At 30.6% G+C, this 124,423-nt stretch overlaps 12 protein-coding genes, 1 long non-coding RNA gene and 2 pseudogenes across 13 annotated transcripts; 14 read left to right on the top strand and 1 right to left on the bottom strand.

The window, feature by feature from the left end:
* The first annotated feature begins 6,487 nt into the window (after nucleotides 1-6,487).
* Nucleotides 6,488-7,348, top strand: LOC124936260 (high-affinity nitrate transporter 3.1-like). The gene is made up of 2 exons (XM_047476744.1): nucleotides 6,488-6,751; nucleotides 6,849-7,348. The coding sequence occupies exons 1-2, from the start codon at nucleotides 6,628-6,630 to the stop codon at nucleotides 7,316-7,318; spliced, it is 594 nt and encodes a 197-aa protein (XP_047332700.1). The 5' UTR covers nucleotides 6,488-6,627; the 3' UTR covers nucleotides 7,319-7,348.
* A 141-nt stretch (nucleotides 7,349-7,489) lies between these two features.
* On the bottom strand, nucleotides 7,490-8,386 carry LOC124936259 (sufE-like protein 2, chloroplastic). The gene has a single exon (XM_047476743.1). It carries the CDS (start codon nucleotides 8,235-8,237, stop codon nucleotides 7,509-7,511), a length of 729 nt encoding a protein of 242 aa, XP_047332699.1. The 5' UTR covers nucleotides 8,238-8,386; the 3' UTR covers nucleotides 7,490-7,508.
* Nucleotides 8,387-23,634: 15,248 nt separating this feature from the next.
* LOC124935561 (cytochrome P450 736A117-like) lies at nucleotides 23,635-25,209 on the top strand. Its single transcript, XM_047475987.1, has 2 exons — nucleotides 23,635-24,534; nucleotides 24,610-25,209. The coding sequence occupies exons 1-2, from the start codon at nucleotides 23,635-23,637 to the stop codon at nucleotides 25,207-25,209; spliced, it is 1,500 nt and encodes a 499-aa protein (XP_047331943.1).
* Nucleotides 25,210-40,014: 14,805 nt separating this feature from the next.
* LOC124935560 lies at nucleotides 40,015-41,595 on the top strand (annotated as a pseudogene).
* A 14,227-nt stretch (nucleotides 41,596-55,822) lies between these two features.
* Nucleotides 55,823-56,728, top strand: LOC124935559 (cytochrome P450 71A8-like). The gene is made up of 4 exons (XM_047475986.1): nucleotides 55,823-55,935; nucleotides 56,071-56,304; nucleotides 56,369-56,423; nucleotides 56,498-56,728. Exons 1-4 carry the CDS (start codon nucleotides 55,823-55,825, stop codon nucleotides 56,726-56,728), a joined length of 633 nt encoding a protein of 210 aa, XP_047331942.1.
* A 12,957-nt stretch (nucleotides 56,729-69,685) lies between these two features.
* On the top strand, nucleotides 69,686-71,331 carry LOC124936544. Its single transcript, XR_007099135.1, has 2 exons — nucleotides 69,686-70,579; nucleotides 70,649-71,331. It is a non-coding gene; the product is annotated as an uncharacterized LOC124936544 (long non-coding RNA).
* Nucleotides 71,332-81,646: 10,315 nt separating this feature from the next.
* Nucleotides 81,647-84,305, top strand: LOC124935765 (cytochrome P450 736A117-like). Its single transcript, XM_047476188.1, has 2 exons — nucleotides 81,647-82,663; nucleotides 83,644-84,305. Exons 1-2 carry the CDS (start codon nucleotides 81,737-81,739, stop codon nucleotides 84,241-84,243), a joined length of 1,527 nt encoding a protein of 508 aa, XP_047332144.1. The 5' UTR covers nucleotides 81,647-81,736; the 3' UTR covers nucleotides 84,244-84,305.
* Nucleotides 84,306-87,023: 2,718 nt separating this feature from the next.
* Nucleotides 87,024-88,607, top strand: LOC124935557 (cytochrome P450 736A117-like). The gene is made up of 2 exons (XM_047475985.1): nucleotides 87,024-87,935; nucleotides 88,008-88,607. Exons 1-2 carry the CDS (start codon nucleotides 87,024-87,026, stop codon nucleotides 88,605-88,607), a joined length of 1,512 nt encoding a protein of 503 aa, XP_047331941.1.
* Nucleotides 88,608-93,635: 5,028 nt separating this feature from the next.
* Nucleotides 93,636-96,208, top strand: LOC124934496 (cytochrome P450 736A117-like). Its single transcript, XM_047475033.1, has 2 exons — nucleotides 93,636-94,568; nucleotides 95,548-96,208. Exons 1-2 carry the CDS (start codon nucleotides 93,642-93,644, stop codon nucleotides 96,145-96,147), a joined length of 1,527 nt encoding a protein of 508 aa, XP_047330989.1. The 5' UTR covers nucleotides 93,636-93,641; the 3' UTR covers nucleotides 96,148-96,208.
* A 1,426-nt stretch (nucleotides 96,209-97,634) lies between these two features.
* LOC124935556 (cytochrome P450 736A117-like) lies at nucleotides 97,635-99,215 on the top strand. Its single transcript, XM_047475984.1, has 2 exons — nucleotides 97,635-98,560; nucleotides 98,637-99,215. Exons 1-2 carry the CDS (start codon nucleotides 97,649-97,651, stop codon nucleotides 99,213-99,215), a joined length of 1,491 nt encoding a protein of 496 aa, XP_047331940.1. The 5' UTR covers nucleotides 97,635-97,648.
* Nucleotides 99,216-105,176: 5,961 nt separating this feature from the next.
* Nucleotides 105,177-107,616, top strand: LOC124936901 (cytochrome P450 736A117-like). The gene is made up of 2 exons (XM_047477431.1): nucleotides 105,177-106,114; nucleotides 106,939-107,616. The coding sequence occupies exons 1-2, from the start codon at nucleotides 105,188-105,190 to the stop codon at nucleotides 107,536-107,538; spliced, it is 1,527 nt and encodes a 508-aa protein (XP_047333387.1). The 5' UTR covers nucleotides 105,177-105,187; the 3' UTR covers nucleotides 107,539-107,616.
* Nucleotides 107,617-109,716: 2,100 nt separating this feature from the next.
* On the top strand, nucleotides 109,717-111,354 carry LOC124935555 (annotated as a pseudogene).
* Nucleotides 111,355-111,380: 26 nt separating this feature from the next.
* On the top strand, nucleotides 111,381-112,489 carry LOC124936932 (3-oxoacyl-[acyl-carrier-protein] reductase FabG-like). Its single transcript, XM_047477461.1, has 2 exons — nucleotides 111,381-111,753; nucleotides 111,820-112,489. The coding sequence occupies exons 1-2, from the start codon at nucleotides 111,432-111,434 to the stop codon at nucleotides 112,326-112,328; spliced, it is 831 nt and encodes a 276-aa protein (XP_047333417.1). The 5' UTR covers nucleotides 111,381-111,431; the 3' UTR covers nucleotides 112,329-112,489.
* Nucleotides 112,490-113,501: 1,012 nt separating this feature from the next.
* Nucleotides 113,502-115,131, top strand: LOC124935808 (heme chaperone HemW). Its single transcript, XM_047476234.1, has 2 exons — nucleotides 113,502-114,387; nucleotides 114,451-115,131. Exons 1-2 carry the CDS (start codon nucleotides 113,591-113,593, stop codon nucleotides 115,064-115,066), a joined length of 1,413 nt encoding a protein of 470 aa, XP_047332190.1. The 5' UTR covers nucleotides 113,502-113,590; the 3' UTR covers nucleotides 115,067-115,131.
* Nucleotides 115,132-118,106: 2,975 nt separating this feature from the next.
* LOC124934374 (nucleoside diphosphate kinase 2, chloroplastic) lies at nucleotides 118,107-119,416 on the top strand. Its single transcript, XM_047474898.1, has 6 exons — nucleotides 118,107-118,385; nucleotides 118,467-118,523; nucleotides 118,606-118,692; nucleotides 118,772-118,852; nucleotides 118,943-119,105; nucleotides 119,178-119,416. Exons 1-6 carry the CDS (start codon nucleotides 118,140-118,142, stop codon nucleotides 119,243-119,245), a joined length of 702 nt encoding a protein of 233 aa, XP_047330854.1. The 5' UTR covers nucleotides 118,107-118,139; the 3' UTR covers nucleotides 119,246-119,416.
* Nucleotides 119,417-124,423: the final 5,007 nt, after the last annotated feature.

Below are 124,423 nucleotides of genomic sequence, written 5' to 3'. Positions count from 1 at the left end.
CCTGTGTCATCCCTTCCAGAACTGAAATCAAACTCGAGCAAAACCCATCTCTGAATTGCTATCAGCAGAAAACATCATCCTTCCATAGTTGTTTAATGCCTCCTTGTGTGCTCTGCACATTCATGGATATCCTAGACTTGTACCGTTTCCTCCTCAAGATGTTTGCTGATCCAGGACACAATTGACAGTCATAATGCCAGTGCAGTATGTTATACTCCAACAGATTCGGAGATATTGCCCCCATTGCAGGCAAGACTGAGCTCCAACACTTTATGGGCTCATTCAAGTTCATCCAAAATTTCTCATTGTGCATCCAAAATTTCAAAACATAAATGGTTAAGGAATGAGAATTGAATCCCACATTGGTCTAATAGTTTTTGGTTCTCCCATCTTACCAACTAGCTTTTAAGGTGTGGATCTCTTAAGAGATGTTACATGAGAATTAAAGCTGGAATCTGTCTAAGGATTACAATGGATAGTTCGGTACGATGAATGCATTTCATATTCCTATCAAAATTTTATTTTAGGGATTTTCTTAATACCAACCCGGTCTCGTTCGGTTTCGGTGAATTTCTGCGGGTCACTGTTTATAATATGTTTTTTAAAGTTTTAATTTTTTTTAACTTTTTAATATAATATATATTATAATATATTAAAAATTAATATTATTATAATAATTAAATTTAAAACTCTTATAAAATATAATGAATAAATAAATATATTTGTCATTTTATAATTTTATTGTGTTTATAATATTCGGGGTGAGATCGGAGGACAGGGGACACAAATACCATTCCCGTCCCATCCCCAATCAACTACCGATCAAACCGTTCTAAACGAGGCAATTTGGTTCCGTTACCGCGGGGCGGTTTCAATTGTCATTCTTAGACCTGTTTTGTGAACGTCGGGCGACTAAACGCAGGGAAGTTAACGCGTGAACTAGGACAACTAAATGTAAAAGATTGTAAAAATCTAATGGTTAAGGAATGAAACTTAAACTACACAATAAAATGATGAGGTTTTTGGAATGTTATAAAATAACTCTTGGGTTCTCCCAAATAACAACTAAGATGTAAGAGTGACTCTCCAAAGAGTTTGGTACACATTTTTAACCTGAAATATATCTATACATACATCCAAATATATATATAAATAAATAATATACATATAATACAAATAGTATGTTAAAATAAAAGTCAACTAAAATCGCAAATACATACCCTACCAAAACCAAGTTTTAAACTTTATTTATCCAAACAAAAACTCATATATGTCCCTACCCTTTGGCCATGATTAGGAGACTCTTTTTTACCGCTTTGTCATTCAAATATTGAAGAAAACTATATATTATTATTTTTTAAATATCTAAATGCAATTGATCCCTATTGATAACAAATGGTTATCAGAGCCTAGTTGAGGCTGTTTGATGAGATTTAAAAATTATTAACAATTTAGAAACTTTTTTATTTTTTATTTTATTTTTTCTATTTGAAATAATAGATATTTTAAGCTGAATTTTAGATTAAATATATATACCTAATTTTAGGATATTTATGCATAACTCCTAGAATCAAATGATGTATTATTCATAATTCAATACTTTTGGAAACGTGAATTGTGTAAGACGTGGCGATATCATCCTTACTAGATATCTCCATGTCCCTAAAGCACAGGAAAATTGTTTTATCTATTGTAATTTATAAAATCATTTATATGATCTTCTTTAACATAGAGAAAAAAATGTGAATTTTCTTAACCTTCGTGACACTATTAATGTTTGAGTTAATTAGGAGAAAAGTTTTGTTCACTTAGTTAAATTGGTTGAGTGTTTTTTAAGTATGTGTTTAACTCGCGATATAATTAATCACACCCTTAAAGAAAAACGAAATCGAGCATAATGCAATTTTTTTTATCAATGTTCATTTGATTTTATCGGACTATAAATTTATAATAATTTAAAGTTCTAATTCACTTAATGTTGTTTCATTCACGAGAATACTTAAGTTATCCAATTTGTTAATAATGAATTATTTGGACATTATAGACACTCGTTTTTAACTCTCCAAATTTATAAAATTTCAAATAATTTTGAGCCATCAAAATGATTTTCTAAAAACTTTTATACTGAATCATTGCACATGATAAAAATATATAATTATTTTGGAAACAATGTGATTGAGACTCTTATCCCCATCGTGACTCTCATTTTTTGCCCTAGGCATAAGCTTGGTCGACTCTCATTTTTTTCCCTAGGCATAAGCTTGATCAATGAATCTGCAATGTTTTCATCAATATGTATCTTACACCATCATCTCACCCCATGTCGTCCAAAGAATTAGGTTGTCCCAGCCCGATGAAAACAAATGTGAAAAAATTGACTTTCCTAACTCCAACTTTAAAAAATGGTTAAAAAAAGTTTTTGATTAGATTTGAATCTATAAATAATTTTTTTTTCATCATAAACCATAATTCTACACACTTTTATGTTAAAGAAAGTCAATAAATTTAACTAAATATCTTAATTTTTTTATTAAATGGGCTGCTCTAGGGGATGAGCTAATCTAGCCCATGAACTTGTTGGGCTTAACTCAAGGACGACCCTGATCTCACCCAATACCGGCTCCGAGAATTGGACTGCCAAAGCCCAATGTAGAAATACATGAACTTTTTTGGCTCTCATAATTTTAGTTTATAAAAATGGTTAAAATTTGTTTTTGGTAATATTTGAATCCATAATAAAATATTTTTTTTTTTATTTTAATCCATTATGTTACACACTTTTATGTTTACAAAATCAATAAATTTAATTAAATATTTAATTATTTTTATTAAATGGGCTTTCCTAGAGAATGGAATGTCATAGACCCTAGGCTTACTAGGGCTGACCCTAATCTCACCTACTGGCCCTGAAAATTGGGTTACCTTAACTCTATGTAAAAATGTGAAAAAAATTGACTACTCTAATTTTAGTTAAAAAAATATTATTTTAGTAAAATTTGAACCCTTAACCAAATAAAATTCATACTTTCATCATAAATCATTATACTACACATTTTATATTAATAAATATTTATTAATGGGTTGCCCTATGGGCTTGTTGAGTTTACCTAAGTAGACCCTAATTTTATCCAAAACCGACCCTGAGAATTGGGCTACCTCAACCCTATGTAGAAAAATGTGAAATAAAATTTGATTGCCCTAATTTTAGTTAAAAAAATTGTTATTCTTTTTTTTTTTTTTAGATTTGAACTTATATCTAAATAAAAAATATTTTTCATCATAGATCATTATGCTTAGGGGTGAAAAAAATTACCGATATTATATGTATATCAAAAATACTATATCATAATATATCAAAAATATCATTTTTTTATCGAAAATATCAATTTTTAAGGTATACCAAAAAAATATAAGGTATAACACTAATACTAATACTGAAATTATTTATACGGTAAATGTATGCGATTTTTTAAATTTTAGTATTTCAGGATATACCGAAATAATATTTATAAATTAATATATATATATATATATAATACTTATAAGAAAATAAAAATATTAATATTAATTATAAAATATAACTTTTAAAAATCAAATCAAAATATAATAATATTGTAATATTATTTAATATACACACTTTTATATTAAAATGAATAAATTTAACTAAATAATATTTTTTGGTAAATAATTAATACCATTTCATTAAAAATCTCAAATATGTGAGGGTTAAGAATCATAGCTAGAAAAACCATAATTATGATTAAAGGATAACAATCCACAAACTCTAAAGTATCTGATTAGTAATATTCACACAACCATACAATAAACTAAAAGATTATAATCAAGAGCATCTCCTAATTATCCCAATCAGGGTATTTATTTCCATATAAGTCTAGTGCGTCCTTAACTAAATATCTTATTTATTATTAAATGGGATGCACTGGGGATAGACTTCCATAAATCGTGAGCTTGTTGGGCTTACCTCAGGGCCGACCTTACTCACCCATAGTGACGATGTGTCGAATAAGGTGATACTTCCTTATAAAATGTTTAGATTTGAAGCTCAAACTTAGTTTATTTGCATGAGCTATAGCACCATTGTTATCACAATAAATGTCGATGTGCACTAAATGCTAGGAATAATATTGAGTTCATTTAGGAACTTCCTCCTTTGTCGCTTCATTAGTAGCAATGTACTTAACTCTGTTGTAAAATATGCTACTTGGAGCTCTCAACTCACACATCTTCCATTAAGGATAAAGACATAACTCGATTGAGACTCAAAGTCATATTGGTCAGTCAAAATCTTGCATCAATATAGCCTTGTACAATCACTTTTTTATCTCCCCATATACTAAAAATCGTCATTTGTCCTTCTCAAATACTTAAGGATATTCTTAGTTGCTCTCTAATGTGTTTCTTTAAGACTTGACTACCACAAATGCATTCATACGTGTACATACAATGACATATGTTAGATTATGGTGACCCAGATGGGTTTAGATCGGGGTCTGAACCCAAACCCGCGATATAATAAAATAATATAAAATCATAACGGTCTGATATTTGACTCATTAGGCCCAATTATATGACTATAAATATATGGTCTTACTCAAAATTTTATTCACATCATTCCCACATATAATATTTTTTATAATTATTATTTTCTCTTTCTAAGTTGTAATCTTAGGTTTCCACGTAAATCCTGTATTATTTTTTTTCGTACTTTTTTTAGTTTATATTCCTCTCTTCTTTATCTTACTAGTCTCTTATGTTTTTAAACATCATACATGTTACATCATATAATACAGAATACATGATCTAATTCATCTTCTGGGTGTTTGATCTTAAAAGACATCCCTATATATATTTTTATTAAATATATAAAAGGAAGTGATCAACCATTGATAGAAAATGGTTAGTGAGCCTGATTCAATTCAGGTGGTTTAATTAAGAGTTAAATATTATTATAACAATTTAGAACTTTTTATTTTCATTTTCATTTTCTCATTTTTATTGGTTGGAATATTATTATAACAATTTAGATCCAATATATGTATCTAATTTTAGAATCTATATGCATGATTAATAGATTTAAAGAGTTCTAAATTGGTGGTATCGATAGAGATGAGATCCCCGATCTATATATATAATGATGCTTAATTTTAAAAGTGTTCGGATTGCCGGGTCGAGAGTTGTGGTTAATTTGGATATATATGTGAGAGTAAATGGATACTTGGGTCGGATTCTGGGTTGACCCGCTTATAAACTTAAAACGTTTAAAAATAAAATTAAAAATGTTATAGGTATGTTTCGAACTCACAACTTAATAAAACAAATATAACTCATTAACCAACTAGGCTAATAACACTTTATATTTTTAATTCAACACCAAATTTGATGAACCCGAGACGTTGTAACAATATATTTTTATCCGTGTATATCGCACGGGGATCTTTCTAGTTTAATTAATTAGTATACACAAGCCTATTTAAATCCAAATTCTCTTATCTTCAACCACTGAGACGTATAAATAAGAGTGTGAATCAATTTTGTTTGGTTAGAAATATAATACCCGACCATATTTTAAAGTAAAGTAATTATTCATGTATCTCTCAATCATTTTAAAAAGTAATAGTTCTCTTCTTTTCTGTCATATCAAAATGTTTTGACCTCTATATCATATAAATAGTTTGTAAAATATGCAAGGAGATTAAATTTTTTTAACTTCCTTAATTAACTTTTTAATTATATATTATTTTATTTTATAAATAAATAATATATTTGTTTATATCTTAACTCCATAATTAACACATTTAATTATATATTATTATTTTTGTAAAATGGTCCATTATATTAAAACTGATATAAATAGTTTAAGCACAACGAAAATTGTAATATAAGAAAAAAAGGAAAAAAAATAGAGAAAAAAATATAATAGTTACCCAATAAGTTATAGAGCTCGTAGGCAGGAAATCAGTGACAAATCTCGAAAATAGAGTAAAGATGGGTTTGAAAACCGATTTGTTTTTAATATGTAACTAGAAGGAATCGAACAAGAGTGTAGTTTAAACACAACGATAAATTGTAATATAAGAAAATACAAAAGAAAAAAATAGAGAAAAAATAATAATAATTACCCAATAAGTTATCGAGTTCGTAAGCACGGAGCTAGTGACATATCCTGAAAATAGAATAAGGTGGACTTGAAAACCGATTTGTTTTTAAAATGTAGCTAGAAGGAAATCAAACAAGAGTGTGATTTATTTTATTTTTTGTCACACCATGCCACTAGACAATTAATATCTAAAAATAAAAATCACAAATATCAAATGGCCAACCAGACCAGTTTTTCTTTTAACAATTTGAGGCAATTTTTGATTCGAATGAAAGAGAATGTCAACGGTCGAGTATTGACAAGCATCTCTTGTGAAGATTCAAAAGACATGGGGATATTAGTTTGACTTGTTCATTAAATATTTTATAATTCTAAGGAAGAAGACGACTCTTCTATATATAGTTATGAATCTTAAAGTAGTCTCATCCAAGAATCAATCTTACCAATTACAGCTATATTTGTGATTCCTCCCTCTGTTTTTAACCTGAAAAATTATTTCTTTGACGAAAATGGCTAGTTCTCTTCTGGTTAGTTCAATCCTTCTCGGTTTCTTAGCTATGGCATGCTATGCTACGGAATTTAGTACACTTCCTCAGACCCTTGTCGTTACAGCTTCACCCACATCAGGAGAAGGTATGTTTCTTTCTCTGTTTTTAATGAAGATCGGAAAAAATAAGGAACTTCTTGATTATGTTTGGTTGACTTTGTTTCACCCTGTTTCTGAATTTAGTATTGAAAGCCGGGGAGCAATCAATCACGGTGACATGGTTTTTGAATCAAACTGGAGTCGATTCGTCTTACAAAACTGTTAAAGCCAAGCTCTGTTATGCCCCAGAGAGCCAAACAGACCGACCATGGAGAAAAACAGTGAACGAAATCGCAAAGGACAAGACTTGTCAACACGCGATCGCTTCCAAACCATACGCCGCCACCAACAATTCTGTCACATGGTTGATTCAGAAAGATGTTCCAACTGCAACTTACTTTGTCAGGGTATATGTTTATGATTCGAACGACACCCCGTTGGGATATGGGCAGTCAACCGACGACAAGAAGACGAAGAATCTGTTCAGTGTTGCCGGGATCAGTGGACGTCATGCCTCGCTTGAGATCGCATCTGCTTGTTTCTCTGCATTTTCAATTGTGTCTCTTTTTGGGTTCTTCTATTTGGAGAAGAGGAAAGCTAAATCTGCCAAGTAATAGAATGAATATCCCTTTCTTGAATTGTTGTGTGAGCTTTGAAGGAAAGGAATCCCTTTCTTGATTTTCAAATAATCTACCATTTCATGTAATGTTTGAACTTTTAATTTCACAATTTGCTAAAGTCTCTCCATTAAAGCACAATGAAGAACTAACTAAACTACCCAGAATTCTTTGAAGTTTGAACAATCTATGGTAATACAGATACAGACAAAGAAGAAGAAGAAAACCCATTTTTTATTTCAATGATTGATCTAGTTTTCTTTTTCATTGTAACCAAAACATTATGCCAAGTATTAACCCTAGAACTACTATTTCCATGTAAACCAACAATATTCAAACCTCTCAAATCTTCAAGTTCAATTCTCATAACCTCCTCCGGTGTCATCCCATCCAGAACTGAAATCAAACACGAACAAAACCCTTTTGCAATCTCTGAATCACTATCAGCACAAAACATCATCTTTCCATCTTCATCCAACTTCACATCTACCCAAACCCTAGCAGTACAACCATTTACTCTATTCGATTCAGTTTTCAATGAATCGTCAGAAGGTTGAAGAAGGTTAGCGTAATGTAATAGTCGCTTCACTCGATCTATCGGTTCGGAAAGAGATTCGAATTCTGAGATTAGTCGTCGGAGCGTTGATGTTGGAAAGTCGACGGTAAAGGTGGATTTTTTGATAGCGAAACACAAAGAAGAACATGGTGAAGACGATGCAAATTCATTTCTAGGAATTGGGTTTTGAAAGCGGATTGCAGATCTGGATTTGACGATAGATGGACTGGAATGGATAGGGTTCCAGTGTTTAGAGAAGAATGGGGGAGAAGATGAAGAAAAAGCTGTCACCATGCCGATTGCAGTATTATCCATTGCTCTGAAAACTGAAGATGGTGGAATCTTATCTACAGTATTCATCAAGCTTTCAATACATACATATATATACAGAGAGAGAGAGAGATGGGCAAATGCAGAAGAGTCAGAACCAGAGGGCGCCGCCGGGAAGAAGACGCTATTCTATCAGACTAGGCGCGAAAGTCAGGAGTCAGGACAAAGAAGAAAAGAATTTTACCCTTGAAGTCTTTATCCTTATTTGTTTTGATCCTAAGCTTTATTTAATAATTAAAACCAAACAACCCTTAAAGAAACAAAATGAGACACTTCTTCTTCTTCAACCAACCACCTAGAATAAATATAAAATTAAACATAATACTCACTTCAACCAACAAAAGTCTCAAATTGATCTGATTCATTGAATTATCAATCTTGTAACAACATAAATGTTTTTGTATCTTAGATGCACATCACAAAATGAAACAACTCTAAACGTAAAATTTATTGAACAACATACAATCACAAATTAAAACTACCCGTCAAGAATATGAGATGTTGGTAGAGATGACAATGAGACATATTTGACAGAGAATGTGTTTACCATTTTTACCCATAATATTTCAGAATTTTTTTTACTAACATCTGTTGAGATAATGTATTAATTAAAGTAGAACATTTTTCCAATTAATTGAGTATAAGAAATGAGCAAAACATAATCAAATTAAAACGACAATGTAACACAAATCTTTACATGAAAAAACTGTACAAACGAGACTAAAACCACGAGACTTGTATTGATCACTTAATAGTCCATTATCATCAACAATGTTACAAGTAAATATTTACTCTAATTATTATTGAGAAAATCTAACAGAATAAAAGAAGAAATGTAAAAAGAGCACACTAACAAAATTTGATAATAAAGTTAGGTCAAAAATTGTCTACGTCTCCGAACACTAAAACTATCAATTAATAAGAAAGAATAGATACAAGTATTGGTTGACATAAACTAAAGGGGTGATAGTTTCTTTTATTGACTAAGAAACTTCTCCCACTCTCATCATCTTTCGCTGTGGGATTTTATTTTAATTGTAAAAAAAGTTTCTTTTATATACTAAGAAAACTTCTCTCACTCCCATCATCTTTTGATGTGAATTTTAATTGTGCCAAAAAAACAACAAATCTTCACATTGACACAATATCCAATACAAATCTTCATTATTAAAAAATAGTTCTTAAGTGATTCCAATTGACGTTCTTCAGCGCCGACTCAAACGCGCAAGATATTTACCAAATCTAAACAATGTTTAAATTTGGCTCTTTTGTCACCATCTTAGTCATCATATCTGTAGGATTCTCTGTAGTACAAATTTTATGAGAAGTACTACATCTTCTTTAAGAATTTCCCGCACAAAGTGATAGCGAATGTCAATATGCTTTATTCTTGCATTAAAGACCTGATTTCTTGCTAAGTAAATAACACTCTGACCGTTAGAATATACCACAATATGTTCTTGACCAACTCACAAGTCTTTTAGCAATTCTTGTAGCCAAATTGCCTCATTCACATCATCTGTAATAGCCATATACTCTACCTTTGTTGTAGACAAAGTAACTATTGAATGCAAAGTAAATTTCCAATTGACTGGCGTTTTAGCTAGCGTGAATAAGTTGTTGATCATCGCTTATCAGAGTCACATGCATAGTTAGAATCACAATATCCAACTACACGTTGACTAAATAATTTATCTTACTCAAATATTAAACCAATATCTACAGTATCTTGGATATACCGTATAATACATTTTACCGCTTTCCAGTGATCCTTACCTTGATCTTGCATGTACCGACTCACAAAACCAATTGGCTATGAAATATCAAGTCTCGTACATACCATCACATGCATCAAACTTCCAACTACATTTGCATATGAGACTTTTTCCATGTATTCCCGTTCTACATTTTTCTCTAAAGATAACTGTCTACTAACTTTCAAATGAGGAGGAAGTGGAGTACTTGCAGGTTTTTCATCTTTAGTAATGCCAAACTGTTGTAGCACCTTCATCAAATATTGTTTTCGTGTTAGATAAAACTTTCCTCTTTTTCTATCCATGCTTATCTCCATGCTAAGAATTTTCTTGGCTTCTCCCAAATCTTCATTTCAAACTCTTACCCAATTGAGCCTTCAATTTGTCAATTTCATCTTGGCTCTCTTTGATGCTATCAACATATCATCAACCCACATTGGTAGATAGATGTAAGACTCAAATTCGACATCGGGATCCTCGTCCAGGATGAAGAAGAAGTTGATTCCCCTTTTAAAGACTTAGCCTTCATGCCAAAGACAAACCTTCAGCTCTGATACCACTTGTTGGGAAAAAGTGACAGAATAAAAGGAAGAAACATAAAAAATAACACACTAACAGAATTTGATAACGGAGTTTGACCAATAATTGCTTACGCCTCTAAGCACTAAGACTATCAATTAATAAGGAAGAAGAGAAACAAATATTGAGTGACATAAACCAAAGGGGAGGAGAGTTTCTTTTATAGACTAAGAAACTTCTCTCACTCCCATCATCTTCCGATGTGAGATTTTATTCTAATTGTAAAGAGAGTTTCTTTTATATACTAAGAAACTTGTCTCACTCCCATCATTTTTCGATGTCGAATTCTAATTTTGTCAAAAACAACAATTATAACTTAACTAGAGTCACTATCAATTGCACCAATATCACACAACAATCTTAGTGAATAATAACAAAGAACATAAAATAGTAGGATGAACCAAAAATACAAATTCTACAATTCTGGTTTTTGTCAGACTAACTTAGAAGCTTTAGAAAATATAATTTCACCGTTCAGAACGTAGCTCCAGAAATAATCAATAAGCTAGATTTCAAAATTTAAAGTCGATCAAACAGTGCAAACTCCGACAAATGATTTTTTTTTTGTTTGCAAACCTGAATTTGTTCTTTGTTTTCTATCTCATTTCTTGTTGTCCACAAAATTCAAAAATGTAGATGAAAATAATGTCCCTTCACATTATATTATGTGGACATAAATAAACGTCACACCAAGTTGGGTCTCTCCAACTATAAAAATAAACAAAACTTCATTTTCGTAATATTTTATTTTGAAAAATTCCTGCGAGACACCGTTGTATCATATTTAAAGAAAATTGATAAAATTATATAAACGAAGTTTTTAATATTATATATATATACTTTTATAAAATATGAAAAATAAATATATTTGTGATATTATATTTGTGTGTGATTATTAGTATTCAGAGCAGAATCAGGATGACGTTAGAGCTAGGAACATAAATACCATACCTAACTTCTTCTCGGTTAACTACCCGTAAAACGAAAAAAATAGTTTCTAGAGATGCATTCGAATTGGAAAGCATTGGACGAATTATAATTGTCATCGTTAGATTTGGAGATTTGTGTCAAATAGTCCAATGTTTATTTGTTTCCTAATCTGGATAATTGTTTTCTTTTGTGATGTGTATTTTTTTTCATTTGTTTTGAGTTTTACTTGGTTTTGGCTCCTCTTCGATAATTGTTTCAATGTCTTACTAACTTATGATAATTTGTGTTATAGTTTATGCCAAATACCTTTTTTGGGGTTATTTTCGTTATAGCATTCAAATATAGGTAAATGTGAATTAGTGAAAAGATAGTATCATTTCAAACAAAATATTGTCTTAGTTTTTTTCTAATAAAGTTTATATTATAAAAAAAATTAGTTAAATACATGAAAAAATTATATAGTAAAAATATTTAAAAAATTACTTTTAGAATTATAAGTATAAACTAATTATTATAATTTTGAATAATAAGAAATTTACATTTTTCTTAGAGAGTTAGACATCTTATAAATCTTATAAATTGACATGAAAAACAAAGGAAACCACAAATAACAAGTTCATTTTATTTGCTAAACATTCATATACATTTTGATAATACTTAACTTAATAAGTAATGCTAAATGTGTTTATTATAATGTTTTAGCTTATTTCCTGATTATTATAATGTTTTAGCTTATTTTCTAATTATTTACTTTATATCATTATTCAGTTTACGAGGATGCGTACATTTTATTTTATTTGTTAAAATATATATATATATATATATTTAAAAAGGTTCATATATATTAAAAATGAAAAAAAAAATAGTTTAAGTAAAACGATAAATAATGACATGTAAATAACAATAAAAAATAAATAAAAAATAAAAAAAACAATACTTAATAAGTTATCGAGAACTCATAGAACTCCAAGATGAACGAATAACTCCCCGAAAAACTCTATTGATCGTACTTTCTTGAATTAATATTAGAAAACATAATAATAATTAATAATAGTATTATAAATGATATGAATCAGACGACTTTAATCATTGAAAGTTCGGCGATTTCTCTTTAACCAGATAATCCACCAAAGAATAATTGAGATGATAACGTAAATATGTAGATCTGCCATATCAGTCGCATCCACCAAAACAATAAATCTCAGTAATACTCAATTACTCAGTAAACATTTTACATCATCACAACTTATTTACACATAAAATAATTACTCTAAAAATCTCAAAAATTAGCTACTTAATTAGATTTTCATATTTTATAATATATATAATAACAATAATAATTATTATTATTATTTTGCTTTTTTTTTTTGTTCTTTCTTGGATCACATGTTAAATAGTTAGCTTACCAGACTTGTCTTCTAGAAGAAAAAATAAGCTTCCAAACAGATATGGAATATTGTAATCCTCTTGATTTCCAATACTTGAACTTCCAAAAGAATTAGGTTTAATTGGCCTCAAAAAACCAAATCAAATTATTGAAGACCACAATTATATATAAGGTTGTATTCGGTGGGATCATTGTCTTTTTAAAATGAGGTATAAAAGTAAAAATGACTAATTTCTGATATTAAAAACATCAAAAAAAAAAAAAAAAAACTATTTCCAATAACTATTATAAAAAACAAATTAAACACAATAATCTCTTTTCAAATAATAGAAATATGTCTAAACAAGTAGAATAAAATTATTAAGCAAATTTAAAAGAGATTAAAACTCATAGTAAAACAATTAGATTGTAAAGCTTCCTACTTGATTAATTTTCTTATTATTGTTGTTGTGCGGAATGCAAGAAAATGGTGAACAATGAAGTGTGGAAATAAACAGATGAAGCGAGATTTTTAATTGTCAAAAGATAAAGATAAAAACAGATTACAGCAAAAGAAATAAACTACGCCTATAAAAATGCTGAAAACAAGAAACGTAAATACTAACTTAATTTTGCATAACTGTAGAATTAAATGTGATATTAATTTATATACTAAAGACAGATCGTTACAAATCTCCACCTTGCCTTAGTATCACCCAACAAGAAGAGCCTGATCAAACTACTTCCAACTGTCAACATTTAGCAGGTCCAAACAATGGGTGAATTTGTTAAGTGGAACCGGCTTCGTGAACATGTCAGCAGGATTATGATGTGTGCTGATCTTCTTCACTTTGATTCTCTTCTCAGTACGAAGAAAATGATAACGAACATCAATATGTTTGGTTCTATCATGATGCACTTGATCTTTGGCCAAACAAATAGCACTTAAGCTATCACAAAAAACAATTGCCTGATCATGATGGATACCAAGGTCACTGATTAATCCTTTCAACCATATACCTTCCTTGGCTGCTTCAGTTAGCGCCATATACTCAGCCTCGGTAGTGGACAACGTCGCCGTTGACTGTAATGTTGCCTTCCAACTAACCACAGAGTCACCAAGGGTGTAAACATAATCAGGTCATTGATCTTCTACCATCGATATCTGAAGCATAATCTGAGTCAGAATAACCAGTTATGAGACACTGGTTATTACTCCCATAAATGAGACCAACATCGGATGTGTCTCTCAGATAGCGAAATATTCGCTTTACCGCTTGCCAGTGTTCCTTACCAGGTCGAGACATAAACCTGCTAACAACACTAACTGAATACGCAATATCAGGTCTAGTGCATACCATGGCATACATTAAACTACCTACCGCACTAGCATACGGTACATTAGACATGTATAACTTCTCAGCTTCAGACTGGGGTGTGAATGCAGACAAATGATCAGTAACAGCAGCAGGAGTATTGAGAGCCTTTGATGTACTCATCCCAAAACGAGACAACATTTTCAAAATATAACTCTTCTGTGAAAGAAATAGCTTCTTTTGAACTCGATCTCTTACTATTTCCATGCCCAGAATTTTTCGTGCTCCACCTAGATCTTTCATATCAAACTCAGAACTAAGAAGGTTTTTCAGCTTTTGAATCTCCGACATCTTCTTGGCTGCGATTAACATGTCGTCTACATACAGGAGTAAATAAATCAAAGAACCATCACTGACTTTGTTGTGATAGATACAACAATCATATGCACTCCTATTGTAACCATGTTCAATCATGAAATTGTCAAACCGCTTATACCACTGTCGAGGAGACTATTTAAGTCCATACAAAGACTTCTTCAGACTACAAACATGTGTTTCCTTACCAGGAACAAGAAATCCTTCAGGCTGACTCACCAGTATATCCTCTTCAATCTCACCATGTAAGAAAGCCGTCTTCACGTCTAATTGCTCGAGTTCCAGATCCTGATGTGCTACTATAGCTAGTAGTACCCTGATAGAAGTGTGTCGGACTACAGGTGAGAATATCTCATTGTAGTCTACGCCTTCCTTTTGACTGAATCCATTTACATCCAATGACTCTTCTTCCCTTAGGTAAAGTAACCAGCTCCCATGTATTATTCTTGTGAAGTGATTCCATCTCCTCACACATGGCAGCAATCCATTGCGCAGAATCAACACTATTAACAACTTCATTGTAAGAAGATGGCTCGTTATGTATGACATCTTCAGCTACCTGAAGTGCATAACTTACCATTTCTTCAGTATCATTTATAGAGGGACTGATTGTCCTAATTCCAGGACCAGTTGAGATCTTTCTTCCCTCGATTGAATGAATTAACCTGTCAAGAGCTTTAATTTGCCTTCTAGGTCGTGTTGCAATGTCAGATTGACTTTCAGGTGCTCCAAATTGATAAACTTCCTCAGATGGCTTATCAGTATCGTGTGTCATGTCAGTTGTCCCTTGAACTGGAGCCACCTCAAGCTCCACATGTTTCTCGGTATTATTATTTTCTCTAGAAAGTGATGGCTTCATAGAGGAGTTAAGTATAAACTTCTCATTAAAGGTGACATCCCTGCTGAGGATTACTCTACCTTCAGAAGATGACCAGATTCTATATCCCTTGACTCCATCTCCATAGCCCATGAAAATACCCTGTTTTGCCTTTGGTTCCAACTTTCCTTCATTAACATGATAGTAAGATGTGCACCCAAAGACTTTCAAATGAGAATAATCAACGACATTACCAGACCATACCTCGTAAGGGATTCTGCAATCAATCCCAGTGTGTGGTGCACGATTTATCAGATAGCAAGCTGTTAAGACAGCCTCGCTCCAGTACTTTCTAGTCAATCCCGCATTAGAGAGCATGCTTCTAACTCTCTCTAACAATGTTTGATTCACCCTTTCTGCTACATCATTCTGCTGTGGTGTACCTCGGACAGTGTGATGTCTTGCAATCCCCATATCCCTGCAGAACTCATTAAACTCAGATGAACAGAATTCAAGCCCATTATCTGTTCGCAGCCTCTTAACCTTCTTTCCAGTTTGATTCTCCACCAGTGCCTTCCAATGTTTGAAGGTCTTAAATACCTCGCTCTTATGTCTCAGAAGATACAACCAGGTCATCCTTGAGTAATCATCTATGAATGTTACAAAATAGCTATAACCTCCTATACCTTCAACTTGAGCAGGACCCCATCAATCAGAGTGGATATAAGTGTGCCCTTAGTTTTGTGAACTCCCTTACTGAACTTGCGGCGATGTTTTTTCCCGAAAATGCAGTGTTCACACAACTCAAGGTTGGTAACCTTGTGGCCAGATAGAAGATCTCGTTTGGACACAATTTGCATCCCCCTCTCCCCCATATGTCCAAGTCGCATATGCCACAACTTGGTTACATCAGGGTGCCGATTCACAGATTTGGATGCGACCGCAGCAGAACCTGTCAGCGTCTTACCTTGTAGTATATACAAGGTATTCTGTTTAATACCTTTCAGTATTATTTTTGAACCTTTACTGATGCACAATGTTCCTTCTTCACCGCTAAACTTGAAACCTTTAGCATCTAAAATGCCTAAAGATATTAAGTTCTTCTTCAGTTGAGGAACATGCCGAACGCTAGTTAGGGTCCGTATCTTATCATCATCAGTCAGAATTTTGATAGTCCTAATACCCACCGTTTTACATATGGCATCATTTCCCATGACAACGTTTCCACCATCATAATCTTCATAGGTATTGAACCATTCTTTGTTCGGACTCATATGAAATGAACACCCTGAATCCAACACCCACGTATCAATAGGGTGTAGAGAAGCGTTAGCTACAAGGGCAATGTCCTCCTCCGAGTCGGTGTCTCTGTCTTTATGTGCTATCGCAGCCGTAGAATATTTGCCCCTTTTCTTAGGACAATTATTCTTCCAGTGACCAGGTTCTTTACAATAATTGCAGATGTCTTTAGCATTAGGGCATTTAGCTTTGTATTTCTGATCCTTCTTCTTTCCAGACCCTTTGTAGTTGACTATGTTGGCAATCAACCCAGATGCTTGATTGTCTACAATTTCACCGCTCGCCTTATGACGCAGTTCTCTAGTATGAAGTGCTGACCGAACTTCCTCTAGAGTTACAAAGTCTTTACCCACAACGAACGATTGAACAAAATTTTCAAACGAGTTGGGTAAAGATACCAACAGAATTAATGCAGCATCTTCATCTTCGATCTTAACATCTATATTTCTCAATTCAAGTAATATAGTGTTTAACTTATCAAGATGTTCACGAAGAGACTTACCTTCAAGCATACGAAGACTGAACAGACGTTGCTTCAATAACAACTTGTTAGTTAGTGACTTTGTCATGTACAAAGCCTCTAACTTCGACCACAGACCGATTGCGGTATCTTCATCTGATACCTCAGTAATCACTTCATCAGCCAGACAGAGTAAAATTGTTGAGTGCGCCTTCTCTTCCAAGACCTCAAGCTCAGCAGTGATTTTACCAGAGGAAGACTCCTTTGCAGGACCTGCAACTATCTTCGCCTTTTCCTTCGACAATGGTGCCCAGACGCCTTGTTGTTTAAGCAAGGCTCGCATTTTGATCTGCCATAGACCAAAATTGTTTCGCCCTCTGTGAATTTTTCGATTTTCAGATTCATTGAAGACATTCTCTCGCCAGAAAACAAAAGTGATAATCTGATCGGATCTAACCCGCTCCGATACCAATTGTTGTGCGGAATGCAAGAAAATGGTGAACAATGAAGTGTGGAAATAAACAGATGAAGAGAGATTTCTAATTGTCAAAAGATAAAGATAAAAACAGATTACAGCAAAAGAAATAAACTACGCCTATAAAAATGCTGAAAACAAGAAACGTAAATACTAACCTAATTTTGCATAACTGTAGAATTAAATGTGATATTAATTCATATACTAAAGGCAGATCGTTACAATTGTTTATTTTAGTACATAGTGTCCGATACATTTAAAGATTTTGATATTAAGAGTTTTGAGTCTTCATAAGATAAAAGATTTTAAAATTTAAATTAATTTTGTTTCCACTTTGATATCTTATTAAACAAAACGGTGATATTGTTTTGATTGACTCACAATTTCGATTTTGAAAGTTATCATAATTATCCAATAAGAATGTTTTTAATTTTTTAAATGAAGAATTTTCGGACATTTCAATTCATAAATGTAAATTTCAACCTAAATGTAAATCTTACCCTTACGAAGGATATTACCCTGGAAACTCTCAAAGAAAAAAAAAAGTCAGTCAAACTTAAGTAAGGACAAAATTAAGTGACTTAGTCAACAAATCTTTTTTTCTATATCAATAGATAAATCAATCAAATATTATAATTTTTTTTTTAATTATTTAAGGGTCAATGTGGTTCAAACTTCAAAATTACTAATTTTATAAATTAAAATATTAAAATACCTCAAACTTATTTATTTTAAATATATATATATATATATATATAAACATTATAAACAAATTCTAACTATATTTTAATCTCACATTACTATATTATTATTTAGCATTAAAAACATTTAACACCAACAATGTTTTTTGGGTTCATCTTTTTCAAATAAAATTCTTAAAACACTTAAAGTCTCCATTGTCCATTCCTCCATTGTTGTTGTTGACAGATAAATACACCGGTAAATCTTCATATGAAATCCAGACATACAGAAATGAAAGAACCCTAGGTTTTGTCAAGAGCTCATATTTGTAAAAGAGTGAAGCAACTTCTAGCTTAGAAACGATGGTAATGGCTGAATGAATGGATCTGACTTCAATAATATATACAGAGTTTGAGAAGATGCATATAGAGAGAGAAGGACGCCATTGATGGGAGCTTTGAAGGAGAGAGAAAGGATGATGAGCCTGTGCGGCTGTGGAAGATGAAGCTGCTGCTAGGGTTTATAAATATATAAAAAATGGAGGAGTAGGCGGGGTGGCAGCGGTTGCTAGGTTAAATATTGATTAATTATAAGCTAGGGTTACATAAATAAATAAATAACGGACTTATTTCATAAATTAAATATTTGGGGCCCAAATAACTTAGTTTTAAATGGCTAAACCTAAACTAATTAAATAAAACAATCAATACGGATAAAGTTTAAAAATATACATAGTTTATATAGATTTTATTTATTTATATATACATTTTTTTTTTGTGTGAATAAATAAATTTTTTTAATGATGTTTTTCAAAATTATTTTTAATGCTGGTAAATTGTAGTGTATAAATAATAGCTTCATAAACTATTGCACTAATATTTAATTACATTTTTCATATTTTATTTTTATTTATTTATTAGAGCTAATATTTATTTTTGTTCAAATGAAATTCTAAAAAATAATATATTTTAAAATATACATAATATTAGTGGTCACAAGGTTAAGAACATAACCATCAAACACACTTAACTATTTAATCATCAAACACACTTAACTATTTAATTAGGCGTGCAGAAATTGACGTCTAATAGGCTCGAATTCAGGACCTTTCAAGGAGAATAAGTATATCCACCTCTGGTTACTTTTAGGCTAAAAGGTAACAAAATATGGATATTCTCAATTTTCTTGAGGTTATGAGTTTGAACCTATCAAACATCAAATTATGTGCCTAGTTAAATAGTTTGTTGTGTTTGCGAGTTCCATTTTTAACCCACAAAGATAGCCTACTAGAATTATTTTGAGTTTAAGCCGAAACCATAGAAGTGATCATTTTGAGTTTAAACAGAAACCATATGGAAAACCATAGAAGTGGGTGACATGCTATTTCTTCTCTAATAAAAAAAAAAGTAAAAAAAACATTAACAAATTTTATAGATTATTATTGATAGTAAAACAACATTTAAAAAAAAATAAGAACTTGAGTACTTGAAAAATGTATTGAATACCGATTATAGGAAAGGAAGAAGCTAAGAAATCTAAGGGCGCCGATTATATGGAAGGAAGAAGCTAAGAAATCAAAACAGGGCGGCTTTGTTATATACGAAGGTTGAGGTAGAAGTGATAGAAAATGAAGGTGCCGCTGCTTAGGGTTTATATATGATAGGGTTTATATATGGATTAATAGAGGCGGCTACTAGGGTTCAAATATGAATTAATAGAGGCTGGTTGATTCTAGGGATACAAAAAAAATAAAATGACTTTGTTTTATAGATAAAGATGGGCTCCCACAAATATTGGGCTGATTACCTATCATTTTAAATTAATTAATCTTTTAAGATTTATAATTACGATAAGTTTAAAAATTTTACAATTATATATTTATAAATTAAATTAATTATTATTTATTTATTAAATTGATTAATTAATATGATTAATTTTATAGATATAAATTTTGTATAACGTTATTTTACTTAAATATATATAATTTTTTAAAATTGTTATAGTAAAATAAATATATTAATTATATATATATATATATATATATATATATATATATATATATATACTTGGTTGACCTATAAACTTAAAATATTTGTTTAAACAACTATATTTATATCATATTTTATGAATCTTTAAAAAAATAAAATCTTTCTTTTATTTTGAGGCATAACTAAAATAATTTGATATAAAATATGCATGATTAAACTAAGGATTAAATCACAAGTTAATTTTTGATGTGAGAATAAAATAAAACTTTAACTAATATAAAAGATAATGTTATTGTTTTTGTTTGGGTTTTGTTAAATTTCAATTAATTTAATTATTAAAATATTTTATAGTATTAACTAAAATAAATTTTGAAATATGTAAATTAGTTTAATTTTAAATAATTTTGTGTGTTAATAAAAATTTATTTATATTAAAAAGGATTTTTGATAAAACGATGAGTTGAATAATTATATAATGAGAGAGGATAAAAGAATGTATTAAAATATAAGTATTAATAGATGTTTAATAACAATAAATATATACAAGGCTAAATTAACCAATATTTATATATATATATATATATATATATTAATATAAAAAGCTAACCTTACATGTGAGAATAAAATAAAACTTTAACTAATATAAAAGATAATGTTATTGTTTTTGTTTGGGTTTGGTTAAATTTCAATTAATTTAATTATTAAAATATTTTATAGTATTAACTAAAATAAATTTTGAAATATGTAAATTAATTTAATTTTAAATAATTTTGTGTGTTAATAAAAATTTATTTATATTAAAAAGGATTTTTGATAAAATGATGAGTTGAATAATTATATGATGAGAGAGGATAAAAGAATGTATTAAAATATAAGTATTAATAGATGTTTAATAACAATAAATATATACAAGGCTAAATTAACCAATATTAATATATATATATATATATATATATATATAAAAAGCTAACCTTACCACTTACAATTTTCTTAAACTTTAATACTATACATGTCTAATTAAATTTTTGATAATTGATAGGTCAACCTAAATTAGTTTTATTTTTTAATCTAAATATCTTATAATATTTTTGGTAGAAAGATGTCTATTACCTCATGTCTCCCAAAGTCATGTCTGGCTGCGCGTGATTCTCACTAAATAATCATTTCAAAGCTAGTGCCATGTTCTTTTGAGTTTTTAAAAAATTTATTCAAAATCAATTTTTTAATTAATCACTTCTAAACAATTATATTACTCATTTCATTAATCAAAACATTAAAATACCTTTTATTTTAAATTATTATTTTTTATTTTATTCATATATATTAATACCCTTTAAGACTTTTTACCAAAAATAATCATCACCTCCTCAAAATCATCATCAATCAATTCTTTTTTCTTCTCTAAATTAAAAAAAAAATCTCAATCCAAATCAGACAAAAAGATTGTAATACATGAAATCTTAGAATATTTTGTCTTTTTGACAAAGTGGTACTACTAATTTGAGATTCACTATTGAGTTAATACAATTTATCATTTGATCAAGACCATACAACAACCTCTAAAATTTGTATTTACAGTCTTAGTCTCTCACTTCAATCATAACCATTTTTCATTTTGTATTTAGAGTTTTAATCTCTCACTTCAATTATGATATTATTAATTAGAAGGTAACGGGGAGACTTAATATTTTAAGTATTATTATTTTTAATACAACAATCAGATTTGTAGATTTGTAGAACTATGATTCTATCATACATTTGGAGTGAAGTGACATGTCTCAATAAGCGGGGCTCCAATTGGAGCAGCTTAACATAACTCTAAAGTGTTCTTACTTAAAAAAAAAAAATATGTCTAATAACTTAAATATAAATACAACATATAAAAAATTGAAATATACAATATTCTTGCATCTCTGATGTGTCGTTATCATCGTATCATCGTCTTCATCTCCTTCATCATCATTTTCTTCGTCAACCTTTAGGATCTAAACATTAGGGACTTAGTGATTGGGCAACATAGTGGTTGTCTTCCTCCTTCCATTCATCGTTGTCTTCTTTATCAAAAAAAAAATTGATAACAAATTTAATAAGAAGACCTTTATTTAATTTTTTTTTCTAAATAACTCACCAACCTCTTTCTCGACTACATCTAAAAATATTTCGATCAACCAATAAAATCTCATTTAACCACCAATATCTTTACGTCTTTAATAGACTTTCATATTTACTAATATTGTAACATCAATGTGCACCCAACCATCTCAAACATTATCAATATCTTTTACCCTCAGTTTTTGCAAACCAACAATCTTTATCATCACCGACATTTTTTATCTTTATTATTTCGGTCAACCAACAATCTTATTTACATATTTAACCATTTATATTTTTTATTTTCTAATGAATCTCTCATATTAATTACTAATCTCGTGACCAATTTCAAGCATTTTGTACCTCAATCATTTCATCTCATTATCGCGACTTCTTTACTCTACTTAGACAAACCAATCACAAATCAAATTGGCTTCTCATCTCGTGACCTCACTTTCACACTTCTATCAACCAACTATCTCATTCACATTTTGCACCACAACCATCTCATATCTTATTACCGACCTCTTTACCTCCACTTCGACAAACCAACCACAATCCAAACGACCTCTCATCTTATGACATCATTTTCACACTTCGGTCAATCAACATTTTATTTGTAAACATTAATATCTCCTTTGGTATCGACCTCTCGAAAAATCAACCATCAATCCCAATAAATACTTCTCGTGATCTCCCAATAAACCAATTACATTCACATAATTAACCATCAATATCGTTTGTTCATCTAATCAATCTCTCAATACTAATCTCGTAACCTCATTTAGAGCGTTTTACACCATAACCATCTCATATATCATATTACTGATCTCTTACCCACTTCGACAAACCAACCATAATCCAAACAACCTCTCACCTTGTGATCTCACTTTCACACTTTGATAAATCAACCACGAATCACAATAGACCTCTCTTATTGCGATCTCTCACTTTCATTCCGGTCAACCAACATTCTCATTCACAAGAGATGGATATCCTCAGTCTCTCTAAGGTCCTGAGTTCGAGCCCATCAGGCAAAAAGTTCTACTCACCTAGTTAATTGGTTAAGTGTATTTGCGGGTTATGTGCTTAACTCACGGAGATTAGTTGCACTTCGAAAGAGAAGCGGACCCAACGTTCTAAAAAAATAAAAATTCAGTGGAGATTATTGTACTAAGTTTCTATATTAATATATATATATTATTAAAAAAATTGATCAAACAAGCCCTAGTAGGAGCTTATAGGGTATAAAAGAACTCTCAAAATCCCAACAACACAATAACAAAAGAAGTAAAAATGGAGAAATATTGTTTTGCCATCTTCATCTTACTAAGTTCTCTCCTCCTAAAATGGCTTCTAAATCCTATAACTTCCACCCACAAATATAAGAAAAATCTACCCCCTTCCCCTCCAAAGCTCCCAATCATCGGCCATCTCCACTGCTTCGGCACACACCCTCACCGCTCCCTTAAATCCCTATCACGCCGCTACGGCCCCATCATGCTCCTCAAACTAGGCAGTACTCCAGCCGTCGTGATATCCTCCGCGGCCGCCGCCAAAGAGATCATGAAAACCCACGACCTCGTATTCGCCACCCCCCCTGAGTTACAGAACAGCCGGAAGCTCCTCTACGATCTGAAAGATGTAGTGGCTGCTCCATACGGAGAGTACTGGCGGCAGTTGAAAAGTATATGCGTTCTTCAGCTGTTGAGCAACCACAAGGTCAAGTCTTTCCGGTCTGTACGGGAAGAAGAGGTCGTGTTGATGGTTGAGAGAATCGAGGAAGCGAAAGGGAAGAACATCCCGGTGAATCTGAGTGAAACTTTCTCAAAGATAGCCAATGATGTTTTGTGTAGGGTTTTGATGGGAAGGAAATACGACGAGGGAGATGGAAGGAGTTTGAGACGTCTGATAATGGAGTTTCTACGATTGTTAGGAACGCTGAGCGTTGAAGATTTCCTGCCGTGGCTCGGTTGGATCAATAAAGTGAACGGACTGGACACCACCGTGAATAGGGTTGCCAAAGAGATGGACAAGTTCTTGGAGGAAGTGGTGAATGAGAGGATGCAAGAGGGAAGTGATGAAATAATTGGTGGCAAAAGGAAAGAGAATTTTCTTGATATTTTATTAAGAATTCATATGAGCCAAGAACCTGGTGTATTCATTGACAAAGATAGTGTGAAAGCCTTACTCGTGGTGGGTAATTTAAAAAATGTTTTATTATCACAATGAAAAGATTTTAAAAAGAAACTCTATGCGGTATATTTGCAGGATATGTTGTTAGGTGGAACAACTACAACATCTACCGTCACAGAATGGGCGATGACAGAATTAATGAGACACCCAAAAACAATGAAAGAGTTGCAAACAGAGGTGAGAAATGTTGCTAATGGAAAAAGTATGATAGCAGAAGAAGATATACAAAACATGCCTTACTTGAGAGCAGTCATTAAAGAAACTCTAAGATATCACACTCCCATTCCCCTTCTTCCCCCAAGGTTAGCAACTCAAGATGTTAATGTCAATGGTTATGACATAGCGGCTGGCACTATGGTTTTCATCAACAAATGGGCCATATCTAGAGATCCACTTTCATGGGAAAACCCTGATGAGTTTAAGCCTGAAAGGTTCATGAACTCTAAAGTTGATTACAAGGGGCATCATTTCGAGTTCATCCCATTTGGAGCTGGTAGAAGGGGTTGTCCGGGAATTTCATTTGGCATCGCTGTTAATGAGCTTACACTAGCTAACATTGTCAACAAATTCAACTGGGTGTTGCCCGATGGAAAAGATGGAGAGAACTTAGATGTAGATGAATGCATTGGCTTCACAATTCACCGTAAAACTCCTCTCATAGCTCTTGCAACTTAAAGTGACCATGATATGTTTTATTTTTAACTATATTTTTCAAATATAAGAATTAAAATAAATAATTCAATAACAACTTAAAAATCTTAAGATATTTGTAAATAAGATCTCATGATGATCAATTTTAGTTATAATCTTTACTATATGTTGAGTCCATTGATATAAATTGTATATTTGATCCAATGACAATAATGAACTATACCTATGTTAGGCAGGCGACAATGAATAAAAAAATTATAATAAGATAAATATAAGAAAACAGAATTTGAGGGTGGGAAGGGGAATAAAATGATTCATAATCTTTTGGTGAGAAAAAAAAAATCTTTATTCTCTCTTCTCACATTTTTTTCTTCTTTTTCTTACTAATGACCTCTCTCAATTTTTTCTTCTTTTATCATTCCTCTTATAATAATTATTTAAATTTTCCCAATATATATTAAAATATTAATATAATAATTATAAATGAAAAATATACAATAATATTTACCTAGAAAAAGATAGAATACATCTAGGCCTCGTTTGATCTTTGGGTTTTTGGGATAAAACCCAAGTTTTATCCCAAAACTCAACCATCCCATCATCAATCAAATCAATCCTTTTATTAATTAAAATACCTAAATTACCCTCTACTTAAATATTTATTTTTATATTAATAAAAAATTATTTTAATATATATAATATTTATTTATATTTTAATTATTTTAATATAAATTAAATTATAAAATTATTTCATTTTAAATAATTTTATTAATTATCTCAAATAAAAATAAAATCACAATATAAATTCAATTATAACATCCCCTATTAAAATTTAAATAATTCAAATAAATAAATAATTATACTAAAAAATAAAATTAATATATTTGAATAACATATATTAATTAATTTATAAATATATCTCATATAAATTAAATATTTATAAGGAAATTTATTCTATTTTTATATATATAAACTCATTCTAAATAAATATATTAATTAATTTAAGTTAATATTTTTTTTAATTTAATAAAATCAAAATATTATAATGTAATTTAAGAAAATAATAACAATAAAATTAAATGACATTTAAATTATAATTATAGATCACTGAAACTATTTTATTTAATTTTTTTTAATTAATTATAATAATTAAAATAAATTTATAATATAAATAAAACTATAACATATTATATTATCTCATATAATCTTTAAATTTTAATAGTAATAATTTATAAAATTAATATTTATTTAAAATTTTATTTTTATATTAATAAAAGTTAATACTAATATATGTATAGTTTTTAATATTTATTTTATTATATTTTAAAATTTAATTTAATAGAAATGAAATTATTTCATTTAAAAAAAGTATTATTAATTATAATATATATATATATATATATATTAAAATTTTATTTTTTATTAATAAAAGTTAATATTAATATATGTATAGTTTTTTAATATTTATTTTATTACATTTCAAAATTTAATTTAATATAAATTAAATTATTTTATTTAAAAAAAGTATTATTAATTATAATATATAAATAAATAGAGTTTTTTTATTAATATTAAAATATTTAAAGTTTTTTAATATTTATTTTATTATATTTTAAAATTTTATTTAATTTCATATAAATTAAATTATGTCATTTACAAAATATTATATATATATATATAGAAAGGGTAAAATTGGTATAAATTTTTAAAAACCTAGTTTTTTATCAATTCCATCATACAAGGGTTATTTGGACAAAACCCAGGATTTATCCAAATAACCCTTTCCTCAAACAAGCTCCTAATAAAGGATAGGAAAAAAATATACGGTCTGTTTCTTCTCCTTTTTCCTAATTTACGCTTCTAATATTGTTCATGGATTGCGATTTGAATCCAATTTTATACTTCTTTGCAAATTTTCCATTCTGAGTGTTATAGTAAGTTCTTGGTATATAAGTAAGTTATACTATTAAACGATTATAATTCCACATTGCATTTGCACTCAAAGGGCTATACGAACTTAGAATATTACATCAACTAGGAAAATTTTCGTACGATGCACACGGATAAGGATAAAAATAAAATAAATTAAAAAAATTAAAAAAATATTTATTCAATAATTATTAAAAAAAAATATAATGTTCTCATTCCACATTTTATTCACTTCGATAAAATAACTTATTTTCTCACATGTTTCATCACATATTTTTTCCGAATGAATCTCTCATTTCGTGATTTTACATTTTCACTTTGTCAATCAAATATTTGATTCATATTTTTTAATAATTAGTATCGTGACCTCACACTTTGGTCAATTAAATATTTGATTCATATTTCTTTAACCACTTTCAAGTGATATCAGTCTATTATCCCTCGACAAACAACATCTCAATCAGATTTGGTTAAATGTTGTACTTGTTTTGTTAGGTTGCAAGTTTGAAACCTACAAATAATATTTTTGAATTTATTTTTAACCGTTTTAAGTTTATGAGAGGGTCAACCCACAATTCAACGTCCAAATATCCATTTACTCTCACATAAATATCCAAATTAATCACAACTCTCGACCGGGCAATCCGGACACTTTAAAAATTAAGCATCATTATATATATATATAGATTAGTTAGTTAAAAATTTGAACTTTTATTGTTAAAATGTCTCGCATTCATCAAATTTGGTGTTGAATCTTAAATATAAAGTGTTGTTAGCCTAGTTGGTTAAAAGATTGTACTTGTTTCGTTAGGTTGTAAGTTCGAAACCTACAAATAACATTTTTAAATTTATTTTTAACTGTTTTAAGTTTATGGGCGAGCCAACCCACAATCCGACCCAAATATCCATTTACTCTCACATAAATATCCAAATTAACCACAACTCTCGACCTGACAATCCGGACACTTTAAAAATTAAGCATCATCTAGATATATATATATATATATATATATATCTATATATATATATATCTATAGATCTATATATATATATATATATATAGATCTATAGTTAGTAGTATAGATTAGTTAGATTCGTAAAACAGAAGAAGAGCCCTTAACTTTATATATCTATTATTAGTATAAAGCGCTAGCACCCAACCTATACAAGGGGGTTCCGCCTCCATTTGGTCGTGCTGCTATGATGTAACGTGCCTCTTGCCTTTAAGTATAAGTGCCCGACCTACTTAAAGGCATTCGTAGATTCTTAAGGAGAGATAACCCCCTAGTAACTAAGGTAAACAACGTAGAAAAAGCACCCATTTCTGTACCGGTTCCGGAAGAGCGAAAAAAAAAGGGATGTTTTGTTAATAGAAAGAAGAAAGTGTTTATAGCCGTAGCGATATAAACAATCATACTCATCCGAGCCACAGGAACATGTACATACGGAATACGAGAATTTCCACCTTGTTGAAGATCTAGTGGTGCTACCCGAAGACTTAAATGAATAGCCATCGCTGTTAAGAACAACCGAGATCCAATGATAATTTGCGCGTAGCTTCTGGTCTTTGACATAAAAAAATAAGGTTGTAATAACGAAACGGACATGTGAAAATTTGGTCCTAGCTAGGGGAACAAGAAAGACATGGTAATATATTCAATACGCAATCAAAGAATTTCCCCCAAGAGAAGCTAGCTCTTCTCCTTGTTTTCGCTCCGCTCGTGCGTGGCACTTCTTGCTCGCTCCGCGGCATACCGAAAAAAGAGTAAAAGAAGAAAACGAAGTAGATTCCCTTTTATGACCAAGAGCCCATCCTTGATCCAAGCCGAGTTTTGCATTCCGCCGCAGTGTGCGTCATCGCTTCAACTGGCCTATGGGGGTGATAAAAACCCCATACGCTGTTGCCAGTGTCCGTGTCCCTTAATCGATTAGGCTACCCTCGGATTATTCCCTCCAGATAGTAATGAGGTGGGTGGGAAGGATAGAGCCCAACTTATTATATACGGATACGGATATTCCTTGTCATTCTAATCTTGATATAGTTCGGCCTATTCTTTGACTCTCCTATAGAGTATATTCTTTACATCTTCCTACTAGGATAGATATTCTAACAACAAACTACCTAGCTTAGCTAGTTGGCAGCTCCGCATCGTGAACTGCATCGGCAAGGGCACCCGATCTCTCTTTTATGGGCAGTTTCCTTCGGGCTTATCAAATGGGAGAGGAAAGCAACAACTACCGCATCGTTGACCTTATCTATGATCTATACTAACGCGAATCAGCTCGGTCCTTTCTTCCGTTATGCCTTTCATAGCTATCCGATGATCCTGTAACTACCGCTGCCTAAGGGCTTTCCCCCAAGTTGACTCACCGATCTCATCCACTTGAAAATGACTGTAAAAATGGCTAATTCGACTTTCTAATAAAGTGGTAAGTTCCGCAGCTCTTGGAGAGATTTGCATCCTTCCATTTTTTTTATAGAGTTAAGGGGGAATGCCGCTGCTGATATTTCCCGCCCAGATCAAGAGCGATGAGCGAGTTAATTAGGTTGCATAGCATAAAAAAATACCCTATACTAATGACGTAAAGGGTATTTTTACCCAGCGAGTTAACTATGGACCCTGATAAGGTGCCATGATACGATACGATACCTATCATAAGCATGAGGTCCTGAGACAGACGACCTCTCAGATGGGTAATGAGACACTTATGCTATTACTAAGAGTAAAGATGTATTACTGGGCCTTACCGTGGATCTATAGTTATAGTAGATCCCCCTCTCTGACACTAATGAGTGGTATGATCCTCAACTCAATAATAGAGTGCTATTAAGCAGAGAAGTCCAGGCCTCCCCCTGTGGGGTTTGGTTTGATTCATTTTCAGGATAGGATAGGTAAAATACCCTTTTGTAATAGAAATAGATTCCCCATAATACGTATATCTTCTCTATAGGGCCAGAAACATGTATAGGGTATTTTTTCAGCTTAATCAAGGGAGTCTTCGACCTAAGATCAATCATTGAAATTTCCGAATTATTTTTGTTCCCTTGTGTTAGTTAGAGTGAAGTGAAGCACGCATGTAGGGCAGGAATAAGATAACCTATCGAGTAAACACCCCGCTATTTCTTAACTGAAATAGAGTCAAGGGGTGAACCTAGCCCAACCAATTAATTCTCAACGACCCATTCGTTGAAAGTTAAACTCCAAAGCAGAAGGGAAAGAGGTTCGAACTAGCATCCGGATAAGCCTAGTTGGGCGACTTATTTTATGAAAGACCGTTTCGAAATACTTTTCCCACTTTAGGTTTAAGAAAATGGCTTTTTATAATAAAAATGTAATTTTTTGATCAATTCACTTCGCCTTAGAAAAGAAATATTCCTAATTTTAGGAGAATCCTTTTAATGTGGAAAACCATTTATCATTTAATGAAAGTCACTTCGAAAAAAATGAAGAGTCGCCACTTTGCTTGATAGAGACTTTATTCTTATTAATAAAGAGTTAGAAGACACCAAAGTGTCTAATAAGTCAGGTTATTATTATAAGCCCAGTAATGTTACAGCAATATGTAATTTTGAGATTAAATATTTTTGACTCATCCGTCCAGACTCCAACGGGAATTTCTACTCCTTCAAAAACCCCAACCAAGGAAGGCAACTGGCTCAATAGCATGACCCCAAGAAGGTCCAACAGTAACTGGATCGTAATAAAATGTACTATTCTTTGAGAGGGCTCTTCTTAGATTAGGGGGCGATTCGTGCTTCTGAGTCAAGGACTTCTTCTTATTACAGAGATCGATCCCTTCTCCGGAGGGCGGTTGGGTGGGGTGTAGTTAGGCATGATTTTTCTGAGCCTACTAGCTATGACTTTTGTTTTCACTTTGTATGCCACGTTACACAGGCTAATGGGTCTGAACTGGCCAAAAGACTGGGGTGCGTTTTCGGGATTAGGACGATGAAGGTATGGTTGAGACTCTCCTCCAACGATTTTAATTTTTAGAAAAAACCTAAAAACATTTCTAAGGGTTACCACAAGCATCACACTAAACCCCCCAGTAACTAAGGTAAACAACGTAGAAAAATCCCGTAGGCTCCGTATATGATGTAACATTTGGTCGGCAAGGGCACCCGATCTCTCTTTTATGGGCAGTTTCCTTTGGATAGTAAATGTTATGGGCTTTTTAAATGTATCAGCGAATAGGTAGACACAACACAAGACGATGCTTAAAACATTTGACAGGTCTAGGCACTACAATGCATCAGTGAAAACTCAAAGAAGACAAGTAGTGTCATTGGTGCGAGCCTACACTTCTGATTTGCATAGCATCATATGCTCCTGATATCAGGGATTACATATATTATATATACAAAATTAAACCAACATGGCTGCAATAAGTGGAGCATTTAACACCTGCCATAAAGACATCATATAAAATGGCTACGGTTCCCAAAAAATCATATTAAATAGCTACTAAATATTGATATAGAGAACAATGAAAATCCCACATCAGCATATCGAAGAGTTTTACTAACTGAAAGATCAAATGTGTGTGGTAGTAATCAAAAGAAGGCATAGAGGGGCACCATGCTAAATTTACCGACTGAAACTTCTGTTGAACATGCCCTTGCAAATCAGGAAGCTGTCCCAGCTGGTTCTGCATCGTCAATGGTGCAGTTCATGCTACAGTAATCATTATTCACTACTAGGAAATATATCATATTCAAAAGAGATTAAGTTAAGTTGTTAACAGCTCATCTAATAAATGTTGCTATTAGGTTACAGGTCAGTAATAATATCAAGCTAAACTCTCTCTCACAAGCAACCCCTATTTGCATAAGGAGAGATAACAAACATGATAGCAAAATAAAAAAAGTATCCTTTTTTTATTTTATCTTCTAACTTAAACTTACCTAATACAGTTGAAGAGATCTCTTCTTCAGGAAGAGGATTGCCAAGAACAATAGAGTCAGTGTCTGTGTAGTAGCAGTCTTCTCTTGAGATGTAAGGGTACATATAGATCCTAGCACAGGCGGTGATAGCAGCTGCTAGTTGGATTGCTGAGTTTAGGTTTTGGATAACTCCTCGAAAATTTCCCATCTTGGGTATATACCCGCATGGGGACTGGTAATTATACTGAGCGCAGGCTAGCTACATCCGGTAGCTGGCGGTTGAGGTAAATGTACAGTAAAGTAAGCCGCTTGCAACTAGCAGGGTTAAACATAGGCTGGTCATATTTTTTGGTAGGCAGGACCCGTTTTATGGATTCCAGTGAATGATCTGGATCTTATCCTGCGGGCTGGAACCCGTGGAATTTTATAACGGGGCCCTGTCCTAAATATTGGAAAGCATATATATATTTAGGGTTTCATTATCGACCAATGCATTTAATTCACAATTCTATTATTATGATAATCATGGAAGTTTCATTGGGTAAATCAGTTGAGTCAGTTGGAAAACTCATTTATCATCTTGAAAATCTCTGTGCTCGTTAAAATTTGTTCTTTTTGTTTGATCATTGATGAACTATTTTGTGTTGTGCTTTTTTAAATGTTTTTCTTTCAAATTTTGTAATGCTTTTGTCGTTGAGCTTAAACGACTCTCATTTATATCATTTTGCATCGACCATTTAAAAAAAAAATTAAGTTCGGATCGGATTAGGATTATCCAAACTATCTAAATAAAATTATATATTTTCAATTTATTTTTCTTTGAATTACATTAAACCTCAAAATAATATATTTTTTACTGCAACGTTTAGTCAACAAATTTATTTTTTTCAGATTCAAATTTTAAATAAACAAAATTAATTATAACATTACAAATTTAATAATATTTTTTTATAATTAAACATAATAAACATTAAATAATTTATTAATTAAAATTTTGTAATCCAAGAGATGAGTATTTGATTTGATGACAAATCCGAACCCAATTCAAATTACAAAGTTATATTAACTATTTCAATTTGGATTAAATTCGGATTGAATTTGAAAAGTTTAATTAATTTAAAATAATTTGAATTAAAAATGTTTTCCATAAGAGTACTACAACTATGTACAAATATATGAATGTGATTATTTAATTATAATTTATATTCATGAATTTAGTTTAAATTCATGAATGAATTAAGTTTAGTAATATTCATAAATGTATTTAATTTATTTAAATTTATGCATCTATAATTTATTTAAATTCATGTATCTATAATTTAATTACATTTGAGAATTTATTTAAATTTATGCATATATAATTTACTAAAATTCATGAATATCTCGATAAATTAATAAATTATTATTTTATCCATTAATTAATAAATTATTAATTTATCGATTAATTAATATTTCGATTAATTAATAATTTTTTCTAGTCCCAAGAGTATTAATTTATCGAGGTTTTACTGTATCTTGAATAAAACTAAACACAATAATGCCTCCAACCAACAAAAGTCTCAAATTGATCCGATTCATGGAATTATTAACCTTGTAACAACCAACATAAATGTCTTGTAACTTGATCCATATTAGAAAACCTACAGACAACTCTAAAGGTAAAATTTGAAATTGAAACTATCTTTCAAGACGATGAGATGTCGGTAGGGATGACAATGAGATAGATTGGACAAACAATGCGTTTATCATCTCTGTTCCATTCTATTTTGGAGATTATTTTTACTAACATCTGATTAGAAAATGTATTTATCAAAACAGAACATTTTCTAAATTAATTGTGTATAAAAAAATGAGAAAAAACTAATAAAATTAAAACAATAATGTAAGACAAGTTTTAGCGTGAAAAACCTCTACAAATCGAGAGTAAAATCATGAGATGTATATTGATCACTTAATAATTCATTATTATAAATAATGTTACAAGTAAGGATTCACTCTAATTATAACTAAACTAGAGTCATTGTCGATTGTATCAAGATCACACAACAATTTTAGCAAATAACAACAAAGAATAAGAAATAGTAGGATGAACAAAAAATACAAAAAATACAAATTCTACAATTCTAATTTTTTATCGGACTAACTTAAAAACCTAAAAAAATAGATTTTCACCGTTCAAAACGTAGCTCCAGAAATAAACAACGAGATGCAAAAATTTGAAGTCAATCAAACGATGCAAACTCTGAAAAGATATGTTCTTGGGCTGCCACCCAAACCTGAATATGTTCTTTGTTTAATATCTCTTTTCTTGTTGTCTAGAAAACCCAAAAATCTAGATGAAAATAATGTCCATTCACATTATATTATGTGGGCCTAAATAAATGCCACACCAAGTTGGGTTTCTCCAACCATGAGGAAAAATATAACATTATTCTCGTCCTGTTCTATTTCAGGGAATTCTTGCGGGACACTGTTTTTTTTGGGAAAACGGTTAGATCAATTTTATTAAAATTCCAAAAGTGGGAGGGTTGAAAATCAAAGCTAGACAAATTCTAGCTATGATTAAAGATAACAATCAAAAGATCCTAAAAAAATTGATTAGTAACATTTATACATTATAAAAATGAGAGATTATAATAAACAGAAAAGACTACATTCAAACCTAACATGCGGGACACCGTTATATCATATTTAAAAAAAAAACTTTGATAAAATTATATTAAACGAAGTTTTTTTTAATACTATATATATGGTAAAATTTGAAATTCTATATTGTTATAAAGAAATAAATTTTAAACTTTTATAAAATATAAAAAATAATTATATTCATAATGTTATATTTAATTGTGATTATTTATATTTAGTCGGACATAAAACATAAATACCATACCACAGTTAATCCCTGATCAACTATCGGTTAAACGGAAGAAAATTGTCCTAAACAGAATAATTCGAATGAGAAAGCAGGACGGATTATAATTGTCCCACTTAAATTTGGGTCACTTAATCCAATGTTTGTTTAATTTGTTTCCTAACCCGGATACTTGTTTTCTTTTGTGAGTAATGTGTTTCATTTTTATTTATTTTGAGTTTTACATGGTTTTGGCTCCTATTTATAATTATTTCAATGTTTTTCTAACTTATGAGAATTTGTGTTATAGTTTATGCCAAATACTTTGTTGGTTTATTTCGTTATAGCATTCAAATATAGGTAAAATGTGAATTAGTGAAAAGATAGTATCATTTCAAACAAAATATTGTCTTAGTTTTTTTTAATAAAGTTTATATTATTAAAAAAATAGTTAAATATTTGAAAAAAACTATATGTTAAAAAAGGAAATAAAAAAATATTAAAAAAATACCATTAGAATTATATGTTTATTAGAATTGTAAGCATGCAAATTTCACCTATCATAATTTATAAATAATATTATTAAATAATCCAAAAAAGAGATCAAATTAGAATTTATTATTGCGACAATTAAACACTAATCAGAAAAATTAAATTAAAATTCAAAAATAATTTGAGATTAAAATATTTTATTTATTTTACCCAAATTAAATCCAAGAAGGAGTTAAAATTATTTAATTATGATTTTAAACATAAACTATTTATAATTTATAGCTTAAAAAAGTTAAGTAAATACCCAAAATATCCAAAAATAAAAATAATGAACAAAATCTTATTATATTTCCAGAAATAATTATTGTGGAATTTTCGGTGAAGAAAAACGCAAGAAAAGTTTTAAAATTTGATTTCAAATAACATTTTAATAAAAAATAAAACTAATAATCATGTGCAGTCGAAATTATTTTTAATTGATGCAAAATTTGGACAATTGGATTGCCCAGGAATCAACCACGCATGCCTGCGCCCGGTCTACACAGAAGCAACTAACGGGACGTCACACCTGTTAGCCCAGCCGCCCAGACGCCAACAGAACGTTGACGGATCGCCAACGACGCGTTTTGGACAAATTAAAACGGCGTCGTTTTTATTCTTTTCGTAGATTCCTGCAAGCCGCGACAATCTTCGACGATCTTCCAGAAGCTCTAGCTTCTTTGTTAGTTGATCTTATCCTCTGATTTTTCCACCAATCGGCTCGCCTTTAATAACCCTATACTTAGGATTAACACATTACCCTAGAACTAGGCTACCACGAATATGATAAAATTATGAATATAACTTCGGATGATCAAATTGAAGTCGAATTCCTCCTCCTCAACCGACCTAAAACTACTATAAATAGTTCTTTTGTGATCCTCTATCAATCCATTACACAAACATCACATATTATAGTTAAAATCAAATATTCAATTTTTTGCCAAGAACTGGTTTTTATGAAAAACATCTCTGGCGATCAAACATTTGATTCAGGCTTCTAGAAAGCTTTCAATACCTCCAAGGAGTGTTCTCCAACTATTTGTAAGCATTCATATTCTTTGAATTTCAATTTGTGATTGAAAGTTAATTTTTACCAAGTTTGATATTTTCTAGGGTTTTAATTGTGTGATTTTTTTTGTTTAGAATTAATCCCTAGATGTTATATGAACTTTCTGTTGAAAGAGATTGAACCAAATCAATCTTAAACTAAAAAAACGAAAATTTGAATTGAAATTCTGAATTTTTTAAAATTTATGTTCTTGAGCTTTAATCTTGAATTTTTGATTCAAATAGCTGCTAAACGTGTTTGTAAACATTGTAAGATGATATTTCATCTTAAAAAATTATAGAGCTGCTATGATTTTTTTTTTTCGTTGTGTTCAATTATGTTCATCATTTCAAAGCTAATAGAACAAAAATCAGACCTTGAAATGACCTAATTCAAAATATCCTAAATTTTGACCTAAAAATGATTTTTAAAAATTGATTTTTGTAAAGATCGATTGATCGTGATTAGGGGTAGGGCTTTTGTTCCCCATAATCATATGAATCATTTGCAACTTACAGATTATGATTCCATGATCTGTATCAAAAGTTATAGCTTCTGCAATTCTTGACCAAATCAAAAACACTCGGTCCCTAGCGATCGAGTCCTGTAGGGTCGGGACCGAGAAATAGGATCGAGAATCTTGAGTCCAGACCGAGACCAATGATCGATGTTCTTGAGTTAGGACCAAGACTAAGGACTGATATTTTGAGTTAGGACTGAGACTCAAGACCAGGGTTCTTGAGCAAGGTCTGATGAGTCTGAACGAGGTTTCTACCTCGAACCGAGAAGTCAGACCTAAGACTGCACCTCCCAGGTCCACAACTGATAAACCTAGACTTGGGACTGAGCCTCCCAGACCTAGGACCAAGCATCCCGAGTTTAGGACCGAGCCTCCTGAACCCTAGGACCAGGCCCTCCGGTCCCTCGACCATGTAGTCCGAGTTCGAGACCGAGCCCTCCAGTCCCTTGACCCATGCTCCTAAGCCCTGGTCCGGACCAACCCAGTCTAGACCGAGCCCGTTCGAGCCTAGATCACCAAAACTGTACCAAGACCCTAGGACTCCGGTCCTAAGACCTGTTTGGTTCCACTTTTCAAAATCCAAAATTATTTTTATAATTTTGGAACCCTAATTCATTTTTAAATAATCTCGAAAGATCATAAAGTGATATTTAAATATTTTTGAAATATTTCCTAAATAAATATTTTGTCTAAGGCCTTGTTTGGAGTTTATTTTTAAATTCTAACATTTTTCTAATATTTTTAGGGTTTTTTAATTAATATTATATCAACGCAATCGCATGTACGCCTTTTAAATAATTTTATACAACTATTTACGCAATTTAAACATATCCTTGTTTAGGACCCCCGAACTACTAATTTAAGAAAATAAATGTTATAAATAAATCTTATAATAGTCAAACCTTGTTTATTTTAAAATTTAAAACCGCCATTTGACGGGCGCGGAAGACATAGCCTTTTCCAAGCGTAACCAAAAACAGAATCCTTTACATAAACTCTGGTATAAAATACGTTCGTACACGTACATTTTAATAAAAAAAATTAAAAATAATTTAGCGACTTTAATTTCAATTAAATAATCTTTTAAATTAATTATGATTGATTAATTTAAATCGGATTTTGGTTAAATTGTTATTTGACATTATTAAAATTTGAACAAAATTAATTATTTTTACATAATTAATTTCAAAAGCTCTCATGTATTCTCTAAATCTTTTAAAATAAATATTTAATCATGTATCGAACCTCGAGTCATCCCGCAATATTCTCCGTATTGGACACGTGTTAAGCGGGGGGAAAGTGATTCCTAGAGCTACAGTTTAGTTGTTTTAGCTTATTATCTAATTATTCTTTATATCATGATTCAATTTATGTTATTCGTTAAAATTAGGACTTATTTACACATAATAATTACTCTAAAAATCTCAAAAATTGGCTACATAATTAGATTTCCATATTTTACAATATAATAACAATAATTATTATTTATTATTATTATTATTATTATTTTTTTTTTTATTTATTTTTTTTTTGTTGTTGTTGTTGTTGCTGCTGCTAGGATCACAGGTTAGATAGCTAGAGAAGAAAAATTAAGCTTCCAAACAGATAATATGGATTGCAATCCTCTTGAACTTCCAAAAATTAGGTTTAATTGGCCTCATAAAACAAATCAAATTATTGGAGGCCACAATTATATATAAGGTTGGATTCAGTCTGTATTTGTATTTGTTTGACTTCTCTCTAACCTAACAAACCGATTATCCATTTCATATTATTAATATTGCATAAAACATCTCAAAATAAATTGAAACATAATCTAATCATTGTTATTGCATTAAAGAACATTGTATTATATATTGTCTCACATATGACCCATGGAATCTAATAATTTGTACTAATATTTAGAAACTATCATGAATCAACTTCATAATTGCCTCATCCTTCCATAATCTTTGATCATCAAGTGATAGTTCATTAAATATTAAAAGTAAGCACCCCCACAAAAAAATATTGTTAGTTTACAAATTGGTAATGACTTCTTTGATAATGGAAATAATTAAAAGACTATTTGAAAATGATTAATTTTATATTCACATTTATAAAATATTTTTTATTTTAAACAATTGTGTATGATCCTTCCTAGTTGTATGCAAAATTTCTTCATAAACGACTAACTTTCGGAAACTCGATCAATATCAAAAAATTATTCTCACTTTCATCAATTGAAATATCTAGACAGAACAAAATTAATACTTATTATATGAAGGTCAAACATTTGCCTCCCTCATTTGTGCCATAATTAAATTAATCACTTTCATGTTTCAAATATTTTACTAATAATTTTAAATATTTCCTGAATATTTGATTTACTAAATGATTAGGGTTAAAGGGAACAAATTAAACCCAAATCAAACAAATATTATGGAAAGAATCTCTCATAAATATGAAAAAAAAAGTCAGGCAAAATAAGGACAAATCATATATATATATATATATATATATATATATATATATATATATATATATATATATATATATATATATATATATATATATTATTCAAAACAATGAAAAACATATTAAAATAATGAAAAAATACATGTAAAATACTTTAAAACAAAAGATAAATATAATAATTTTTATTAAAAATATAAAAATAACTCTAGATTAGATAATATCGTCTGATATATTGTTAAGGGTGAACGAATACAAATTCAAGAAAGAAGTGATTACCAATACAATTACAATTTAACAAATTAATAACTTATCAACCAATCAAAAATATTCAAATCACAAAAGTTTGTGACAAACATCCTAAATAAAATGTCAATCAAAATACTCAAAACAAAACAATAACCACAACTCAAATCTAATTTGGCAACAATTGAAGACTAAAGAAAAATTACTTTCAAAATTCTTTATAATTTTTTTTTAGAAAGGTGAACTATATAGGTTTATTAAATAAGATATTATCAAAAACTAATCAAACAAGTCCTAGAGAGCTATGGGGTATAAAAGAACCCTCAAAATCCCAATAACACAAAACCAAAAGAAGTTTAGAAATGAAGAATTATGTTTTTGCCATCTTCTTCTTCTTCTTGCTAAGTTCTCTCCTCATCCTAAAATGGCTACTAAATCCTCAAAAGAAAAACCTACCCCCTTCCCCTCCAAAGCTCCCAATCATCGGCCATCTCCACCACTTCGGCACACATCCTCACCGCTCTCTTCTCTCCTTATCCCGCCGTCATGGCCCCATCATGCTTCTCAAACTAGGCAGTTACTCCGCCGTCGTGATCTCCTCCGCCTCAGCCGCTAGAGAAATCATGAGGACACACGACCTCATATTCTCCAACCCCCTTGAGTCCAAGATCAACCGCAAGCTCTTCTACGATCTCAAAGACATCTCTGCTGCTCCATACGGAGAATATTGGCGGCAATTGAAAAGTATATGTGTCCTTCAGCTGTTGAGCAGCCACAAGGTCAAGTCTTTCCGGCCTGTACGGGAAGAAGAGATTTTGCTGATGGTTGAGAGAATCGAGGAAGCTAGGAGGAAGAACATCCCGGTGAATCTGAGCGAGACGTTCTCGAAGTTAGCCAATGATGTGGTTTGCAGGGTTTCATTGGGAAGGAAATACGATGAGAGAGTAGATGGAAGGAGTTTCAGACGTCTGTTAATGGAGTTTCTACAATTGTTAGGGACGGTGAACGTTGGGGATTTCTTGCCGTGGCTCGGTTGGATCAATAAGGTGAACGGACTGGACACCACCGTGAATAGGGTGGCTAAAGAGATGGACGAGTTCTTAGAGGAAGTGATGAAGAAAAAAATGAAAGAAAATGGAGAGAGAAATGATGAAATAATTGGTGGCAAAAGGAAAGAGGATTTTCTTGATATTTTATTAAGAATTCAAATGAATCAAGAAGCTGGTGGTGTATTCATTGAAAGAGATAGTGTGAAAGCCTTAATTTTGGTGGGTCATTTAAATAATGTTTATTATCACCATGAAATGATCTTAAAATGAAGCGGTATCATACATTAATTTGCAGGATATGCTATTAGGTGGAACAACTACAACATCTACCGTCTCAGAATGGGCGATGACAGAACTAATGAGACATCCAAAAATAATGAAAAAGTTGCAGACAGAGGTGAGAAAAGTTGCTAATGGAAAAAGTATGATATCAGAAGAAGATATACAAAACATGCCTTACTTGAGAGCAGTCATTAAAGAAACTTTAAGATATCACACTCCCGTTCCACTCCTCCCCCTAAGGTTAGCATCTCAAGATGTTAATGTCATGGGCTATGACATAGCGGCTGGCACTTTGATCTTCATCAACAAATGGGCAATATGTAGAGATCCAATTTCGTGGGAAAACTCAGAAGAGTTTAAACCTGAAAGGTTCATGAACTCTGAAATTGATTACAAGGGGCATCATTTCGAGTTCATACCTTTCGGAGCTGGTAGAAGGGGTTGCCCGGAATCTCATTTAGCATCGCTGTTAGTGAGCTTACACTAGCTAACACTGTCAACAAATTCAATTGGGTGTTGCCCGATAGAAAAGATGGAGATGACTTGGATGTAGATGAATGCAATGGCATCACAGTTCATCGTAAAAACTCTCTTATAGCTCTTGCAACTTAAAACAAATATTTTTATCAATAAAATTGATACATAATATGTTTTATTTTCAACTATATTCTAACTAAATTATAATTAAAATAAATAAATTAATTAGAACGTTAAATTTAAAATATTTGTAAATAATATCTTAAAATGTTATGATGATCAAATAATTGTAATATTTATTGTATATTGAGTCCATTGTCAACAATGGATATAAATTGTTTATTATACTTGATCTTCCAATGACAATAAATTAATTAAAGAAATCGTAAAACTCAAATAAGAATACTTTTTACAAGATTCCGTGGTGGTTCGATTAAATCGAATAAATATTTCTGGTATTCGACTTGGGAACCTTAGGTACTGCTTTATTCATTGCTTAATTAATCGTTACAACGTAGGCATTTGTGTTCAACAATAATAATATTATGACCACAAAATTAAAATTTATTATAATAATTATAAACTTAAAAAAATAAAATACATACAGATAAAAAAACTTTCATAATATATATTAAAATATTAATATAATAATTATAAGTGAAAAATATACAATAATATTTACCTAGAAAAGTATAGAATAGACATAATAGAGGGATAGGAAAAAATATTATAGATTCAAACTTCTCCACCGATGTCTGTTTCTTATCCTTTTTCCTAATTTTCGTCTCTATGCTAGAGACTATTCGTGGATTGCGATTTGAATCCAATTTTATACTTTCTTGCATTTTCCTTTCCGAGTGTCCTAGTAAGTAGTAACTAAGTTTCGTAATAGCCCTAAGTTATCTAGGGCTGGAAATGAGTCAAGTTATTTAGGACTGAAAATGAGTCAAGCTATTCGTGAGCCGTTCGGTTAAAGCTCGATTTGAACTTAACTTTGACCAAGTTCGAGTCAAGCTTGAGCAACTCGTTTAATATTCGAGCCGAGCTCGAGTTCATATAATACTTGTTTAGAGTTTTTTCGAGCATATACTAAATAATATATATTTTTTTATTTTAATATTAAACCTAAAATCTATAACAAATATTTTCAAAATTAAAAACTCTAATTCTCTAATCCATCGTGTAATCGTTAGTTAATATATTATATTATTTATTTCTTTATATATTGTTGATGCTATTGGGTGTGAAGAAAAAAATAAAAAAAATAAAATAAGATAAAGATAAAGATAAAATGTATCTTACTCATAATAAATAGTTAACTGAAAATTTAGAAAGAAAAAAAAATCAAGTCTAAACAAATAAAATAAGAGAGAGAAAATGAGCATAAATAATTTGTCAAACTACGTGCGAAAGTCACGATAGAGAAGATACAAGTTTTATACCCTTGAAGTCTTTATTCATGTTCGTTTTGATCCTAAGCTTTATTTAATATTTAAAACCAAACAACCCTAAAAAAACAAAATAAGACACTTCTTTTCTTCTTCAACCAACCACCTTGAAATGAATATAAAATTAAACACAATAATCCTCCCACCAACAAACGTCTCAAATTGACCTGATTCATATAATTATTAACCTTCTAAGAATATAAATTTCTTGTAACTTGGATCGGAAAAGTGATTGAATATACAATTACAAATAACGTTCTTCCGAAACTATCCGCATACACTATGAGATGTCAGTAGGGATTACAATAAGGCAGATCTTGACGAAAAATGCATTACCATCACCACACTATTATATTCTGTGAATTTGTTTCTACTACCATATTAAACAAATTAAACACAATATTAAATCTCTTTTCAAATAATAGAAATCTGTTTAAACAAGTAGAATAAAATTATTAAGCAAATTTAAAAGGGATTAGAACTTATTGTAAAATAAAGATTGTGAAGATATCAGATTGTAAATTAAGCTTCGTACTTGATTAATCGATACATATAGAGATTTTGATATTAAGAGTTTTGAGTACTTCATAAGATAAAAGATTTTAAAATTTAAATTAAATTTGTTTCCACTTTGATATCTTATTAAACAAAACCGATGATATGGTTGTCCAATGACTCCCAATTTCGATTTTGGAAGTTATCATAATTATCTAATAAGAAGGTTTATATCTTTTTAAATGAAGAATTTTCAAATATTTATAAATTTTGTACCTTTCAATTCATAGATTTAAATCTACCCTTATGAAGAGGATATTGCCGTGGAAACTCTCAAAGAAAAAAAAAAATAGTCAGACAAAAACAAAAGTAAGGACAAAATTAAGTTACTAATTAGTCAACCAATCTTTTTTTCTATATCATTAGATCAATCAATCAAATATTATAATTTTTTTAATTATTTAAAGGTCAATGTGATTCAAACTTCAAAATTATTAATTTTATAAATTAAAATATTAAAATACCTTAAACTTTATTTATTTTAAATATATATAAACATTATAAACAAATTCTTACTATATTGTAATCTCACATTACTATATTATTATTTAGCATTACAAACATTTAACACCAACAATGTTTTTTTTGGGTTCAATTTAATCATTTTCAAAGATAAATCATAATTTAATTTTCCCTCTAATTCATTTAAACAACAAATAAATCAAATATTAAACAGTAAATTATATTAAAATAAATTATATTATTAATCATCATACAAAAATTACCATTGATTCTAAGTTAGAAGTTGGTTCATCTTTTTCAAATAGAATTCTTAAAACACTTAAAGTCTCCATTGTTCATCCTCCATTGTTGTTGTTGACAGATAAATTGATCAGCAGTAAATCTTCATATGAATTAATCCAGACAGACAGAGAAATGAAAGAAACCTAGCTAGGTTTTGTCAAGAGCTCATATTCGTAAAAGAGTGAAGCAACTTCTAGCTTAGAAACGATGGTAATGGCTGGATGGATGGATCAGACTTCAATAATATATAAACAGAGTTTGAGAAGATACATATAGAGAGAGAAGGACGCCATTGATGAGAGCTTCGAAGGAGAGACAAGATGATGATGATGATGAGCCTGTGCGGCTGTGGAAGATGAAGGTGCTTCTAGGGTTTATATATAAAATGGAGGAGTAGGCGGGGTGGCGGCGGTTGCTAGGTTAAATATTGATTAATTATAAGCTAGGGTTACATAAATAAATAACGGGCTTATTTCATAAAATAATTATTTGGGGCCCAAATAACTTTGTTTTAAATGGCTAAACCTAAACTAATTAAATAAAACAATCCTACATTAATACAAGTTTAAGAATACACCTAGTTTATATAGATTTTATTTATTTACATATACAACTTTTTTTTTGTGTGTTTGAATAAATAAAATTTTTTAATGATGTTTTTCAAAATTATTTTTAATGCTTGTAAATTGTAGTGTATAAATAATAGCTTCATAAACTATTGCACCAATATTTAATTACATTTTTTCATATTTTATTTATATTTATTTATTAGAGCAAATATTTGTTTTTGTTCAAATGAAATTCTCAAAACTAATATATTTTAAAATATACCTAATATTAGTGGTCACAAGTTTAAAAATATACCCGCAAACACACTTAACTATTTAATTAGGCGCAAACACACTTAACTATTTAATTAGGCGCGCATAACTTGACGTGTCTGATAGGCTCGAACTCAGGACCTATCAAGGAGAATGAGAATATTTACCTCTTGTTTCTTTTAGGCTAAAAGATAACAAAATATGGATATTCTCAGCTTTCTTGAGGTTGTGAGTTAAAACCTATCAGACATCAAGTTATGTGCCTAGTTAAATAGTTAGTTATGTTTGCGGGTTATGTGTTTAACCCGTTATTTCATTTTAACCACACCAAGATAGCCTACTCGTAAGATTCCATTTGGAATCATTTTTAGTTTAAGTAGAAACCATAGAGAAACCATATAACCGTGGGTGACATGCTATTTCTTCTTTAATTAAAAAAAATAAAAATATTAGCAAATTTTATAGATTATTATTGATAGTAAAACAACATTTAAAAAAAATAAGAACATGAGTACTTAAAAAACGTATTGTATTGAATACCTTGAATACCAATTATATGGAAGGAAGAAGCTAAGAAATCAAATAAAGGCAGCTTCGTTATATATGAAGGTTGAGGTAGAGGTGATAGAAAATGAAGGTGCGACTGCTTAAGTTTATACGTGATGTATTAGCTGCTAGGGGTTTATATATGGATTAATGGAGGCGGCGCTACTAGGGTTTAAATATGAATTAATAGAGGCGATTTGATTCTAGGGTTACAAAAAAATAAATAAAATGGCTTTTTTGATAGATAAAGATGGGCTCCCACATATATTGGGCTGATTATCGTCATTTTAAATTAATTAATCTTTTAAGATTTATAATTACTATAAGTTTAAAAATTTTACAATTATATATTTATAAATTAAATTAATTATTATTTATTTATTAAATTAATTAACTAATATTATTAATTTTATAAATATTATTAAATATATATAATTTTTTTAAGTTGTTTTAGTAAAATAAATATATTAATTATATTATATATATATATATATATATATATATATATATATATATATATAACAATAGATCATAACTAATATTTTTTAAATTAAATTTTTATAATTTTAAATAAACTCTCTATTTTACAGTTATACAAATCAATGTTACTTAAATTTTCTTTTTTTTTATTTTGCATGTATTAATAGATTATAATTATACTTATAAATGCGATGATCGATCTTTCATATATATATATATATATATATAATATAATGATATTTATTTCAAAAGTGTGTCGAAAACTGTGGTTAATTTAAATATATATTTACGAGAGTAAATGAATATTTGGGTCAGATTATGGGTTGACCCCTATAAACTTAAAACGATTAAAAATAAAATTAAAAATACTATATGTATATTTCGAATTTATAACCTAACAAAAACAAGTATAACATTTTAACCAATTCAGCTAATAAGACTTTATATTTCAAATTAAACTCAAATTTGATGAACTCAGAATATTTTAACAATATAATTTCAACTTTTTAACTATAATATAATATATATCTATATATATATATATAATGATGCTTAATTTCAAAATTTCCGAATTTATATATATTTGGGTCGAATTTTGAATTGACCCGTCCATAAATTTAAAACAGTTAAAAATAAAATTAAAAATGATATATGTATGTTTCGAACTTGGAACCTAATAAAACAAGTAAACTTTTAACCAACTAGGCTAATTAGACTTTATATTATAAATTCAACACTAAATTTGATAAATATATTACATTTTAACAATATAAGTTCAACTTTTTAACTAATATATATATATATATATATATATATATATATATATATATATATATATATATATATATATATATATATATATATATAATGATGCTTAATTTTAAAAGTGTCTAGATTTTCGGGTCGAGAGTTGTGGTTAATTTGGATATATATGTGAGAGTAAATGGATACTTGGGTCGAATTGTGGGTTGACCCGCCCATAAACTTAAAACGGTTAAAAATAAAATAAAAAATGTTATATGTATATTTCGAATTTGCAACCTAACAAAAACAAGTATAAACTTTTAACTAGTTAGGCTAATAAAACTTTATATTTTAAATTAAATATCAATTTGATGAACGCATGACCATGACATTTTAACAATATAAGTTGAACTTTTTAATTAATTAACTAATATATATATATATATATATATATATATAATGATGCTTAATTTCAAAAGTGTCCTGATTGTCGAGACTCGAGACGAGAGTTGTGGTTAATTTGGATATATACATGTGAGCAGTGGCGGATCTACTAAGGAGGCCTTGGGGGCCGGGCCTCCCCCAACCTTATTTTTTTTAATATAATAATTGGGCCCCACCTTTTTTTCTCTAGCGTATGGCTCATGTCTGATCTCTCATTCTCTCTATTTCTTCATCTCTTTTCCTCTGCCATAATTCCTATCCATCTGATCTCTCATTCTCTCTAATCTCTATTCCTTCATTCCTCCAAGCTCCAGCGGACATCAATTTCCCTTTTTTCTCCAGATACCAGCGGCAGAAGACAAGAAGTTTAACATCATTTCATTTTATTTCCACTATCATTTCAGCTTCAAGCCTTCAAGCTTCCCTATAGTTTACGCTTATTACAAGTTTTTTCCATTATCGACTTGTTATTTGTGCATTTTTATTTCAACTTATTGCTTACCATTGCAATTTGATTATTGAATGATTGATTATATGGTCTGAAATTATGTTTTATTTTTGAGTTTGTTGAAATCTGGCGTGAAATATATTTTCTTATAATTTTGATTATTATATAGATTTTGGATTGTAATTTGTAAGTAATTTTAGATAGTTTTTCCAAACCAATAGACAATAGATAGTTTGGTAAGGCTAATGTGCAACAAATAAATGTATTTGTTAGATTTTTAATTTTCTTTAATTGAAGACTTGAGAATTCTTGCTTAGAAATTGGTTGCAACAGAAAAACATATAGTCTTTCCATTAGTTTATCAATTGATAGAGTTGACTTTAATTTACCAGTTGCAACTGTATCCGTTAAAAAGTTTTTTCTGCAATGAAGACCGTGAAGACTGATTTGCGTAATCGAATGTGAGATGAATAGATGAATGATAGTTTAGTTGTATATGTTGAGAAAAATATTTTCTCAACAATTGAAAATGAGTCAATATTGCAATATTTTCAACAAATGAAATCTGGTACAATAAATTTGTACGTCTTCTTTTGTATTCTTTTGTATTGACTTATGAACAAATAATAATTTAGTAATTGTGCTTATTAGTATTTTGATTTAATCACCGAGTAAAATTTTATTTGATCGCCAAAAAATGCTATGTTACTATGTATTTATGTATTTGGCCCTTGAGAAAATATTTTTAGATCCGCCACTACCCTTGAGTCCAAGATCAACCGCAAGCCCTTCTACTTCTACGATCTCAAAGACATCTCTGCTGCTCCATACTGATAATACTGGCGGCAATTGAAAGGTATATGTGTCCTTCAGCTGTTGAGCAACCACAAGATCACCGGCCTGCACGGGAAGAAGAGATTTTGCTGATGGTTGAGAGAATCGAGGAAGCTAGAAGGAAGAACATCCCGGTGAATCTAATCGAGACGTTCTCGAAGTTAACCAATGATGTGGTTTGCAGGGTCTCATTGGGAAGGAAATACGATGAGGGAGTAGATGGAATGAGTTTCAGACGTCTGTTAATGGAGTTTCTACAATTGTTAGGGACAGTGAACGTTGGGGGATTTCTTGCCATGGCTCGGTTGGATCAATAAGGTGAACGAACTGGACACCACCGTGAATAGGGTGACTAAAGAGATGGACGAGTTCTTAGAGGAAGTGATGAAGGAAAATGGAGAGTGAAATGATGAAATAATTGGTGGCAAAAGGAAAGAGGATTTTCTTGATATTCTATTAAGAATTCAAGAATTCAGAAGAAGATATACAAAACATGCCCCTAAGATATCACATCTAAGATATCACACTCTCATTCCCCTTCTTCCCCCAAGGTTAACAACTCAAGATGTTAATGTCATGGGCGGCTGGCACTTTGATCTTCATCAACAAATGGGCAATATGTAGAGATCCACTTTCGTGGGAAAACTCGGAAGAGTTTAAGCCTGAACTCTGAAATTGATTACAAAGGGCATCATTTCGAGTTCATCCCTTTCGGAGCTGATAGAAGGGGTTGCCCGGGAATCTCATTTGGCATCGCTGTTAGTGAGCTTACACTAGCTAATACTATCAACAAATTAACACCCGATAAAAAAAGATGGAGATGACTTAGATGTAGATGAATGCAGTGGTATCACAGTTAGTAAAAACTATCTTATAGCTCTTGCAACTTAAAACAAATATTCTTATCAACAAAATTGATACATGTTATGTTTTATTTTCAACTATATTTTAAATAAATTACAATAAAAATAAATTAATTAATTAGAATCTTAAATTTAAGAGATTTGTAAATAATATCTTAAAAAGTTAAGATGATCACAAAATTGTAATATTTACTGTGGGTATAAGTTATTTATTATATTTGATCTTCCAATGACAATAAATGAATTATACTTATAATCTAAACAAAATTAGATACGAGGGAATTTGAAAGAAGGAATGACTTGAAATCATCTCATTAGTTAGAAAAAATAGAAAGTGTGAGGAGAGAGATGAAAAAGAAATTATTTTATTTTTCGGCCAATCTGATTGCGCACGTGATTCCCTCTCCCATTTTTCTTACTGAAATTCCCTAGTACTTATTTTTGACTTAAAGGAAAGAAAGCGTGGAGCTCAAATAACTCACTCAGAACACTTTTTAAAAGATTCCGTGGTACGATTAAATCGAATAAACCCTTCTGGAATAAATATTCGGCCGCTTGGGAACCTTCAGGTACTGTTTTATTCAATGTTTGCTCAATTACTCGTTTACCCGCAAATGCAATGTAGTCAATTACTCGTTTACCCGCAAATGCAATGTAGGCATTGGGTTCAGCAATAATGATATTATAACCCACAAAATTAAAATTTATTATAATAATTATAAACTTAAATATATAATTATATAAAAACTTTCATAGTATATATAAAATATTAATATAATAATTATAAGTGAAAAATATATAATAATATTTACCTAGAAGAGGATAGGAATAGACACCTATGTATGTTTCTTCTCCTTTTTCCTAATTTAGGTCTCTATATTAAAGACTATTCGTGGATTGTGATTTGAATCCAATTTTATACTTCCTTGCAATTTTCTATTATAAGTGTAGCAGTAATTAAGTTCTTGGTAATAATCCTTAGTCACTCCTCGTGAGTTGTTCGGTTAAAGTTTGAAATGAACTTGACTTTGATTAAGTTCGAGTCGAGCTCGAGCCGACTTGTTTAATATTTGAGTCGAACTCGGGCTCATATAATATTTGTTTGATGACTTATCGAGTTTTTTTAAGCCTGATACTAAATAATATATATTTTATTTATTTTAATATTAAACTTAAAACCTAAAATCAATAATAAATATTTTTTTATTACTCCCCCCATGCTCAAAGTCATAATATGTCCACATTATTATATCATCTTATTCAAAAATTCAAAAATTAAAAACTTTAATTCTTTAATCCGTCGTCATCATCGTTATAATATATATTATGAGAAATAATTGGTTGATGGAATTTGGAAGTGAGAATTTGAAAGAAAATTATGTTGCGCAATCTGATTTGTTGAAAAAAATAACAAATTTTCTTTTTCTCAACCTTTATCTTTTTTTCAAAAATAATATAATGACACATCATTCCTTCCTCATTTCCTCTCTCAATTCACTATTCACTGCTCATATATAATATTATTTTATAATAAATGTATTCATGATTAGATATATTTCATTAATATATCTACTAAATATATTATATTATAATAATAATATATATAACAACTGTATCATATTAATTTTTATCGTATTTTCTTTTTTATAATTTCTCTCAATTACTCATAAAACATTTTTCAATTTTCACGATTTCTCACTTATTCACAATCACTTTTTCATTTTCGTCATTTCTCTCACTTATTCACAAACACTTTTCCCTTTTTTGTCATTTTGTTTTTTCATATTATTTTATTCGAGAATAATTAGTAAACTAAGTTACTCAATCATTTTTTTCACATCATTTTTTTCGTTGAATAGGTATGAAAGTTTTTATTTTTTAAATAAATTTTGGTTTGAGTTTAAGCTCGAATTCGAGCTCGAGTTTGAAAATTTAAATTTGATAAAGTTTTTCGTGTCTAATCAAGCTTGTAGGTAAATAGTCGAGTCGAGTTCAAATTTATAAATTCGTTCGATCTCGAATTCGAGCCGAACTAATAAATACGTATTCAAGTGATCAAACTCGAAAGCTAATTTGAGTTCGACTCGTTTGCATCTCGGATTATAATTTCACCACCTTGCATTTGCATTATGAGGGCCATATATAGGAACTTTAAATTTTCAGAATATTATTATTATTTTTTTTTGGTACTTTATATATTGTTGATGCTATTGGGTGTGAAGAAAAAAGATAAAAGAAAAAGATAAAGATGTATCTTACTCTTAATTGAAAATGTAAATCTCCTCTTTCATGTGTAAAAAAAGAAAGAAAAAAAGGTCTAAACAAATAAAACAAGAGAGAAAATGAGCATAAATAATCTGTCAAACTACGCGAAAATCAGGACAGAGAAGATACAAGTTTTATACCCTTGAAGTCTTTATTCTTGTTCGTTTTGATCATAAACTTTATTTAATATTTAAAACCAAACAACCCTTAAAAACAAAATGAGACACACTTTTCTTCTTCAACCAACCACCTTGAAATGAGTATAAAATTAAACACAATAATCCTCCAACCAGCAAACGTCTCAAATTGATCCGATTCATAAAGTTATTAACCTTCTAATAAGATAAATTTCTTGTAACTTGGATCCATATCAAAATATTGATCAAACAACTCTAAACGGAAAGTTAATTGATTCAATATACAATTACAAATAACTTTCCTTTGAAATTATCCGCAAACAATATAAGATGCCGGTAAGCATGAAAATGAGGCGGATTGGGGGCGGAGAATAGAAAACCGATTCAAACCGTTCAAACCGAACCGAAACTGTTTAAACCAAACCGAATATCAAACCGAACCACCTAAACCGAGTTCAAATCGATTCTAATTTGACTAAACCGAGCTATACGGTTCGATTGGTCGATTTGCAGTATCATAATCCGTCAGTTTACCGACTGAACCGAATATACTGATTTTGTATAATAAAATTATCGTTATTTCTTTTTTCCTCCGCAATGTATATTAATATATAATTATATATTATAATATAAAGTAATTAATACTTCAGACTCTGTCAGCCTGCCCAGTCTTATTCGCTGGCCGCTGTGCTCAAAGCGTGCCTCTTCTTTTTTTATTTACATTATACAATTTTCATTATTTAGTAATTAACTATTTCTTTCACTAGTTTAAAAAAAAAAATTATATTAAAAAGGATTGAATTCATTATTGCATCTTCAACGTTACAGTATTATAATGTTAATTTTTATTCACACATTTTTCTACCGAATAACTCTCCAAAGCTAGCTTTTAGCCTCATAGTGCAAAATTCCAGGTTTCTATTTTCAAGAATCAAAGACAAAATTGGAGAATAATATTACTAAAGTAAGAATGAAAATTCGATTATCCATTTTCATTGTTGTTTAAGATTTTAAATTATCATTCATCGGAGTTAAAAGTTAGATAGTTAGCTTACCCAAACTTGTCCTCTAAAGAAAAAAAAAGCTCCAAACAAATATGGATTGCAATCCTCTTGATTTCCATTACCCGAACTTCCAAAAATATTAGGTTTAATGGCAATCAAATTATTGGAGGCCAAAATTATATATAAGGTTGGATTCGTCGGGCTCATTGTCATCAAAAATTTAGTACACATTAATTTTATTTTTTTTAATTTTATTATTTGTTTGACTTATCTCCATCATAATAAAATCGATTATCCATTTCATAATATTATTACATAAAACATCTCAAATAGATTAAAACTTAATATATTAATTGTGCTATATGCATTAAAGAACATTGTATTATATTGTCTCCATATGACCCATGGAGTCTAATAATTTGTACTTATATTTAGCCATTATTACGCATCACTTCATATTGTATCATCCTTTCATAATCTTTGATAATCAAGTGATAGTTCATTAAATATTAAAAGTAAGCACACCCACACAAAAAATATTGTAGTTTTCAAATTGGTATGACTTCTATAATAATGGAAATAATTAAAAGACTTTGAAAATAATCAATTTTATATTCACATTTAAAAATATTTTTTATTTTAAAGAAGTGTGTTTGGATCGGTTGTATGCAAAATTTCTTCATAAACGACTAACTTTTAGAACCTCGATAGCAAACAATTAGTCTCACTTTCATCAATGAAATATCTAGATGAACAAATTAAATTAATTATTATTCGATGAAGGTCAACATTTGCCTCCCTTATTTGTGCCCGAAGTAAATTAATCACTTTCACCGATTCAATATTTCGTTAATATTGAATTACTAAATGATTTAAATATTTCCTGAATAATTGAGTTACTAAATGATTAGGGTTAAAGAGAACAAATTGACTCAAGTCAATGAAATATTATAGAAAAAATTTCGCATAAATATGAAAAAGTCAGGTAAAATAAGAATAGAATTATATATATATATAGGGAGGTGCTTTTCCCCACCCCGTCACATATTCCCACTCCCCTCTCTCACTTCTTAATTAACTCCAAAATGACATATTTCCCTACCACCTTTATATATTTACGTTTCTTATTTTATTTATTTATTTTATTTTATTTAATTATTAAGTTTTTTTATTAAATATAATTAATTAATTAATTTTTAATATTTTTTTTAACTTTATTTATTTAATTAAAAATACAAAATATTATTATTTTATATTATAATTATTTAAAATATATTAAATATATATTATTAAGTAAAATATTATGATTAGATTAATTATTAATTATTATTTAATAGATAATTTTATTTATAAAAATATTAATAATTATTAATATTATGTTTGAATAATTATTAATATATAATATTATTAATTAAAATTAAAAATAATTATTAATATATAATATTATTAATTAAAATTAAAAATATTATGTTTGACTAATTATTAATATATAATATTATTAATTAAAATATTATGATTAGACTAATTATTAATTATTATTTAATAAATAATTTTTATAAGTATTTTAATATATATATATAATTAATATAATAAAATATTAAATTTTTATATTTTATTCAATTATACACAATTTTAATATAATATATTTTAATAATTTAATATAAACATAATAATATTTTGTATTTTTTAATTAAATAAATAAGTTAAAAAAATATTAAAAATTAATTAATAGTTTAATAAAAAAAACTTAATAATTAAATAAAAAAAAATACGTAAAATAAAAAAAAATAAGAATATATGAAATATATAAAGGTGATAAGGATAAATAAGTCATTTTAAATTAATTAAAGAGTGAGCGGGGGTGGGAATATGGGAGGGGGTGGGAAAAAACAATTTGCATATATATATATATATATATATATATATAATATATATATATATATATATATATATATATATCTATATAATATATAATATATATATATATATAATAGGGAGTGATAGAGTAAGGGAATTTAGTAAGGGAATTTGGTGAGGGAATGACGTGGCATCATCTTGATTGGTTTGAAAAATGTAAAAGTGGGAGGAAAGAGAGAAATTATTTTGATTTTTTCAACAATAAAATTATGCCACATCATCCCTCATCAAATTACCTCACCAAATTCCCTCACCTAATCATTTCTCATAATATATATATATATAAAATATATATATATATATAAAATACATAAAATACAGGAAAAACAGTTTGTTTTAATATGAAAGATCAAATATAATAACCTGTTATTAAAATATGAAAAATAACTCTAATTTTGGTAATTTTAGTCTCATATACGATAAGGAATGGACGAATAAAAATTCATAAAATAGAACCAACATAATTAGAATTTTGAGAACAAAGTAATAATTCAAGACTAAAAGTATTAAAATTACAAAATTGGAGACAAAAACATTTTAAATAAATGTCACACAAAACATAACATCCAGGATATTATACTAGTTCTTATTAATTAAAAAATAATAAATATATCAACTGCTTAATACTAAAAAAAAAAAAAAAAAAAAAAAATGACTTTCAAATTCTATATAATATTTTTTTCTAAAATAAAATTTTTTTTTCTAAAGAGAGAAAAGAAACTATATCGGCTAAATAGATTATCAAAACTATCCAATAGGCCAAGCCCTATAGGGTATAAAAGAATGCTCCAATCCCAATAACAAAATAAGAAGTCTTTTAGAATGAAAATTATTATTTAGCCATCTTTTTGATCTTCTAAGTTCTTTCCTCCTAAAATGGCTACGAAATCCTCAAAAGAAAAACCTACCACCTTCTCCTCCAAAGCTCCAATCATAGGCCATCTCCACCACTTCGGCACACACCCTCACCGCTCCTTCTCTCCATATCCCGCCGCCATGGCCCCATCATGCTCCTCAAACTAGGCCTCTCCGCCGTCGTGATCTCCTCGCTGCCGCCGCCAAGAGATCATGAAAACACACGAACCTAGTATTCTCAAGTCGCCCGGAGACCAATGTTACCCGAAGCTCCTCTACAATCTCAGAGATGTGGCGGCGGCTCCATACGGAGAGTACTGGCGGCAGTTGAAAAGTATATGCGTCCTTCAGCTGTTGAACAAGCCACAAGGTCAAGTCTTTTCGGTCTGTAAGGGAAGAAGAGATCTTGTTGATGGTTGAGAGAATCGAGGAAGCGAGAGCTGAGAATATCCCGGTGAATCATTAGCGAGACTTTTTCGAAGTTAGCCAATGAATGTGTGTGTAGGATTTCATTTGGGAGGAAGTATGATGATGGAGAGAATGGGAGGAGATTCAGACATCTAGTGAAAGATTTTTTGCGATTGTTAGGAACGATGAACATCGAAGATTTTCTTACCGTTGCTCGGTTGGATATTCACAAGGTGAACGGTACGTTTAGCGACATAACTAGGGTGGCCAAGGAGATGGACGAGTTCTTAGATGAGATAATCGAAAAGAAGATGAAAGAAAATGGAGAGAGGCATGATGAAAAATTGGTGGTAAAAATAAGGATGATTTTGTTGATATTTATTAAGAATTCATAGGAATCAAGAAGCTGGTGTATTCATTGACAGAGATAGCGTGAAAGCCATAATCTTGGTAGGTCATTTAATGATGTTTTATTATCACAATGAAAAGATCTTACCACTTAGTGCATGATCATATATTTGCAGGATATATTCTTAGGTGGAACAAATACAACATCTATCATTTTAGAATGGGCGATGACAGAATTACTGAGGCACCCGGAAAACATGAAAGAGTTGGTGACAGAGGTGAGAAAAATTGCTAATGGAAAAACTATGATAACAGAAGAAGATATACAAAACATGCCTTACTTTAGAGCATTCATTAAAGAAACTCTAAGATATCACACTCCATTCCACTCCTCCCCTTACGATTAGCAACTCAAGATGTTAATGTCATGGGCTATGACATAGCTGCTGGCACTATGAATCTTCATAAACAAATGGGCCATATGTAGAGATCCACTTATTGGGATAATCCAGAAGAGTTTAAGCCTGAGAGGTTCCTCACTCTGAAGTTGATTACAAAGGGCATCATTTCGAGTCATTCCATTTGGAGGTGGTAGAAGGGGTTGTCCGGGTAATTTCATTTGCATGGCTATCATTGAGCTTACACTAGCTAACATTGTCAACAAATTCAATTGGGTTTTGCTCGATGGAAAAGATGGAAAGGACATAGATGTAGATGAATTGCATTGACACCACACTTCACCGCAAAAATCCCCTTATAGCTCTCGCAACTTAAAACATAAATTTTTTATCAAAAAAGTACACTTTTATTTTCATCTATATTTTAATGAAGTTAGAAATAAAGTAAATAAATTAATAACAACAATAAGATATTTGTAAATAAGATCTTCGAAACATTAATATGATGATCAAGTAGTTGTACTATATGTTTAGTCCATTGTTAACAATGGATTTCAGTTGTTTACTGTATTTGATATCCTAATTAATGCCAATAATGATCTATGCATTATTCCTATGTGTTGTGGCATCTTATCATTTTTAGAATTTTTGTAAAGATCCTAGCTCCAAAAGCAAAATAAACAACATAGGTTGTAGACTTATGGCCGAATCTTTGGGTAATTAAGTCCAGCCAACCCATGAGTTAGGGCATCTTATTTAATAAAAGAATAAAATATTTATTAGTTTTTTTAACCTAACAATTTATTGACGATGTAAATTAAAAAAAAAAAAAATCATTTGGCAATAGGTTCATTTCTAAAAAAAATGTTGTAATTAGAATTATGACAGTCATAATATTTCACATTTTTTTACTTGAGGCTCGGACCAGCTCTGATTAGTTAGACTGAATGTGTTTCTAGTGTTTTTTGTTTGCTTGAGTTTGTAAATGATGTGTTGATTGAATGTTTTATTTTCTTTATTTTGATTGTTACATGATTTTGCATGCTAATAGGTTGACAATTAGTGTGCAATATTTCTTGGGTTATTTTAATTTTAACATGGAATCTTCCTAAAATGTGAATTGTTGAAGATAGGATACCTTAAAAATATTGTCTCAGTTTTTTCTAGTACAGTTTATTTTATTAAAAAAATGAAAATAATGATAAAATATAAAAAAAATTAGAATTATGCTTATAAACTAGTTATAATTATGAATATCAAATTTTAAAGAAGGAACTAAGCATATAATAGAAGATGAGGCATCTTATAATTACATGTTAAAAATCACATACAATAAACTAATTTATTGAGTTTACTTTCTAAAAGTTCATATAAAATATATTGAAATTCTAATTTTATGTGTTTGATAAGTTTAATCACAATTAACTCATATATTTTATTACTTTAAGTTATTTAATTATTATTATTATTATTATTACTTTTAATGTAAAAACTATTATGATTTCTCAAAATCAAATATTTGATTTCTTAGAATCACTCTCACTGCTTGAAATATTTAATATGTTCAAATTATTTGATTTATGATTTATACATGACAACTCTCACGTTATTTGATTTGATTTATACCTAACAACTTGTTCACTTATATTCACAACAATCTATAAATCCTCAATTTATAGAAAATTTTAAATTTTCACAAGACTATAATTATTATTAATTTTTTAAGATCACAAAGTAGAACTTAGATGGTTAGCTAACCATAAGAATACTCAATTAGGAACAATTGGTGACCTTACCGATTGATTCTCTTTTAGAACGTTTTAAACTAAAATTGATTTAAAAAAAAAAACATAAAACAAAACACTTACATGCCTAACTAGATTATCAAACCTTCTAGTCTAGAATTTTTTTTTCCAAACTTCCATATATAATTGACTTACTTCCAAAAAAATTATGGTCTAATGGCCTCCTAAAACAAATTATTGAAGAGGACAATACATTTATCTTCCTTCTGTCAATCTATGGAGTTCTAACAAAAAATTGTTTGATGCGATATTTGATCATATTTTAAATAAAATTGCCATTTATAAGATGTAGGGCAGGGGATAAGAGTGTTAATACTTTTTGGTAAAGTACAAATTATATAAACAATTTTTTTTATTAGGTATGTTTAGTATACTTTTAGTGTTGGTAAAAATTGTATTAGTATAGCCATGTGCAGTTTATACTTTATGTGTAAGGTTCAATATTATTGAAACTCAAGACAAATTACCGAATTCGAATTTCATTTTCTATTTTTGAATCGAATCGATATTTAAATCAATTCAAATTCAAATATGGTTTTCGAATTGATTTTCTTGCAATTTTTTATTATTTATTTTAATTATATATTATATAATTTATTACATAGAATTAAATAATTATATATTTTTTTATAATATAATATATTAAAAAAATCGAATTCACTTTGAATTTGAATTATTTGAATTCAAACTGAAATTAATTTGTGAATTAGGTTCGATTTGAATGACTATTAAAAACAAATAAAAATTTCAAGATCATGAACTAAATAACTCAAATAACTTGAAAAACAAACGTTGAACACTCTTATTATTATGGGATATAAAATTGTAACTAATCTTATTTAACTAAATACTTTTCTTATACTTCACTTTAATTTAGATTATACAGTTTATTAATAATTATTATATATTAAACATATATTTTATTTAGTTTTAATATTATTATATATATCATATAATATAATATAATAATTTCATTCTTAAACAATTATACTTATAAAAATAATATCATTTATTAAATATTATTATTATTATTTCTGTAATTTTATTAAATTATAAATAATATTATTTATTTTCTATTATTAATATTTTGTAATAGTTTTATTTTATTACAACTAATTAATTAATAACATTTAAACTAAAGAAAAATAATTACATAAAGTTTATATTATGATTAATTTTTATAATTGTAAATAATTTAATAGAATAATAATTAAATATAAATAATATAAAAGTCAATTTCAAACTTATTTTTTTACTTTAATTAATTAAAATTATAAAAAAAAATAGTTATCTTATAATTACATACCTTATACAAACATTAAATTATGATATTTTTTTATAAATTAAATAATAATAAAATATTTAACTTATATTATTGATCAACTTGTAGAGCACAAAAACTAATTTCCTTAAATAACTTATATTTTTCAACTTAGTTTAGATTATTTTTCAATGCATTATGAAATAAGAGATTGAAACTTCTTAACTGAGTTGGTTATCCAAACATTCCAAATAAATGAAAAATGTTTGGAATATATAGAAGTGCAAATTCGTAGTTGTGGACTTAATACTAGTTATCCTTAATTAAAAAATTGAGATAGCGAAATCTATTCAAATTTAAAAAACAAAAATTTATATAAACTGATAAAACAAGCCCTAGAAAGCTTATAGAGTATAAAAGAACCTCAAACTCCCCATAACACAATGAACCAAAGAAGACTAAATTAAAATGGAGAATTATTATTTTGCCATCACCTTGATCTTGCTAAGTTCTCTCCTCTAAAATGGCTACAAAACAAAATCCTCAAAAGACAAACCTACCCCCTTCCCCTCCAAAGCTCCCAATCATAGGCCATCTCCACCACTTCGGCACACACCCTCACCGCTCCCTTCTCTCCTTATCCGCCGTCATGGCCCCATCATTGCTCCTCAAACTAGGAAGCTCCTCCGCCGTTGTGATATCCTCTGCCGCCGTCGCCAGAGAGATCACGAAGAACACGACCTAGTATTCTCCAGCCGCCCTGAGTCCATGGTCAACCACCAGCTCTTCTACCATCTGAAAGACATCTCGGCAGCTCCATACGGAGAGTACTGGCGGCAGTTGAAAAGTATATGTGTTCTTCACTGTTGAACAACCAGAAGGTCGAGTCTTTCCGGTCTGTAAGGGAAGAAGAGATCTTTCTAATGGTCGAGAGAATTGAGGAAGCTAGAGGGAAGAACTTCCCGGTGAATCTGCGCGAGACGTTCTCGAAGTTATCCAATGATGTGGTTTGTAGGGTCTCATTGGGAAGGAATAACGATGAGGGAGAGGATGGAAGGAAAGTTTAGGACAGTTGTTGACGGAGTTTCTACGGTTGTTAGGGACGGTGAACGTTGGAGATTTCTTGCCGTGGCTCGGTTGGATCAATAAGGTGAATGGAACTGGACACCAACCTGAATAGGGTGGCTAAAGAGATGGACGAGTTCTTGGAGGAGGTGTGAAGGAAAAGATGCAAGAGAGAATTGGTGGCGAAAGCAAAGAGGATTTTGTTGATATTTTATTAAGAATTCATATGAATCAAGAAGCTGGTGAATTCATTGATAGAGATAGTGTTGAAAGCCATAATCTTGGTAGGTCATTTAAATATGTTTTATGAACAAATCCAACTTCCGCCCTAACAGAATGGCGATGACAGAACTAATTAGACACCCTAAAATAATGAAGGAGTTGCAGAAAGAGGTGAGAAAGTTGCTAATGGAAAAAAGTATGATAACAGAAGAAGATATACAAAACATGCCTTACTTGAGAGCAGTCATTAAAGAAACTTAAGATATCACACTCCCGTTCCTCTTCTCCCCCCAAGGTTAGCAACTCAAAGATTTAATGTCATGGGCTATCACATAGCGGCTGGCACTTTGATCTTTATCAACAAATGGGCCATATGTAGAGATCCATTTCGTGGGGAAAACCCGGAAAACTTTAAACCTAAGAGGTTCCTTAACTCTGAAATTGATTACAAGGGCATCATTCGAGTTCATCCCATTCGGAGTTGGTTAGGAAGGGGTTGCCCAGGAATTTCATTTGGTATCGCTATTAGTGAGCTTACACTAGCTAATATTATCAACAAATTCAATTGGGTGTTGCCTGATGGAAAGATGGAGAAGAGTTAGACGTAGATGAAGGCACCGGTATCATATGTCATCGTAAAAATTCTCTTATAGCTATTGCAACTTAAAATAATATTCTTATCAACAAAGTGTTACGGTATGTTTTATTTTCAACTACATTTTAAACAAATTAGAATTAAAATAATTAATTAATTAGAACGTTAAATGTTATTATATTTATACAATAAGATCTTCAAAAAATTTCATGGTCAAATAATTTTAATCTTTACTATGTGTTAGTCCATTGTCAACAATGGATATAAGTTGTTTAATATATTTGATCTTCTAATGCCAATATGGACTATAGTTTATTTATATTTGATCCTCCAATGACTAATGGAAACTATGAATATTTGAATTGTAAATTAAAATAATAAAATATATGCACAAATTAAAATATATTATATTAATTACTATATAAAAATTATAATATATATAGATAATTACTATAAAAAAAACTTGATAATATATCTCAACATATTAATATATCAAATTGCAAGTGAAATATATATAATAATTATTTATCTAGAAAATGCTAAGATTGAATGGACTAGATAGAGGATAGATATGATCATTTATAATGTTTTTGGGGTGGATAGGATTAGAAGAGAGTGGGCGGTAAAGACAACAATTTGAACTGACCAAATTGGCTATATTTGGGTAGTTTCTCCGTTTGATCATTTGTTGATTGGAGATAGGACATTTATGGTCACCCGTACCGATTGAATATATTTTAGGTAGTTTTTTTTCAATTTGATCGGTTTTTGATTGGAGATAAGACATGGACTGATATTTTTGTTTTTTGTCCCGATCTCACTCCGAACTGAACACTGTAAACACAATTAAATATATAAAATTATTAATATATTTTTTATTCATTACATTTTATAAAGTTGTAAATTTATTTCTTATAATAATATAAAATTTCAATATATATTATATTAAAAAATTATATTTATATAATTTTATTGTATAAATTTTTAAAATACGATATAACGGTGCCCTTCGGAGATTTTCTCGGAAACCGAACGGGACATGAATAGTATTAATAAATTTCCGAAATAAAAATGGGACACGAAAATAATAAATGCATTCTTCGCCATATTGTCATCCTTGATCCTTAGTTGGCAGGACTAAATAATAGCATAACCTGCTCACGTTTTTTATTGTCATCACTAGTAAAAAAGGACATTTACCGACGGTTTTTTCCCGAAGGTTTTGTAAACCTCTCCTAAATACTCACGAGAGGAACAAATCCTCGGATAAAAATAGATTCCGAGGGGGGTGTGAAACCTTCGGGGTATGAATTATTACCGAAGTTCACAACAAGAACTTTCGGTTTTACCTTCCCAAAAAACCCAAAAAAATTCTAAGTGTTGGGTGTGGGTAAATTATTTGCGAAGGTTTTTAGGAAAAACCTTCGGTTTTGAAATCCCTTGGTTTTGTAATTGCGAAGGTTATTCAAAGACCCTTCGTGGTTTTGCCTTTCTTTTTGAAAATTTCAGTTCCGAAAGTTGTACAAAAAACCTTCGGTTTTTGCTAATTTAAAAAAAAAAAAAAAATTTTGAAATGGTTTTTTCCGAAGGGTCTTTAATAAACCCTCGGTTTTGACGAATATCAAACCGAAAGTTTTATAAAACTTCGGCCTCAACCTCTAGAAATACAAACCCTAAACCCTTCTCTTTTTCATTCCGCCTTCTCTACTTTCTCTCTCTTCCGCCCTCCGCCGCCGCTGCCTCCTCCAAGCCGCGGGTCTTCTCCTCTCTTCAGGTAATTGTTTGATTTGGTTTTTTTGTTTTTGTTTATTGTAAGATTTAGATTTTTCTTAAGTTTGTATATATATATTGTAGATCTAGATTTATGTTAGTTTACGATTTTTTGTTTGATGAATATATATATATACATATATCTGAAATGCATTTAGGATATGGGTGATGATTTCGACATGGAAGATGACTATTCGGCGTACACCCGGAGAAACTGCATCCGTGTTACCAGAATCTGATAAGACAATCAGAAATTGCGGCACGTGAGGAAAGAGGTCAGAAAGATGACGCTGGAAAGGAACAAATCCGAACTAAGGGATGACGAAAGAGGTCGTTTGCTCAGTGAAATCAAAGCGGACCGGGACGAACTGTCTCAGAGATTTAGAGGAATCTCGACAGGAACTTGTCTTGTTGAGGAGTCGACTAAATGAACCACCCCCTCCTTTCCACCCCATCTAATAATTAATTTTGTTGATTTATTATGGATTTATTATGGGTTTTATGACGTTATGTTTTAATATTTATGAATTATTGTTATATGTTTTATTTGGTTTGGTTTAATATGTTTTATTAAATAATTATGTTTTGTTGACTTTTCATATTTTTTTTTAAAAAAAATCGCATCGCCAAAACCGAAAGTTTATTTGAAAACCTTCGGTTTTGACCCATTTTGTTTTCGTTTAAAAAACCGAGAGGTTTTTCAAATAAACCTTCGGTTTTGACCCTACATTTAAAAACTCAGATTTTTTTCTAAGTATGGGGAAGGGTAAAACGAAGGTTTTCAAATAAAACCTTCGGTTTTGACCTGCATTAAAAAATCAGATTTTTTTCTAAGTATGGGGGAGGGTAAAAACGAAGGTTTTCAAATAAACCTTCGGTTTTTGACCCTACATTAAAAAATCAGATTTCTTTTTCTAAGTATGAGGAAAGGTAAAAACCGAAGGTTTTCAAATAAACCTTCGGTTTTGACCCTACATTAAAAAATCAAATTTTTTTCTAAGTATGGGGAAAGGTAAAAAACCGAAGGTTTTCAAATAAACCTTCGGTTTTGACCCTACATTAAAAAAATCAGATTTTTTTCTAAGTATGGGGAAGGGTAAAAACCGAAGGTTTTCAAATAAACCTTCGGTTTTGACCCTGCATTAAAAAAATCAGATTTTTTTCTAAGTATGGGGAAGGGTAAAAACCGAAGGTTTTCAAATAAACCTTCGGTTTTGACCCTACATTAAAAAATCAGATTTTTTCTAAGTATGGGGAAGGGTAAAAACCGAAGGTTTTCAAATAAACCTTCGGTTTTGACCCTGCATTAAAAAAATCAGATTTTTTTCTAAGTATGGGGAAGGGTAAAACCGAAGGTTTTCAAATAAACCTTCGGTTTTGACCCTACATTAAAAAAATCAGATTTTTTTCTAAGTATGAGGAAAGGTAAAAACCGAAGGTTTTCAATAAACCTTCTGGTTTTGACCCTACATTAAAAAAATCAGATTTTTTTCTAAGTATGGGGAAGGGTAAAAACGAAGGTTTTCAAATAAACCTTCGGTTTGACCTACATAAAAAATCAGGATTTTTTTTCTAAGTATGGGAAGGGTAAAAACCGAAGGTTTTCAAATAAACCTTCGGTTTTGACCCTACATAAAAAATCAGATTTTTTTTCTAAGTAGGGGAAGGGTAAAAACCGAAGGTTTTCAAATAAAACCTTCGGTTTTGACCCTACATTAAAAAAATCGATTTTTTTTTCTAAGTATAGGGAAAGGTAAAAACCGAAGGTTTTCAAATAAACCTTCGGTTTTTTAACTATGTTCAGGACCGAGCAGTATATGTAAATCTTCGCAAATAACATAAAAAACGAAAGTTAATGTTATAACTTTCGGTTTTTGACACTTCCTAATTTGTTAAATTATTTTGTTTTAAGCCACTAATCTTAACTCCTAATCAATATAATCAAGTTGTGGGTGAGTATATTTTAAAAATGAATATTGTTTTTTAATGTTGAAATGTTTATGATTGTGTTGATATTATAGAGAAGTGTATTTATATATGTTTGAATGTTTATGTTTGATTATGTTAAGAATGTGTTTAATGTTTGATCATATGGATTGTACAAATATGTTAAGGATAATCAAAATGTGTTAAAATCGATGTTGTTTCAGGTCATTAGAAGGTGAGAAACAAAAGAATTTAACAAATTTGGACGTGATTAAAACCCGAAAGTTAACTATTTAACCTTCGGAATTATCCATCTAAACCGAAAGTTGTATATAACTTTCGGGTTTTATAACTTCTCAAGACCGAAAAGTTATATATACAACCTTCTGTTTTTTATGGTATTTGCGAAGGTAATTATGACACTTTCGGTTTTTTATATTTTCAATTTTTTAAATTAGAGTATTTTTTCTTTTCAATATAGACTCCTAACTAATATAATCTTGTGTAGTTATATTTTAAAAAATTTATATTGTGTTTTATGTGAAATGTTTTATGATTGTGTTTTTATTACTATAGAGAAGTGTATTTGAATGTTTAGTATGATATGTAAAGAATATGGTAATGTTTGATCATATGGATGTGCAATATTGTAAGGATAACAAATGTGTTTAATCAATGTTGTTAAAGGTCCTTAGTAGGTGAGAAACAAAAGAATTTAACAAAGTTGGAAGTGATTAAAACCGAAAGTTAAATATTTAACCCTTCGGAATTGTAAGGGTTGAAACCCGAGATTGTATATAAAACTCTCGGGTTTTTCAAGTGAAACGAGAGTTGTATATAAAACTCTCGGGTTTTTAATAAGGGTCAAAACCGAGAGTTGTATATATAACTCTCGGGTTTTTAAAAAGAGTAAAACCTGAAGTTATATATACAACTCTCGGGTTTTAATAAGGGTTTAAACCGAGAGTTCTATATATAACTCTCGGAAATCAAATGATAAAATTAAAAACGGGCGCCTCTTTTCTCTCTTTTCCCGATTTCACTTCCCTCTTCTCCTCTCATCTCCCGCCGCACTCACGCCTCATCCACGACGAACAAGCCGCCGCGCGTACTCCTGCCGAAGATCTTGCGCCGCCGACCTGCGAAGACGTTGCGCCGCCGCCCTGCCGAAGACCACCGATTATTTTGAAGAATAGCCCTCTGCCGCCGCCGGAACGTGAAGAAAATCCTCTGGCCGCCGCGCCGCGCCTGCAAGGTAGTTTTTTTTATTATTTTGCAATTAGGTTAGATTATTGTTAGATTCTTGTTAGATTGGGTTGATTATGTTAGATTATGAAATTAGGTTAGATTAGGGTTTGATTTTTGCAATTAGGTTAGATTCATTTTAGATTCTTGTTAGATTTGGGTTGATTATGTTAGATATTGTTAGATTATTGAAATTAGGTTAGATTATTGTTAGATTTTTGCAATTAGGTTAGATTATTGTTAGATTATGTAATATTATTGTTAAATAGGTTCTAAGTTTACGATTAGGTTTATTGTTAGTATGATTTGGGTTTATTTTTGATTGTGGTTGGTATGATTTGGGTTTAATTTTGATTTAGGTTTGATTGTGGTTGGCTATGATTTTGGGTTTAATTTTGATTTAGGTTTGATTGTGGTTGGTATGATTTGGGTTTAATTTTGATTTAGGTTGACTGTGGTTGGTATGCTTTGGGTTTAATTTTGATTAGGTTTGACTGTGGTTGGTATATGATTTGGGTTTAATTTTGATTTAGGTTTGAGTGTGGTTGGTTTGATTGTGTTAGATGTTGTTTCATTTAGGTTTTGGTTTTGATTTTGTTTTGATTGTGATTGGTTCTGATTGTGATTTGGGTGTAATTTATTGTTTTGTTTGTCCTTGTTGTAACAACGACACGGTATCCCTTCGATTGGTCCATGGTCGAAACAATGTTACTTGGGTCATAGACGTTTCCTTCACACCGAAGCACAAATACAGAAGGGATAAAGAGTCGTTTGATGGCGAACTGATTATAGGGATCCCCCTCGATGTTAACGGGCCAAGAAAGTTATGAGCAAGCACGAGACCTAGAAGACATTATTCTTAGTGCGGATATGAGCAAGAGAACCAAGATATATCATGAAACGCGGGGCGACAATTGGAACAAAATTAGCATTTTCTTCCGTTCTACCTTATTGGAAATCGCTATTTATTGAGACATAATTGGATGTGATGCATCTTGAGAAAAATATCTGTGATAGCGTGTTGGGAAACAATAATGAATGTGAAGAGAAGACTAAGGATGGTCCTAAAGCTCGTAAAGACTTAGAACTCTGGGCATAAAATCATGGTTAATCCTATAAATGATGAAGGAGTGTTCATTATCCAGAAGCGCCTTTCACTTTGACATCCGAAAATAAAATACGTCTTTGTAACTTCTTGAAAGATCTCAAGTTGCCTGATGGGTTTTGCTCAAATACGGGGGTTGTGTAAATTTGGAAGAGAAAAAACTTGCGGGATAAAGAGTCATGATTGTCACATTTTGTTGGAATATCTAATTCCTTTAGCAACTCGTGGATTGCTTCCAGAGTAGTGTATGCTGCGTTAGTAAATTTGTCTCGTTTCTTTCGGTTGTTGTGCTCTCAAAGAGTTGTTTCAAGAGGACTGGAACAATCTGTACATGGATATTACATTGACACTTTGCAAATTTGAAAGATTTTTTTCCGCCTTCAATCTTCGACATCATGATGCATCTCCGGTTCACTTGTCATTTGAGGCTTGCTTGGAGGACCTGTTCAGTATCGCTGGCATGTATCCCTTTGAACATTACATGGGTACAATGAAAGATATTTGCGGAATAATAATCACCCCCGAAGCCTCTATAAGCGAGAGTTATCTTGTTAACGAAAGTATTAGCTATGTGCCAGGTATATGGAGGAACAAGATCAGAAAATGCACAACTGAATCTCGGGGATTTCACTATTTGCATCATTGGAAGGACCTATCCAACGGAAAAGTATACACTTGGATTATATAGATCGAGTGACAGCTCATTTTACATTTTTGAAAAATTGTCCCGAAGCAGAACCTTTTTACATGTAAGTTTCAAAGTTGCTGTTACTAATTAGCATTAAAGAGTGTTACTAATTAGCATTCGATCTATTTGCAGAGATTATAACAACGAGTCAGTGTGAGAAACGTTTGCGCCATATTTCAATGTTGTTTTAAAAGGACTAACTTACATTTGTCATCAATGTTAAAGGACTATTCGACTCTGTTGTAAAATCTATTACATCCTTTTGATTAAAAAAAAGTCTTATTAAAAAAAATAAGATCTCGAATATCCAAATTCCTTGATTTTTAAAACATTTAACATTATCTCAACTAACTAGATGATAAAATCCCTTTAGAAATATTTATTTTTTAGAAAAATCGATAAACTTAATTATAAATAAGTTATGTAATAATTTAATTTTAAAATAAATTCGTCCTGATGAGTTACTTTAAATTTTTTTAAATAAATTTGTCCTTAATGTCTTTGTAGCTTAGTGGTTAAAAGGTATACTTGTTTTTGTTAGGTTGCAAGTTCAACCCATACTTCTAGCATTTTTAATTTTACTTTTAAATGTTTTAAGTTCTATGGGCGGGCAACCCACAATTCGACCAAAAATCCATTTACTCTCACTATATCCAAATTAACCCAAAATCTCGACCCCGGCAATCGGACACTTTAAAAATTAAGCATCATTATATATATAGATTAGTTACGTTAAAAAGTTGAACTTATATTGTTTAAAATGTCAAGCGTTTATCAAATTTTGGGTTGAATTTAAAATATAAACTGTTATTAGTTTAGTTGGTTAAAATGTTATATTTGTTTTGTTAGGTTGCAAGTGTCGAACATATCTATAGCATTATTTATTTTTATTTTTAACCGTTTTAAGTTATGGCGGGTCATCCACAATCGACCCCAAGTATCCATACTCTCACATTATACCAAATTACTACAACTCTGCAATCCGACACTTTAAAAATTAAGCATCATATATATATTATATATAGATAGATAACTAGGTAAACTAATCAAAATAGCCAAGATCAAACAATATCTCATTAAATATAGTAAACATGAATAATTCGTTTTAATAATCAATTGGATTTATTAGGTCACGAGATCTGAATTTTTAATCTACACGATCTATTAACAGGATCTCAAATATAATGGAGTAAAAATTAATATTTTATTTATGGAATTTTATGTATTTGAGACAATATTAAACGATACCTATATTAACCCAACGATCCCAATCTCATTTTTATTAAGAAATGGAGGATTATTCATCCATCTTCTTTCTCATCTTCATCCTCTTCCTTCTCTCCTCCTCATCCTAAATGGCTACTAAATCCTCAAAAGAAAAACCTACACCCCTTCCCCTCCAAAGCTCCCAATCATCGGCCATCTCCACCGCTCGGCACACACCATCACCGCTCCCTTCAATCCCTATCACGCCCGCTACGGCCCCATCATGCTCCTCAAACTAGGAAGTTCTCCGGCTGTTGTGATATCTTCGCCGCCGCCGCTAACGAGATCATGAAAACACACGACCCTAGTATCGCCAACCGCCCCGATTTCAAGTCAACCACAAGCTCTCTATACGACTGCAAAGATATCTCAGTGGCCCCCTTACGGAGAATACTGGCGGCAGTTGAAGGTATCTGCGTTCTTCAGTTGTCTGAGCAACCACAAAGTCAAATCATTTAGGTCTGTAAGGGAAGAAGGGATCTTGTTGCTGATTGAAAAGATCGGAGAATCGAGAATGAAGAACATCACGGTGAATCTGAGTGAGATGTTCTCCGAAGATAGCTAATGATGTGGTGTGTAGGCGTCATCTCGGGGAAAATATGATGAGGGAGAGAAGGGGAGGAGATTCAACATGTTTTGAAAGAGTTTCTAATGTTGTTGGGGACGGTGAATGTCGAGGATCTCTTACCGGGCTTAGTTGGATCAATAAGGTCAATGGTCGGAAAACCGCCGTAGACAGGGGTGGCGGAGGAGATGAACAAGTTCATAGAGGAGGTTGTGGAGGAGAAGATACAAAAAGAAAGGATGAGAAAGTGGACGATCATGATTTTGTTGATATTCTCTTAAGGGTTCATCCTGAGTCAAGAAGTTGGTGTATCTATTGAGAGGGATAGTGTGAAAGCCATAATCTTGGTAGGTCATCATAAATTTTATTATTTTATGTAATTTTGTTTTAATCTTATAAATACTACGTTTATATAGGATATATTTTCGGCTGGAACAGATACAACATCAACCATCTTAGAATGGGCGATGACAGAACTCATAAGAAACCCTTAAAGTAATGAAGGAGTTACAAAATGAGGTAAGAAAAGTTGGTAATGGAAAAATCATGATAACGAAGACGATATAGAAAATATGCCTTACTTAAGAGCCGTCATAAAAGAAACTCTACGTTATCACGTTCCTATTCCACTTCTATTGCCAAGGGTAGCGAGTCAAGATGTGAATGTCATGGGCTATGACAGAGAGGCAGGCACGATCGTTCTTCATCAACGGATGGGCCATAGCTGAGATCCACTCTCGTGGAAGATCCGGAAGAGTTTAAGCCCGAGAGGTTTCTCAACTGTGACGTTGATTATAAGGGGCATCATTTCGAGTTGATCCCATTTGGAGCGGGCAGAAGAGGTTGTCCGGGGATTTCATTTGGTATCGCTACCAAATGAGCTCACACTAGCCAACGTTGTCAACAAATTCAATTGGGAGTTGCCCGATGGAAAAGATGGTGAGGACTTAGACGTTGAGAATGTATTGGCGTCACGGTTCACGTAAAACCCATCTTATAGCTATGGTAACTTAAATGAATCTTCTTATCGGTAATAATCATACATTATATGTTTTATTTTGCTGTGACCATTTTGTAATGGAGTGATTTATATATTAACAAAAAGTTAAATAATAATAAGATCTTTTCACATGATCCAATATTTGTAATTTCTAATATATGTTCGGTCCCATATTATATATTGTTAATCCCATGATGAAGATTTCGATTATTACCAGATTGTACATGTTATAATATATTGTTTAAAATAATAGAACTTTTTTTATTAATTCCTGTATGTTTACATTCTAGAGAGTTAAATATGGTGCTTGATTGAATCATGGTTATATACTTACATTATAATCATTTTAATTTGATGAAAATTAAATTAAATATTAATTACTTGTAGTTTGTTGATGCTGGGTTTAGAGAGTTTTATTGAGTTTAAAAAAATGTATGTATGTTTAATGGAAAAGTAAATTATTTGAGTTTTATTAGTTTTGATTTTTTTTTAATTTAAAAAATTAGTCAGACCAAAAAATTCAATTTAAGTTTAATGAATATAGTGAACATAATAATTTTAGTTTATTACAAAAAAAATTATTATTTGAGTTAACCTAGTGAATTTAATTAATGGATTGAATTACTATATTTTAATTTAAATTTTATAAAAGTAAAATAAAAAATATTTTTAATATTTTAATTAATAAATTAAATAATTTTACGGTTAAAAATAGATAAAATGTGATAAAGTTTTAATGTAAAATAATAACATTGTTTAAGTATGTAATTCACTTCCAGATAAACAAAAAAATCTGGTCAAAATCAATATTTTAAGATTCCTGTTCTCATAAAATAATCTAATTTAATGGAGGAACAGACTGTTAGGTGGGTTTATTTTTTTTTATTTTTTTTGGAAAATTGACAAGAGGTATATCTTGAATATTAGCTCATTTTAATATATATTATATATATAATGACCAACTTATAAGCAATCTTGGGACTGTTCTATTCAAAGAGATTCTCTTAGAATTATGCATTTGATAATTGAATTTTAAGTACTATTTGATAATAATTTTATCCACGTAATTATTACATGTTATATAATTGACTAATTTAAAAAGAAATTATGATTTTTTTTTCTCTTTTTGTGAATAGTATGTTTAGTGGAAAATATAGTATAGTTTTTAAACCTTAAAATGTTAGGGAAGCACGTTTTAACTAATAAGAATATCAACATTACATAAATGACAGTTGTAAAGACAATTTTTTTTTAGGATAACGATACTGTATGCGTGTTTTGATGATTTATTTATAATGTAACATTACTTTTGTGTTTAATAGTCTCATGATCTTTAGTGGACATTGGACAATTTAGATTACAGTTATTTATCATTATGTTTTCTCTATTAATATAATTTATTTTTTATTTTAAAATACTACACATTATAAAAAAAAAATCTACAATATATAAATTCTTCAATTATTATATAATATATATATAATAAAATGATCTGCAATTAAATTTGACTTTAAAAAACAATAATGAAATTACAAGAAATAAAAAGATATATTAATTGGAAATTTAATAAAATGACTCTAATAAATTAATAATTAACTTTAAATGCGGAGAATAACCAACTCCTAATAAAAATTAGGGAAATAACTACCACTTCATATTTTTCGGAAAATATATTTTGTCAAGTAACGAGACGCTGCGTCGCGTCACGCGATGACGGTCGCGTCACGCCAGTGCCGGCCCTGAGATTTGGGCTGCCCCAAGCCTCGGGTAGAAAAAAACATCGATATTTTTGTTGTTGCCCCTAAGTATAATTTAAAAAATGGATTAAAAAAATAGCTTTGGGTGAGATTTGAACCCATATAACTAAAAGATTTACATGGTTATCTTGGACCACTAAGCTACAACACTTCTTATTAAAATTTATAACAAATTTACTAAAATATCTACTGATTTAATAATTGGGCCAAGGAATTGTCGGGCTTACCCCAGGGTCGGCCCTACGTCACGCGATGACATGGACGCATCTCGCGACGACACACTCGGACGAATTAGGGTTTGTCGCTTAACGCGACTCAGTGTCACGCGATGGCACACTCGACGAGTTAGGATTTCGCCGCGTTACGCGAGGGGAGGGGGTATTTTTATCGAAAAATTGAAATGATCATTTGTGCAATTTTTATTAGGCGTTGGTCATCTGCGCATTTGAGTCAATATTATGGTCATTTCATCAAATTTCTCTATTTAATGAGTAATGATAAAGGGAGCGACTAGGGATGGCAATGGGTACCTGTATACTCGATACTGTGGGTACCGATGGTCGGGTTCAGATTCGGGTATTTAAATTGGGGTCAGAGATGAGGACTAAAAATGATTACCCGGTCGGGTCGGGTTGGGTTCAGGGATGGAGAGTGTGAAAAACTCAAACCGATACCCGAAATATTAATATTAAATATATAATATATATATATATATTATATATATATTAAAAATTAAATTGACTTTTCAAATTTCAAATCATGCCATCATTATAAATTTACATTAAATATATTAATTAATTAGTTATATCAATACTCACCCACTCACTCCCCACATCATAATTAATTTAATTTATATTCTCCATGACTCTTAATCTTCCTTTTTTTAAAACAAAAATTTTCCATGTTCAACTTCTACAATATAATTATACAAGTAAGTATATTTTCATATGTATTTTTAATATTTAGTATTTAGTATATTTAGAAAAAATAAATAAAAATTCATATTTTAATCGGGTAATGGGGTACCCGGCGGGCGGGTATCGGGTACCGCCGAATCGGGAATAAGAATACAAATAGATATACCCGTAAGGTTCGGGGTGGGGATGTGTAATAAAATAAAAATCGGGTTCGGGGATGGGTACTTACTACCCGACGGGTAAGGTACTCGTTGTCATCCCTAGGAACAACGTTGGGGGCAATGACTCCACAACAAGCTCCACCTAGCAGTCATAGTAGGAAAAAAAGTCTCTTGTAAAAAGTTAGAAAAAAAGTATTCGGGACAGAATACTCAAAAACATGATCATGAATTCGGGACAGAATGATTCCGAACATGATTTTATTTTTCTAACTTTTTTAAATTTATCATTTTTTTTCTCTAACTTTTACATGATAATTTTTTTTTTCACACCGTGCATATTTTTTCCACGTGGCTGTTAAGTGGAGTCAATGCATTCATCGTCATTCTCCCTATCTTTTTCATATTTAATTTAATTTGTATCATCTCATATTCATATTTTGACTATTTGAGATCATCCGCTCCTGAATGGTCTGTTCTCGCTGTTTTCTCTCATAGGGTAGGAAAAATAGTATTTTTTTGGACGATTTTTTCCTCACAGGGAACATAAACATATAAAAATGGGAGCAGAGCATAGGATCCTTGCTCTATTTTGACATATGTCTAAATTAAAATGTAATAATGGTCACAAGTCATTGGAGCAAAAATACATACTTTATTGATTGTATCAATGCATTAGATGTTACTTTACATTTCTACATGTTTTTGAGACAGTATTTCAGATAATTAATTATACAAATATACCTGGGTGGTCGGAAATCAGGTTAGATAGATTCTTTTGGATAAATTTGTTTAATCATATTATGTCGTTATACAAAATCAAATCCTAAATTTAACTTTATAATGACGAGCGTTTGCAAAAGAATATTAATTTACTCTTGGCGTGGATCTTAATGCAAGGATTTTTTTTTGACTCAATACATACTTTTAAAGTTATATTCTTTCCGATCTATATACCTAATTAAGACAAACTTAACATTTTTATTATCATCTACCTAGCCTGTTTAATATTGTTACATAAATATAAGAGAAATTAAATAAGGCACAATTCTAATCAAAGCTACATCAACTCAATTAGAATTATTTTTTCCAAAAATAGGTTTGAAACATATAAAAGTATTAATTTTCTCTATCATTTCAAAACATTATTCGGTGTAATGTTATCTACAGAGATATGGCAAATGCAGAAGAGTCAGAACTCAGAGACATTATTTGAGAAAAAAATTAATTATTTAAATGATTAAAAATTATATGATGTTAATTATAATGTTTATCCAAATAAATAAAAATGAGTTATATTTTATTTAAATAAAACTTAATTCAAATAAGTTTAATATCACATCTCTGCACACCAATTTCACTTCACTATTAAACTTTCATATTAATACAATTTTTTGATGCTCTTTAATTTTGCCTCATTTTATGAGAAGTGTATTCTTCTTTATGATGGTAGTTTCTCCTAAAATAAAAATGATGTTTATAATCTGAATTAAAACACAACAACACAAATAACAATTTTATTTATACGGAGGCTTTGATCAATATTTTTTAGGATATTTAATTGCATAGAAACTAAAAAATTACGAATTAAATTTCATCTGAAAACGCTTTGAGTTGAAACGGTGTCATGATTATTTTTGTTAGACTAGTTTTTTAATTAAATAAAAAAAAACTAATTAAAATAATTTAATTCATTTTTATAACATTATTTATTATAAATTATCTATAACCAACTCAAATATTTATCATATTTATCTTAACATGCAACAAACATGATAATTAAAAATATGGATGCTTTTCCCACCCTACACCCTATCCCCCAACCCCATCTCTCACCCACCTTCCAAAATTATTTATTTACCCTACCATTTTTATATAATTACTTTTCTTATTTTATTTATTTTATTTAATTATTAAGTTTTCCTTATCATTAAATATAATTAATTAATTTTTAATATATTTTTCTACTTTATTTATTTAATATTCTTTAGATGTTTTTTTAAATTTTAATTTTTAATTTTTTAATATTACGTATTTTGACCGAAATAAGAAAATAAAATAAATATTCGAAGGCCGACATAAAAAATATTAAATAAATAAATAAAAAAATATTAAAAAAATAATTAATTAAATTTAATGAATAAAAAATATAATAATTAAATTAAATAAGTAAATTAATGAAATAAGAAATATAAATATATAAAATTTGTAGGATATATTCGCAGCTGCAACCGATACATCATCAACCGTGTTAGAGTGGGCGATGACGGAACTTATTAGACACCCCGAAGCAATGAAGGAGTTGACGAAAGAGGTGCGTGAAGTTGGTAATGGAAAACTCATGATAACCGAAGACGACATAGAAAACATGCCATATTTGAGAGCGGTCATCAAAGAAACCCTAAGATATCACACTCCCATTCCCATTCATGTCCCAAGGATAGCTAGGCAAGATGTCAATGTCATGGGCTATGACATAGCGGTTGGGACAATCGTCTTCATAAATAGATGGGCCATATGTAGAGATCCACTATCGTGGGATGACCCGGAAGAGTTTAAGCCGGCAAGGTTCCTCAATTCTTCGGTTGATTACAAGGGGCAGGATTTCGAGTGGATACCATTTGGAGCCGGAAGGAGGGGTTGTCCAGGGATTTCATTTGGCATCGTTACAAGTGAACTCACACTAGCTACACGTTGTTAACAAATTTAACTGGGAGTTTGCCTCATGGGAAGAATGGAAAGGACTTAGACGTCGATGAATGCATTGGTGTCACGGTTCATCGTAAAAATCATCTTATAGTTCTTGCAACTTAATATGATTCTTCTTGTCTCGTAATAATAATAATCATTGCATCTTTTATTTGGAAATAATAAATGTTTTTGTCTCTTATTTTGGATGATGTTTATGAAAATTCAAATTACTTTCTACATTTAATTATGAATTTTCACAAAACAAAATACATCATTTATATTCTCTGGTATCAATGTAACAAACTAAAGTTCAATTTTTTTCACTCATAAGTCATAACCTAAATGATCAACTCAAAATAAATTATTATCATCTCATCTCCTATTAAAATAATTAATAGTGTAATATGGTGGAATTAACACAAAGTTCATTATATCCATTGTTCAATTAGAAATGACTCAACTTGTCTATTTTAAAGATCTTATAATCGATTTTTACTTAAAACCATCCGGTTAAAATTGAGAAACAATAGTGTTTTTTTTTTTTTTTGTTAATTTTAGTGTAAAAAAATATTTTAAATTTTAAAGTCACAAATTCTGCTATATATCTAATAGATTAAGGAATAAACTACTATGAGTAAATAGCAACGGATGAACTAAAAAAAACTCTCAATATGAGCTACTAAACATATTAAATGGACTAGACAATAGAGTAAGTATAAGTTTAATAACACAATAAACCATACCAAAATAATTTTAAAAAAAAATTGACCAAATAAACAAACAAATAAAGTGAACAGATGAATCATGGGTCGCATTCCTATGTATTGAATTCAGGGGCTTGGAATTTTGTGCAGACAAATTGTTTATGAAAACAATGGTGCCATTAATAAATTAATAAATTATAGAACAAATTAATAAATTATGATTTCCTTCTTCTATGACATTTAATAAGTATAGTATTTTATGAATTTATAAGATTTCATGTTAAATTATTAATATTTAGTTATTATATCAAATTGAGATTTGAAGGCTTCATTTGCAAACGTCGCTAAAAGTAAATAAATTGTCGCTACAGACTCTTAGAGCTTGTTTGAGGAAGTAGTTATTGGGATTTTATAAGAATTTTATTGCAAATAACTTTAATAAAATGAGAGAAATTTTAATTTTTTAATTCTTAATACCAATAATATCCCTTCTCTCTCTAATTTAAAATTAACTTTCATTAATACATAAATTTTTAAATTTATTTTTATATCATTATTATTATAATTTAAATATTATATAAAATATATAAAATAATATAGTATATTATAATTTTATTTAATTTAAATAAATTTTATAAGATAATAACTAAAAATTAAATAAGTCTTTTTAGAATAATTATTTAAAGTAAGTTTATATATATTAAAAATTGAATAATTTCTTATAAATATTTAATTTAAATGAGATATATTTATAAATTAATTAATATTTTTTATTAAATATATTTAACTTTATTTTCTAGTATTAATTATTTATTTAAACTATTTATTAAATAGTATATTAGATAATATAGTAGGTTATAATTTTATTTATATTTTGAATTTATTTTTATTTAATATAATTTTTTTAAATGAAACAATTTATTAATTTAATTTATATAAAAATAAACTTATAATGTAATAAAATAAATATAAAATATATATATTAATATTATTTTGTAACAATATAAAATAAAATATTTTAATAAAGGATAATTTTGGTATTATATATTAATATTATTTATTTGAATTATTTAAAATTTAAATATTATATTAGATAATATAGTGTGTTAAGTTGAATTTATATTAAGTTATAATTTTTATTTAAGATGGTTAATAAAAATAATATTGAATTTAATTAGAGGGTAATTTTGATATTTAAATGATAAAATTATTTGATTTAATGGTTAATAAGATGTTTGGGTTTTGAGATAAAAATTGAGTTTTATCCTAAAAACTCTTTCATCAAACGGGCCTTAAATTTACCTATTAATTTTTTTGGTAAATATATTTCAAGATTTCACGTGTTAATAATTTAACTCCATTAATTAATATTAATCCATCTGATCTTTCACATATCATCTTACCAAACAAAATTATATTTACTAATTTTCAAAATAATGTTTGAAAGTTGAGTCATAACCGGCATATATAAATAAGTAATTAGGTGAGAACTTAACAAAATATGATAAAGAAAATAGATTATTTTGAATTTTAATTTGTTAAATTATTATAATATTTTTTGTATTTTTTATTTAAGATAAAGTAGATGTATTTTTAGTATTTTAATTGATAAAATGAGCGTTTTAATTATTAGAATGATAGTGATTTAATAAAGAAAAATTATATACATACAAAATAAATAAAATTCTAAAAATGATCTTAAAAATGAGTTCATAATTGTTAATGTAAAATAAACAATAATTTTTGAGTGGTTCTAGAACACAACAGCCACGTCACATAACTTAACATAAATTATAATTTTTTAAAATAATTTTAAAAAATATGTTCATATTTTCATTTATCATCTCATAACATATTACTAAATTAATCAAATAAAATACCTTGAATTTCATTAAAAAAACATATTTCATTAAATATTAATACATTCTAAATTATTTTACCAAAAATATCTGGTTAACTTTGACCTCTTTCACCCGAAACCTTCATATTCGAAAGTGTCGAAGTCTCTCCTCGTTGAAGACAGCCAACCGAACTCTAAATTAGGATTCACTAATCATGTTAATGTTAGTAGGAAATCAAAGGCAACAAGCATAAATAAAGTCATTAAAAAACCTTTTAAAAAATCCGGTCATAATTGTTGTAACCACAACTAATAAGGTTTATAATGTTCTAGAGCACAGAAATTTCACAACCTTATAGTAGATCCATGAATTTTTAAATAATCTCAAAAAAAAACTAATCATCTTATAGGGTTTATAGGGTGTCTTAAACAACAAATTTTATTTTATTTTTAATTGGTGGCCCACCATGCGCCTGTCCGGTCATGTTTTTCATCGATCCTCTCTTAGGCCGTATTTAGATTGGAGTTTTTAAAAAAACTTAGAGAAAAAAAAAGTAATGATCGGTTATGATTTTGAGAAATAATTTTTATTTTTAATAAAAATACTTAAAAATATTGATATATGAATAAAATAAAATTAATAATTTAAAATAAAGGGTATTTTAGTTAATAAAATGAGTGATGTGAATTGTTGAAAAATAATTAATTGAAAATTTAATTTTAAATAATTTTTTTTAAAAACAAAAAATAACAAGGCTCTAATCATTATTCAGTAGAGTTTTCAACTAATATATCATCAATTTCATAATCTTTTTAAATATTAATATATTTTTTAAGTTTTTTTTTCAAGGTTTAAAATATGCGGTCTTACCATGTTCCGAGCGATCGAAACTTTAATACGAGAATCTTTCAGACCGGAATTCTGATCCGCATATTTCCAATTTGAAACCTATAATTATGAATCCACGTCCATCCATTTTGAATACTACTCGTACTCCGGATAGCTAAACTCAAATCTCATCCATTTTGGATAACCTTCTCCCATCAGGTTGGCTTTTCTCCATTTATTTTTTTTTTTCCAAATTCAGTGCAGTTATAATCGGGACAAATTATAAATTTAAATTTTGGGACCTCTAAAATATTAAAAAAAATTAAAAAAATTAATAATATAAAATGATATATAAATAGTTAATATATTACAATACGAAAATAAGAGATTAAAAAGGAGATAAAAAGTTATATATAATATGTATTTAATATTAAAGGGAAAAAAATTAATAATATAATATATAATTAATAATACTATTAAATATTAAAAAAGATGAGCGTGGGACATATATATGTAACTGCATATCTTCTTACACTAAGGTCGACCGTAACTATAGTTAAGACATTAAATCCACTTCGAGTTCTCATGTTTGCGGTAAGTTTCAGACTGTATTAGAGACTCGAGTTCAAGCACCAAAATCTTTTTCACCTCTGAGATAGACGTACCGAATCGGCAATAAGTTTTGACATCAAGTGGATTACATTTACTACTTTATTGCTTAAATGACGTTTCATCAATTCTGATATCTCGATTGATAGTTTTAAATGTGTGTTTCAGCTTTGACATGAAATTATGTTTTCTGAATGTTGATGTTTTGAAATATTATTTCCATTTGGATTTTATAATAAAAAAAGTTGGCATAAGTTGAACGTGAAATTAGTTTTTAAACTGTAGCAATGGGTATGATTTTGTTGAAGTTAATAAAAAAATGTTTTTAATTTAATTTGATAAATTTAGAATGTGTCTTTAAGTAAAACTATATATAAAATTTATGTATCATATTTATTATTAAAAAAAAAACCTGTTCAACCGGGTCAGATCAAAATTAACTAAAAAAAACTGGGTGGATAATCGGAATGGTTTTCAAAATCATATTTTTTAATTAAAAAAATATTTACAAAATAACCTTTTAAGTGGAGTATTAAGTTTAAATAAATGATTTAGGCAACGAAAATATAACGAAAGTAAGGTCACGAATTCCGATGTGATCGGTCACATCTGAATGAGAAAGAAAGAAATAAAAGAAAAATAATGTTTAAAAAATTAATAATAATTTTTTTTTAAAAAAATGGTAATGTTCTAGACATTTTAATGAAATGTAAAGTGAAAGTTTATTCGGGACATTTTTGTGGTCTTACTTTCATTATATTTTTGTATATGACAATTTCCCAAATATGGTCATTTTTTTTAGTATGATTTTTTTAGTATGATTTTTTTTCTCTGATGCGCAAGTAACCGACCACGTGTGATTTTACTTTCATTCCCAATTTCGTTACCTCTATTACTACTCTTAAATTTATAAACTAAATCCAAACAAAACCTTAATATTTAGAATATTAATAAATAACCAAAGAAACACATATTCCAAATCACAATCCTTTTTCAAAAATGGAAGATTATTCATCCATCCAAATTCTCTCACTCTTCCTCCTCTTTCTCTCTCCACTCCTCCTCCTCAAATGGTTCCTTTCTTCTCAAACCAACAAGAACAAGATCAACCCACCGCCTTCCCCTCGAAAGATTCCGATCATCGGCCATCTCCACTGCTTCGCCAAAGACCCTCACCGCTCTCTTCTCTCCCTATCCCGCCGCCACGGCCCCATCATGCTCCTCCACCTCGGCAGCTCCCCTGCCGTCGTGATCTCCTCAGCCGCCGCCGCCAAAGAAATCATGAAAACCCACGACCTAATATTCTCCAACCGCCCTGTATTCAAAGTCAACCGCAAGCTCCTCTACGATCTCAAGGACGTCTCTGTCTCCCCTTACGGAGAGTACTGGCGGCAGTTGAAGAGCATTTGTGTTCTTCAGTTGCTGAGCAACCACAAAGTCAAATCATTCAGGTCTGTAAGGGAAGAAGAGGTCTTGTTGATGATTGAAAAGATCGAGGAATCTAGAGGGAAGAACATTCAAGTGAATCTGAGTGAGATGTTTTCGAAGTTAGCTAATGATATTGTGTGTAGGGCTTCGTTTGGGAGGAAATATGATGAGGGGGAGAAGGGGATGAGATTCAGGCGTTTGTTGACGGAGTTTTTAGTGGTTTTGGGAACGGTGAACGCCGGCGATTTCATGCCGTGGCTGAGTTGGATTAATAAGTTGAATGGTTGGGATAATAGAGTAGATAGGGTGGCTAAGGAGATGGATGACTTTTTAGAGGAGGTGGTGGAAGACAAGATGAATCAAAGAAAATTTGAGGAGATCGTGGATGAAGATCATGATGAAAGGAAAGATGATTTTGTTGATATTCTATTGAGGATTCATATGAGCCAAGAAACAGGGGTTTCAATTGATAGAGATAGTGTCAAAGCCATTATCTTGGTAAGTTTTCACTTTAATATATTCATAGAAAAATTTACTCAAATTTGTATTATTGTCAAGAAAAAAATATTTTATTAAAAAAATGGTTAATTGTTTGTTTTTTAGGCCTTGTTAAGAAGAAGAGGGTTTTGTAAATAGTTGGTAGAATATTTGAAAAAGAATTTATGAGTTTGGGTATTTTTTTCATTAAAAAAATAAAAGAGTATTAATATTTAATGATAAAAAAAAAATTAAATTTTTAATATTTTAATTCATGTTGATTATCTTTTATTTCTCTTAAATAATGAATTAAAGTTGGAATGAGTAGTGCATTTGAATTTTTTATGGAAAATTATGAATGAAACTCATACTTGAATTTAGATATTTTTTCTAATTCTCAAATTAAAAAATAGGGAGATATTATATTTTGACACTTATTTTTTTTTGTGGACTTTAACCCACCTTATCCGATAGATCCGCTCATGCATCCTTCCCATTCACACATTTTTAAACAAACATAAAAGTAAAAAAAAAAAAAGTGAGAAATATATACATGTCTTTAAGAAATAATCTACTTTAATGAGTGTTAAAATTTTAAGTTAAATAGATATAATAATTTTGAAGTTATGCTAACTCCTAAATTCTAAATAAGTTAATTAAAAATGATAAAAAAAAATAATATACATAATTAATCTTTTTGAAAGTTTTCTTAAAACAAGTTAAATAAGGGGAAAAAATCTCATTTTGTGGGCACTACCTTTGAAATTGTAGTTTTAGAAATTATTCCATCTATATTAATAACCACAAGATTATCTAGATGATAAAAAAACTTGCTTTATAAATATCAGTCAACTATAACTAACTAACTGAGATATTTGTTGTGGTTGAGGTTGACATTTGTGAATTCATATTATAAAAAAATAATTTTAAAATATTATTATAAGATCTTGTTGACTAAGTTTTGATATGAATATCATATATAATGTTCTATAATTTTGCAGGATATTTTCTCAGCTGGAACAGACACAACATCGACCATCTTAGAATGGGCGATGACAGAGTTATTGCGACACCCTAACGCGATGAAAGAGTTACAAAATGAGGTAAGAAAAGTTGCTAATGGAAAATCCATAGTAACCGAAGATGACATAGAAAATATGTCTTATTTGAAAGCGGTCATAAAAGAAACCCTAAGATATCACACACCTATTCCTCTTCTTGTTCCAAGGGAAGCAACTCAAGATGTTAAAGTCATGGGCTACGACATAGCTGCTGGCACCATTGTCTTTATCAACGGATGGGCTATAGGTAGAGACCCGGTTTCATGGGATGATCCAGAAGAGTTCAAACCTGATAGGTTCCTCAACTCTTCTATTGATTATAGAGGTCGTGATTTTGAACTAATCCCATTTGGAGCTGGTAGAAGGGGATGTCCCGGGATTTCATTTGGTATCGCTACCAATGAGCTCGCATTAGCCAACATTGTGAACAAATTCAATTGGGAGCTCCCTAACAGGATGAAGGGAGAGGATTTGGATGTGGACGAATGTATTGGTGTCACAATTCACCGCAAAAATCCCCTTATAGCTCTTGCAATGTAATTAAAAGAATCATTGAAACTAATGATGATCAAATGGTTGTAATATTTTTAGACTTATTCTATATTGTCAATTCGCTTACGAATATGAATCTTGACAATAGTTGTGAAATTTTCCAATTCAATGATGATACACATGTTCAATCTATGTTTTATAGTTTTGAGGTCATAAATTTAAAGATTGGAAGATATAAGCATTAGGGCAAAGACAATGCTAAGATGTCGTTGAAGCTTCCATTAATTCTAAGGTGATGAAGATGACACCTTATACTTAATTTTCATGTAAAGTTTGGATTATTAGTTAAAGAAACAAAATTTATGTAATGTTGATTATTTGTATAAAATAAGTAAAATACTATAATGTATAAGGATATTTGACATTTATGTCGTTATACAAAATCAAAATCCTAAATTTAACTTTATAATGACGAGTGTTGTAAAAGAATATTAATTTACTCATCTTAATGCAAGGATTTTTTTGATTCAATACATACTTTGAAAGTTATTATTCTTTCGTTGATTAATATACACAAACTTAACATTTTTATTATCATCTACCTAGCCTGTTTAATATTGTTACATAAATATACGAGAAATTAAATAAGGCACAGTTCTCATCAAAGCTAGATCAACTTAATTAGAATTATTTTCCAAAATAATAGGTTTGAAACATATAAAAGTATTAATTTTCTCCATCATTTCAAAACATTATTCGATGTAATGTTATCTACAGAGATATGGCAAATGAAGAAGAGTCAGAACTCATAGACATTATTTGATGAGAATAAATAAATTATTTAAATGATTAAAAATTATATGATATTATAATGTTTATCCAAATAAATAAAAATGAGTTATATTTTATTGAAATAAAACTTAATTCAAATAAGTTTAATATCACATTTCTGCTCACCAATTTTAATTACTTCACTATTAAACTTTCATATCAATAAAATTGAACCAATTAATAAAATTGTTTGATGCCCTTTAATTTTGCCTCTTCTTATAAGAAATGTCTATTCTTCTTTAGAATGATAGTTTTTTTCTAAAATAAATATGATGTTATAATCTGAATTTAAAAAAAAAAAACACATATAAGGATATTTAATTTGATAGAGACTAAAACATCACGAGTTCGATTTCATCTAAAAGCGTTTTGAGTTAAAGCGGTGTCATTATTATTGGTGTCAGACTAGTTCTTTTTAATTAAAAAAAAAGGAAAAAAATAATTAAAAATAATTTATTTAAATTTATAACATTATTTATTATAATTTATCTATAACCAACTCAAATATTTATCATATTTATCGTGAGATCAGCAACGAACATAATAATTAAAAATAACAACTCTCATGTAACGAGTTTCCCTAATATTCTAGGGATACATTTTGCTCTTATGAGTTCATTTATCTCATTAATTGTTATTTGTCTTATGAGTTAATTAATCACATTGATCAAGAAAAAATAACACAAATACAACTAAAAAAAGATAGACTTTAAAGTTCATGACGATCAAACTTCAATGTCAATGTTAAGTTAAATTTGTTAATAACTTCTACAATACGGTGTATAATTATCGTCGCTAATTAATTAAATTTATAACATTATTTATTATAAACTAGTATGTATCACGTGCATTTGCACGAGTAATAATATTAAAAACCGTGAAAAAAATATTACGGTAAAAAATTTATAGACGGGTCAACCCACAATCCGACCCAAATATCAATTTACTCTCACATATATCAAAATTAACAACAGCTCTCGACCCGGCAATCCGGACATTTTAATAATTAAGCATCATTATATATATATATATATATATATATATTAGTTAATTAAAAAGTCAAACTTATATTGTTAAAATGTCACGCGTTTATCCAAATTTGAGTTGAATTTAAAATACAAAGTGTTATTAGCCTAGTTGGTTAAAAGGTTGTACTTATTTTGTTAGGTTGTAAGTTCGAATCATATCTATAACATTTTTTATTTTATTTTTAACCGTTTTAAGTTTATGGGCGAGTCAACCCACAATCCGACCCATGTATCCATTTACTCTCACATATATCCAAATTAACCACAGCTCTCGACCCAGCAATCCGGACACTTTAAAAATTAAGCATCATTATATATATATAGATTATCTATAACCAACTCAAATATTTATCATATTTATCGTGAGATCAGCAACGAACATGATAATTAAAAATAACAACTCTCATGTAACGAGTTTCCCTAATATTCTAGGGATACATTTTGCTCTTATGAGTTCATTTATCTCATTAATTGTTATTTGTCTTATGAGTTAATTAATCACATTGATCAAGAAAAAATAACACAAATGCAACTAAAAAAATAGACTTTAAGGTTCATGAAGATCAAACTTCAATGTCAATGTTAAGTTAAATTTGTTAATAACTTCTGCAATACGGTGTATAATTATCGTCGCTAAAATGTCTTTTTTACCTTTTTTTCAATCTAGGATGATCTTTCTACTTCCGCGCATACTAAGTTTTATTACGATTTCTTTTAACTATATTTGTCCACATTTTTAAGTATTTGTAAATAATTATACAAATACTTGTTTTACCCAATAATCTTTTTTCATTTTTCACATTTTTTAATGAAAATATTATAAGCCCCTCTTACAAAAATAAAAAATGGTTAGGATTTGATAGATTAGTCATTGTTGAGTTATATTTTAAGAATCTATATATAGAGCCTAAAGGGGATATAAAAGAACCAAAACCCCCTTCATAACACCACACTCAATAGCTTTAAGAAATGGAGAATTATTCCACCATCTTTTCATCACTCATCATCTTCTTCTTCCTCAGCTTGCTCTCTTCTCTCCTCCTCAAATGGCTACTCAATTCTCAAACTTCCAACCAAAAGTATAAAATCAATCTACCCCCTTCCCCTCCTAAGCTCCCAATCATCGGGCATCTCCATTGCTTCGGCAAGCACCCACATCGCTCCCTTCTCTCCTTATCCCGCAGTCATGGCCCCATCATGCTCCTCAAACTAGGCAGCTCCTCCGCCGTCGTGATCTCCTCTGCTGTCGCCGCCAGAGAGATCATGAAGACACACGACCTGGTATTCTCCAGCCGCCCTGATTCCAAGATCAACCGCAAGCTCCTCTACAATCTCAAAGATGTGGCCGCGGCTCCATATGGAGAGTACTGGCGGCAGTTGAAAAGTATATGTGTTCTTCAGCTGTTGAGCACCCTAAAGGTCAAGTCTTTCCGGTCTGTACGGGAAGAAGAGGTCTTGTTGATGGTTGAGAGAATCGAGGAAGCGAAAAGGAAGAACATCCTGGTGAATCTTAGCGAGACTTTCTCGAAGATAGCCAATGATGTTATGTGTAGGGTTTCGTTGGGAAGGAAATATGACGAGGGGGAGGATGGAAGGAGTTTCAGACGTCTGTTAATGGAGTTTCTACAATTGTTAGGGACGGTGAACGTTGGAGATTTCTTGCCGTGGCTCGGTTGGATCAATAAAGTGAACGGACTGGACACCACCGTGAATAGGGTTGCCAAAGAGATGGACGAGTTCTTGGAGGAAGTGGTGAAGGAGAAGATGAAAGATCATAGAGGTGAAAAGAGAGAAGATTTTGTTGATATTCTATTAGGGATTTATATGAAACAAGAAGCTGGTGTATCAATGGATAGAGATAGTGTGAAAGCCATCATCTTGGTGAGTGATTATTTGAAAATAAGAGAAAACCTAATTAAACTCTAAAGTGTTTAAACTTTAACAAATTTGTAGGATATATTCGCAGCTGCAACCGATACATCATCAACCGTTTTAGAGTGGGCGATGACAGAACTAATTAGACACCCCGAAGCAATGAAGGAGTTGACGAAAGAGGTGCGTGAAGTTGGTAATGGAAAATTCATGATAACCGAAGACGACATAGAAAACATGCCATATTTGAGAGCGGTCATCAAAGAAACCCTAAGATATCACACTCCCATTCCCATTCATGTCCCAAGAGTAGCTAGGCAAGATGTCAATGTCATGGGCTATGACATAACGGTTGGGACAATCGTCTTCATAAATAGATGGGCCATATGTAGAGATCCACTATCGTGGGATGACCCGGAAGAGTTTAAGCCACCGAGGTTCCTCAACTCTTCGGTTGATTACAAGGGACAGGATTTCGAGTGGATACCTTTTGGAGCCGGAAGGAGGGGTTGTCCAGGGATTTCATTTGGCATCGCTACAAGTGAACTCACACTAGCTAACGTTGTTAACAAATTCAACTGGGAGTTGCTTGATGGGAAGAATGGAAAGGACTTAGACGTTGATGAATGCATTGGTGTCACGGTTCATCGTAAAAATCATCTTATAGTTCTTGCAACTTAATATGATTCTTCTTATCTTGTAATAATAATCAATTGCATCTTTTATTTGGAAATAATAAATGTTTTTGTCTCTTATCTTGGATGATGTTTATGAAAATTCAAATTACCTTCTACATTGAATTATGAAATTCCACAAAACAAAATACATCATTTATATTCTCTGGTATCAATGTAACAGTTATGTTTTATATAAAATAAAACTAAAAATAAGCTAAAGTTCAATTTTTTTCACTCATAAGTCATAACCTAAATCAACTCAAAATAAATTATTATCATCTCATCTCCTATTAAAATAATTAATAGTGGAATATGGTGGAATTAACACAAAGTTCATTATATCCATTATTCAATTAGAAATGACTCAACTTGCCTATTTTAAAGATTTTATAATCCATTTTTACTTGAAACCGTTTGGTTAAAATTGAGAAACAATAGGTTTTTTTTTTTTTTGTTAATTTTAGTGTAAAAAAATATTTTAAATTTTAAAGTCACAAATTTTGCTTATCTAATAGATTAATGAATAAACTACTATGAGTAAATAGCAACGAATGAACTAAAAAAAACTCTCAATATGAGCTACTAAACATATTAAATGGACTAAACAATAGACTAAGTATAAGTACAATAAACCATACCAAAACAATTTAAAAAAAAAAAATTTTACCAAATAAACAAACAAATAAGGTGAACAGATGAATCATGGGTCGCATTCCTATATATTGAATTCAGGGGCTTGGAATTTTGTGCAGACAAATTAATGTTTATGAAAACAATGGTGCCATTAATAAATTATAGAAAAAAATAATAAATTATGATTTCCTTCTTCTATGACATTTAATAAGTATAGTATTTTATAAATTTATAAGATTTCATGTTAAATTATTAATATTTTGTTATTATATCAAATTGAGATTTGAAGGCTTCATTTGCAAACGTAGCTACATACTCTTAGAATTACCGCCAGCTATTAATTCTTTTGGTAAATATATTTCAATATTACATGTTAAATTATTAATTTTGTTAATAATTTAACTCCGTTAATTATTATTAATCCATCTGATCTTTCACATATCATCTTAACAAACAAAAATATATTTACTAATTTTCAAAATAATGTTTGAAAGTTGATTCATAGCCGGCATATATAAATAAGTAATTAGGTGAGATGTTTTAGTGGAACAGGTATTAAATAATTACCAAAATCAAGGACTAAACAAAATATTGTTGGAAAGAAAATAGATTATTTTGAATTTTAATTTGTTAAATTATTATAATATTTTTTGTATTTTTTTATTTAAGATAAAGTATATGTAATTTTAGTATTTTAGTTGATGAAATAAGCGATTTAATTATTAAAAGGATAGTGATTTAATAAAGAGAAATTATATATAAAATAAATAAATAAAATTATAAAAATGATCTTAAAAATAGTTCATAATTGTCAATGTAAAGTGAACAATAAGTTTTGAGTGGTTCTAGAACCCAACAGGTCATGCACACAACTTAATGTAAATTATGAATTTTTAAAATAATTTTTAAAAAAAAATGTTCATCTTTTCATTTATCATCTCATAACATATTACTAAATTAATCAATTAAAATACCTTGAATTTCATTAAAAAAAAACATATTTCATTAAATATTAATACATTCTAAATTATTTTACCAAAAATAACTGGTTAACTTTGACCTCTTTCACCCGAAACCTTCGTATTCGAAAGTGCCGAAGTCTCTCCTTGTTGAAGACAGCCAACCGAACTCTAAATTAGGAAATCAAAGGCAACAAGCATAAATAAAGTCATTAAAAACCTTTTAAAAAATCCGGTCATAATTGTAACCACAACTAATAAGGTTTATAATGTTCTAGAGCACAGAAATTTCACAACCTAATTATAGTAGATCCATGAATTTTTAAATAATCTCAAAAAAAAACTAATCATCTTATAGGGTTTATAGGGTGTCTTAAACAACAAATTTTATTTTATTTTTAACGCCTTACCCTGCCCGGTCATGTTTTTCATAGATCCTCTCTTATGCCATGTTTGGATTTGGTTTTTGAAAAAACTTAAAGAAAAAAATAATAATAACTAGTGATGATTTTGAGGAGATAATGATTGTTTTTAATAAAAAAAAAACTTAAAGAGTATTGATATATAAATAAAATAAAAAATAATAATTTAAAATAGAGTGGATTTTAGTATTTTTGTTAATGAAATTAGTGATATTATTGTTAAGAAGTGATTGATTGAAAAATGAATTTTAAATGAAATTTTTAAAAAATTTAAAGAGAACAAGACTCTAATCATTATTCAGAAAAGTTTTCAACTAAAATATCATCAATTTCATAATCCTTTTAAATATTAATATATTTTTAAGTTTTTTTTTCAAGGTTTAAAATATGCGGTCTTACCGACGGTCCGAGCGATTGAACTGCAAAACGGGTGAATAAACTTTTCGGATCTTAACTTTAATACGAGAACCTTTCAGACAGGCCAAAAATTCGACCGGAACTCTGATCCGCATGTTTCCAATTTGAAACCTATAATTATGAATCCACATCCATCCATTTTGAATACCATCCGCACTCCGGATAGCTAAACTCAAATCTCATCTATTTTGGATAACCTTCTCCCATCAATCAGGTTGGCTTTTCTCCATTTATTTATTTATTTCCAAATTTTAAAAAAAATATTAGTGTGGGGACCGATATATGCAACTGCATATGTTTTTACACTAAGGTCGACCGCAGCTATAGTCAAGACATTAAATCCACTTCGAGTTCTCGTGCTTGCGGTTAGTTTCAGACTGTATTAGAGACTCGAGTTCAAGCACCAAAATCTTTTTCACCTCCGAGGCAGACGTGCTGAATCGACAATAAGTTTCGACATAAGTGGATTACATTTACTACACTATTGCTGAAATGACATTTCATCAATTCTAATATCTCCATTGAAAGTTTTAAATGTGTGCTTCAACTTGACATGAAATTATGTTTTCTGAATGTTGATGTTTTGAAATATTATTTCCATTTGGATTTTATAAAAGAAAAAAAGAAAAATTGGCATAAGTTGATCGTGAAAGTTTTTAAACCGTAACAATGGGTATGATTTTGTTGAAGTTAATAAAAAAATGTTTTTAATTTAATTTGATAAATTTAGAATGTGTCTTTAAGTAAAACTATATATAAAATTTATGTATCATATTTATTATTAAAAAAAAACTGTTCAACCGGGTCAGATCAAAATTTACTACAAAAACTGGGTCATGATCGGAACGGTTTTCAAAATCTTATTTTTTTATTAAAAGAAATACTTACAAAATAACCTCTTAGATGGAGTATTAAGTTTAGATAGATAATTTAGGCAACGAAAATATAACAAAAGTAAAGTCACGAATTCCGACGTGGTCGGCCACATCTGCGAAAGAAATAAATAAAAGAAAAATAATATTTAAAAAATTAATAATAATTTCAAAAAAAAAAATAGTAATGTTTGGGACATTTTAATGAAATATAAAGTGAAAATCAAGTTTATCTGAACATTTTTTTTCTTTTTTTTGTCTTACTTTCGTTATATTTTTCTATATGGCAATTTCCTGAATATAGTCATTTTTTTATTTATGATTTTTTTTTCTCTAATGCGCAAGTAACCGGCCACGCGTGATTTTACTTTCGTTCCCAACTTCGTTACCCCTATTACTACTCTTTAAGTTTATAAATTAAATCCAAACAAAACCTTAATATTTAGAATTTTAATAAGAGGAATGATAGAGAGCGCGACTGTGAGACAACGACTGAGAGCGATGCCTATGTGGGTTGACAGGTGGAATTAATAAATAAATAAAAATATAATAATAATTAAAACACGTTTTATATAATATTCTCTCTCCTCTTATTAATTAATTTCTCTCTACTTTTGTTAAATAATTTATCTCTTATTAAACCCTAAACTCTAAACCCTAAACTCTAAAACCTAAATCCTAAATACTAAAAAAGAAAAAAAGAAAAAATATTGAATGAGAATAAGTAATAAAACTAAAAAAATATTAATAAGTCAATAGAAAAAAATAATAAAAAAAATCATAAAAAAATCATAAAAAAATATTTGATAAATAAAGAAATTGATAAAAGTCATAAAAATAAAAAAAATAAATTCATAATTCAACTAATCGGTGATATTAATTAGGGTTTAAGGTTTAGAATTTAGGATTTAGGATTTATGTTTTAGAATTTAGAGTTTAGAGTTTAGAGTTTAATAAGAGATAAATTATTTAACGAGAGAAATTAATTAATAAGATGTTAGAGAATATTCTACAAAAACGTGTTTTAATTATTATTATATTTTTATTTATTTATTATTTCCACCTGTCAACCCACGTAGCTTCCTGTCGAACTGGCTCCTATTTCAATCCGTGCTGGACCGATCGATATACTTCATGCAGGCGAGTTGCAGCCTGCAATCAACCTTTTTTTTCTATTTTTTTTTGTACATAAATCCAAAATTGAAACTTTTTTTAAAAAATTCTATTTTGGACTTCTGACACAGCAACGCAATTATTTCAATCAAGAAAAACCCTGAAGTATCAATAAGGAAATGAGAACAGCTCGTTCCACTTATTGAACAGGGTTCTATGGTCGGTCCGCGACCCCTGGATGCCGAAGGCGTCCTTGGGGTGATCTCGTAGTTCCTACGGGGTGGAGATGATGGGGTTGGTCCATGGCCGACATCAATTAGTCCATTCTGTTGAACCCACTGCTGTGCTGGAATTTAGAACTAATCCCATCATGTTTTGCGGATCCATCCAAGGGCGGCGCATACAATACGCCCAGTCGCTTCTCGTGGATTTTCATAACCCTGCTGTGCAAAAATGGGATATGCACTTGAAATAGATGCCCGAGTTAGTGGTTGTACCAGCCAAAACGCATCTACGTAGTCATCGTCTCTCAGTCGCTGTCTCACATTCACGCTCTCTATCCTTCCTCTTTTAATAAATAACCAAAGAAACACATGTTCCAAATCACAATCCTTTTTCAAAAATGGAAGATTCTTCGTCCATCCAAATTCTCTCACTCTTCATCCTCTTTCTCTCTCCACTCCTCCTCCTCAAATGTTTCCTTTCTTCTCAAACCAACAAGAACAAGATCAACCCACCGCCTTCCCCTCGAAAGATTCCGATCATCGGCCATCTCCACTGCTTCGCCAAAGACCCTCACCGCTCTCTTCTCTCCCTATCCCGCCGCCACGGCCCCATCATGCTCCTCCACCTCGGCAGCTCCCCTGCCGTCGTGATCTCCTCAGCCGCCGCCGCCAAAGAAATCATGAAAACCCACGACCTAATCTTCTCCAACCGCCCTGTATTCAAAGTCAACCGCAAGCTCCTCTACGATCTCAAGGACGTCTCTGTCTCCCCTTACGGAGAGTACTGGCGGCAGTTGAAGAGCATTTGTGTTCTTCAGTTGCTGAGCAACCACAAAGTCAAATCATTCAGGTCTGTAAGGGAAGAAGAGGTCTTGTTGATGATTGAAAAGATCGAGGAATCTAGAGGGAAGAACATTCAAGTGAATCTGAGTGAGATGTTTTCGAAGTTAGCTAATGATATTGTGTGTAGGGCTTCGTTTGGGAGGAAATATGATGAGGGGGAGAAGGGGAGGAGATTCAGGCGGTTGTTGAAGGAGTTTTTAGTGGTTTTGGGGACGGTGAATGCTGGCGATTTCTTGCCGTGGCTGAGTTGGATTAATAAGTTGAATGGTTGGGACAATAGAGTAGATAGGGTGGCTAAGGAGATGGATGACTTTTTAGAGGAGGTGGTGGAAGAGAAGATGAATCAAAGAAAATTTGAGGAGATTGTGGATGAAGATGATGATGAAAGGAAAGAGGGTTTTGTTGATATTCTATTGAGGATTCATATGAGCCAAGAAACAGGGGTTTCAATTGATAGAGATAGTGTCAAAGCCATCATCTTGGTAAGTCTTCACTTTAATATATTCATAGAAAAATTTACTCAAATCTTTGTATTATTGTCAAGAAAAAAATATTTTATTAAAAAAAATGGTTAATTGTTTGTTTTTTAGGCCTTGTTAAGAAGAAGAGGGTTTTGTAAATAGTTGGTAGAATATTTGAAAAAGAATTTATGAGTTTGGGTATTTTTTTCATTAAAAAAAATAAAAGAGTATTAATATTTAATGATAAAAAAAATTTTAAAATTTTTAATATTTTAATTCATGTTGATTATCTTTTATTTCTCTTAAATAATGAATTAAAGTTGGAATGAGTAGTGCATTTGAATTTTTTATGGAAAATTATGAATGAAACTCATACTTGAATTTAGATATTTTTTCTAATTCTCAAATTAAAAAATAGGGAGATATTATATTTTGACACTTTTTTTTTTTGTGGACTTTAACCCACCTTATCCGATAGATCCGCTCATGCATCCTTCCCATTCACACATTTTTAAACAAACATAAAAGTAAAAAAAAAAAAAGTGAGAAATATATACATGTCTTTAAGAAATCAATCTACTTTAATGAGTGTTAAAATTTTAAGTTAAATAGATATAATAATTTTGAAGTTATGCTAACTCCTAAATTCTAAATAAGTTAATTAAAAATGATAAAAAAATAATATACATAATTAATCTATTTGAAAGTTTTCTTAAAACAAGTTAAAAGGGAAAAAAATCTCATTTGGTGGGCACTACCTTTGAAATTGTAGTTTTAGAAATTATTCCATCTATGTTAATAACCACAGGATTATCTAGATGGTAAAAAAATCTTGCTTTATAAATATCAGTCAACTATAACTAACTGAGATATTTGTTGTGGTTGAGGTTGACATTTGTGAATTCATGTTATAAAAAAAATAATTTTAAAATATTATCATAAGATCTTGTTGACTAAGTTTTGATATGAAAATCATATACAATGTTCTATAAATTTGCAGGATATTTTCTCAGCTGGAACAGACACAACATCGACAATCTTAGAATGGGCGATGACAGAGTTGTTGCGACACCCTAAAGCGATGAAAGAGTTACAAAATGAGGTAAGAAAAGTTGCTAATGGAAAATCCATAGTAACCGAAGATGACATAGAAAATATGTCTTATTTGAAAGCGGTCATAAAAGAAACCCTAAGATATCACACACCTATTCCTCTTCTTGTTCCAAGGGAAGCAACTCAAGATGTTAAAGTCATGGGCTACGACATAGCGGTTGGCACCATTGTCTTTATCAACGGATGGGCTATAGGTAGAGACCCGGTTTCATGGGACGATCCAGAAGAGTTCAAACCCGATAGGTTCCTCAACTCTTCTATTGATTATAGAGGTCGTGATTTTGAACTAATACCATTTGGAGCTGGTAGAAGGGGATGTCCCGGGATTTCATTTGGTATCGCTACCAATGAGCTCGCATTAGCCAACATTGTGAACAAATTCAATTGGGAGCTCCCTAACAGGATGAAGGGAGAGGACTTGGATGTGGACGAATGTATTGGTGTCACAATTCACCGCAAAAATCCCCTTGTAGCTCTTGCAATGTAATTAAGAGAATCATTGAAACTAATGATGATCAAATGGTTGTAATATTTTTAGACTTATTCTATATTGTCAATTCGCTTATGAATATGAATCTTGACAATAGTTGTGAAATTTTCCAATTCAATGATGAGAGAAATTAATCTTGACAATAGCCTGTTTAATATTGTTACATAAATATAAGAGAAATTAAATAAGGCACAGTTCTCATCAAAGCTAGATCAACTTAATTAGAATTATTTTTTCCAAAATAATAGGTTTGAAACATATAAAAGTATTAATTTTCTCCATCATTTCAAAACATTATTCGATGTAATGTTATCTACAGAGATATGGCAAATGAAGAAGAGTCAGAACTCAGACATTATTTGAGAATAAATAAATTATTTAAATGATTAAAAATTATATGATATTATAATGTTTATCCAAATAAATAAAAATGAGTTATATTTTATTGAAATAAAACTTAATTCAAATAAGTTTAATATCACATTTCTGCTCACCAATTTTAATTACTTCACTATTAAACTTTCATATCAATAAAATTGAACCAATTAATAAAATTGTTTGATGCTCTTTAATTTTGCCTCTTCTTATAAGAAATGTCTATTCTTCTTTAGGATGATAGTTTTTCCTAAAATAAATATGACGTTATAATCTGAATTTAAAAAACAACACATATAAGGATATTTAATTGGATAGAGACTAAAAGATCACGAGTTCGATTTAATCTAAAAGCGATTTGAGTTAAAGCGGTGTTATTATTATTGGTGTCAGACTAGTTCTTTTTAATTAAAAAAAAGAAAAAAAAAACTAATTAAAAATAATTTAATTAAATTTATAACATTATTTATTATAAATTATCTATAACCAACTGAAATATTTATCATATTTATCGTGAGATATTTATCGTGAGATCAGCAACGAACATGATAATTAAAAATAACAACTCTCATATAACAAGTTTCCCTAATATTCTAGGGACACATTTTGCTCTTATGAGTTCATTTTGTTATTTATCTTATGAGTTAAGTAATCACATTGATCAAGAAAAAATAACACAAATACAACTAAAAAAAGATAGACTTTAAGGTTCATGATGATCAAACTTCATAAATGTCAATGTTAAGTTAAATTTGTTAATAACTTCTACAATACGGTGTATAATTATCGTCGCTAAAATGTCTTTTCTACCTTTTTCAATCTAGGACGATCTTTCTACTTCCGCGCATACTAAATTTTATTACGATTTCTTTTAACTATATTTGTCCACATTTTTAAGTATTAGTAAATAATTATACAAATACTTGTTTTACCCAATAATCTTTTTTCATTTTTCACATTTTTTAATGAAAATATTATAAGCCCCTCTTACAAAAATAAAAAATGGTTAGGATTTGATAGATTAGTCATTGTTGAGTTATATTTTAACAATCTATAGAGCCTAAAGGGGATATAAAATAACCAAAACCCCCTTCATAACACCACACTCAATAGCTTTTAAGAAATGGAGGATTATTCCACCATCTTTTCATCACTCATCATCTTCTTCTTCCTCAGCTTGCTCTCTTCTCTCCTCCTCAAATGGCTACTCAATCCTCAAACTTCCAACCAAAAGTATAAGATCAATCTACCCCCTTCCCCTCCTAAGCTTCCAATCATCGGGCATCTCCATTGCTTCGGCAAGCACCCACATCGCTCCCTTCTCTCCTTATCCCGCAGTCATGGCCCCATCATGCTCCTCAAACTAGGCAGCTCCTCCGCCGTCGTGATCTCCTCTGCTGCCGCCGCCAGAGAGATCATGAAGACACACGACCTGGTATTCTCCAGCCGCCCTGATTCCAAGATCAACCGCAAGCTCCTCTACAATCTCAAAGATGTGGCCGCGGCTCCATATGGAGAGTACTGGCGGCAGTTGAAAAGTATATGTGTTCTTCAGCTGTTGAGCACCCTAAAGGTCAAGTCTTTCCGGTCTGTACGGGAAGAAGAGGTCTTGTTGATGGTTGAGAGAATCGAGGAAGCGAAAAGGAAGAACATCCTGGTGAATCTTAGCGAGACTTTCTCGAAGATAGCCAATGATGTTGTGTGTAGGGTTTCGTTGGGAAGGAAATATGACGAGGGGGAGGATGGAAGGAGTTTCAGACGTCTGTTAATGGAGTTTCTACAATTGTTAGGGACGGTGAACGTTGGAGATTTCTTGCCGTGGCTCGGTTGGATCAATAAAGTGAACGGACTGGACACCACCGTGAATAGGGTTGCCAAAGAGATGGACGAGTTCTTGGAAGAAGTGGTGAAGGAGAAGATGAAAGATCATAGAGGTGAAAAGAGAGAAGATTTTGTTGATATTCTATTAGGTATTTATATGAAACAAGAAGCTGGTGTATCAATGGATAGAGATAGTGTGAAAGCCATCATCTTGGTGAGTGATTATTTGAAAATAAGAGAAAACCTAGCTAATTAAACTCTAAAGTGTTTAAGCTTTAACAAATTTGTAGGATATATTCGCAGCTGCAACCGATACATCATCAACCGTTTTAGAGTGGGCGATGACAGAACTTATTAGACACCCCGAAGCAATGAAGGAGTTGACGAAAGAGGTGCGTGAAGTTGGTAATGGAAAACTCATGATAACCGAAGACGACATAAAAAACATGCCATATTTGAGAGCGGTCATCAAAGAAACCCTAAGATATCACACGCCCATTCCCATTCATGTCCCAAGGGTAGCTAGGCAAGATGTCAATGTCATGGGCTATGACATAGCGGTTGGGACAATCGTCTTCATAAATAGATGGGCCATATGTAGAGATCCACTATCGTGGGATGACCCGGAAGAGTTTAAGCCGTCGAGGTTCCTCAACTCTTCGGTTGATTACAAGGGACAGGATTTCGAGTGGATACCTTTTGGAGCCGGAAGAAGGGGTTGTCCAGGGATTTCATTTGGTATCGCTACAAGTGAACTCACACTAGCTAACGTTGTTAACAAATTCAACTGGGAGTTGCCTGATGGGAAGAATGGAAAGGACTTAGACGTAGACGAATGTATTGGCGTCACCGTAAAAATCATCTTTTAGTTCTTGCAACTTAATATGATTCTTCTTATGTTGTAATAATAATCAATTGCATCTTTTATTTAGAAATAATAAATGTTTTTGTCTCTTATCTTGGATGATGTTTTTGAAAATTCAAATTACCTTCTATATTGAATTATGAATTGTCACAAAACAAATACATCATTTATATTCTCTGGTATCAATGTAACAGTTATGTTTTATATAAAATAAAACTAAAGTTCAATTTTTTTCACTCATAAGTCATAACCTAAATCAACTCAAAATAAATTATTATCATCTCTAATCTCCTATTAAAATAATTAATAGTCTAATATGGTGGAATTAACACAAAGTTCATTATATCCATTATTCAATTAGTACTGGCTCAACTCACCTATTTTAAAATTTTTATAATTGACTTTTACTTAAAACCGTTTGATTAAATTGAGAAACAAAACTAAGATTACTTAAAGGGAAGCTGAATAAATTAGAACGGAAAAAATATAGTGGGATTTCTAAAAGAGTAGAGGAAGCCAGAATGAAACTAGAGGAAATACAAAGCAAGGCAATAAGAGCCCCAAATCTACCTTATAACAGGGAAGAGGAAAAAGAGGCTCTTACGCGATTCAGAGACCTCTGTTCTAAAGAGGAAAGTTTTGCTAAGCAAAAATCTAGAGAAAATTGGCTTTCATTAGGAGACAAGAATACTTCTTTCTTCTATAAAAAATGTTCATCAAGGAATTTCAGAAATCAGGTCCTAAGGCTCACAAACTCAAATAGAGATGTTTTACAGGGACATAAAGCAGTTCATGAGGAAGCAATAAGTTTCTACAAAGAGCTGATTGGAACAGAAACTAGCACAACAATAGAGGACAACCGAAGATTGCTTCAACAGATTGTGCAAAGGAAAATCAGTGAAGAAAGTGGTAACAAATTGATTACAATAGTTAGTATGGAAGAAGTTAGAAAAGCTGTGTTTTCGATGAAAGGGGATAAAAGCCCAGGGCCAGATGGTTTCAACGCGAACTTCTTCAAAGAAAACTGGGAAATAGTGGGTAAAGATGTAAGCGAAGGGGTTTTGGAATTCTTCCAAAACAGGAAAATGTTGAAGCAATGGAACGTCACAGTGTTGAATTTGATTCATAAGAATTCAATTCCGGAAAAAAATCAGGACTTTCGTCCTATTTCATGTTGCAATGTTATTTATAAAATTATTTCAAAAATTATTTCGCAACGTTTGAAAACAGTTATTGATAAACTTGTAGGATTATGGCAATCAGCATTTATTCCCAAACGTTCTATTTCCCATAACATCCTACTCATGCAGAGCTTATTGAATGGATATGGAAAGAAAAACATATCGCCACGTGTGGCTTTCAAAATTGACATTAAAAAAGCTTTTGACTCGATCAGATGGGGATCAATCCACGAATTCCTCCTTGCTGCAGGTTTTCCAATTATTTTCATTGATTGGATTATGCAATGTGTTTCCACTCCTCACTTTGTTGTGAGCGTGAATGGTATTCATGGAGGCTTTTTCAAGGGTGAAAGGGGAGTAAGGCAAGGAGACCCTATATCTCCTTACTTATTCGTCTTAATAATGGAAATTCTTGACTGCATTTTAAAAATGCTTCTGAGAAGTCATCATTTCAAATTTCACCCGTACTGCAAAGAAGAAGCAATAACCCATATATGTTTTGCAGATGATCTATTTTTTGTGGCTTATGCGGATGTTGAATCTGTTAGTATAATCAAAGAAGCTCTAACAATCTTTTCGAGTATTACAGGTCTATACATCAATGAGGACAAAAGTCAAGCTTTCTATGGAGGGGTTAATGAAGAAAGGAAAGAAAACATTTTCAATATTATGGGAATCAAGGAAGGTGAACTACCAGTGAAATACCTTGGAGTACCCCTGTCATCAAAACAACTCCGATACAATCACTTTAGACAACTGGTAGAAAAGGTTAGAAATTCTGTTTTGGGTTGGGCTATGAAAAAACTGTCTTATGCAGGTAGAATCGAGCTCGTTAAAAGAGTCATTTTTGGAATTATTGGCTACTGGGCACAACAGATAGTCATCCCAAAGAAAGTAATGGCTGAACTCGATAGAATCATGAGAGACTACATATGGGGAACACAAGGCAGAAGAGGAAAAAAAGTCAAATGGGAGAATGTTTGCACTCCCATAGAAGAAGGAGGACTAGGAATAAAAAGTTGTGTTGAATGGAACAAAGCCCTCACCATCAAGAGCTTATAGGAGTTGGAGCAAAAAGCGGACTCCCTATGGGTCAAATGGGTGCATACAAGATTTATGAAAGAAGAGCAGAGTATCTGGACACTAAGCATCAACGAAAGAATGGCATGGTCATTGAAGAAAATCCTAAAAATAAGAAAAGATGTCTTTCAAATGGTGAAAACCACAATTGGAAATGGAAGAGGGGTACTATTCTGGCATGATCCTTGGCTGGATAATATTCCCATTATATTCAAAGAAGAAATGCAAGGAAACAGAGTTAGAAGAGAATACATCAAGTACTCATTTAGAGACGTATATGAAGGTAGATGTGATTCACTTTTGAGGCGTATTCCAGAAGGTGATAGAATCCTAAACCTAATGAGGCAGAAGCAACTCAATGAAAATAATGATGAAATAAGCTGGAAAACAGAAAGCAATGAGAAGTTTATTACAGGAAAGGCATGGGAAATTGTTAGAACAAGAGGACAGGAGGTAGATTGGCATAATGTGGTATGGTCTCCAAAGATTATTCATCGTCACCAATTTATTCTCTGGCTGGTATACAGGAAAAGGTTGACAACAAAAGACAGAAATCGAAAATATATAAACATTCCTGATATCAACTGTGTCCTATGTTCGGGAGTTGAGGAAAGCATAAACCATTTATTTGGGGAATGCTCTTTTGTAATACAAATCTGGAGGATGTATGCTGCAAACTTGAACATCATCAACTTTCCAAGAATATGGGAAGAAATCCAAGAGTGGATGAAGAATAAAGCAAAAGGAAGATCCTTCTATGTAAGTATGTTGAAATGTTACTTTGAAGCAGTAATCTACAATATCTGGAAAGAAAGAAATTCAAGAACTCACAGTGGAAGAAGTAGAACCGCTGAAGATATTTGGAGAGATATAACTTCAGATGAAAATGCACTCATTCAATCCTGGAGAGGAATCGAAAGGAATAAAGAGAATAGAAAGCTCTGCCATATATGGGATATTTCGTTTGAGAAGGTCACAAGTAGAATAAAAGTAAAAACGCTGTAGGCGCTAATTGATTATTGTTATTGTATGTAATTCAATTATTGTTTTATTGTCAAATCTAGAAATTGTCTAGATCTGATCTTAAACTTTTGTATTTTTTTCCCTCTTTTGGGTTTTTTTAATGAAATGGCACTAAGCTGTTTTCAAAAAAAAAAATTGAGAAACAATAGGGTTTTTGTTAATTTTAGTGTAAAAACACAAATTTTTTTCTTATCAAATAGATTAGACGAATAAACTACTATGAATGAGTAACAAATGAACTAAGAAAAAAAACTCTCAATATGAGCTACTAAACATATTAAATGGACTAGGCAATAGAGTAAGAATAAGTTTAATAACACTATATATAAACAATTAAACAAAATAAATTTGACCAAATAAACAAACAAATAAGGAATGATAATAAATTTGACCAAAAATAAACAAACAAATAAGGTGAAATGATAATAAAATTGACCAAATTAATAAACAAACAAATAAGGTGATCAACAGATGAATCATGGGTCGCATTCCTATATATATTGAATTCAGGGGCTTGGAATTTTGTGCAGACAAATTGTTTATGAATACAATGGTGCCCTTCTTCTATGACATGCATTACATTATTGTCTCAAAATTTCAGCCATAACTTAGACCTTCTTTGGTAAAAGTTAAATGATTATTAGAAATAATTTATAAAAAAAAAATTAAAGAGTATTTATATATATATAAATAAAATAATAAATAATAATTTAATATAGAAAGTAATTTTTTTTTTGGAAAACAGCTTAGTGCTATTTCATTAAAAAAATCCAAAAGAGAGAAAAAAAAATATAAAAATTTAAAATCAGATCTAGACAATTTCTAGATTTGACAATGAAACAAAAATTGAATTACAACAACAATTAATTAGCGTCTACAGTGTTTTTACTTTTATTCTATTTGTTACTTTCTCAAACGAAATATCCCATATCTGGGAAAGTTTTCTATATATTCTCTTTATTTCTTTCGATTCCTCTCCAGAATTGAATGAGTGCATTTTCATCTGAAGTTATATCTCTCCAAATATCTTCAGCGATTCTACTTCTTCCACTATGAGTTCTTGAATTTATTTCTTTCCAGATATTGTAAATTACTGCTCCAAAGTAGCATTTCAACATACTTATATAGAAGGATCTTCCTTTTGCTTTATTCTTCATCCACTCTTGGATCTCTTCCTATATTCCTGGAAAGTTGATGATGTTAATGTTTGCAGCATACATCCTCCAGATTTGTATTACAAAAGAGCATTCCCCAAATAAATGGTTTATATTTTTCTCAACTCCCGAACATAGGACACAGTTGATATCAGGAATATTTATGTATTTTCGAATTCTGTCTTTTGTTGTCAACATTTTCCTGTATACCAGCCAGAGAATAAATTGGTGACGAGGAATAATCTTTGGAGACCATACCATATTATGCCAATCTACCTCCTATCTTCTTGTTCTAACCATTTCTCATGTCTTTCCTGTAATAAACTTCTCATTGCTTTCTATTTTTCAACATATTTCATCATTACTTTCATTGAGTTGCTTCTGCCTCATTAGGTTTATGATTCTATCACCTTCTGGATTACGCCTCAAAAGTGAATCACATTTACCTTCATAGACATCTCTAAATGAGTACTTGATGTATTCTCTTCTAACTCTGTTTCCTTGCATTTCTTCTTTGAATATAATGGAAATATTATCCAGCTAAGGATCATGCCAGAATAGTACCCCTCTTCCCTTTCCAATTGTAATTTTTACCATTTAAAAGGCATACTTTCTTGTTTTTAGGATTTTTCTTCAATTACCATATCATTCTTTCATTGATACTTCGTGTTTATAGAAAGTATTTTAGTATGTTTTTTAATGAATTAATTAATTTGATGAATGTGAAAAAAAAATAAAGTAATGTTTGATTTTATTGGATGAACAAGGCCTTAATTAGAACCTTTGTATAAATATATAGTATTTTATGAATCTATAAGATTTCATATATTTCAAGCTTTCATGTTAAATTAATGAGATTTGAAGGCAACCAGCATAAATAAAGTCATTAAAAAACTTTTAAAATCAGGTCATAATTGTTGTAACCACAACTAATTAATAAAGTTTCTAATGTTATAGTGCACAACAAATTTCACTAGTAGATCCAAGAATTTTTTAAATAATCTCAAAAAAAAATAATCATCTTTTTAGGGTGTCTTAAACAACAATTTTTTTTTAATTGGTGGCCCCAGGCGGTGCCCCGGTTATGTTTTTCATCCACCCTTTCCTAATCACTTTATCGCTAAAGTTTTCAACTAACATATCATCAATTTCATATTTTTTTTAATATTAATATATATTTTTAAGTTTTTTTTTCAAGGTTTTAAAATACACGGTTTCAAGTGAGTGAATGAACAGTCAAAATTCGGTTCGAGCAAAATACTGATCTGGATATTTCGATTCAAAACCTACAATTCTGAATTTACATTAGTTCAGTCTTTCTCTCTTTAACTAACTTTATTAATTTATCATTATTGAGTTTAAAACAAAAAATTAAATCGTGTTGATTGGAACGATTTTCATAACCTTATTTTTCTTTTTAAAAACTCTAAGTGGAATATTAAGTTTATAAGCTAAATCCAAACAAAACCTAATAATAATTTGAATATTAATAAATAACCAAAAAAACACATGCTCCAAATCACAATCCTTTTTCAAAAATGGAAGATTATTCATCCATCCAAATTCTCTCACTCTTCCTCCTCTTTCTCTCTCCATTCCTCCTCCTCAAATGGTTCCTTTCTCCTCAAACCGACAAGAACAAGATCAACCCACCGCCTTCGCCACCAAAGCTCCCAATCATCGGCCATCTCCACCGCTTCGGCAAACACCCACACCGCTCACTTCTCTCCCTATCCCGCCGCCACGGCCCCATCATGCTCCTCCACCTCGGCAGCACCCCAACAATCGTGATCTCCTCAGCCGCCGCCGCCAAAGAAATCATGAAAACCCACGACCTAATCTTCTCCAACCGCCCTGAAACCAAAGTCAGCCGCAAGCTCCTCTATGGTCTCAAGGACGTCTCTGTCGCCCCTTACGGAGAGTACTGGCGGCAGTTGAAGAGTATCTGCGTTCTTCAGTTGCTGAGCAACCACAAAGTCAAATCATTTAGGTCTGTAAGAGAAGAAGAGGTCTTGTTGATGATTGAAAAGATTGAGGAATCGAGAGGGAAGAACATTTCAGTGAATCTGAGTGAGATGTTTTCGAAGTTAGCTAATGATGTTGTGTGTAGGGCTTCGTTTGGGAGGAAATATGATGAGGGGGAGAAGGGGATGAGATTCAGGCGTTTGTTGACGGAGTTTTTAGTGGTTTTGGGAACGGTGAACGCCGGCGATTTCTTGCCGTGGCTGAGTTGGATTAATAAGTTGAATGGTTGGGATAATAGAGTAGATAGGGTGGCTAAGGAGATGGATGACTTTTTAGAGGAGGTGGTGGAAGAGAAGATGAATCAAAGAAAATTTGAGGAGATTGTGGATGAAGATCATGATGAAAGGAAAGAGGGTTTTGTTGATATTCTATTGAGGATTCATATGAGCCAAGAAACAGGGGTTTCAATTGATAGAGATAGTGTCAAAGCCATCATCTTGGTAAGTTTTCACTTTAATATATTCAAAGAAAAATTTACACAAATTTGCATTATTGTAAAGAAAACATTGTTAATTGTTTGTTTGTTAAGGCCTTGTTTTGAACAGGGTTTTGAGAATAGATGGTAGATTATTTAAAAAAATTGATGGGTGATTTTTTTTTAGAAATGGGGTATTTAAAAAAGGGTATAATATATAATGATAAAAAAAAATAAAAGATAAGATGTGTGAACAATGTTTGATTATCTTTGATTTTTCTTAAATAATCCAAACTCAACTAGACCTTAATTGGTGGTCCAATTCACACATTTTGAAACAAACAAAAAAAACCAAAAAAAAAAGTGAGAAATTTCTACATTTGTCTTTAAGAAAAATTGAATATATTTTAATTATATGTTAGGAGAATTCAAACTAACTGTTAGGCTAATTTAAGTGTCAAAATATAAGTTAAAATAGATATTATAACTTTTAGGTGGTATATTCTTAAATTCTAAATAAATAATGTACATAATTAATCTATTTGAAAGTTTTCTTAAAACAAGTTAAATAAGAAAAAGAAGTCTCATTTTGGTGGGCACTACCTTTGAAATGGTAGTTTTAGAAATTATTCCATCTATATTAATAACCACAGGATTATCTAGATGATAAAAAAAACTTGCTTTATAAATATCAGTCGACTATATATAACTAAGTGAGATATTTGTTGTGGTTGAGGTTGACATTTGTGAATTCATGTTATAAAAAAAATAATTTTAAAATATTATCATAAGATCTTGTTAACTAAGTTTTGATATGAATATCATATATAATGTTCTATAATTTGGCAGGATATTTTCTCAGCCGGAACAGACACAACATCGACCATCTTAGAATGGGCGATGACAGAGTTATTGCGACACCCTAACGCGATGAAGGAGTTACAAAATGAGGTAAGAAAAGTTGCTAATGGAAAATCCATAGTAACCGAAGATGACATAGAAAATATGTCTTATTTGAAAGCGGTCATAAAAGAAACCCTAAGATATCACACACCTATTCCTCTTCTTGTTCCAAGGGAAGCAACTCAAGATGTTAAAGTCATGGGCTACGACATAGCGGCTGGCACCATTGTCTTTATCAACGGATGGGCTATAGGTAGAGACCCGGTTTCATGGGACGATCCAGAAGAGTTCAAACCCGATAGGTTCCTCAACTCTTCTATTGATTATAGAGGTCATGATTTTGAACTAATCCCATTTGGAGCTGGTAGAAGGGGATGTCCCGGGATTTCATTTGGTATCGCTACCAATGAGCTCGCATTAGCCAACATTGTGAACAAATTCAATTGGGAGCTCCCTAACCGGATGAAGGGAGAGGACTTGGATGTGGACGAATGTATTGGTGTCACAATTCACCGCAAAAACCCCCTTGTAGCTCATGCAATGTAATTAAAAGAATCATTGAAACTAATGATGATCAAATGCTTGTAATATTTCTAGACATGTTCTATATTGTCAATCCTCTTACAATATGAATCTTGACAATAGTTGTGAAAATTTTCAATTCAATGACAATCTATGTTTTATAGTTTTGGGTCATATATGAAAGTGACTTTAAAGATTGGAAGATATAAGCATTAGGGCAAAGACAAAGCTAACATGTCGTTGAAGCTTCCATTAATTCTAAGGTAATGAAGTTGATACCTTATACTTCATTTTCATGTAAACTTTGGATTATTAGTTAAAGAAACAAAACTTATGTAATGTTGATTATTTGTATAAAATAACTAAAATACTATAATATATATAATATATAAGAATATTTTTATTTGACATTTAAAGTACTACATTATCAATATAGTATTTTAGATTGATCACTTTGTTACTCTTATATTTGATTGTTGTGGTTGAGTTTTGAATATTTATTCGCAGAATATCATAAACATCATCTAAACTATTATTGTGATGAATTTTCATAATTTAATTACGATTTTCTGGAATAAAAAATAATCAATGAATCAAGTTTGTATAATTTAAAAGGAAAATAGCCAACATTCACTTGCATCAAACAAGCTCTGATTATTATAAAATTATTTTGATACAAAACGTGGTTAAAATAATCAAATATTTTAAATATTATAAAAACATAAAATGAGAAGAGTAGTTTAATTGATAAGTTAAAATAAGCAATCTAAATTAATAATGATATTTGAAATTGGGATATAGTGAATTATTGGTGACATCAAACAATCTTGTGATTGTGAAACTTTGAATGAATCAATTAAGTCATTATTGTCCAAAATGCCTTTTCAGAAAATAAATTAATACATGAAGATTTGAGAGTAATATAAAATAACCAACAAAACATAAACTTAATGAATAATTGGAAATGGAGGTTTATTCAACCATGTTTGGATTCTTCATCCTCTTATTGTTTGCAAATAATAAAAAGAAAAAGAAAAAACCAGAAAAATAAGATCAATTTACTTTATCAAATATTTACTTTAAATGACCTAATTATCCATCCTACTAGGTATTTGAAGATCTTCCTATTTCTACTTTTGGGTTGGATGATTAGGTTTTGTGCTTCAAACAGGGTATGCAACATTTTCTGCTTCTTGTTTATTTTGAAATAAACAAGTAGAAAAATTGTTTACAATTAATTTGGAAGCTTTCATGCTTAAATCTTCATAGTTGACTAATCTCAATTATAATCAACAGATTTGATTCACTCAACAAAACCACAATATTTTACCTCTCAACTAAAATTTGTTATAATCTTTAATTATTTTTTAGAGTTTAAAAGCTCTCTATAATTGATTAATGAATATTATGATTTATGATCACAAAGTTGACCTTAGGTTATTAATAATACATTATCAAACAAAATTAATCTAGAAAACTAGCCTTACCCATAACTCCCATACAAGTACGTACATGTAAAAATTAAAATAAAAAAATCACAAAATTAAAATAAGATAAAAAAAAATTATAAACAAAAAAAATCACAAAAAATTAAAATAAGATAAAAAAAAAAACAAATTATAAACACGATGCCTAACAGATTTTCGAGTTCTCATATATCCTTGAAAAAAAATTCTCCAACTAATTCCACTTGTTTTCCCGGAATAAATATCACTAAACGATAGAGTTAGAGTTATAATTATAATAATAATATTATTGTTATTATTATTATAATTTATATGAACGATTACACTAATTGAAAATTCGACGATTATTTTCCAACTACCGTAGTCTCAATCGAAATAATTACCTAATAGGTAAGCATATCATATTAGTCGTCAAACTCAATCCAAACTTCTCATTAACTAATCATTCGCACATATTAATTATATAATCTCAATCCTTCTTCACAGAAGACTTCAAATAACACAATAATTCCGACCATTCGGAATAGAATAAGCTTCAAAACTAGGAAACATATAAGAAAGCTCTATTTTTTCATATTTTAGTCTCCCCACTATCATATAATTAGATACATATTATCAACTTCATCATTATTGAGATTATATTAAATTGTAAATTGATCCATAGCCAATAGCCATGGGTGATCATATATATAAAAGAAGAAGACCCATAAGAGGATAGAGCACAATCAAGAAAGAAATGGATCCAGATTATTTAGTCATCTTGTTCCTCGTTCTCATTCCTCTAATTCTCCTCAAATGGTTCTTCATTCCTTCAACAAAAATGAAGAAGAACATCATTAACCTACCACCATCCCCACTTAAGATTCCTATAATCGGTCATCTCCACCTCTTCGGTCGCCACCCTCACCGCTCATTAATCTCCCTATCCCGTCGTCATGGTCCCATTATCCACCTCAACCTCGGCACCATCCCAATTGTTGTCATCTCCTCAGTCGCCGCCGCCAAAGAGATCATCAAGACCCACGACCTCATATTTTCCAGTCGACCCAAAAGTAAGATCGTGCACAAACTCTTTTACAATCTCAAGAGTGTCTCCTCCGCTCCCTACGGAGACTACTGGCGCCAATTGAAGAGTATTTGTGTCATTCAACTGTTGAGCAATCACAGAGTCAAGTCCTTACTTCTGTAAGGGAAGAAGAGATATTGCTTATGATTGAGAGAATCGAGGAATCTAAAGGGAAGAACATCCATGTGAATCTGACCCAGACTTTCTCTAAGTTATCTAATGATGTGGTGTGTAGGGCAGCATTCGGTAAGAAATTTGATGATGGGGAGAAATGGAGTAAGTTGAGTTTATTGTTGGTGGAGTTTCTCTTGGTGTTGGGAAATATTAGCATTGATGAATGCTTACCTTGGTTGGGTTGGATCAATAAGGTCACCGGAAGAGACTCCGCCGTGGACAGGGTGGTCAAGGAAATGGATGATTTCCTTGAGTCGGTGATAGAGGAGAAGATACAAGAGAGAAAGGTTGATGATGATGATGATCATGGAGGAAGAACAAGAAGGAGAGATCTAAATTTTGTTGATATTCTATTGACCAATCATATGACCCAAGAAGTCATTGATCGAGATACTGTCAAAGGCACAATCTTGGATATATTCTCAGCTGGAACAACTTCTTCATCTTCCATCTTAGAATGGGCTATGACTGAATTACTAAGAAACCCAGAAGTAATGAAGGAATTACAGAACGAATTGAGAAAAATTGGTTAGGGTGCAAATCCATTTTAACAGAAGGAGACATAGAAAACACAGTTTACTTAAAAGCTGTCATTAAAGAAACTCTCAGATATCACACTCCTATTCCCCTGCTTCCAAGGGTAGCTCGTGAAGATGTTAATGTCATGGGATATGACATTGCGGCTAACACATTCATCTTCATCAACACATGTGGTATATGTAGAGATCCACTGATATGGGATGACCCAGAAATGTTCAAGCCAGATAGATTTCTCAATTCTTGTATTGATTATAATGGACAAGATTTTGAAATGATCCCATTTGGAGCTGGAAGAAGAGGTTGTCCTGGGATTTCATTTGTTATAGCCATTAATGAACTTGCATTAGCTAATCTTATCTATAAATTCAATTGGGAATTGGGTTATGGACTAAAGGGAGAGCATTTAGATGTGGAGGAATCCACTGGATTCATTGTTCACAGGAAAAACAATCTTATGGCTGTTCCAACTTAATTCAGACGAAGAAGAGAGTTTAGGGCTTAGAATTTAGAATTTAGGGTTTAAGCAATTGAGTAAATGCAGAGGAAACAAAAGGCAAGTTTCCTTCTTCCTCTTTCCCTGGGTAAACAATTTCTATATATGATGTATACAGTATAAATATATAGAGAGAGAGATTGTACCTTATCATTTTCTCTGTTTCTCACCATTGATAATGTCGAATCCAGCGGCGAATCAGCTCGAACCATGGACAGATCTCGAAGGCAAAGTGGTGATGGTAACCGGTGCATCATCCGGAATCGGCTGGGAAGTATGTATCGATCTCGCATCCGCCGGTTGTAAGATCATCGCCGCCGCTCGCCGTACCGATCGTCTCCAATCTCTCTGCAATCAAATCAATCAATCACAAACTCCGCAAGCAGTTTCCATAGAACTCGACGTTAGCGCCGATAGCAAATCAATCGAAACCGCAGCAAAGAAAGCATGGAATACCTTCGGAACAATCGATGTCCTGATCAACAACGCCGGCGTTAGAGGTAAACCTAAATCTGATCTCGAAACCCTAGGCGGTTAATTTCATTCCTTCATCTTGTTATACTCAGGAACGTTGAAAAGCGCTCTGATTTTAGATGAGGAGGAATGGAATAGTACAATGAGGACGAATTTAACAGGAACTTGGTTACTATCAAAGTATGTATGTTCATACATGCGTGATGCGAAGAAAGGAGGATCAGTTATAAATATTTCATCAATTGCTGGTCTAAATCGTGGACATATACCTGGTGGAGTTGCGTATAATGCATCTAAAGTTGCTGTAAACACGATGACGAAGGTAATGGCGCTTGAACTTGGGAGAATGAAGATAAGAGTGAATTCTATAAGTCCAGGGATATTTAAATCTGAGATAACGAAAGATTTGATGGAGAAGGAATGGTTGAAGAATGTGGCTATGAAAAGTGTACCTTTAAGAACATATGGAACGGTGGATCCAGCTTTGACATCGCTGATTAGATACTTGATTCATGATTCTTCGTTCTATATTACTGGAAATTGTTTCATTATTGATGCTGGTGTCACTTTGGCTGGGGTTCCTCTCTTCTCTTCGCTCTGAAAATTGTGAAGTTTTCACTTCTCTTCCTCCTGCTGATGAAGATGAAGATGATGATGAAACTAGGGCAGTTCTTTATTACAATAAGAATCTTCTTCTTCTTTGGGTTTTTGGATTACAATACTTTTGATGCTGCATTGGTAAATTATCCCTAGCTTCATGATTAAGCTTTAATAACTACAATTTAAATCGTTTTAAGTTTTGAAGTGAATGTTATGCTATTCATTCTCGAACCCGATTTTAAAAGAGATGTTTTTTCATCTCATCCCTAACCACTAGTACCCAAAACCCGACTTGAACAAGGTCAGAATTGTATAAACAAGGTTTTTATAAGAGAACAATCGTTGAAGGATATAATAGGAAAAAAAAAAGTGTGGTGCTTACACCCTTTATATGAAGGTGTGATATGGTGGATTGATTGATTATTAATATCAAAATATACTTTGTAACTAATGAGTCACAAAACTTTGATGAAGACCAAGGAGACTCCATCTTGGTCAAGTGGATCATATAATATAGGTATACCTTGAATGCTAGCGTCGACACGGGTGCGGTTAGCAATGCAGAAATTATCAAGAATGCGCAACATAAATGTTTCGAGACTATACAAATTGCCATTATGAAAACTTTAATATTAATTTTCGAAGTTTACCAAAATTCTTAAAGTATGCTAGAGCATATAGATGTATTCTCCCATTCGCTTTTCTACAAGGTCTACTTTCTTCCTTCTTCAGACCAGGAGCCTGGGTGATAAGTTTTTTTATTTCTATTAAAAGTTTTACGTCACCCACAATTCTCAGTATTAAGTTTATGGGCCAAGCCCCTATTTATAATCAACTCGAGATTAAGTAACATATACAATTGTATAGTATTATTAATTAATTAATAAAATAAATATTAAAAATCAATTAATATATTTAAGTATATATTTTTGGTAAGAATATTATATATGTGTCATATTTATACGATAAGAAAAACAAATATATAAAACAATGTTAATTTTTTTTTTATCACCAAAAGTAAGATTTTATTTATTTTTTAATCTAGTCATCAATCAGTCTACGTGTATTATTTTTCTTATTTGTTTATTGTAAATCTAATATTATAAATATTAAAAACTTTATTTATTATATATATTAGAAATAATAATAATAATAATAACAAAATTGAGAAAACCCAAAAAATCTCAATTCAGAACGCTGCTCCCGCTCCTCTGCTTTCTCTCATACAATCATCTTCATCTTCTGCAAATCTTGATCTTTAAGATGCAAATGCTAAAATCAAGCTTTTCATTCGCCAGTTTTCTCTCAAATCCTTCCCATTTCAGACCTCTCCGTCTCATCCACACAAAACCCACTTCCCAAATTCAACACCCACCAACTGTTCGACAAAATGCCACACCCAATCTTCACAACCTAGCACCTCACAATCTCCCCCCAACATCACTCTACATTCACCTTCCCTTCTGTCGAAAACGCTGCCATTACTGCGACTTCACAATCGTAGCACTCGGTTCATCATCTTCAACCCAACACGACAACGACCCTCGAATTACAGACTACATAAATCTCCTCATAAGAGAAATCACAGCCACAATTGATCAATCCAATGTACCTTTACAAACAGTCTTCTTCGGAGGTGGCACACCATCGCTTGTCTCCCCTAAACTTATCTCCATTGTTCTCGACAAATTGAATTCCAAATTCGGTCTCTGTTCTGATGCAGAGATATCAATGGAAATGGATCCTGGAACATTTGATGATAAAAAAATGAAACAACTTGTGGATTTGGGTGTCAACAGAGTGTCTTTAGGAGTTCAGGCGTTTCAAGATGAGCTGCTGAAAGCTTGTGGAAGGGCGCATGGTGTTAATGAAGTTTATGATGCGATTGAGATTGTTAAGGGAAGTGGAATTAAGAATTTTAGTATGGATCTTATCTCGTCTCTTCCTCATCAAACAATTCAACAATGGGAAGAAAGTCTGCAATTTACAATTGAAGCAAATCCTAATCATGTTTCTGTTTATGATCTGCAAGTTGAACAGGGCACCAAATTTGATACCTTGTAAGTTTTCATCTTTATTCTAATTTGAACTTGATTTTAGTGATTCTAAATAATAATTATCAGGTATAAACCAGGGGAGTTTCCTCTTCCATCGGAGAATCAATCGGCAGAGCTATACAAAATAGCTTCAAAGATGCTATCGAATGCAGGTTATAACCATTATGAAATCAGCAGTTACAGCAAGAATGGTTTCGAGTGTAAACACAATATTACATATTGGAAGAATCTTCCATTTTATGGTTTTGGATTGGGATCTACTGGTTATGTAGGTGGTTTAAGGTTTTCGAGGCCTAAGAGAATGAGACAGTATGTCAGTTTTGTTGAGGATTTGGAAAATGGGGTAGTGAATCCACACGAGGAACGAGGAATTGATGGTCGGGATTTGGCGATGGATGTGGTGATGTTGTCGCTTAGAACGGCGAGAGGGTTGGAATTGGAATCGTTTTTGGAGACTTTTGGTTGGGAGCTTGTTGGGAAGTTGTTTGAAGCTTTTGAACCTTATGTTGAAAGTGGACATGTTATATGTCTTGACAGGAATAGAAGAACGGTTGGGATTGAGGAATTGAGAAACCTCGAGGTTAAAGAAGATGTGGTTGCGTTTGTTAGGCTTAGTGATCCAGATGGTTTTCTTTTATCCAATGAGTTAATATCGATTGCTTTTGGTGTAATAGCTCCTTGAATTTGTATTTTGTTTAAATTAACATTTTATTTAGATTTTAATAGAAGTAGAAGTAGATTTATTTAGACTGAACCACCGGTATGAACAGTTAAATGGATGGTTATCTGAATTCTGACTTCAATACGGGTATCTTTCGAATTGGTCGTTCGGAAATTTTAGATTCAAAAGGTTATTTTGAACGAGGAGATGTTGTTCCTTTTCAGCGCCCCGCCCCAAAACTTATGTAATTTATGGTCGCCAAATGTGCCGATTAATCTCTGAATCTTCCGCTCATTCCTCGATAAATCCTATATAAGTTTCCGTTGCTGGAATTCACTATAAAAAAAACAAATCTGCAAAACTGTTATGGTTATATTATCACTTGTGAATACTATAAGTAATTATTTTAAGTCAGAAAATAAAAGAGATAACAACTCTCACAATTAGGCATATTTTGAAACTATTCTTAATTTTTTAAAATCATTTATTTGGAATCTATTTCACAATTAAAAACACTTATTTTATATCATTTTAATTTACTTGTATTTTGTGTGGTATAATTCAAAGATTTTAAAATTTGGTTTCAAATAAGAGTTTATTATATCAAAATTAATTAATAAATAATACTAAAGAATTGTATTGCATAAATAATTTATAAAAATAAAACTTTAAACTTCTTGTAAAAAAAAAATATTATTATAGGTTCTTACCCAATTTTATGTCCAATTTTTTATTATTAATTATATATTATATTATTTTTATTTTTTTCTCTATTCATATTAAATATATATTATATAATATATATAATTTTTTTTATCTATTTTTTCTTTATTATAATATATAATAGAGAAATGATACAGACAGCTACTAGGAGAACGATTCTTCCAGCAGCGACTGTCTACGTGCCACGTAGGCCCAATAAAAAAAAATCTAAAAACCCAAAAGCCCAGAAGTCTGCCCTTTCATCTTTCATTTGCCATTTTCATCTTCCCAAACATTTTAGGTTTTCTCTCTCTCTCAAGTTCATCTGCAATTCTAGCGATTTACAAACGCAATTGATTAACTCAACCATCTTCAACATCTTCCAAGACATTCACATATTTCTCTCTTTCTCAAATCCATCTGCTTTCGAATCCTAGCAATTTCCATCGTGTGCTCGCATTCTTCAGAGAAAACCCTAACATTAATCATCAGAGAAAATCCATCGTCTGCTCGCGTTCTTCGTTCAACACAAAATGGTAACTTCTTCATCATTTTTTTTACTTTAGTATATTCGGTTATATAATCTAACTTGCGACATTTTTGTAATGTTTAGGAATCAAATAAACAAGTGGTTATATATGATGCTTCTAAGAAGAACGAAGCAAAAAAGACGAATACAATGATTGAGATGTTTTTGACAAAGGTATTCCAGCTACGTCGTTTACTTCCAATCTTCTCTTCGCAATTGAATCTAGAACTTTGTGAGATCTAATATGTCTAGACTTTCCCGGGCTCAATATATGGTTGTGCTCAAGGTAGACACTAGTAATCTCAAATTCACACTCATTTCTAACAGCAACGTTAATCTTAGCCTTACAATTCGTTTTGATGAAAGGTCTAAGTTGTAAAATATTTTTCCCTTTTGAAGTAAATACACCATTTTTAGCACATGCAATGGAGAACCACTTTTGCTTTCCATCTTGCCCATTTTTGCTCCTAACTTACAAATGCCAAAACCCTTTGATTGTGCGTAAGCATTATAATACTCATGAAGTTCATTTTCATAATCAAAAGTCATGCCAACGATGGGGATTTGAACATTGGGAGGGGATGATGATGGTTCACCCGTGAAGCTGAAGAATAAGAGAGAAATTTCAGTATTAAAAACATGACATGACATTGCAGTGTTAAAAACATAACATTGCAGTTGAAAGAACATGACATTGCATTTGAAAGAACATGACATTACAGTTGAAAGTGTAATGTAACCGAAATTCAAAATACAAAAAATGAAAAAATATTAAAAATGAAAATTGTCAATTTTAATGTTGTATTAAGCTTGAATGTCATGTTTTGAAATAATAAACATGACATTCAATTTTTTTAAAATGAACTGTAGTTTAATAGACATTTTATTTTAGTGAAAAACATGACATGACATTGTAGTGTTAAAAACATAACATTATAGTTGAAAGAACATGACATTGTAGTTGAAAGAACATGACATTGTATTTAAAAGAACATGACATTTCAGTTATATATAGTTTATGAACAAAACTAAATACAGTTCATTTCTCTTATTAAAAACAGAGAAAATAACGACATTACAATATTTTCTTGAACAATTAATAATGATACTTGGACAAACCTCTCTACATTCAGGGGTTACAAACTGGAAGCGGGAGATAGGGAGCGGACAACCGAATGGAGGGAGATCGAAAATCGTAGTCGATGGAGAACGGACGGAGGTCAGAAATCGGACGGAAATTGCAGACGATGAAGGCGCTAGAGAGCAGACAACCGAAGATGAGAATGGAGAGAGGTCGAAAATCGTATTCGACGGAGAACGGACGGAGATCAAAAATTGGACGGAAATCGTAGACGATGAAGGCGCTGGAGTTTGTAGAATCATTAGATGATGATCTTGAGTGAGAGAGTGAGCGGTGAGATGAGCGGTAAATGTGAAATTAATGGCGGGCTTCTAGGTGCTTCTGGGTTAATATATTTTTTTTTTTTGGCCTACCTACGTGGCCGGCCACGTAGACAGTCGCTGGGAGAATCGCTCTCCCAGTAGCTGTCTGTATCATTTCTCTATATAATATATTAACCATTTATATCTTATTTTATATTATATATTATATGTGTATATTAATTAATTATATTTTAAGTACTTTTCTAACTACATTTTTTTTAATTTAATACAATTTACTAGAAAAAAATTGAGAATACAAAATTTGAATTTGCAATAGCCTAAGACGGATGTAGTATCAGAATTATATTTTTTTTTAAATGTATTGATTTAGGATATCAAATATTATTAAAAAAAAAAAAGTGTATAAATAGCTGGCAAATTGCATTTTATCCATCTATCAGATAGTTAGTGAGAGAGAAAATGGCGGCCGTACCTATGCTTGATGCTTCTCTATACACTTCTTCCTTCCGACGGCCGGCAGCCGCCAAGCTCACCGTCTCCGGCGGCAGTTCCTCATTGCACAACCTTAACCTAGGCAACACTCGACGTCACAGCCACCTAGCGGCATTTCAGTCACCTATCAATCTCTTTTCTCGATTCCTTCATGCCCCAAAGAAGATTCAACAGAAAACCCACATCTTCCTTCCTCACTTGATCGCTGCCATGGTCAATCAATCTATCTCTCGATCAATCAGGACCCAATTTGATTAGAATCTCATATTTTGTTTTCTTCATTTCTGTTTGCAGGAAGATGTTGAGGAAACATACATAATGGTGAAGCCCGATGGAGTTCAACGAGGCCTTGTAAGTCTCTTAAACCTAAATCCTGTGTTGTTTGATGAATTCAAGGCAATGGGTTGCTGTAATTTTGGGATTATGTTTATAGGTTGGAGAGATAATTTCTAGGTTTGAGAAAAAAGGGTTTAAGCTGACAGGATTGAAGCTCTTCAATTGCCCAAAGGAGTTAGCTGAGGTTTGTGATTCTCAATTTTCATACTTCAGATTAAGAACAGAAATCATACTCTGATGATGATGATGTGATGATGATGCAGGAGCATTACAAAGATCTGAAATCGAAGTCATTTTTTCCTAAATTGATTGATTACATAACATCAGGACCTGTAATCTGTATGGTAAGACTTCAAAAGCTATGATTTTTGCATATAGTTCTTAAAATTGTCTTGTGAATTTGTATTGATTATTGGAATTGGAATTGGAATAAGGCGTGGGAGGGTGTAGGAGTTGTTGCATCAGCCCGTAAGCTAATTGGTGCGACAAACCCTCTTCAAGCCGAGCCAGGAACAATCAGAGGGGATCTTGCTGTTCAAACAGGAAGAAACGTTGTTCATGGGAGTGACAGCCCTGAGAATGGCAAACGTGAAATAGGTCAAATTCCCTTGCAGCCCTGAATTCTTCTTGTTCTCTATACTAAAAATGTGTTTATTATTATATTTGCAGCTCTATGGTTCGGGGAAGGAGAAGTGTGTCAATGGACGCCTAGCCAAGAACCGTGGTTGAAAGAGTAAATTGCTTCGATGACATGTAGAAGAAGAGCTCAGTTTTCAGTCCGGCTATTGTAGTATTCAGACATTTCAATGCTCTTTTATGTTGTTGGTTTATGTATTAGATGAAGATAACTGTTATTTGTTTACAAATTTCTGTATAACCCCAAAAAATGAAAACTATTCTAAGCTTGATATTGTTTGCCGTGAAATTGTAAAAGTTCTGAAATTAGGTTATAAAATTATGGTAAACACAATTAAAACTCATAGGCTCTCTCAAAGATCAATCCGGATGGATGTTCTTAAAGGAAATTGAACATGAGACCACTCTCCTAGGCGAGACCCTTTCTAATTGAACCACCCTAGTGGATTTGGGCTAACTTACGTGTGGTGTGCATTTGTGGGAAGGCAGCAACAAAACTCTATAACCCTTATATATAATAATTTTTTCTTTTTCTTTTCATATATATCTATATATATATATATAATATGATGCTTAATTTTTAAAATGTTCGGATAGTCGGGTCGAGAGTTATAGTTAATTTGGATATATATGTGAGAATAATGAATACTTAGGTCCAATTGAGTTCTAATTAATTTGGATATATACCGTGAGAGTAATGAATACTTTGGTCGGATTGTGGGTTGACCCCCATAAATTTAAAATGTTATATGTATGTTTCGAACTCGCAACCTAACAAAACAAACACAACTCTTTAACCAATTAGGCTAATAAAACTTTATATTTTAAATTTAACACCAAACTAGATGACGAGGGCATTTTAGTAATATAAGTTTAACTTTTTAACTAACTAATCTATATATATAAATAACTAATTGGATGAGAGATTTTTTATTTTATTTTAATATATTATTCGTGATTTATTAAAAATTTAAACATTGTATTTATTCGTGATTAATTAAAAATTTAAACATTGAATAAATATTATTATTATTTTTTTATTTTATTTATATTATTTGTGTGCAATCCCACGGTATCTTCCTAATTATATAATAATATATTACTTATTTTTCTCTTTATTAATTTTCTCTCTAATATAATAATATATTAATTTTTTTCTATATATTATAATTTGTGACAGTTTTATTATTTTTTTATCCTTAATATTAGACTCATTTTCTATTAATTTGGATATATATGTGATAGTAAATGGATACTTGGATTTATATGAGACTTTATATTTTAAATTCAACACCAAATTTGATGAACGTGAGATGTTTTATAATATAAGTTCAACTTTTTAACTAATATAATATAATATATATATAATGATGTTTAATTTCCAATGAGCCCGCCGATATATATTATATATAATAATACTTAGTTTTCAAAATGTTCTGATTGTCAGGTTCAGAGTTGTTGTTAATTTGGATATGAGAAATGATTAGGTGAGGGAATTTGGTGAGGGAATGACTTGGCATAATTATTCGATGAAAAAATCAAATAATTTCTCTTTTTTCTCTCTTTCCTCCCACTTTTTCATTTTCCAATGCCAAGTCATTCCCTCACCAAATTCTCTCTCTATCACTCCTCTTTGGATATATATGTGAGAATAAATTAAAAATACTATCACATTTTCACCTTAATTTTTTTCTCGATTTTTATATTATTACTTGTGTAAATGCACGAGCTACATGCTAGTGTCTTAATTAGTTAAATTTAATTGTATGATTTTTTATAAACTTTAATTTATCTTAAATCTTAATATTTAATGTTTTAGGTTTAAATGACGGATCGGAGAACGATATAAATGATAAAGATTGAATAAGGTTTCGAAAATATAAGTCGAGTGTTTTAAAAAAAATATCAAGAAAGGACATGAGGCAATGAAAGAATCAATGGGTTTAATTTCTAAGTTATTCAATGCAAAAAAATCAAAGTTCTCAATCTTTGAATCAAGATGAAAATGAAGAAAATGATAGTGTAAGAGTATGAGATGAAGTCTTGGAACAATCTAATATTATGGTTATGAATGATATTCTTGAAGATGAATGTGATAATGAAGAAAATGATAGTCTCGGAAATGAAGGTGATAATGAAGAAAATGATAGTCTCGGGATTAAGGTGATAATGAAAAAAATGATAGTCTTGGAGATGATGTACTTAAACAACCCATGACTAAGAATGTTAATATTGAGGATGAATGTGATAATGAAGAACTTAATCCTAGGCTTGAATTTGAAAAAGGATGTTGATGTGAACTATGATCCAAATTGTGGGGAAGTATTAATGATTCTAAAAGGATAATGTTAGTTTAATGAGGGCCTATTAAAATTTTAAAAGATAAGTTTCCTAAGGATAATATAGGTGGAAGACGTTTTTCTCCATTTTTTATGTTTATATTCTTCTCAATGGTGAGAAATAAGAAAGGAAATGGCTTGTGTATTCAAATGAGTTTAATAAGGTCTTTTGTCTTTATTGCAAACTATTTAAGCATACAACTATGACAAGTAGTTTGGCTAGAGATGGAAGTAATGATTGGAACAACCTTTATCTAAAGATTAAAGAACATAAAATTAATTCAGAACACATCCTCGATGTTTTAAGATGTAATGAACTGGAAAAAAGGCTACATCAAAATACAACAATTGACAAGAAGATGGAAGAATTAATCAACAAAGAGAGAAATTATTGGAAGTTGATATTAACTCGAATAATTAGGAGTGTGAAGTATCTTTCTCGAAATAATTTGTTGTTCCGTGGGTCTAGTGAGAAGATTTATGAGAATAATAATAGACTGTTTTATCAACTTATTGAATTTCTTGCGTAATTTGAACATACTATGAAATAACACCTTCAACTTATGGAGAATAAAATAAAAATCACAATCATTATCTTAGCCACATAATTCAAAATGATTTGATAGATTTGTTGGCGGAATAGATCAAAGAAAAAATTCTTAAGAAGATTTCGAAAGCAAAATATTTTTTCATTATCCTAGACTGTTTTTGAACATAAGTCATCAAGAACAAATGACGATTATTATAAGATGTATAAATATTTATGATATTATTGTCAAAGTGAAAGAGTTTTTTCTTGGGTTTATAAATGTTGAAGACACATCAGGGCTTGGACTTTTCAAACGATTAGAAGATGTTTTGATTGAACTTCAACTCAACATTGATGATATAAGAGGGCAAAGTTATGACAATGGCTCAAATATGAAAGGTAAACATCAAGGTGTACAAAAAGGTTACTTGATGTAAATCCTAGAATATTTTATATTCCATGTGCATGTCATAGTTTAAATCTTGTTATATGTGATATGGCAAAATCTTGTGACCAAGCAACATATTTTTTTCGGATATTTGCAAAAAGAAATATACATTGTTTTCGGCTTCAACGCAATGGTGGGACCTTCTTAAAACATTTGTGAAGAATTTGACACAAAAACCATTGTCGACGACTCGTTGGAAAAGTCGTATTGAAAGCGTTAGAGCAATAAAAAATAAGTAGTATAATTTAGAGATGCTTTGGTTGAATTATACATTACAGAAAAACATTATCAAATTGGGAGGGAAGAAGCTAAAGGATTGTGGATGTCCGCTTTAGAAAATTTTAAGTTCTTGATTAGCTTATGTATTGGTACAAAGTTTTAGACAAAGTTAATCGTGTTAGTAAATTACTTCAACAAGAAGATATGGAGATTGAGGATGCAATTACAAGAATGAATGAGCTCATCTTATACTTTAAAAGTGTTAGAGAACATGGGTTTGAAGATTTGAAGTGGGAAGCTATAACACTTGCACGTAAAGTTGGCATTGAACCCGTGTTTGTTCAAAAAAGAGATTCTCGTGGACCGGAGAAATTTGATGGAGGTGTGAGAGATGATGACAATGTCAATCAATCATTAGAGGATAAATTTAAAATTACATATTTTCTCCATATTATAGATCAAGCTCTTACATCGCTTCGGTATCGGTTTGAGCAATTTGAACGATATGAAAATCTCTTTGGATTTTTATTCAATGAAAAATTCAAAAATATTAGTGAAAAATAATTGTTGAAAGATTTTACAAAATTAGAAAAAAAAATTAAAACACAATCATCAAATGGACATTGATGCTGATGAATTATTTAAAGAGCTTACTAATTTGAAGATAATACTACCGAGAGAAGTAAAAAGATCGATTGACATCCTTAATTTTACAAGGTCATTATGTGAGGCATGTTGTTTTTAAAATGTAGGGATCGTTTATCAAAGTTTATTGACTATATCATTTACCGTTACTTCGGCATAGAGAAGTTTTTCTAAGTTGAATTTGATAAAAAGTTACTTATGGAGTAAAATGTCAAAAAAAAAAAAAAAATAAATGGATTAGTAATGATATCAGTTGAAAAAATGTGTTTAGAAAAGTTAAAGCATACTAACTTAATTATAATTTTTCTTAAAAAAATGTAAGAAGGGGTATTTTTATTTAATCGAAAACACTAATTACTTGATAAATTATTATGATATATTTTTTTGTTTATAGTTTATTATATTAATATTTTTTATACTAGAATTTAATTTGTGCATTTAATATTTTTTTATATGAATTTATATTGGGTGAGCATAAACCACGTGACAGTTTAGTCAAATGAAACAAAGGAAATTAATTACTAGTTTTTTAGAATAAAACACTTTGAGAACAGATTGATTAGTTTGGAATTCTTTCTACCTTTAAAAAGATTGAATGAAGTGAATCAAAGTTTTCTTCCTTAAAGAAGAAAATCCTATAGAAACAAAATATTGATGTTGCGGTTTGTTTAGATATTGGATCACTCATAAGAGTTTGATTAGATTTTTTAACTAGGACATTCTTCCAAATGAAAGTTATGGAGATTTATTTGTAAAGTTTAAATATTAAATTGAGTCTTTTTGGAGTATTTATATGGTATTTCGATTTTCATGTTGTAATTATTGGAAGTTATGGAGAATTGTTTGAAAATGAATTCACTTTTTGGTCTTAAAAGTGTTTGGAATTTATTAATTTTGCATATAAAAGTAAAACTGAAACTGTGATAAAAAAAAATATATATATTATTATTTGTGTTTTTTAAAGGGTGAAAGCTAAAATCTCGATTTTTTTAATAATCTTTATAAAGATTTAATAAAAATAATAAATAAAACTTTTTTTTAAATAAAATATGTTTAAAATAAATGAATAAATAAATTGTTTATATAAATAAATGAATAA

This window comes from Impatiens glandulifera, chromosome 4, assembly GCF_907164915.1.
Source record: "Impatiens glandulifera chromosome 4, dImpGla2.1, whole genome shotgun sequence".
Lineage (NCBI taxonomy): Eukaryota > Viridiplantae > Streptophyta > Magnoliopsida > Ericales > Balsaminaceae > Impatiens > Impatiens glandulifera.
Note: the sequence above shows the minus strand (reverse complement) of the source record. Positions and strands in the feature narration are given on the sequence as shown.

Excerpts from the sequence above, each read along its gene's own strand:
- LOC124936260 (XM_047476744.1), top strand. The coding sequence starts at position 6,628 with ATGGCTAGTTCTCTTCTGGTTAGTTCAATCCTTCTCGGTTTCTTAGCT. Across the intron at positions 6,752-6,848 it reads TTCACCCACATCAGGAGAAG|TATTGAAAGCCGGGGAGCAA; the intron begins GTATGTTTCTTT and ends TTCTGAATTTAG.
- LOC124936259 (XM_047476743.1), bottom strand. The coding sequence starts at position 8,237 with ATGAATACTGTAGATAAGATTCCACCATCTTCAGTTTTCAGAGCAATG.
- LOC124935561 (XM_047475987.1), top strand. The coding sequence starts at position 23,635 with ATGGAGAAATATTGTTTTGCCATCTTCATCTTACTAAGTTCTCTCCTC. Across the intron at positions 24,535-24,609 it reads GTGTGAAAGCCTTACTCGTG|GATATGTTGTTAGGTGGAAC; the intron begins GTGGGTAATTTA and ends GTATATTTGCAG.
- LOC124935559 (XM_047475986.1), top strand. The coding sequence starts at position 55,823 with ATGTTACCCGAAGCTCCTCTACAATCTCAGAGATGTGGCGGCGGCTCC. Across the intron at positions 55,936-56,070 it reads GCTGTTGAACAAGCCACAAG|GATTTCATTTGGGAGGAAGT; the intron begins GTCAAGTCTTTT and ends ATGTGTGTGTAG. Across the intron at positions 56,424-56,497 it reads GCGTGAAAGCCATAATCTTG|GATATATTCTTAGGTGGAAC; the intron begins GTAGGTCATTTA and ends ATATATTTGCAG.
- LOC124935765 (XM_047476188.1), top strand. The coding sequence starts at position 81,737 with ATGGAAGATTATTCATCCATCCAAATTCTCTCACTCTTCCTCCTCTTT. Across the intron at positions 82,664-83,643 it reads GTGTCAAAGCCATTATCTTG|GATATTTTCTCAGCTGGAAC; the intron begins GTAAGTTTTCAC and ends ATAATTTTGCAG.
- LOC124935557 (XM_047475985.1), top strand. The coding sequence starts at position 87,024 with ATGGAGAATTATTCCACCATCTTTTCATCACTCATCATCTTCTTCTTC. Across the intron at positions 87,936-88,007 it reads GTGTGAAAGCCATCATCTTG|GATATATTCGCAGCTGCAAC; the intron begins GTGAGTGATTAT and ends ACAAATTTGTAG.
- LOC124934496 (XM_047475033.1), top strand. The coding sequence starts at position 93,642 with ATGGAAGATTCTTCGTCCATCCAAATTCTCTCACTCTTCATCCTCTTT. Across the intron at positions 94,569-95,547 it reads GTGTCAAAGCCATCATCTTG|GATATTTTCTCAGCTGGAAC; the intron begins GTAAGTCTTCAC and ends ATAAATTTGCAG.
- LOC124935556 (XM_047475984.1), top strand. The coding sequence starts at position 97,649 with ATGGAGGATTATTCCACCATCTTTTCATCACTCATCATCTTCTTCTTC. Across the intron at positions 98,561-98,636 it reads GTGTGAAAGCCATCATCTTG|GATATATTCGCAGCTGCAAC; the intron begins GTGAGTGATTAT and ends ACAAATTTGTAG.
- LOC124936901 (XM_047477431.1), top strand. The coding sequence starts at position 105,188 with ATGGAAGATTATTCATCCATCCAAATTCTCTCACTCTTCCTCCTCTTT. Across the intron at positions 106,115-106,938 it reads GTGTCAAAGCCATCATCTTG|GATATTTTCTCAGCCGGAAC; the intron begins GTAAGTTTTCAC and ends ATAATTTGGCAG.
- LOC124936932 (XM_047477461.1), top strand. The coding sequence starts at position 111,432 with ATGTCGAATCCAGCGGCGAATCAGCTCGAACCATGGACAGATCTCGAA. Across the intron at positions 111,754-111,819 it reads CAACAACGCCGGCGTTAGAG|GAACGTTGAAAAGCGCTCTG; the intron begins GTAAACCTAAAT and ends TGTTATACTCAG.
- LOC124935808 (XM_047476234.1), top strand. The coding sequence starts at position 113,591 with ATGCAAATGCTAAAATCAAGCTTTTCATTCGCCAGTTTTCTCTCAAAT. Across the intron at positions 114,388-114,450 it reads GGCACCAAATTTGATACCTT|GTATAAACCAGGGGAGTTTC; the intron begins GTAAGTTTTCAT and ends AATAATTATCAG.
- LOC124934374 (XM_047474898.1), top strand. The coding sequence starts at position 118,140 with ATGGCGGCCGTACCTATGCTTGATGCTTCTCTATACACTTCTTCCTTC. Across the intron at positions 118,386-118,466 it reads CTCACTTGATCGCTGCCATG|GAAGATGTTGAGGAAACATA; the intron begins GTCAATCAATCT and ends TTCTGTTTGCAG. Across the intron at positions 118,524-118,605 it reads ATGGAGTTCAACGAGGCCTT|GTTGGAGAGATAATTTCTAG; the intron begins GTAAGTCTCTTA and ends TTATGTTTATAG.